This window comes from Falco biarmicus, chromosome 6 (assembly GCF_023638135.1).
Source record: "Falco biarmicus isolate bFalBia1 chromosome 6, bFalBia1.pri, whole genome shotgun sequence".
In the NCBI taxonomy this organism is placed as follows: Eukaryota; Metazoa; Chordata; class Aves; order Falconiformes; family Falconidae; genus Falco; species Falco biarmicus.
Window position 1 is genome coordinate 87,334,952 of NC_079293.1, and position 143,177 is coordinate 87,478,128.

Sequence of the window (143,177 nt, forward strand, 5' to 3'; positions counted from 1 at the left end):
AAGGTCCCCAGTCATTCAATAACTTCTAATGTAATAATCCATGGGGATGGGGGAAACAGCACTATATTGCATATTACAGGATGGGCAAGGAAGCCTTGTATGTCCATCAATACCCTGCGGAGAAGCACCACTAAGAGATACGAGGAAGCACTCAAAGCAGACGTTGGCACAGCTCAGCCTGGCAGGGTTCATTGCTCTGATTTTGTGCCACTTCCTACTCTGTTCAAGTAGCAGTCTTTGAGCTGCATTCCCGTGAGGCACAGCTATGACAAAAAAGAACAAGTGGCTAAGGGAATCAGAGAGCACTTGTTATTCCCCAGGTCCAGGGTACACACCCCGTCTGAACCCAAATTCAACACCAGGATAAAGTGTGGACATAGAGCAGTCTCCTTGCCCTGACTGCTGCATCCTGTTTTCCCACGTAAATGAAGTCCAGATGTAAACCAAGGGACCTACTATATTCTTTTAAGGAATTCCACCTGGGTAGAACACAGTGTTTAACCTGTATCACACCACAGCCAGGCTAGCCTCTTAGCAATTGTCACCCATCTTTTTTCTAATCAAAATACAAAAATCTAGACATTAAGCACGTTACCATCACAGCCTTCTTACCTGCTCTGCCACTACTGATTCTCTTGAAGAGCAGACTATGAAAAGGATAACTTTCTACTGGGAGAAGAGGCACAGATCCTCCCTGGTTAGCGCACACTACTGGCTTTCACTTCTCTGGCTCCAAACAAAACACGTATCTAAACTGTGTTTTCTTAGCAATCCACTTTCTGACAAGTACTTCATGAAGCTACACTTGACTGTGAAAAATCAAGAAACTGGAATCTTAAAATCCGAAGTGATTATTTCTTCAGACGGCATCATTTTTAAATTGTTCTCCCTACAAGAAGGAAGTGTTTGCTCTGTCAAGACAGTGTAAGGTAGCCCAGAAAAACTCATGGATTTCACTGTCACTGTTCCTGTTTGCTTGTTCTAAAGACTGTATTAATTTTCTTTTTATTTTTCAGATTCTTAATTTCTGCATACTACAAATCTTGATGTAAGCTAATAATTTGTGTGGATAAACAATGCAATCGCTTAAATAGCCACCTAGTTTTCTCTTTTACAGTACATCTGGTACAACAACCAGTTCTTACTTTCTGGAGAGAAAGATGAGAAGAACTCACATACTCCTATGTATATTCACACACAGAAGCACATGCAAAGAAGTGTTTTAATGTGTTGAACATAACCCCAATTTTAAAGATTATTTTACAAATAAAAAGGGCCAAAACACAAGTTAACCACAAGTTCAAGTGCCAAATCCAGGAAATCTTTCTCCTTTATGTACTCATCACAAGTGCCATGCTAGAATTTTCCATTCCACAAGATTCAAGCTTGGTTTACCCCACATTTTATTTGATACTGGAGAACTTAAATTGAGGAGAAAAAAAGGTAGAATCAATTTCAGTCCATCTACTTCTATACTTTCTGGGCTTTTATTAAAAAGTCATAGAAATAAAAGATTAAGTGAAGTAATGGTCCTTAGGATGCTGTGAAAAAGTAGGCTGGTTCTATCAGCTCATTTATGAGTTACCTGCTGCATAGCCCCTTTGATGCAAAAATCCTGGAGGAGGACAAGGCTTTAGTGCAATCTGCATCGGGTAACCCAAATCAGTGTTTTAAACTGCTGCAAAAACACAAGAACATTTATCTTCAATTCTGTTTCATTCATGGACTACAAATTTTCAAGCAAAGCTTTATTTAAAATGAGCAGGTACAAATTATTAGTCATTACAGTCAAGAATAAATGCCCAGCTCTGGTAAGATTTCTCCTCTGTATTTTCATGATTATTTCAATTCCCACAGCTCCAGTAAAAGCAAACTAACTGCTGAGGATTCAGGGATTTGAAGCAATTTTCTTCCAGCTCACAGCTGCTTCACAGAAATCACTACCATGTGAATACTAAAAACAGTAAAACTTTTACTTTTGTTGTCAGTAGTATACCACAATGAACAATGGAACTTACAGAGACTAATTTCCTGTACATCTCCTATGGATTCTATGGTGTTTTAATATTATGGTTCAACTCATTTTGTAGCCCCTCTTGTCATTACGGACACTAATTTCATCCATTGTACTCTGTCCAGATATGTAATCTCATAAAACGCAAAGCAACTCAGCATGGGACCTCAGTCTCGATTTTCACGGAAAATATGTAACATTGGAGGTGGAGACGTGCAGAGAAGGAAGAAAAGCAGGACAAACATGCCTAGCACAAGCTTCAGTTTCTTAAGAAACCAGACTAGAATTGCCAGAGGAAAAAAAGCAGCAATGAAAATTACTCCAGGCAATCACTAGATGGTGCTACTAAGGGCAAATAGGCACCATGAAGGAGCTTTAAAAACCCAGGAGCCATCTGTAAGGTGTAAGCCTCTTGCAAAAGACTCCCCATCCCATTTGTAACTCCGCAGGCCACTTCTCCTCACATGCAAACACGCTACAATCTTGCAGAACCTAGTGCAAGTACTTATATGCAAAAGCGACTCCCCTTTGCTATTGATGAGTCTCTTTGAATTCAAAGCTGAAACTTCTCCTGAGGAGCAGCTGCCACGGAGCGCTCTGGGGTGCAGGAGCAAGTCAGAGGCAGACAGAGGTCTGGGGCACACACGGTGCTGAACCTCCTTGACAGGCCACGGCTGCCCACAGCCCTCACCACCCTGCCTTGAGCCTTCGTTGTGTGCAGCCTCAGGAGAAGTTTCTGCTTTCCCACAAGTTCAGGAGCTTGCGTTTCTTGACATGCACGATCTTATGGACTACTCACCCAAACTACAACACCTTCACAGTTCTTATAAATAAGGATTCTTCCTTAATAGAGCAACTATTCCCCACTTCAGAGATAACTCCACACTGGACCAAAATATGCAGGTATTCTGTAAATTTCTGAAGACAGAACTAAATCTCACTTCAGCACTAGATACTACAAAGAACATGCCAAACCACAAGCTTCTGTAATCAAATTTATGTCCATGTTGCTGTGTGCCAGAAGCTAGAACCGAGCTAGCTCTGAACAAGATAATAATCTAGCATTTTGCCAGTTAACAGGATTCTAAACCCAGTCTCAACACAGCATTTTTCTGCAGTGGGCCAGTGCACACTCTGCTGTCTCAGTCCTCTACCTGGCAATGAATCTGAGTTGGCAAATTTAAATCTCCACTGTAATGTTAAACGATCTGTCTCTCCCCACCCCCTCCAAAGTGCTTCATTCTCAGGGGAGTAACATTAGCATTTATGGAAGTAAATGCCTCAGGGTTTTGCTAATGTGCTAATGAGCTAAAGCCTTCCACCTTCAGATCACAAGCATGAATCCTATTCAGCTCAAAGGTAAAAACACCGTTTCTAGCAGAAATTCGATATCAGCATGAGTTCTAGTTCCAGCTCCTCCCTCACAAATTCATCTTTATGCTTTCTGTGCAGTTGTATTTTCCAAGTTAGACAAGGCTTTGAGCTCAGCAGAGCCTTCTGCCAAGGACCAACTGCAGCAAGATCCAAAGTCATTTTGATACAGATCTTCAGGACATACAGAACAGATTATCACCACTAGAAGGGGGGGGGGGGGAGGGGGAGAGAGAATTTAAAAAAAATATATATGTAATGTAAATTCTATGAACTGGAATTCAAAGAAGTGCCCAAAATACTGAGTTGTTTTCCTGGAAAACTACAGAAAGCAGTATTTGTATAAATACCAGCTGCTTTAGACCCCTTTAACACTAAAGATTCCGCTGTGGCCACACTATGTTATTTAAACTATGCAATTTTGCTTACACACAGCAAACAGCTACAATCAATATATTTTTAGAAAGATGTCATATAAAATCTGAAGAACCTGCTTTGGGAAAAAATAAACAGAAAAAAAAAGTTTTGAATTCTAGCATCTGCAAATCCTCCTACAGGGCTTGTGCCCCTTTATCCTGCTGATTCACAATCACAGTATTACGCTCCATCGCTGCTCCTAGCCACTGCAGAGGTTCTTCTCTTCCGCAGGAGGGAGCGTTTCTCTTGCAGAGAGGACTGAATCTCTTTCGCAGGTCTCATTTTGGAAACGTGTAGGAGCTCTAAACGGTTCTGGAGTGCCCCACGCCTGACAGCTTCCACACAGCATTAGGAAAGAGGATTCAGAAAATGAAGAAGAAAAAAAGAAAAAACTAGAAAATGAAATCAAGCATTTATAAGCAAAACCATTCTTGGACCTGGTGTTACCAGCATGCTATTACTCCTTCCCATCAACCCCTAATGCAATTATTTATATAGCAGAAAAACCTGAGAATATCAAGTTCAACACCATTTATGTCCAGACATATCTGACATACATAAACTTCACTCATGTGACTGAAGGTATCAGCTATCCAGACAATACCAGAAGAGGAACAATAAATCACAGTAATTCAAAGAACATAACATTCTGAGAAGAAATCTGGCCTAACAGCTGAAAGAAATAACTGAATACAAATTTGAAAATATATTTTAGAGGACACAAATCAGCCCTCTCTCTGGACAACCATTTATTAGTCCAGCAAGTGACAGTCAGCTTTTACTAGGGTTAACTTGGGTGGCTGCTTTTTCCAGAAAAACAGCTCACTTCCATCATTCCAGTTCTGTGCCACACTTGATCTGCAGCTCTGAGCTGCAATTTCTACCAAGGTAGCACTGTGCTATCATCATGTTTCACAGCTGCTACTTCCACTACTGTTTCCTTAGCAAAAAAAAAAATCACAAAATGCAGAGGTGACAAGCCACGTGGGAGTGATGCTTAACCTGTGCTGTTCTCACCATCTAATAGCTGGGGGATTTCATATTCCCTGCTGTCTAAGTTCTAGTCCAATGGGTATCTCCCCCTCCTGATGTGTATAGCTAATTGCCATCGTCAACAGTGGGAATAACATGTGCCCACAAAGGGGACAATGAGCCCTTGAGGCCTGTTGTAGCAGTAATTTCAAAGTATCAGGGTAAACATATTTTGCATGTGATAGGTAATAAGCCTGGGCACCAGTTTCTGTGTTTAAGAACACATTATAGGTTTGTACACTCAGAGCACTAGGGATACCCTACTCACCTAGTTTCCAGCTTTGTGCAAGTTTCAAGAAACGGTTCTGCCATGAATAACTAACTGCTATATATACAGATTTATACACACAAATTAATTACAGATCAAAGGTCTGTGGAGCGAAACAGGGTAGAAAGGATTAGGCAAAATACATCTGCTCCAAAGGTCTTACAATCTTGATTTATGACTAGCCACACAAAAAATAGCTGCTCAGAAGTCTTTCCTCCTATTAAAGTCATAACAAAAAAACACTACAAGTCTTCCCTGTCCTCAATACTTGCTATTACTTCAAAGCCAACTATGGTATAAGCATGCAGGCTGTGTTTTGGCTTACACATAATCAACTCTACAAAGATAGATTCATCTGCCTGCCATGGTCAGCTAAACAGAAGGCTGAATGTTAAGTCAAAAAAGCCAGTTCTAGAGTGATTAACATAGTGGTGTTCAATTTTCTCCAATCAAAGCCCTATCTAACATTCCAGGGGAAAACAAATACATCCAAACAATCTGCAGACCACATCAGATCACACTCTATACTCAGGGTAATTTTTCAGAAGAAAACTCTCCCTGTTCACAGGTAATAAAGCCTGCCAAATTATCATGCTATATGGTACTAAGTGAATTACCAAAAAAACATTAATAATGAGACAAAACAGGCCAGACAGCATAGCTTGAGAAAAGACTGCAAGTCCCAGTACAAGCAAAGGCAACCAGAGAGTCTTGTTTGTATAACACTTAACAAGTCCCAGAGGGAAAAGGGACAGCTGTGTAAAGCTGCCTTGGTTGTCCCCTTTTTTTTTTCTTCATCATAATTACATCTGTTGCTGATGTTTTATAAAATGAAATATCCAGAGAGTCTCCTGAAAGTTCAGTGTGAACGCTGATATAACTTGAACACAGAAAACAGAGGAAAAAAGCATCCTCAGTGATCCATTTTAGAAGTTAGCCAAGATCATCTTGGAAGGTTAAATCTCCTTAGATCAAGTAAGTTACTTGTTACTGAGGAACACTGCATTTTCAGCACTCACTTTACTTATTTTGAGTACAAGGACTTAAAGTGAACTTGACCTCAAGTTTCCCAGTAGGACTTGGAGCTTACAAAGACAGTATGTCAATATTTACACTCATTCCATGACTCCTGTCTAATTCTTTAAGTCGATTTTTTTTACTTTTTTTTTTTTCCCCTACATTTGCAAGGGAAGTATGGACTTTTTAAAGATCCTGAAAAGAATCACTCTCTTACAATTTGAAACTGCAACTAGAAACACAAAACACCAGAGCAGATTTTACTCTAAGATAAAAAAGCAAAGGACAGAGTACAAGGTGGGTAACTAGAATTCAAGTCTGGGAAATAATAATTACTTGGTTTCACTCCAGTTCCCATAATCAGTCTTAGAAACTGATCCAGAATGTTTTAACCAAAGCTAGATACCTGGATATATAGCCTGAATTTCAGAATTGCTAAGCATCTATCTGCTTTACTTGACTTGAAAGAAAAAGGGACATGAGAAGCTGTAAGAATCAGAAAATTCTCAGGCAATTCTGAAAAGGGAATAACTGGCCCTTCTTATTTAAAGTGTTTCTTAATATTAAAGATCCTTCAAAAATTACTTTTCAAATAAAGTTTAGAAAAACACATGCCATGCAGCTAAAACCTTATCAAAACCTTTTAATTTTCAAGCATTTTTAGCAGAAATGCAATCTTTACAAACAAAAAGTTAACTGGAAGTTTGGGATGCTTAATTTTTTTGATCTAGTAGCTGAAAATTTTGTAACAGGAAATTTTCTACAAAAACCTGTTTTGGTCTAAAGAGCTCCATAAGTAGCATGCTGTAACTACAATTGTATACAACTAATATTACAGACTACTTACCTCTGTGTCATGCCTGTAAAATAACTATGGCTCATAGATACAAGACTAACAGTCACCAAGGGTGATGTTTTTTCCCCTTTTAAGTATTGCTTTCTAACAAGATGAAGGGTTAAAATAATCATTTGGCTTTCTAAGGTTCTCTTGGCCTCAATCCTTTCTCTTATTCCAAATTAGCAAAAATAAATGGTAGGGTATGATCCTTACTAAGCTACATATCTACTTAACCCTGAACATTAATGAGTACCAGGTCTTTTATCCCAATATGGTTCCTTTTTGTGCTACCCTTGCATAGGAGGCATACCACAATTTTAACTAAAGGGAATGTGACTGGAGAGTCCAACTGCAGTCTCCAGAGGGCATGATTTAACTCCTGCCTGGCAAAGCAAGCTCAAGCAGCAAGCGCAGAAAACCAGAACAGTTATCGGGACTTTTCTGCTTCAATTAGATTGCTATTTGAGTGTGAAATGAACTTGGGCAACTACAGTGCCTCCAGCTTAGAAGCAAAGTCAATACATTGATTTGGAAGCTCACTTTTATGGAACATGAAACACTCACATGATGCCTCGACATCCTTACAGCATATATGAAGCTTTACAGAACTGCTTGAATCCTTTTAAAAGTTTTACAGCCCAGAAGGGCTTTATTTAAGGTACCTGACCTGCCTGGTAAAACTGCGTTTACAACATTCTATGTGACGCGCTGCCATTTCTGAGTAATTTGCACCTGTAAAATATCAATGGACACAGAAGCGTTCTTACTTTGCATCCTTTGAATACAACAATTAAGTAAGAGCAGGAGCCCGCAAAATGCCTGCATTGAAGTAGAAGTGTAACTAACTAAAAATTAAAACTCTCCACAAAAATACTTGATATTTAAGAAAAAAATATACAGAAAGCATATGGGCATCTTCACTGAGGTTTGAAACATATTGATCATATTGAAGCAGAGGAACCAAAACTGATCCCCTTTTGGTAATTCAGTTCCTCCTTGATACATGAGAGCGTACTGGGTTTAGAGTGGCAAGGTGTTGGTAGTGGGGGGAGCTACAGAGGTAGCTGCTAGAAGCTTCCCCCCTGTCCAACAGAGCCAGTGCCAGACAGCTCCAAGACAGACCCACTGATGGCCAAGGCCAAGGCAATCAGTGATGGTGGTAGCACCTCCGGGATAACAAATATTTAAGAAGCGAGGTGGGGGGTGGGGAAACCAGTGCAACAGCAACTACAGCTGGAGAGAGGGGTGGGAACATGTGAGAGCAGCAGCCCTGCAGCCCCCAGGTCAGGGCAGACGGAGGCAGGAGCTGCTCCAGGTGCCGGAGCAGAGGTTCCCCTGCAGCCCGTGGTGAGGACCATGGTGAGGCAGGCTGTGCCGCCAGCCGGGGGGGGGGGGGGGGGGGGGGGTGCGTGGTGGAGCAGATCCCCACCCCCAGCCTGGGGGGGGGGGGGGGGGGTGCGTGGTGGAGCAGATCCCCACCCCCAGCCTGGGGAGGGACCCCACACTGAAGCAGTGGGATGGCCAAAGGAGACATGACCCCATGGGAAGCCCGTGCTGCAGCAGGCTCCTGGCAGGACCTGTGGAGAGAGGAGCCCATGTTGGAGCAGGTTTGCTGGCAGGACTCGTGACCCCGTGAGGGACCCACGCTGGAGCAGTCTGCTCCTGAGGGAGGAACCCACGCTGGAGCAGCGCATGAAGAACTGCAGCCCGTGGGAATGGCTCGTGCTGGAGAAGTTCGTGGTGTCTCTCTTGTGGGAGGGACCACAAGCTGGAGCATGGGAAGAGTGTGAAGGATCCTCCTGCTGAGGAGGAAGGAGCAGCATAAACCGTGCATGATGAACTGACTGCAACCCCCATTCCGTGTCCCCCTGCACCACGCAGGGGGAGGAGGTAGAGAAAATCCAGAGTGAAGCTGAGCCCAGAAAGGAAGGTGGGGGTAAAAGGCAGGTGTTTTAAGATTTGGGGTTTATTACCCTACTCTGATTTAATTGGTAATAAATTAAATTAACTTTTCCCCAAGTCAAGTCTGGTTTTGGCCATGACAGTAATCGCCGAGTGATCTCTGCCTGTCCTTATCTCGACCCACAAGCCTTTCATTAATTTTCTCTCCCCTGTCCAGCAGTGGAGGAGGAGTGATAGAGCAGCTTTGACGGACATCTGGCATCCAGCCAGGGTCAACCCACCACAATGAGTACTGCAAATTTTCCAAATTGTTTTTAATCATGTCTATAATGGGAAACAATACTAAAACAAAAATAGATCACCAAAGTAGTTGACAGTAGAAAAAAGGGCTGAGTCCAGACAAAAGGTTTTAGACTCCATCAGGTTCACTGGGATTTGAGAGTACGCAAGCCATGCTGAGTCAGGCCGTAACTCTACTGTATCTCCAATTCTAACACTGTTCCATGAACTTCTGCACCTGTATTTGCAACACACCAGAAAGCTAGCACAATCATCCCCCCAAAGAACAGCTGCCTCAACTTTTCAGTAACTGAAAAGTGGGGAAATAATCGGTCCATAGCACCAGAAATAAAGAAGTTTTGTTTCCCATGCACTAATATTCTATATTTGTTTGTCTGGTCTTTAAAAAGTTGAGACCTCAGTTGAAGCTTTTTATATAAGCGAGATAATAAGGAGTTGGGCCTCAGTGGATTTTTGGTATTTAACAAATATTAGGTTTATACATTTTCTCTCCTATAAGGATAATTAAAAAAAAAAAAAGTATATTTCTCCTCTGCTCTATGGCCTGTTTTCACACAGAGAACTTAGTATTTTGGAGAATTTTGCTTGTCAAATGCAGCTGGATCATCACTGCATACACCTTGTTCCTTAAAGCAAGCTATAAAAGGCTTTGCAAAGTGTCAGTGGGAGCAATACTTCTTCCCTTGGCGATGGGTTTTGGTTTTTTAGGTTTTTGTTTTGTTTTTTCTAAGCTCAAATAGTTACTGGCATTCACACCATTAAAGATGCAGCTATCAACAAGATTTTAAACCAAAAAGGGGTGTGTGGGTGTGGATGTCTAATCCAGAACACTTACAGCCATGATGTACGCTCCACTGCAGCTCACTGCTAGCATACCTTAGCCCTCATCTGGGAGGACCACATTTAGCCTTTGTATCCATTCCCTGGAAGAGTAACAGGAACTCAAATGTTCCAACAGCATTCTTTTCATCAGCAGTGCCAGAAAGTCAATGTGCACAGTTCTTTTAGGAGGCTACCAGATCACTCAATCTGGCTAATAGATGAAAACCTTGCACGGTACTAACACCACATATGGAGAGCTGCAGACTCCAGTTTTCTTACATCTATGTTCTTTTTTAAACAGTACTCAGAACACGCACAAAATGTTTTTATTAGAGCTGCAGTCAAGGACACATCAGCTATAATGAAACAGTAAAATTTAACTGCTGCCAACAACATTCTGCTTTGCTCTACAGTCAGTCTGAGCTCCTGCCCAACATCCACTTGCTATCAGGCTCCCACAGAGTGACACGAAGCTGCTTCTTCAAGAGTCCTAAAGTTTATTTTGCTTTTACTGCAACTCTTCACTATGCAGTTACGCAGTAGTAAACATGACCTTAACATCAAGTGGAAGTTTGGCAACAGCTTGATTGCAAATGTAATCTACAACAGCCACAGAAGTTAACCAAGCCAAAAGCAGATACAGCTCTTAAAACCTCAGACTATAAATGGCTATACAAAATCACATTTCACACTGCAGTTTGCTAGCGTGATTAACTGTAATTTGCGTTACACCTGCAAATCATTTATCTTTTTGCAAATGCTGCAGAAGTAACGTAGATGCCTCAGTACCTGATTGCCTTCAAATCAGGTAACAGTACAGGAAGAGGAATAATTCAGTGGTACCAGCTGAAATATGCATCATTAAACAAATGTGCAGGTCTCCATAGGATCAGGACCTTGGATTGTGAAGTGATGATCTAAAGTGCACTGGAAAATAGAATGGCACCATAATTTTAAAGACTCAAAATGAAGGCCTGGTTAATGTAGCAGATAAAAAGTAAAAGGTTTCATCTGTTTTTAGGATAAATGTTTTAAAAGTTGAGTCCGTAAAGATTTATAGTTATAAAACACATCCTATTGCAATGTTTTATAAGACAGCCAGAAAAGAAATATATGTCAGATTTATTTACAAATAGGCTACAGAAATAGCAAGCTACTACCCTTGCTGCTGTTAAAAAGAAAGCTGAAGTAAAAAGAGGAGGCTTCTCTGAAAGTAATTGTCTAGGTACAGACAAAAAGAAGATAAAACTGAAAATAAAGAGATGCAATATGCTGATTGTAACAGAACTGAAGTGAACATTCTGATTAAATACTATGGCCACTTTTCAGACGTCAGCATATGAGAAGAGACATCAGTTTTCTCTCCATTTAGCATTTTCCTTTCTCAGAACAGCACTTTGGTATAGGCAGTAGGTATACTTGGCTCCGGAATATACTGCTGAACTCACAAAGCTACTTCAAGTTTAATACGGGTTAGATCATTTCCTCACTTGACCTGGTTTAATTTCCAACCCAATACCTGTTTTCCAACGATTTCAGCTACGGCATTGTCAGGCCCTAAACAAGCAGCTTTGTGAACAGCTTAATTGGTAGCTGTTTCTCCCCACACTTATCACAGTCATACATTCCTGACTCTTCCCAGTGCCTCAATAGTGCTCATGCAGTCACGTGGTCAGCCAGATCGGAAGGTCAATTTGGTGTACACTAATTTGGGGGAAGGTTATTTTTCAGTCACACTAGCTCCCTGTTTCCACCACACTTGCAGCCACAGAATACAAACGGTGGCACAAGGAAGAGGTGAAGAAGGTATAGCAGGGACTGGCTGTGCCTCAACCAAAAACGAAACCGTGCTTTCATACGGGAGCTCAGGCCTTGGCTCACTACAGTGTTTGCAACCCTGCTGAAAGCAGCACACTGACTTGAGACCTCAGTTACTATGGTGATGAGCATTGAATAAATGTTTATATATCATTAGATAAATCCTCCCTTCAAGAAAGCAGTAGTCCTTCTTACATGCAGCTACTAATTTTTTTAAATAAACAGATTTTTAAAAAGTATTAACATTTTAAAGCTTAACGATTGCTACTATTCAAGTTAATGGCAATTTAAACCTATGGCAAGAATTTTAAAAAGCACATGAAAAACTAGTCAATGAGAATCCCATTTCTTCCGAAGTCTAAACTACTAAACTCCCTAGAGATTAAGTTAATGCTTGTTTTTATACATTTTAGGTTTTTGCTTAAGAAAAACAGGAATCATTAATAAAACTACCTTATTTTTTATTATTGTTTAAGCTTATGAAATACTTACTCAATAAAAAATGAATGTATGAGTCCTTTTCTTCTATGCAATCACTTAACTAAATCACTTTTATTTGTAAAATACAAGCAGTATTTCCTAACTCTAAGCTTACTGTAAAAGGAGTAAGCCGATATAAACAAGCTAATTTAGTTGAAATGCTTAGTTCATAAACTCATGAGTAGCTTACTTCCTTTTACAAAAGATTATGAATCAGTAATTACAGTAGAACCATCTGCCACAAAGATTAATATTCTGCTCAGGGTTTTGAGGAACCCTTTGCCACAGCATTTATGTATAACTTAAGACTTTTTATTATTATTAAGAAAATCCAGTCCTAACACGTGATCACTAGTCATATTACGTAGCATCTAAAATTGCTTTAAATTTAAGGAATACTAAACTCAGATTAGACAAGATGATTTCCTAGAATCAATGAGTATAAAAACTAATGACAAAACTTAACCAAATGCTGAATTCCTACTTGAAGAAAAACAAATTGGCAAAATGCAGCAGAAACGTTGCCAGCTGATGAGCTGCCTCATTCTTCCCACTACGATGCCATCTGTTGCCAGCTCTTCCCTGTCCACATGCACTACGCTCCCAGCCTGACCCAGTTCCAGCCCTGATCTCAATTCTGATAGCAAAGTCCTGCTTTACCCACCTTACGGGTGTCAGAAACTTGACAGCAGGCAAGTAAAGATATTTCTACTCCCAGCCATTTATTACAAGCTCTTTTCTTTCACTGAAATTTTTCTCCCTTCTCCCCAGCCTGCCAACTACATGTGTATTTGCTCCCCAGGTCAATTGTCAGAGTAATTAATTTTAGAAAAAACTTCAACCACATAAAGTGTTAAGCTAAGAGGGATAGCATTTTAACTGAGTTAGGAAGCAACCACATGCAGGCTCATGCAAGTAGATCATATGTGGGAAACTTCCAGTAAGAAGGGCAAAACCAACACTGTATACTCTTCCTACAGCACAGCAGGAGCATATGTATGCACCTGGCACCTACCCACACACTACAACCTACTGAGAATAGTGAGATCTTAACCCTAAAAAAATCATTGACTAAATATAGTTATCCTTTACATTGAGGCTGTAAATTCCTCCAAGGCAAACACTTGCTGTGCAAGAGATTAGTAGGAAGATGTACATTTCATCGTGAAGGAGAGTGTAATTTTGACTTGCTCCAAGAACAGGCCAAACCCTTCCTCCAGTTTGCACGCAAATTTATTACTGAAAACAACGCAGGTATTTGAGGGAAGAAACTCAGCTTAGAATCTGAATATCTCCTCAGGGACCATCCAAATCAAAAACAGATCTTCACAAACACCAAGGTTTCCAGCTTTACCACCTTCTATCAAAGGATTTTTAAGTCACAAACATTTACATATTTACAGAAGTGATCTTTGTTTCAATTGAGTATTTAGCTCTAGCTGCAGCCAGCAACATGTTATAGCAAAAGACAATAACTAGATAATTAGGTCAAACTGAATCTCTTTTTATCCTTAAAACCCATTCACAAAACATTCATTTACAGTTACCAGATAATCCATAGCATGGAAGCAGACATCCCCAAACACTGACACTAGAGCTATCAGTTGTGCTGAGAGCCAGGTCAATTACTTATTGTTACAGCTAAGACATCTTGAAGTGGATTTTCTTATTTAATACCTTTAACATTTTAAACTCGTTTCAAACTTTAATGGCACACAGTCTTAAGAGATCCTGTTTTCATTTAAAGATGAAAGAGTAAAGAGTTTAGGTGAGTATCTTTACTTAAAAAACTGGATTCACCACAAATTTAGATTGTAGCACTGAAACAATGAAAATATGCAGCTTTTAAAGATTTTTCTCCCTTTTAATACCCAAAATTGTATTAGTGAGCTATTCTGTTTCTCTTTTATATGGATTTTTGCAGCTAATAAAAAACCCTCACCTAACACTTTGAAACTTTTATAAGGCAAAAAGACTCCTTTAATATTTTTTTCTCATTTTTGGTCTACAAAAAAGTATATAGGTTGGATGTGTCAAGCAAAGTTGGATTTACCATATTTGAATATCATGTACTTTTTTGTAAGTAATTATGGATTATACCACGCAAATATCAATGCACATATAAATATACCACACATTTGTGTAAGAATTTCTGAATCTTCCACCTAACCATGCTATGGCCTTTCAAAAAGGACATTTCAGAACGGGCCTTAAATTTTACACGCCCACCTGAGATACCTAGTGCGTATGGTCACACAGCAAATGAATGACAAATTTGGTGGTAAAAAAATCCTCTAAACTCAGTGGTGTGAGCAATATATTAGTGGAGGTGTTCCCAAAGTGATACCCAGGAAAGCATGTACGCTAGAAAATTTGTCTTAGACTTTAGAGTTAACACTAACCCACCTCATGGATGTTAAAGTGACTGATTTGTTAATAGCTGTAGCAAAGAATCACTGTGGTCCTGATCAAGGTTTGGCATCCCTAACTCTACAGTAAACTTACTACTTAAGTGCTTAGTAATCCCATAAACCAGAACAGAAATAACAGGGTGTAAGCTAAACATTATGCAGATAAGAATGTCTGGACCTGTTCTGTGGCCTTCATCACCACAACAGCCAGCCAGGAGCACACTACTACACATTAGGAGACATTGGCCAAGGTGTGGCTCCTGAACAGGACCACACACCGCATGGAGACATTAAGGATGCCAAAGAGCCTATATGCTAGCATTACCGGAGTGGCAAGAGGGGCTGCTCACAGCAACAGCCTTCCGTTGGTCTGCTCAGTGATTCAGCATGCTTCCAGCTGAATCTCATAGCTCAGCAAAACCAGACAGTCACTGGGAAACTATTTTCATCTCTTAACTGGAAGTTATCTGCAGATTAGCCCCAACCCAAACTCTCTCAAAATATAATTATCCCAAAATCGTTATGAGATACACAGGAGAAGACTCAAAGCTGGCTTCTCATGAATGGAGATCTCAAGCAAACACTTAAAGTGGCGGCTATCATGCCAAGAACAGAGTATTTTAAGCTTTCATTACGTTCTATAGCATACATCTATGGATGAACGCAGCCAGAACGAACACCCACATATTCAAAAGAAGATAAATGCACATGTTCACTAACAAATTAACCATTTGAGCAGTAAAACGTGCACTGAATGTTACTACAGTAACAATAAGCTGAAGGACATCACTGGGGAGGTGAGTTCTTCCTTAACGATTATACAAACCAGGTACCTAATTGAACACTGTTCAATAAAGCTCTTAATTCTTAGTACTTAATTAAACAAGCTATATTCCCAAACCTGGAATTACCGTGCTGCAAGTTCTTTTTTTCTTTTCTTTTTTTTTTTATTCTTATATACATTTCACTCCACATTAACAGGAATTAGATGATGGCATAGCCCCTGGTTAAATTGTATTTTAGTTTGGTTAAAGAACTCCTAAGAATTTAGTGCTTGGTAGAGTACCATGGGATAAAGCCCTGAAGAGAAGAGGAGCCCAAGATGGCTGGTTAATATTCAAGAATCTCCTCCAAGCTCAGGAGCAATGCACCCCAACAAAGACAAAGTCAGGCAAAAAATCCAGGAGGCCCCCCGGATGAACAAGGAGCTCCTGGACAAATTTGAACACAATAAGGAAGCCTACAAAGGGTGGAAACAAGGACAGGTAGGCTGGGAGGAATACAGAGAAATTGTCTGAGCAGCCAGGGATCAGGTTAGGAAACCTAAAACCCTGACAGAATTCTGGCCAGAGATGTCAAGGGCAACAAGAAAATCTTCTATACGTACACTGGTGATAAAAGGAAGACTAGGAAAAATATGGGCTTTCTCTGGAAGGAAACGGGAGACCTGGTTACCTGGGAACTGGAGAATGCTGAAGTACTCAACAATTTTTTTGCCTCAGACTTCACTAGCAAGTGCTCCAGCCACACAGCTCAGGCCACAAAAGGCAAAGGCAGGGACTGGGAAAATGACGAACCAGTCACTGTAGGAGATCAGGTTTGAGACCATCTAAGGAATCTGAAGGATCACAACTCCATGGGACCTGATGAGATGCATCTGCAGGTCCTGAGGGAACTGGTAGATGAAGTGGCTAAGCCACTATCCATCATATTTGAGAAGTCATGGCAGTCTGGTGAAGTTCCCACCAACTGGAAAAGGGGTAAGATGGAAAAAAGGAAGACCTGGGTAACTGCAGGCCACACAGTCTCAGCTCTATGTCCGTCAAGATCATGGAGTAGATCCTCCTGGAAACTACGCTAAGGCACATGGAAAATAGGAGGTGATTGGTGAAGCCAACATGGCTTCACTGAAGGCAAATCGCACCTGACAAATCTGGTGGCCTTCTATGACAGGGTAACAGCATTGCTGCATCAGGGAAGAGCAGCTGACATCATCGACCTAAACTTGTGCAAAGCATTTGACACTGTCCCACATGACAATGACATCCTTGTCTCTAAACTGGATGTAGATTTGGTGGATGGACCTTTCAGTGGATAAGGAATTGGCTGGATGGTTGCACTCAAAGACTTGCAGTCAAAGGCTTGATATCCAAGTGGTGACCAGTGACAAGTAGTGCTCCTCAGGGGTCAGTACTGGATTGAGCGCACCCTCAGCAAGTTTGCCACCACCACCAAGCTCTGTGGTGTGGTTGACAGACTAAAGCGAAGGGATGCCACCCAGAGGGACCTGGACAGGCTTGAGAAGTGGGCCCATGCAAACTTCATGAAGTTCAACAAAGCCAAGTGCAAGGTCCTGCACGTGGCTTGGGGCAGCTCCAAGCACAAATACAGGCTGGGTGGAGAATGGATTGAGAGTAGCCCTGAGGAGAAGGACTTGGCAGGATGTGTGCACTGTGTTGGCAGATGAGAAGTTCAACATGAGCCAGCAATATGTGCTTACAGCCCAGAAAGCCAACCACATCCTGGGCTGCTTCAAAAGAATGTAGCCAGCAGGTTGAAGGAGGGTGATTCTGCCCCTCTACTCCACTCTCATGAGACCCCACCTGCAGTGCTGTGTTCAGCTCTGGGGCCCCCAGACTTTTTCCAAGGGCAGGTAGTGATAGGACAAGGGGCAGTGGCTTTAAATTGAAAGAGGACACATTTAGAGTATATATAAACAAGAAATTCTTCACTATGAGGGTGGTGAGGCACTGGCACAGGCTGCCCAGAGCAGCTGTGGATGCCCCATCCCTGCAAGTGTTTAAGGCCAGGTTGGATCGGGCTTGGAGCAACCTGGTCTAGCGGTAGGTGTCCCTGCCCACAGCAGGGAGGTTAGAACTAGATGATCTTTAAGGTCTCTTCCACCCCAAACTATTCTATGATATGATTCTATGCTTTATCCACAGACCCCAAGTGCTTTAGAAGATTCCAGCTCTAATTGCTTCAGTGATGGATGTTTTTTTTTTTTTTCTTAGTACCACAAGCTTTAATGGCTTTAGACATTCTCAGCTCTTTTTTAGCACCTTCAGAAGCCCTCATCAGGTAGCACCATTTCCTCTTTAAAAAGTCCATCTGCAGGGTCACTCAGACTTTGCAGGAACTGGGAGGCTCTGAAAGCAATACAGCTCTCAGATCAGGAGAATTTTTTTTGTTTTGTTTTATTTTTAAAACATTACTTACTCCACACAACTATTTCAAAGGCTTTGACCTCCCAAGGCTTGCAACAAGCAGTTTTCAGCTATATCCAAGCTGAAATGTTCTGAGTGTTGACAACCAGGTTATGCTGAAAATTATTTCCCTGGAGAATTCATCTAAAATATGCTCTATTTATTGCACTCAGAACAGCAGTGCTTAAAAAAACCTAACAGCCCACACAAGAAGAGCTGCAGGTTGTTCAACGTGAAAGGTAGATCTGCATTTATGTGTCTGAGGAAAAAAAGGAAGCCTCCACACACACTGGACAAATTCTCTGACTGTACCAGATGTGGGTACATCTGGCATGCTGTCAAGACTGTCCTGGTCAACAGAGGGAGAAAGGGGTTCACTCCCAAGAGGATTACATACATGCTTCTTCTCCATAAGAGCAGTCCTCCTCTCTCCCCTGACCCTAGGCTAAATCCAGTAGTAACTGCTGCTGTATTTGATCAGCAGAAGACTGACTGGCATAATTAGTCCCTTTCATCCCAGGGTACGATTACAGGATGCAGGCACAGGGAGTGAAAGCTTTCAGTTGCTTGCTACTGAGGTCTTGCTCAAAGTATTGCTAGAGCTGAAGAGCTCATATCCAGCAGGGCAAGACAGCATCAATTCCCCGTATTTATCCTTTGCTACGTATGCCAAAATCAGTAAGTAGCATGCTGCCTCACCATGCCACGAGGGGCGTTTCTCAGAATGGTTTCGATCTGCAAGGGGGCCACAATATAAACATTTCCCAGACACGTCCTACACTTTTAGCTCTGCTGGCTAGCAACAGGAAGGTAGCAAAATACTCCTGTGAGTAGAAGTCAGCCAGAAGACTGCAAATTACGTTGACCAAAGAGCCACCACAGCGTTGTTTATTCTAGTCCAAAACTGGCACGAGCTGTAACAGGACAAAGGCACTGACTGCAACTACACTAAGGTTTCTCAGAATGGCAGCACTGCCTCATCCACAGGTCCAGCAGAACTGTATACATCTCAGTAAACCTTTGTCCAATTTCCAATCCATGCAGTTATAGCATTAGTCGGAGGCAACATGCTTATTACAACACTAAACAAGCTTCCATACTTTTTTTTAATACTAAGATTTACACGCATTACAGAGCTCTCACAGCATTGCGAAGTACTCTTGCGTACTTCGCCTACCTGTGCATTAACTCTCCATTGCAGTTTTACCAGCTATCCCTATGTCTATAGAAAGGGCCATGTGACAACTCCAGCTGAATGGGAGGAGATATAAAGTTGAAGTTCTTTACACACAGATATGATTTTTTTCAGCACAAATAGTCTCATAAGTATTACCCTGATAACGAATAATTTGTACTATTCTTTTTTGTGTGATACTGTCCTCTTAAATCTCCATTTGTTTTTTTATGCATAAACATATGCACCCATGTCACAAAATGTTCTGTTGAGCTCCCCACCAGCTGAAAAGCATTAGAACTAGTACTACTCTTATTCTTCCTGCCACAGACAAGGCTTAGAGGAGCAGGTCTTTTGAAACTAGACTCTACATTGAGGAGTGCCTGGAGTATGTCTTGTTGTATGATATGTGGTGCTTAAACTAGGGACAGCACATCTGAGGAGATTATCATCCAGTGGTAAAATTGTTTGGGCTGTAGGAAAATTCCAGTGGTGGCACTTCATAGTACAAAATTCAAAGCTGTTTTCAGTGTGCAAAGCAGGCTGCAAAATAAAATGCACAATTTCCGGGGAAAACTAGTACTGTATGACTAGCTCACCCGAAGTGTCATGGTATTTACTTAGGAACTTCACTTTCATTATGCATACCTTTGGTCTGCAGGGAAAGAGAAGTAGCGGGGGAAGTCTGATATGATAATATGAGCAAATGCCTTTATTCTGACTTTTGAAATCTCCTCTGGAAACTCTGCATGTCCTTCTGGAAAAGGAAAATCTCTGTTTTTTCCTTATGGAGAATTTCTTGTGGGAAGTTCAGTGACAGGATGATTGATGAGAAGCTAATGCTAAATCCACTAAAGTTATAAATCCATTCCACACCAGGAAGTAAATGGTACTTTGTCAAATAGGTATGAAGCAGAAACATCATGATTTACAGCATATCACAGTAACAAGTTGCACCTCGTCCCTGGCAAGTGCCCCTTTTAATTAGGCACTCTTTTGCAACCTGAAGGCCCAAAGATTTAAGTCACACAAAATCTTCAGATTACAACTTGGCTGGACTGGTTGTTAATCAGTGTTAATTCCTGTAAGGGATTCTTTAACCTCTGTGCAAAGCAAGAGCTCCCAGCAGCTGTATTGACTCTGCACAAAAAAACAGTTGCAGTCTTTCAACTGTTGTTTCTCTAAGGAAGAGGAGGGTGCCAGGAAGCTACATCTTTTATGATTCCTTAGGTGACCATACTATGCTAAAAGTGCAAAGTGTAAGCATTCAGCAGCAGTATCTATCCCTTCTGGCATCGAGGGGAAAGGATAAAACCTAGGATGTCCAAACACTTTGGATTCAGGACTTGAACCTGCTTTATGGGAACAAAAAACAGAATCCCCATCCAGCAGCGCGAGAGTAATTTCACTCTTCTACTGAAAGCAACAAAGCAGGACTGAAACTTCACCCACCACCAAAGAGCTAAGGCAATTTTCTAGTCCTGTGCTGCAGATCCAGAATATTTAAAGTCTACCACGGTATGAAAAAAACAGTATTCAACAGTGATCCAAACACTGGCAGACAGGCACAGGTGACAGACTAGGTGCTTTGCACTTCAAGGAAACAGCATCACCAAAACCAGTTTCACCATGTCTAAAGTAGTAAAAACCTGTTATATACACACAGGTTGTATTCTGTGTTAGCATCAAATTAGTTCCTTGGCAATTCTTAGATGCACTTCTGAATTCCTGTGGCAAAAAAAAAAAAAAAAAAAAAAAAATCACATCCTGTGGCAAACAGACCTAGTTGACATACGGGGTTACACTCTGTCCTGTGTCTCAAACTGAAACTACAAACCACATTGTCCTCAATATACACTCTGTTAAAGGCAAAATTCACACAGCCATGGGTATCACTAGGCTTATTTCAATCACAACTCAGAGTTGGGCCACCACCTCAGTGACTGGCAAAGAACAAAGGGATACAGCACAGCTTATATACACTTATCAAATCATTAGCCAACGTCTGAAGTTTTTAGAAGTTTCCTTTGGTCTTGTCAGTTCTGCAAATCCATCACCTGACCCTGTCCCAGTTGATTTATCTATTTGGTTCCAGTCTCTGCCTCAGTTCCAAAGTCCTCCTCGGATCACGATCTTCTTTCTGCCTGCTTTAACTCACACAATCCTTCAAGCACACCTAGTTTTTGAACAAGCAATTCCTACTTACATATACTAATTTTTTAAAAAACACCTGTGTTTCTGAAAGCACCCGTGTATACAAATTGATCATCTATTTTTTCTCTATTCTCCCACTGATTAACTTGGCTGAGTTTTAAATCAGCCTTGGATTAGGGCCATACAAGTGACAAGGCCTGGTTCTGCCACTTAGCAGCTTCAGCACTTTACATTTCTTCATTCAAAATACATTTTCTTTAACACACTCCTAAGAAAGTCTCTGCATGGAACAGAGGCACACAGTGGAGAATCACACACGCATGGTGCTTACCTCAGTCTGGTCTCATCTCCTCAGCTGAGGGGGCCTTGAACATTTACATGAATACATCTGATCATGCTGCATCATGTTTTCCTTGACAGCTCTAACAAGCTGCTTAATTTTTCACACAGATGACTGCACTGTAAATGAAAACAGATTACATGAGTACTGAAAGCACAGCAATCAAAGCTATGGAAAAATGCACAGCTAAGATGGATGCAATTTACCATATCACACCACAGACAGCATTTGTTAATGCAATTCTTTTTCTCTTACATGAAAACAAAAAGGGTTAACAGACACAAAAATTGATGCTACATTCATTAAATTCCCTGCAACGGATATTGATACATTAAAAGGTACTCCACATGACAACAACATCTATTTTTATTAGTTTTGAGTCAGGTTACTTACTGGTTTTCAAAATTTGTCCCCAGCTCAAACTGTTAGGGGATCAACAATCAAGCAATTCTCATTTTCTCTCTACCACAAGAAAAAAAAAAAAAAGAACTAGAACTTCTGGCATTGTTTCAGTTCAGACTCCACTGTTTCACTATTAAATTATAGGTCTAGTTTGCTACCTCAGTCATCATCTTCAGAATTTATACTGGCCCAAACCTGAACCTGTCAGCCAACATGTGACCAGTAATAAAACAGGTACCAACTTAAAATAATTCAAGTAATTGTTTCCACAAGATTGAAGTTACATACATTAATAGCTCATTAATATCTTGTGCAGGCCAATCTCTACTGCCTACTCAGTTACTGCAGGAAGATAAGAACTTCACAAGTCAGACTGCCACATGTGTATCTCTAGCAGAGTTAAACAAAAGCAGCAAGCCGTTAAAACAGTGGTAGGCAAGCACACCAGTGGAAGAAAAAAAACCATAAATCACTGTATTTCTGCTTGCAGCACTTACCTCAGTTGTTACAAGGTCTCTGAGCAGTCAGCCCACAGCTCTTAAAGGTTCCCCAGAACAAAAGTCTTCAGGAAAAAATGGCCAATTATACCAAGCGTAGCTACAGCTGGATGCCATCAAGAAATCTTATCAGCTGCTAGGCAAATAAGATCACTACATGAAATTATTATGCAAACAGCACAGTCTCAAGAAAAATGTAACCTTTTAGTCTCAATCTTTCTTGCAAATTGTTTCCATATATTTGTTCTGTAGGGAGCTATCTGATATCTTCTGCCATTATAGGCACAGTGTCAAAGATATCAAATGCATTTTTATCCCCAGTTTATCCTAGCCAGAACTGGCAGTAAGGTTAGGAAATCAGAAGACCACTCTTTATAACCCAGTTAAAAAAAAAAACCCACCAAGTTTCATGCAGTGATTTTCAGTCTCTAGCTTCAAGTCTCTGGGGGCTGTTAATTACCACCAAGAGCTGAAAAGGGTACCCGAAACAATAATCCTGCTATCAGGACTTTTAATTCACGCCACCTTGGGCAGCAAGATCCACAGATCAGAAGTATTTACAACCACTGTCTCAGTAAAAGCACATGTGCTAGAGACAATCATACTTCTGCACATGCTCTAGCAATTTAAAATCCAATATCCTGCAGTGATGCAAAATGAACCAACGGTTAACCCAAAACTACCCTATTAACCTACAGCTTCACAAGGCTTCTGTGACCCACAGCTTTCTTCTGGTCTTAAGGAGAGCCGTATTCTTTGTTTTCTAGGTAAAGTGAAAAGCCTTCTCCTGTGTCCCTACCCTCTCATTTGACCAGTTCTTTCAGCTGTGCCTTACTGGATCTGAAAAGCATCATCTCCCTCTCCTCCCAAATCCTGGCAATTTATACATACTCTCACAAATATGCAAGAAAATAAGGGCAGATTCCCTTTGATTTCTTTCAACTGAAACGACAGATGTAGGTGTAAAGGAGATATAATGAGGCACGCTTTATCTTTCCAACCATTTGTCAGTTCTACTCAGTATTGTATCTTCAGATTTGCTTATTATCCTACCTGTTATTACAAATGAAATGAGAGTAATCAATATGGTGCATCGCTTTTACAGACATTAGAGTTCAAGACCTGCACTAACAGGGCAATTCACAGATGCTGAGAAAGGACAGTTTTAATTTCTATCTAAAAAGGCTTCCTCTTGTGCTGATAAAATACTGCTTCTCCCACCCACTATAGATGAAAGCACTTTCCCTCAAAGCCAAAGACGGTGGTTTTCCTTTTCTCCTTCTAGAGCATCAAAGAAGTGAAAGAATTTACTTATTTTTATAACATACTACTGGAGCCCATGAGAATATGCACATGCTTAAAAATCATGTATTCTGAAGCTTTACTGCACTGTCCCAAGAGCCTACCTGCTTTGCTAGGAAAAGCTGCTTACAGTCTGTAAAGGGTCAGGGCAGAAGATTATTTAATTAGGTGGCAGCCCTCACCTTGGGTTAACAGAGGGGGGGAATGCTTCATTCAAATTGCATCCAGTTATGTTTCTGAGTAAGGGATGTTTATATGGAGACCAGCGCAAGGCAAGTCAAAGGAAGATATGCTTGGGGGATCAAAGAGACGTGCTATATTATAAAAAACTCAAAACTTGAAGACAGATAAGGCATCACAAATAGCAGTTTAAAAGAAGCGTGCTATCAAAAGAACTGCAGCTGTAGTCCAGACACGTAAGCAGAAACACAAAAACTGTTTTCCAGGCATTAGGTCAAGCACTATGTAAGCCAAGTCATTACTGTTAATAACACTGAAGAACCGAAACAGGTACAGTTTACATACCTGTTTATTTAGCTGTAGCTAAACAGGCTTACAATTACATGAAGATACATATTTATCCTAGTTTGAATGGCTGCAATTATGTTGCAGATGAGCTTTACTAAAAACCAGAAACTGACAAAATACAGACTTGTCTGAAGCTTACTCTAAAAAAAAAAAAAAGAAAATTGAAATACCGGTATTTGCAAAAAGACTAGTCAGAAATATAGATAATATAATGCAAAGTGTTAAATGCAAGTCATGTTTTTATATAGACTCTTATCTATACATTAACACATGCCATCTTGCGTTTTTAACTTTTAGAAGTCAGAAAAGAAAAGCAACTTCAACACATATGCACAACAGAAAAAGAAATTAACAATGAATTAGCTCATCTTTGTACTGCATCTAGAGGTTCAAAACTACTAGCAATGACATAACTGCATTACAAGGTAAGAATTATATTTTCTAAGTTCTTGGCTGTCTCTACTTGGAACTTAAAAAGGTAACAATTAAGGTATTGTATTCCTCATTCCTGCTTATTTCAGTCCATTAACATTATGCAATAGAAATTCTAGCCATATTCAACTTCATTTAGTTGATTTTACTCCAGAATTGCATCTGCTAGATAAGGCTGCAGTGAGAGAGATGTAAGCAGCAAAACTGTTTTACATCAAAACTTTTTTTTTTTTTTGAGATCTTAAGTTATTATAATTTCATTTTTTGGCTAGAGTCCAGTTAGTTTTAATACAAGTTTTAAGTGAAATCTAGGAATGTTTTATTCCCACACATCCTAGCAACTAGATTCCGCAACCCCCACCCACCCCCCACCCCCACCCCAAAAAAAAGAAGAGTTGTCCTAGCCACACGTGTCTGTTAATAACAAAAGCCAGGAGATTCCTTCCTTAGATCAGACTATTTTACAGTTTATAATCTCTCACTGAGGCCAGGCAGAGGATCTTACCAACAAGGCCTTTTTTGCTGATTTGCTATTAACTCAAAGCTTACGGTTATGCATTAGTGGTTGGTTTGTTTTCTTCTGTTGAAAATTACCTTTTATTCATAACCATTTAGTTTCACTCATCACCATGTTCTTTTTACTTATTTTTCCCAGATTTTTCTGTGCAATGTCCCTAATCCACTCTTACTTCCTCCTGGCCAGCCTCACCCCGTTCTGCAGATGTGAAGGCATGCTGAATATCAGTTTCCAAACTGAACCTGCATCAGTCATTAACAGTTTCTAAGATCTGCACATTTATAGCCATGCTTGGCTTCTATCTTTCAGATCAAAACTTCTAATCTGTTCTTGATCTTCACAGTCTCCCTTTATTTATCTAGGTTCCTGAGCAGGCTTCCCACGGAGTATAAGAGATTCCCCATTCCTCTTAGCATTTGCACATTAGCATTTGATTTCAAGATCCCAGGTTTCTCCAGGAATTCTTAAGGTAATTTTTGCTAGCCTTAGACCAGCTCAGACTCCCACAAACAAGCCAACAGTGACAAGGCAGTTCCTTTTACAGAAGCTGAAGAGAGAAGAAATTACCATTTTAGACTGGAAAGTTCATGCTCGGCTATGGTCCTAAAAAATTAACCTGGTTTTAAAGCAATAATCCAGCCTTCCCTTCCCCCACAAATGAGGTTGCCATTCACCTTGAACTTGGCAGGACTGATTTGCATTTCCCTGGCAAAGTTTCTAGCTATTGTGAGCCAGATAGCAAATGCCTGAAAAACAACATCAACATCAACTGAATCTTCTCTTTGGCAGTATTAACACAACAGTATTTTATATGTAATTATTATTTTCACATCACCACTTCATTTGTCAAGTGTTATGCGCTGTGTCATGGTGCTCCAAAATAAACACATTCAGCAGATCGAGCACAGAGAGAAGGGCAAAAACAGCAAAGGGAATGTGAAATCAACCCATCATTACTCACTATCTTTCTTTACCCTTCACAGAGATTTTCAAAGGTGTCATCTGGCCTACTTAAAACTTTACAATACAGAGATCACTCCCTGAGGGTCATCCTTCCTTATGCAAGCAGTTGCATTGCCCTAAATCTTGCTTCAAAGGGCTTACTAAGACCGAATCTTTCATCTTTGTTTGCATTCAACTGTTTCAGTCATTTTATTTTGTAAACTATCCAGGATACCAAGCACACAAACATACATGTAAATGCATTTAAAGAATAATCTAATTACAGCACAATTCCTTTCCTTTTGTGTAATTAGCACTACTGAAACACAATACCCTAAAATCTGTTAGGTGCTGGAGCACCTTCCAGCCTGGATGGCCTCTTGAGCTGTAAGGTTAAAAACCCCTGAGGGAAGTAACAACTAGAACATCAGGAAAGCAAGCACCACTCCCACCTATGCTGAGGTTTCTCCCTGTCTGCATTTTTTTTATTTTTTTATTTTTTTTAGCAAAAATAACCTGTGGAAGAAAGCTAGAGCAGCAAAGACTCCAGCAACACGGCTGATGAAGTAGTTGAGAGAGGCCAACCTAAGCAGAGGGCACGTGGGAGAACCAGGGCAACCAGCTGCTTGCTCTAATAGCTCCTGAACACCTGAGGGAACCTTTCCCTAGGAGGAGACCTGAGGAAGCTAGCACAGGCCTATCTTGCGGCAACAGATAACACTCAACGCCTTACAGAGGGGACGTCCTAGCAGCAGAGCCAAGACCCCACAACTCTGCCTTCACAAAGGCTTCTCCCCCACCCCGTACCCTTGGGGAACCCCGCAGAGCAATCGAAACCGCCCCCACATCTCCTCTGGCCGCCATTTTGTCCTGCCCGCCTCTGCCTTCCCTCCCCCGCCTCGCTGCCTGACGTCACGGCCGCGCCCCGCCCCCGGCGAGGGCGGTGCTCGGCGCGGCGGGTGCCCGGATGTGGGAGGCCCCGCCCCCGCTGCTGAGCGTTAGTGCCGCTCGCGCCCCCTCCCTCGTTCCCTGCGCGGCGTTGCGGGTCAGCGCGAGCCACTGCCGCAGTGAGGGGAGCCGGCGCCGGCGGCAGCGGTGGGCCCGGGGCACGGCGGCGGCGACGACGCCGAACGGGCACAGCGAGGCCGGGCTTCGGTGGATTGAACTGCGGGGGAGACGCCTGAACGCCCACCCGCCGCCATGGTGAGGACCCTCCTTCGCTTCCTCTCCCCGCGGAGCCCCCCGCTCCCGCCCCGTCGGAATATTCCAGACCGGGCCAAGCCGCGGGGGTGGGGGGCGAGGCAACGGCCCCGCGGCCCGGACCGGCGGCCGCCCCGCCTCGCTGCCGCTGCCCTGCCTCTGACCCGTCTCCTCCGCCTCCCGCCCCTCACCGTCCACGTCCTCCCGTGGGCGAGCGCCTCGCTGGGCTCCCCCCCGCCCCCCCCTCCCCGGGCCACCGCGCTGGCCACCCCGCCTCTCCCCGGGGGCCGGCACGGCCCCCCGCTTCCCCTCCGCCGCCCACGGCCGCCGCCTCGGCCCCCCGCGCCCCGCTGCCTCCCCGCCTCCGCCCCCCGCCCCGGCAGCGCTTCGCGGGCCCGGCCTCCCCCCCCCCCCCCCCGCCGCATAGCTCTCAGGCCCCCCCTCCCCTCACCCCCGCCCCCGGCGCGCCCCCTTTCCCCAGGCCGGGGGTTCGCGCTCCCCGGCCTGCGCTTCGGCTGCTCCCCGGCGGCGCCCTGAGCGAGCCCGGCGTTGTGGTAGCGGTGTCTTGCGAGGGTTGTTCTGCCCTCTCGGGGGGGTGCCCCCTCCCCCCCGCGCCCGCCGTGCGGCGGCGTTTTGCTGTTCATGTGCAGACCGGAAAGCTATAATGCACGTAGCCCATGGCAGGGAGAGGGGGCACATAATGCATACGTTAACGGGGCCGGGTTCGGAGAGCTGACGCCTCAAATGGGATGGGGATGTGGGCTTTGAGGCTGCGGGGAGAAGGTAGGGCCGTATGGGCAGGTGTGTGCGTTTGGGTTGCTTTGCTTTTTAAATCATGATGGTTTAAATTTCCCTTCTACTGCCGTAAAATTCACCCGGAGATACAGTATGGAGTCCTGTAGTATTTTACGTCGACACTAGGGGTGTCTCCTGCTTTTCACCGCTGCCAAGAAATCAACGCCCTTTTTTAATAAACATTTATTTTAGCCTAAATTATCCAGTACCCTGGCTGCAGGAAGACTGGCAATATTTTGGTTTTACAGCGGAGAAATACAAGTGGTTTGAACTTTTTCGTTCTTAAACCTTTAAAAACAAGGCCAGCTGTTTATCACATTTCATGTCAGACCTCACAGGGCCTGGGAGCCAAAAATGGGTTTCCTTTTGTTTTTAAGCAGGGAATTGCAGTCGTTCTTCTGAAAAATAAAGTTATAGCAGAAACCAATGCGCCGTGCTCCTACTGTCTTAGTTGTGTATGCTTTAATGTCTTGTTAAATGTGCATTTGGAGAAATACTTTGAAATGTCTACAGGTTTTGGTTTCAGCTGGGGACTAAACCAGCGTGTTTACTGAATGCCTTCATGCAGGCTTGGAGTATGTTAAGACTGAGAAAAGAAGGCTTGTATTTTGAGAACAAGATATTAATGAAGTGGAGACTTTGAAAAAAGTTATGATTAAAAATTACACCGTGGTTGCGATACCGCTAATTGCTGTCAATATATAGATGAACAGTGATCGCCTTCCATATGACAGTTGTGCTCATGCTGCCATTAGGTGGTGGTTCTGTGAAAGTTTTGTTCTCAAAGGCTTGCCTGACAAGATGTGCTAACATGCATGAAAGGAAAGAAAATGTTGTTTAACCATGATGTCCGTGTGTGTTAGTGTCTTGTAATGAACTTTCATGTATGATTAACTTCAGTTACTTTTTCTTGATTCTGCTGTAACTAAAATGGTCCTAGCATATTTTGATGGTATAATCATGACTGATTTTGTGTATGATCAGTTGCAATGTGTAAATGCAGATGCTAGGAAAAAGTTATGCTGGATGTTATGTCTGCCAGTAAAGGTGTTTGTTTGCTCGTGTAAGCAGTAACAACACCAGGAGAGTTGTCACCCTAGCTGTATCAGTACACTGATTCTGATAACACCTGATCTTAGATGCCTTGTAGTCTGAAAACCAAGCTAAAACTAAACAGCTGGTAAACATTAAAAAACAAAACCCCAAACATTTCATTTCAGTTAATTTAGTTATTTTTACTGTCATTACCTTGTGGATTTTTCACTGAAGGAGTTGACTTTTAATGAAAGAGTAGACCTTGTTTCAACCTTTACTTTATTAAATAGAGCAATTCTCTTTCACAGTTTGGTGTAACATTTTTTCTGTGTTCTTACAGGGCCAGGGAGATGACAGTTACAGTGAAGAGAGATGAACGTATTGTTGTGTTCCTAGTAGGTAGCTTAAGATAACACATAAACGTCTAACGAGTCAAAGAATGTAGTTCTGGATGCTTTGGTATTAGCGAGTTCTAAAATAATCGATCAGGCAGAGCATAAGATGAGTCCATTACATAATGCTAGAAGTAATGTTGATAGGCTACTTCCGTCAGAGTTGACGTAGCAAGTTTTTCCTATGAGTAGTAATTTCTAGGAAAAGGTAAATAGCACAGATAGATGCTATTCAACAAGTTTTGGGTTAGGGTAGATAAATCTGTTTTCTTGGTATGGTCTGTATTCTGGTTTATATCCAGCTCTTGAGATTTATAGTTGTAGGACAGAAGACAGAATTCCACAGGAGTCACCCAAACAGTGTTATGTAGTGCACCTATCTTCTTAGACTATTCAGATACTTTAACTTGTTTTACTTGAGTGGTGGTGCTTCTGGTGCATTTCTTCCAGCTGAAGCTGATCTAACAGTGTTTCTAAATCACTGAAGCAAAGAACTACCAAAATATTTTTTGCAATAAAACCCTCAGAAGACCATTTTTAAGCATTGCTTACTATTTAGCAGGGAGGAGGGTATTAAATAAGTTGGTTTTAGCTGAAGATGACCCTAGTTTTACCATTAACAAATAATAATCTCACCGCTATCATTACAGATATCTGAATAGTCTATTCAGTGTTGTAACAGGTGGCAGGAACTGAGAGGCACTCACATGGTCCATCTTACAGCTTACTGATGGTCTTCTGCTGCAGGTGGAATGACTTGATTGAGGATTCAAACTGTGAAGCTCATGTGTTGGTCTTAAGTATTTGGTAGGCTTATTTAAGCCAGTTTGTTTAATAAAAGTTTTTATTTTGGAAGTAATTTTCAGAGGAGTAGTTCAGAGGCCAGTTTGAATATGGAAGTTTATTTAACTCTGTGATCTACAGAGGAAGAATCTTCCTGTTGGTGAAGAGAGAAGAGACTTTAAAAAGTAATCCTGTGTCACTGTGTGGTAGAAGTAGAATTCTGTATTTTTGTGGTTAAACTATTAACAATAGGGAGGATTGGAAGTTGGGTACTTCAAGAGAAAGCGGTTTGTGATGGGCATGCCTCGGGAGCTTCAGAACCACCCCTCTTCTAAGGCATGTGGCTTAACACGAAAGGGGAAGCATTAAGGGATTGAGTTAATAACATCTAAATTGAGAGTTTATTCATATTTTAAGAGATGGGAATATCTTCTGTTGATCAGTGCTAGAAAAGGAGCCTTCAGTAATTCTGGTATTTCTGGGGGGACAAATGAGGCAGAAATGCACATTTTAGTGACGGTTTCTCAATCTGCTTCTGCCTCCTTGTTTCCCTTCTTTTTGTATGTCAGAAAGACATACAAACTGATGTTGAGTTGTAGACCAGGCTGCTATGAGAAAATTATTTATCAGTTTTGATTGACATAATACATACTTTGAAGAAGAATCTAGCAACGAAGCTCTTAACAGCTTTCTCGTAGCTGGATGTTGAATCAGTGCTTGCCTGACAGTGTTGCAGAAAGAGTAGCTTTTTTAAATTGTAGGTGTACTTAAATATCGTATTCTCCTACTGTAGTTCATAAATTACACTTGCATAAGATTTTCAGCATTGCTTTGATTTCCCTGCTAAAAAAAGAATTTTTGCTTTCCCTCCCCTTTTTTAACAAAACACAGCTAAACACAGGCAGTAAAGACAAATCCTTATGGTAGTGGAGCATGAAAGTGTTAAGACTTTTTTGGTTTAGTTTCATGGAGTGGTGACCAAAAATTGTGTTCATAGGACAAACTTTTTGTAATTTGAGCTAATATATAACTTGAAAGCAATTTGCTCTTGTTTTCCTTGCCCCTCCTCTTTCCTCCTGAGCCTGTTCTCCCAGCTTCGGGTAGTATCATTTGTGAACTTCTGACAGGAGAAAAATTTCACTGCACTGTTCTTTGTTGATTAGCAGCCAATTCATTTAGTGACACATTTCCCTGTTTTCTGTCCTTTCCTTCTTCTGGCCTGTAGGTTTTTATCTTTTCCTAAGCTTGTTTATTCCTGTGTGTTTCCTATAGAAGGACCACAGGGGTGAAGCGGGCTGGCTGTTCCCACGCTTCCTACGTGCTAGTTCTTTGCCAGAATCATCATCAGAAATAGGCAAGGTGCTACTGTGTGATGTCCTTGTCACGATAAAACTCCTCTGCTTCGGGGAGAGCAAGCATGGGAGGGATGGGGGAGTAAAGATTGAAGTGATGGGGAAGGAATGATGGGAGGAATGGGTCTACGTCAAAAGAGAGGAGTGAAAAGTGCTTATGCTTAAAGGTTACACAGCTGGAACCTTCTGAGCAGGGTATTGTAAGAAAATTAGTATTTTGTTTTACTTGCATGCCTCTGTTAATTAAAACAGAAAAAAGTTAGGACTCCTGGAAGCTGTAAGAATTTTATTGGCTGACTTTATTATATAAATTACTTAAACATGTTTTTTCTTTTCCAAAGACCATAAGAGCTTGTCTTGCTGTGCTCTCGTGAAGCTGGTAAATATTGGCCTTGTTCTACAAATGAAAAAGTTTGAGGTCGTGGTGGGATAATAACTTATCCGAGGTCCTTTTTATTGTTTAGAAGTTAATGTTAGTATGTGATGTAGGAAATGGATAATGTGTTTGTAGCTCTGAAAATAAGTAAGTCTAAATCTAACTGCTATAAATTTTGAGAATTTGGGGCTGATAAATTGTTTGAGTTGGTGCAGCCACTAGAAAACGCGTTGCGTGTGTCCGTTTGGCTTAAGGCATGTGATGGTGTGCAGCGGTTGAAAGCTTGGTCATACACTGCCTTTCAACATCGTTGTAGCGTTGTGTTAGCCACTTAAAGTGACTTATTTTAGAGATTAGACCTGGAAATGGGCCTTTTATATCTCATAAAAGCGATTCAGTTTCTTAGATGTCATGGCTTAAACTAATCTTGACACCAGCACTTTGAGAAAGATCTGCTGCAAAGATTGCCTTCATGTGCTGAATGAAGTGGGACAGACTTGAATATGGACCAACATCTTTTAATCTGGAATGGATAAATCTTTCGGTGTACCAACTCAAGTATTTTGGGAATGTTTTCACTGCAGTTTCCCTGGATCAATGATCTTAAAAGACTTGAAATTCGTGATTTCTTAGTGATTTAAGTACGGAACTAGAAGCAATATATTCTGCTTGACGTATGATGTAGCTAGATTATTTTGGTCACTATGTGAAATACTATATTTCCTTAGTAATATTGAATATTGAGATGAGTTTAACCCAGGTTAAACTATGGCTTGTCTTCCTATACAGGTCTGTTCTACAGAATTGGAATGGCAAGTCTGTGGAGAGGTTTGTGTTTGGTGGTTTTTTTAAACTTGCAAGTGTTTCTAAGAATAAACCCCACATTTTTCAAGTGAAGTGATTTTTGGAGTGATAGTTCTTTTAAATAGGAAAATTTAATCTTGACATTTTATGTAACTTTCTGAATGTGTATCTTGAAAATTTTAATTTAGTAACTATTGTATTAGGCCTTTTCCACAAACAGAAAGACCATTAAAATGTTTTATATATCGCTTTTAGATTATACCTAGCACAGTCACTAGGACATTGTTACTTTAACTGCTTGGGAAAATTAGGTAGTTGGTGCAAAATGGGCTGGAGATGATAGCTGACTTGCTTGTAACTTGGCAGTCAGTTGGCCCTGCTATTGATACTCCATTCCACAATTAAGGAAGAATCCCTAGTGATATAAATAATCCTTAACTGCATTAAAGAAGTCTCAGAAACCCTTGAAATGCTTTGGATTGAAGGATGGCATTCCTCATGAACTGCCAATAAAAATCTTGGCATCCAAGCTGTGAACAGGTTGTGCCAGTTAATACACTCAGGTGAATATTTGTGAAGTTGCTGTTGATGGACACTTTTTAACAAACTTAAGGCAAAAAACCGGAACTCCCCCAGTAAGCTGATACCATGCCTATTTTAAAAAGCTTATGCAGTCAGATTGAAGTTCACAAACACTTTAAATCATTGTCTAAGGTGAAGTAGGAATTAAAAAAAAGTACCAAGACATTTGTTAGTTGAAGAACTTCAGTCAGCATTCAGGAGGGGCAGAGAGGAAGGGGTAGGGTCACAGATAGGAAGCCCGGGAAGGAGGGCCAGGGTTAATATGTTTCTGGGAAGAAACTCAGCTACTGGGAAAGTGGATTCAGCTGTGATTCTTACAAGAATATAATCTTCAGATCATCTTTAAATGCCGTGGAAATACTTGTCTTCCTCCAGTATATTTGTGACAAATGTGGAGGCTTTTTGCCCTTTATTTTAAGCAGCTGGAAACTTGGGAAGGAAGACCTCTACTGCTTCTCTGTTATCCTGTGAATAGCTCCTCTATGTATGTTTACCAGGTGTTTTGGGTTTTTTGTAATGGGTAGTAAAAGATAAAAAACAACTGTTGTTCCATTGCTGAACATGTAAGTTCTGAATAGCATCACTGAAGCTGAAAGAAGTCACTTGGAATTCCCTCTGCTCAATGATACTATGGCTAGCAGAGGGGACTGTTTTTTGAAATAGACTCCATGAATATGGCTTTAGGCCTGAGCTTATGAGGGAGAACATAACTATGTACTTTGCTAGCTTGATGACTGAACAGCTTTTTCAGTGTTGTATCTGTAAGGATGTTCCCTTGGGCAAGTCTAATTTAGTATTGAGCTGCTGCTTAACAGGCTTAGCACCTCGGTATCTGAGCAGTTGTGGGTCCATTTTGTTGGTAACACCAAAGGAACACTTCAGATGTCCCAAATAAGTTTGATTGCATGTAGAGCTGCTAACAAGTCTAGAAAAAAGTCATGATAATCATGACAAATAGGAAAATGTTTAAATGACAGTAACAAAAAGTGCAGTATAAATAGAGACTTGATTTTTATATTTGACTTTAAGTAGGCTATCTTAGCACTCTAACCACTGTTCTTCATGGGGCATCTAGTGAAATATCTATACCTTGCTTAAACTTTTTCAGTGATTCTTAAAAAAAATGGTACTTTCCTGAAATATTTTATTGGTTTGGTTATTCTAATAATAAGATTAAAGCATTTGCATTGGGTGCCGCTGCTGTTAGCTTTTTATTTCAGATAGTGCATTGAAAAGTCAGATTAGTGATAAGTGCAATTTACAAAATATGGAAGGTTAGCGAGTTTGAACTCATGTAGTTTTGAATGTTAGAGTGCAACTCTGGTGTTGGTGCAGCTGAGTTTGCCCGAGTTCGATCCGAAAAATTCTCTTTTGAGAGGCCTTGAAAAAACGAGCTAGAAGGCGGCCAGATTCCCTTCCTTGGTGAGACACCAAAAAGTTACATAAGTGAAAGACTAAAATTGAGGGGAAATAGAAGATGGTGATTTAAGATTAAGGCATTGTATGTAATGCTGTAGTAGTACTGTAATGCTCTGTAGTAGGGGACAGAGCAGCTGAAGATCCTGGAAGAACTGGTAAGAGTTGGTTTGAGTGGGAGTCAGTGGTTTTTAGCGATGGTTTTATCTTGGCTACTTTCTCAGAGGTGGTGTTTAGCCTATGTGTAGGGTCATAAATGTTTTGTGTAGTCAATTCATGTTACCTAGCATCTCACAAAGAATAGTTAAAACACTTTGCAAATCAAAGAACATTTTTAATTTTAGTTCATACTACAGACTGGTGTACGAACGTATGCATGTATGTTGCCTTTAAGGTTTCCAAGCAGTAAATGTAGCCTCTGAAGAGAGAAGATGGGAAGTAGCAGAAAGATGGTAGCCTGTGGTTCTGTGGTCAAATTGTGTGTACGTGCACAGTTGTCTCAGTCCTTGGGGGATGAATGCAGTTACTTGTGCTGAGTCTTGGACTAGAATCACTAGATTGACTGTGAGGCTCCAGAGTGACTGGTAATTATTACTGGAAGTCACCAAGGCTCTGCAGGGGTGCATCCACTTGACTTATTTTTGGGACCTGTGGACCCTATAAATAGCAGTAATTTTTCTAATGCTGCTTTGTGTGTACTTTTATGCTTGCTTTTATGTACGTTTACAACTCTGGAAAACTTACAGCTCTTCAGGACAGCTGGTTTTAATTTTACAGCGATTAATAAGCTTTGATTTCTGACAGGATGAAGGAATATTTTTTTTTTAGCAAGTGCTATTAGTCTTTACCAAATACAATGCTAACATCTATAAGTAAATGAGATGTAAAATGTTTGAAGAGTTATCCAAAATATGATTCTTTATAAGCTACTGAGACTGAGTTGGAATTCTAATTACTTTGAGTACCCTTTTATTAGCTTGTAGCAAAAGTGCTAGGTGTCTCTATGATACTCAATGTTAAATATTTGCATTCCTTTACATAAATACAAGAACCAAGTCAGTTCCTGCCCTAAAGAACTTAACATAAAATATTCTATCTTTTTAATTGCATTTGAATATTACTTCATATAAGCAACTCCCGAATGAAAATCACCTCAGCATTATGATTAAAAGAGTCAGTATTTTCTCCATGACACAGGTTGCGTAAAGAAAACAGTTTCAAGATTTTGGAATATTCCATAGCAGTGAAAATCTTAATTGAATGCAGTGTGGTAGTTTTCTGTCTTCTACTATGTTTCATTTTGCTTTCCTTTGATGGGAAGTCTGTGATAAAGATACTCAGAAGACTTTGGAAATTTGCACTGCATCCTTTTCAGAAAAAAAAATTCCTAATTTGCTGTAAATTAAGTATTCACTTAGAATGGAAGCTGGTAATGCCCAGAAGACCTGTTTAATGTTTTGTAAAATTCTTGATATTTTAATTACAATGCTTTTCATAGCTCTGTATTGGATCACAGTGCTGGTAGAGCCTGTTTTCAAACCTTATGACTCATCTTTATTCTTTGCTGAATTCTTCATGAGTCCTTGAGTGGCATAAAGTTATCTCAATTTAATAGCTGTAAGTTCTGATGAAGTTTTTTTCTTTTGAAATAATAATAAAAAAGGCACTAAGTATTAAGATTAGCATTAACTATTAGAGATGGTTAACAATACTGGAATACAGTCTCTATTTTGCAGATTCTCTGTCTATGCAACAATTCCCCTTCTGTATGGTCTGCTTCTCGCTTCGATTTGCACATCTTGCCTAGTTCTGTCTGCATCTTTGCCTCCTTGGTTATCCTCTGTTCTGACTTTGTGAAATCAAATCCCATTTTTGAACTGTCTTCTCTTTTCAGATGTGTCCTTGACACAGTTATTTGCAGTGTTCTTCAGTCTCTTTTGTGACAGACCCTGAATGACATTTTAGTAATTGTCTGCTTTCATTTATGATTTTTTTTTTGTACTGTACTGTTTCCATCTTCTCTCTTCTTGTTCGGCAGCCATAAGATGCTTATCTGCTTTGTTTCAAACTCGGCTTTCCCTTTTTCCTGCTAAGTGGCATTGAACTGTTTGTAAGTTTCTTAAATGGGAAGAAGGGTTGGTGATAACATCTATTTATGCAACCTGTTTCTGTGCTCTTAGACCCTTTGATCAAGTAATGTATACTGACTGACCTGTGTGACTTCCTTAAATCTGTTTTAAGTCCTTGTGTTATAGCCCATGTGAATTGGCAGTATTTGCTGAATTGGCACTTAAACTTCCCTGCTCAAGGGTGTTTGAGTCTTTCAAACTGTTGGTAGACTTGTATGCCATAGAGCTGCATCAGCTTTCTTTTTCCTCTAGGCCTTCTCGGATCCATTAAAAAATATCTGTATAACTGTTCCCAAAGCCTTAACCTTTGCATTAACTCGTTACTGAATACACTGTTAAAATCTAAAAACTTGAGATAATCAGTTGGTAGAGAAATATGAACTGGTCACATTGTTATTGGATATTTCCAACCTATTTCTGTGAACAGGGAATTATATTCAACTGTAGTATATAGCCTTGTGTACTTTATATGATGCAGTATAATGTATTTTCTTAATTTCTAGAATGTATCTCTACTGTTTGCTTCCCCTCTTCAAATACCACTTGCAGCAGTACAGTGCATCTGTTATGTTGAACCCCCCTGAAAAAATGAAACCTTCTAAATTACTTCCTAACTGATACTGATCTCCCATTCTTTGCTTGCACAAGTTGGCGAGCAGTTTGTGGCAAGGAAACTTTACCAGATACGTTGGAAACAAATAACATCAATTTGTACATTTGTCGGTTGCTGTCAGAGGATAACATGCTCCATTTCACTTCCAGCTAGGTTCTCACCTTTCATATTTGCCTCAGCCTGATAGATATGTGAGATATATCTGATCAGGCACAAGCAGGCCTGTAGCCATGTCTTAAAGAAGTTAGGGAGTAGGTTTGTTTTCTCTACTGAGGGTTCTGTGGCTACGGTAGGTCGTCTTCTGCTTTTGAAAAACCCTCTGCAAAGAGAAGTATTATTACTCCTTTCTAAGGCTCGCAGCGTTGCTGAAGAGTAGTAGTATGAAACCTATCTAATGATTATCGGTTTTCTTCCTGCCTGTGGAGTCAGGGCGTTCAGTGTTATTTCTGATAATCTTGGTACAAGCAAAATAAGGAAGTTCAGAAACTTCGGAAGAGTGGGCTACTCTTCGTTTTACTTGCTTTTTGTATTTGGAGTGTTACAAATTATTTTTAAGTGGTACAGTTTTTGGTTCCACAGATGTTGGCAACACTTGCCCTTAGCTCTTTGAAAATTATTCCAAAAATAAGTTTAAATTTGCAAGCATGGTAACAAATACTATACCTTCAAGTGACAGTAACTTCCACAACATACTGAAGCATGTTTTTTAAACAATGCAGAGAAAAGAAAGCCTACCTTTCACATCCCTCATCAATCTAGTGGCAAGAGTGCTTGATGGGAAGTATTACAGAGAATATAATTAACTTCTTGACTGTTGCTGTTAATTTTGGAGGGAGGTATTGAACTACCAATTAATTTGGCAGAGTTTTTTAATGGGATTGTTCTAGAGGACTGTTTGCTCAAGCTTCCCAGTTCTTTTTTGTTTCATTGTATCTGGAAGTGCTGAGAATTAAATTGGCATAATTGAAAGCAGCCTCATGAGAGTATATATATAGAAAATTGTATTTCAATATGGCTTTAGGTCAAGTTAATGTATTCTTGTAAAGTAACTGTTCTGTCCCTCTTTCTATGTAGGTCAGCCAGTGGTTAATTCTCAGTTTTGCTGGATAACTTTTATTGTTTTGTGTTGAAGTTTTGAATGTTGTCTGTTTTCTGGGAAGGTGCTTTGGACAAAACCTGTTTCATCTCCAAGTTATTGCAGAGAAAGAAGAAACTGAAGGAGGCTTAATTGCCTAGTGAATCTTTTACCTGTAAAATGGGTGTTTGGACTCTTTTGGGGTAGTTTTGTCTTCATTTGACAGACTATAGGATGCTAAATGATAGTTTATGTATAATATCTTTTAATTACTGGCAAACACTCTGATTTTGTTCATAGTCCCTCCAGGTTCTCAGTGATGCTTGCATAATTTGGCTTAATATTTTGAGTGAAGTTTTGTTTCTTTTGTTCTGTTATTTACTTTTCTAAATTTGAAGTTGTTACTCCACACAAGCATGACACGATTTACTGTTTGTTCTTGTTTGGATTTTCCATGTTAACATTTGCCAATGAAGGGAAAAAAAATCCTTATTAATGAAGTGAATAAATGAAAAAGATAAGTGGACGATATCCGATGTGTATCCATCAGTCTCCTGAAGAACAAGATCAGTACGCTTTGGGTTTAGTTTCCTTTTAGGTATCCCATTAAGTGTAAGTTGGTGTCATTTCTTTGTTATTAAGATGTTGACCCTTAACTGATACTTCCATGATGCTTTTAGTCATTGTCAGTCATGTTTTATGCTTCCTCCCATAAAGCTTTTGCACTATACTTACTTAAATTGTCCTCTTTGAAATGCTCTGTAAAACTCTTCGGCTCCTTTTTTGTTATGCATAAAGATCTATATTTTGTTCTGTTTAAAATTTGTCATTAATGATTCTGTTGCCTTGCAGTCTCCTCTTTACCTTGTTTTGTGCTTGGATTACAAATTTTCTGCTTGGATAGCGTAGTCTTGTTTTCATTTTCCCTAGTGTGGTCTCTCTGTGTAACAGCGGAGTCACAAGGTGAACCTTTATTGCAGTTACCTTTAAAGTTGAGAAAGGCGGCTGCTGTGGTCTCTTCGCTTAAGTTTATTCAATTCCCTTAGCTAAAGAGGAGGCTTATGTAGTAAACCTAGAAAGAGGTTTTGTAGGTGAAACAGTATGTTAACATAAGTGAGTATCCTGCAGATTTTTTTGACTCTTCCAGAAGCCATGGAGGACCAACCTGTCCTACCCCAAAGACTTCCTAATGTGAATTGTTAATTGCATCAGAACGTACTTTGATTTAGTGGTGGCAGAACTTTATTGTTCACCTACTGAAGGCTGAGTTGCTTTAGAATCTTTCTGGGAAACTACTTTCCTTGGCCTTTGGAGAATTAGTTACTCCTTTTATGCTTTTAAAATTACAGGGTTCTGAGAATTTTCAAGAGTGATGCAAGCTTTAGAAATGCCAGCTCTGTAGTGATTACATAAGTAAACTGGGTCGTTGCTTCTAACAAGGAGTAGCTGGGAACTGCCAAAAGTGAAATTATCTAATATCACGCAGGGAATTGTACCTTAGCTCATAAAGTTAACACTTCTGTTCCTATGAATGGTTTTCTCTCAAGTTTTATTTACAGATTGCAGTGATGCAAGTTTTTTCCAGTGAGAGCTCTTATTTTGTATGAGAGGTTATGGTTTCTCATACATACGAGGTTTTGTTTTTTTCAAATAACAAGATTTGTTAGTTTTTTAAATGTGGCACAGTCTTTTCACTGCCTCACCTTGTTTTTAAAACACTGCACTGTTTCTCTAGCACTGTTAATTATCTTATCTACCTGACATACTGCAAATTCCACCAGGGAGATAGTAAAATAGAATAGAGAACTTTTAATATTCACATATATTACAGGTGCAACAACTGAGATAAGTGTAAAGCAATCCAGTTATCCTTTTGTTTTTATTCTGTCTACATCAAACTTGTGTAAGGTGATTTGTGGGGATAGACAGGGATCTAGTGAATGGTACAATCAATGTATGCTCTGACTTGGTGGCTCCTTTTCTCCTTCCAAATTCAGGAAGAGGACTGCAGTAAAATCATGTTCCACTCTGATCGTGCTTTCTTCTGAAGCAGCTTTGCAAATTTTTCTTCGGTGTTTCTACTGGGTCCTTATGTCTCACTCTGACAATTTTTTTTCTTGAAGACAACTTTAATTTATCTGCAGCTGAGTAGACAGTGTTGTGTGTCTGTATATATAGGTGCAGGATTAAACCAAGTACTTCACCGTACCATCAAGGTTATGCTCATTTAGACTTCCTGAAAGCTCTGTAATTGCAACTGGGTTCAGATAGGAAAAGCTATAGCATTTATGTATATGAATATAAATTGTAGAATCCCTACTATAATTGGACAGACTTTGCAGGTTGCTTTTCAGTCCTGAACACTTAGAATAAACCCATGCATTTTAAATTTTAATGTTTTGAATTTCATTTGAACATATATACTTTTTATTCCAATGTGTTCTGTAAGATTAATAAAGGTAAGGGGTGTTTTAAGAGGATTTGGCCTTTATCGTTATAATTACACTCTTTGATTCCTTTAGTTTTCCTGTCTGGTGGAGGCTTTGGCAACAGTAGCTGTCTCTAATTTCAGGTTCGCTTCTTGCTTCAGTGGTTTAGGGCTTCCCTGTGATATCCTAGAATAGCTACTTGACTGTGAGATGGCCTTAAGCCATTAATATCTCATATTGGAGGAGACCCGTGGACAGTGGAGGATTTAAATAAAGCATAGCAGAAGTGACTGGCCAACTGCCAGCCAGAGGCCAAGTGGCTTCCCTGAAAATGACTGACGGAGCTTGAGCAGAGCCATGACTGGATTAGGTGGTGACTAAGGAGTAAACTGCAGGCTTTTCCGAAGACTTGTGCAGTCTTTCTTGCATCCTGAGGGGCGAGGTGGTAGAACCTGATGTACGTATGAAGGAAGGAATCTTCTGAAGAATCATCCCTTCTCTTGTTATCGACAAACTGAATAAATGCATCCAAAATAAGGTTTTTGTAGTAAGACTTGTTCTTTCTTAAACGTGGTAGGGGGAATTACAACACTTACTCTGTGTACTTGCAAAGAACAACAGTGCCAGAATGCTGTAACGGCTTTAACCTGACTTGATCTCTACTGTAATCCCAAATCCAGCAATCCCCTTTGCCTTGGTTCATTATCTCTGATGTCTGCAATTTAAATGCCATGTTGAAGAATTAGGTATTAATCTTTTTTTTGAGTTCCTCCAGCACTGAAGGTCACAGTGTTTTCTTTAGAGGCAGGATTAACAAATTTAGGCTGCTTTGGGGATAACACATTTAAAACTTGAAATGTTCTGCTTCCAAAGGTAAGTTAAAACAAGCTGTAGTTTGTTTGTTTGTTTTTCTGGCAGTGCCCTTTTTTGTCTACAAAATGCTTGTAGCCTTCCTTGATGATTGTGTTCAGGTGAGATACTGAGCTAGGATATTAACATCAGCTGTAAGACCTCTCTCTTCTACCTTTGTAGTTTCACCTTTGAGTTAAGATCATATATAAAAACTGAGAACTGATACGAGTTCAGTGGTTTATCAGAATTCTAGGAAAGCTTCCAAGAAGTGTAACTGAAAGTATTGGGCAAAAAGTTACTATAGCTTCAAGGGACAACGATTACACTCATCGGCAGGCATAGGGGAGAGCACAGTTCATGCTGTAGTTCCAGGATGGAGACTAACTGAAGATGGTGGAATGAAAGGCTGTCGGCAGCCTTATGTAGTTGGCCTTTAACAGCTAGGAATTGTAACAGGGATGCTGAGGAGCTGTGGGTGTATCATGTCTAGATAGTTGTATCCTCTTGAAAATCGTGGCTGCCAGAAAATGGGAAATGCCGCCACCTCCTCAAAGGAAACCATAAATTGACTGGACAAGTGTGTTAACTAAATATAACTAAGGGGTTTTTTTAATCCCAAATGAAATTTGTCTGCTTTCTCTAGCTTTTTTTTTTAAAGATAAACCATTAGACTTTATAAAGCATTTGACACTTCAGTTACTACATTATCTGGGCTATCAAAAACATGCCTCAGTTTTTTCAATTCTTGTAGATAATATTTGTTTATATGACTAAAAAGTAGAGGAGAGCAAGTTAGCAGTCCCTTGGCAAATTCAGAGTTGAAAAATGTGTATGTGTTTGCATTAAGGTGCAAGAATTAGACGATAGCAGTTCGCAGTTTCTCTCTGTTTATTGGATAAGTTTGGTTTAGTGTCCTCAACGCTAGAAGCTTCGAGCGTGGAGTTGTAGCTGAGTCAAGGAAGTTAAAAATCATTAGACAAATTCCTAAATGAAGGAAACTCTTGTGCTAGAATAAATAGCTTCTTTTTTTTTTTTTCTTCGTGGGTTTTCCCAATGATTAACAGTCATAGTTGGGAAAGCAAATGTGTCCCAGAAAGGCATGGAATAACTTAAAAGGAAGTTCAAAGTGGAGTTCTTTTTTAATATTTGGGGTACTTTCTGAAACTTGGTGGATGTTTGATCCATTTGTTATCTCTGTGTGCCTAGGGAACTCTTAACAGCTTGTAGGAAGTACTAACTAAATACCAAGATTTAAGGTCAATACATATATTTTGTAGTCTGCTTCTATAGATGTATCTTGTGTTCAGAGGTCCAGAAGAAAATAACTGTGATCTATTGCTATGATATGCACTCTCTTTTGGGCTAACTAAAGAAAACAAATGGTGGATACTTTTCCATAGAAATGCTGTTTATTCTTTTGCTAACATACCATTGGAATATTTCTTTGGTAAAGACTATGTCTGTGTTTCTTTCATGACCCATGCCATTCTGTGAAATATACAATGGCAATTCTAGCCGTTGGGATTTTGTTAAAAATTACTGGGTTTAGTGGGAATTTTTACTCAGAAGAGCAGGAGGTCGCAACTCTTCAACTACCAAGTGAATGACAGTAGTTTACTGTCCCATTTGTGATCTGTGCTACTTACCTGGTACAATTACTGCTGCTTCTATGTTTTTCCCTTGCCTTTTCTTTTCTTCCCCCCCCCCTCCAGTAATCCCTTGCTTTTCTGGATAACCTGTAAAAATGTATTGCTTACTTGTAACCTGTTTAATTCATTCTGTTGCATGGCACCCAGATTTGAAGTGAAATGAGATGGTTTCCAACTTTTGAGTACTACATTGGGTTTATGGTCCGACAAGGTGATGGCTATAAAATGTGTGGCGGGAGTTTTTCACAGCTTTGGATACAAAAAATGAATGGGGCATAAGCAGAACTCAGATTGTGAACATTGTGTAATTGTGAAGGTTCAATAAATTGTTGACTTGGTTGGGTTCAGCTTGGAAGTCTTGCAGCTTAAACTGCTGTCATACTGTCTTAGGTTTGGGGTTAGAAAGGCAAGGACTAAGGCTGCCCCTCAGAAGAGTGAATGGATTTGTTGGTGGCCTGGAAAAATAATGTGAGATTGGGAAGTGTAGTACAGATGCTTCTAGAAGAAGAAACTTAATTTTGGAACTTACTGAATGTGAGGTGGGTGTCAGGCATTTGTATGTAAGTATTTAAATTCTGTGGGAATCCTAGAAACTAGGTTGAGAATTTGGGGTCGGCAGTGAAACTGTCACTGCCCTTAAGTTGCTCGAACTTCTACATGCCTTCTAATTTAATGCCCTCTAATTTCTTCGCTTTGCTTAACCTTAGAGGTAGATGTATTTTCTTAGTATTTCAGTAGAAGTCTTGTGCTAGACTGCTGCTTATTCTGAGGAGCTAGTATTTAGGGGAGTTGCACTCTGTGCCTGGAATACTTTTGCAAAGCAAGTACTTAGTAGTTGCTTTGCATAAAACAATGTAAAAGCCACCAAGTTGTTTTAAAAGTTAATTCTAAATTTTGGCAGTTAGTCAGCACTATTGCTGGCTTCTAAATTAATTATAGTCCTGTTTTCCTGTAACTGTTGTGATATCCCAATTTTAAGTAGACTTTTAGTGGCTGCAATGAAAAGCCTAAAGGTGACTTAATTACTCCAGAGTCAAACACACATGCTAGATTCCCTAGTGACCTTATCTGTGACATCTCTACAAGTTTCCTTTAGATAGTGTACGAATTAGGTATTCCTGTTAAATATACTGGAAGATAACCAGTAACATGTTTTTCTTGATTCACAGGCTAAGACACAACTTCTCTGTATTGAGTAGTTTGAGGGTGTTTTGTCTTTTTTTTTTCTAATCAGACTTAACCAAAAAAGGTGAAGTATATTCATGCTGTTGCCAAATGGGGTATATGAAGGTGTTTTTCTTGCTGCTCTTTTCCACTGAAACCGTATTCCTGTTTGTCTTGTCTTAAACCACATTTCTTGTACTGTCTACAGAAATTTTGGGCATGTCTTTCATCTGTGCTCTAAACTCCTTTTAGGCTTTAATTGCTCTGGTAATTCACATATGAAATGTACAAATTACAGTAGGTGACATCTTGTGTATTTTTGTGACTGTCATTTAATTCAGAAATTCAAACATTAAAGTGGCTTAAAGCCTCCTGACCTTTGTCTGAAATTCATTTTAAGAAATTTAAACCACTGTGGATGTGTCTGGCATGTTCAATTGATGCAAAAGTTTTTTAGAGCCTTGATAACAAATGCCATCCTTTTTAGTTTGCCAACTTGCGTAGTGTTTGTTGATGAAGGGTACAGTGCCAACCTATGACAGCCAAAGCTCTAGTAACTTATTAAACAAGGGTCATTAAAAAAAAGGGGAAAAAAAAAGAAAAAACAAACAAAAATCCAACCCCCGAAGTTCTCTTCAGCAAACTGGCAGTTCTTCATCATTAAAGCTTTGTGAAAATGGCAGTATATGGAAAATGAGCTTGAAGGAAATGAGGAGAAAGAAGAATTCTCTGCAGCAGGTAATTTTCATTAACTGTTAATTTTGGTGATATGGAGGAGAATGAGAAAAGATAAAGAAGCATTTTGTTTGTGGAAGAGGAAGAAGGGTCTTTTGAGCAGGTGCTTTTTAAATGATCGCTTGCCAGCTTCCACCATCTTTCTTAACACTCCTATTCTTTTCTAGTTGTAGTAGTGGGTGATGGAAAATTAGCTTTTTGTGTAACTTGAGAATTGAAATTTATTATCTTAATAATCCCCGGTTCTGACCCCCAACTGTTTCACCTGCCCACTCTAGTTTCTTTCTTGTGGTAACAAAGATAATTAGTAATGTAGAAGGTGCAGGAGCAAATGCAGGAAGCACAGCATATGGTGTGTTGACAATACCTCATGAGGTGCCTACATGTCAAAAACACAAATGCAGATACACTAATAATGTTCTGTTTCTGCGGAAAGCTTTGGTGCCTAGGTGTAAGCCAACTGGAGTGGCAAGGTGGTTTGTGTGTTTAAGGCCATTTACAACAAGGAGGAGCTTATTATGCTGCTTTCTATGTTGCTGCAAGAATTGTAGTAAATCTCAGACAGCTACTGCTTGGACATGTACTAAACAGATCTTAAGAGACCGCTCTTGCCACTTGTTAAATTAATCCGTTGTCTGGCTAGGGAAACAAATCAAACGCTTTGAAACAATCTAACTTTTCAACTCTTCCAGGAGTTCATTTGTATTTGTAGGCCCTTACAACACTGCCTTCTGAGGACTGAATTGGAACCAAGTCCTAAGCTGACACTGTGGCTTGCTGGCATTTAAACACATTTTCTGCTTTCTATAAAAGCAGAAAACTAATTGAAGACTGATACTGTAATTTAAGTCTCTGAACTATCTACAAAAAATGTTCCTTATGCAGCAAAGTAACATACAGTCAAACAGATCTAGAAAGTATCTGCTGATGTGTGCTGAAGGACTGCTCTGCAGTCTGATGTCTTAATGTGTACAAGCTGTTCTGTATGAACAACTTCAGCTAAAAATTTAGATTCTGTTGCTAGTTTTGCTAATTGCAAATTTCATTTTTATTTTCTATCCGCAGCTCTTCATGTCTTTTGCTGAGGAAACTTGTCAAGATAATTGCCTTTAACTGTTCTGTCTTGGAGGAGCATGTACAAAACTGATCTTAAGAAGAGAGAGCGATTAGTGTTTGAAGTAACTGCCAAAGAAAGAGAAATAAAGAAACATGTTTTTATGGATAATCTACAGAAGAAATAAAGACTAAAGTCCATTAATAGGTTATCCTTAATCAGTAAAGGCATGGCTGCTGGAAGGAGAAAAGGAGAATAATTACTAGAGAATGAAGTTGCAAGGAACATTTTTATTCTTAAAGAAACAAACTACATGTCATATAACTTCAGAAATACTTTACTGAAGTGGTTTAATTTCTCTAGTAAACTGATATTTCTGCAGTATTCAGTCTGTTAGTAGACTCAGCTGTTCCTTGATCCATAAGTATTTCTAAGTCATGGTTTTGCTGCTGTTTAACCAGGAATTAACTTGCAGGGATCTAACAGCATTTGAGAAAACTTCCAAGATTTTTCCAAAAGGATAAGGCTATTCAAAATAGCCGTAGTATGCCAGCCACTTGTTCTAATTGTATAACTTGAGAGAAAAGAGTTGGAACTCGAGCAGAATGGTACTAATACCCAGATGCAGCTGAGGAAAGCATGTTTTATACTAGGCGTAGGTGCCAAGTAAATCTGTTGTGGAGTGTTGATGCTGTACAAGCTGCATTTCTTCAACCAAGCATGTGTCACTTGTTTCTAAATGTGCTAATATGGTGTATATGAGAGGATACTCTCACTTCATGTGAGGTATGCTAAATATATATCTGGCAGGAAATACTAATATTATAATGAGGTTTTTAAGTTGGCAGTCTTAAGAGTGGTATTGGAACCTTACTTTACACATTTGTTTGTATAAATCAACTTTTCTGCATCAGAGATGAAATAACATGCTGTTCAGAGATTTTACAGTAATCTATGTCTTCATAAATGAGTATAATCTTAAAATCATAAAAAAGTCAATGCTGTGTTATTTTACTGAATAAGGTTTATAATTATGATGATATCTTGCAGTAACTGTCAAATTTTCTTTTAGTGCATCTAGTCTTGAAGTAGTATTTTCCAGCATTCTTTTGAATGCTACCTGGTCCCAATGTTAAGCTTTGGTAGTTCTCTGCATTAAAACTGCACAGATGAAAATATGTACCTGGTTTTCTTCCCTTTTCTTAAAGGGCTTATTTGACACTTTGAAGTCTCATAGCTGGGCTTCCCTCCCTGCTTTTTTTCATAATACATTAATGTGAGTATAGCTCTAGACCTTCCATCTTACTGTGTGCTCGTTCTTACAGAGCAAGAAAATGCACAATCTATTTAGCACTTGTGTTTCAAGGCTTATATTGCACCTTATAGCATGTGCACACATACTGATTGTATTTGGGGACAAAGAAGTGACGTTTTCATATTGCTGTTCAGAATAGGATGAAAAGTGCCTGCCCCCAAGACCAAACCATTAATCATCATCTCTGAGGTTCAAGTCTCTGGTATAGAGGAGCACCTTTGTATTTGTCCAGGTCACAGCTGTGCAAACTGGAATCTTGGCGTGAGTAGCGTGAACATTTATTTGTACAAAAAAAAGAGAAAGATTAAGTCTTTGTAAAACTCACTTTTGGATTCTTCTGTGAAGATGAACACTCAGCACATCCATAGCAGGTAACTACTTCTTAAAATACCTTAATTAAATACCGTGTTGCAAATATTGAGCAGTCATGTAATTTGTACATTTTCACTTAATATTTTTTTCTGATTTTTTTGTAGATACCCAAGTTCCAGTCCTGGATAGGTAAGTATTCTTAACACTTCTTTTTAGCAGTAACAAAGTTTCACAGTAAAATTAAGCTGAAATGTATTCACTTTTGTCCTCTGTTCTCCAAATATTTTTTATAGGCTACTTCATTTAGATAACTTGATTATGGTTTAGCACGTGCATCTAAATGCATAGTAAGACTCCTTATAAACATTACACTTACTCAGTTCGTGAACTGAAAAAAGTTATTCTTGTTTTTGTAATTCTTCCTGCTCAGTTTTCAGAAGCCTTTAATGCAGCTTTAGGGAGATTGATTTTGGTACCCTGTGCTAGAAATGAACTTTCTCCCAACACCTGAACAGGGATATAATTGCCCAGAACAGTCTTCTAATGTAGTTATGATTGTATATTTGTGTGTGCATGTGCATAAGTGCACTGGTTTTAATTCGACTTTCTCCTTTAATTTGCAGCCTTCCAGTCTGGTGTTTTTCTTGCCTCTTCATGACCTCGTGTCTTGAGCAGCCTAGCTGGATCCCCTGGTTCCTGTTTCTTCTTGTTTCAAAATTCTGCTTTCCCCCATTTTAAAACCCCTACCCTTTTATATTCATTTATGTACACTAGGCTTTTACTACCTGTTTTGATCTTCACTGTTTTTTCTAAGACTGGGTTCCATCCAAGATTTTCATGTGGCACTGTTCTCCTGGATTCCCTGCCACAGTGGGATAAGTTTCTCTTGTAGAGTGTCTCAGTCATGCTTTTGAGGTTTTAGGGACCTGATAGTCCTCATCCGTGTTTGTCTGCTACTTTGTCTTGCTATGAGTAGGCATTGGGGAAGAGTTAAGGCTGTATCTTTTGCTGCTCTACTTCTAAAGCAAATGTATTAACCTTTTCTAAAGAAGCAAGAAACCTTGTGGATTGGGGGGATGAGCAAAGTGAATGTCTTCTGGAGGTGGGAAAAAAAAGGCAACCCCCTGCCCTGAACAACACATCTCAGACATGTTTAGATTCATGAAATGTTTGTTCTGCCCCTTTCTGTTCTTATTAGGAAATGCAGTTGCATGCTTCCAGGCTAAATGTAGTTCTTCCTTATTTTTTCCCCCCCTTCTGTCAAGTAATCTCTGTATTTCTGCTCAATTTTATGTAATTTTTTGAGGAGTCTTTCTGTGCAAGTGCTCAGCTATGGAATCCCTTATGCTCCACACAGTAAGAGAATCACTGCTGAATAGTGTGTGTCTTAGACTCATCTTAAATGTGTTTTGTTTTCTTGTTTAAAACACTCCCTAAAAAAATAATTCTCGGTTATGAATCGCTTCAGTTACCTGGTCACTCTTTTGCTGACTGATTCAGAAGAGGCATTAAGCCAGTGTGTGTTGTGATCTTCTCTGGCTCAAAGCGAGGCATTTGGAGAAAAAATACTAACTTCTAATACTATTGTCTTTTGGCGTTCGTGTTGCAGTAGTTGCAGATTTCAATATGTGCAAATTCAAAGTGACTGTACCCTCAAGGTTTTAATTTTTCTTGCTCTGACTGTTATAGTGCAGCAAGGATTTAAAATCTTGGTATCTTAGTTCAACTTTCCACTCAACATGTTCCTGTTTTGTAGCTACCATAGTATGTTACAAAAGTATTTAATTGTAAAGCTGTTAACATCTGAATTTTTGGTCATGTAAACCACTTTCTTGCATCATTCTTCCTGTGTGAATCCTTTTTTGGGGAGTGGGCATGGTGGCTTGGGAGAAAATAATGCTGATTTTCCTATGCAAAGTGAGTAATATTTGGCATGGTAATTCATAAGGACGTGCTTGTTTCTGTGTATAAAATAAAATGGTAAAGCATATTATGTGAAGTTTTGAAATTAAATACTATTTTTAACTTGAAAAGTAGCATTTGCACAATATATAAGTAGTGATTTTTTTTTTTGAGTTTAGAATATGGAATTGAAGTTCTTGTCATCGTGTGGACTGCTGATAAGTTCATGGGAATTCTCATCAGAGGAGACTCAATGGTTTTATATTTCTTTGTATGTTTTGGTAACATAGACCTATCCAAATAAAACATTGTCCCTGGTTGTTGGGTTTAAAATATGTGGTGGTTGTTTTTTTTTTTTAAAAAAAACATATAACTGGTATTGCCTGAGATGTTTACAGTGTTGAAACTTAAGATAGTTCCCCTGAGCTAATTTGGGAATAATTGCAACTTTGTTCTTTTTTTGTCTTTCAGGGAAATGAGGCAAGCTACCCTTTGGAAATGTGCTCGCACTGTAAGTTAACTGCTGCATTATATTGTTAGATTAATCTTATTTGGAGAAATTTCATGTATGAATTTACTGCATGAAGTTACGCAGTTTAGATACTAACCAAAAGAGTAAAACTAAAAGGTGAAAGATTACCTTTGGAAATAACGTAGCTTTTGCTGTTGGATTATAAAATCAAAAATCAGTCAGTCTTTGGGGGAGGGACTTGCTTAAAGATACTTTTTTTTTTTTTCCTCCCCATTAGAGCACAAACCAAACTTATGGTGGTTTTGCTGTCTAACTGGTAGTTCACTGATGGGGCTTTGCTGTCGGTCGCAGTGCCATTTCCTCAGAGCCGTGGAGCAGCTCATGGTGCAGCGTGTCCTGTGTTAGGAGCGAAGCGTATATTGCCTAAGCTGCCTTTGTGCCCTCAGAGGAAAGAGAGGTTGAGGCTAAAAAAGCGTTTTTTTTCCTGTGTATGCTTGCAGCCAGGCATTTAGGTGAGAAGCCACTTGGTGTTACTTGCTTTTGGCTGCGTGCGCATAAAATACGCTGCTCAGTCTCGTGGGGTTAGTCTGCCCTGTAAAAATAACAAAAGTATTTCTTGCCGAAAGCTAACCAAAGAAAGGGTTGTCTTGTGAAATGGCCCCATGGTGGTATGCTAAGCGTACTTATTTTTAATTGCTCTTTTCCTTGAATGTTTTTCTCCAGCACAGTTTGTGTGTAGACCTGTGTGTGTGTGTATGGACTGATGGATAAAAGTCCTCCTCTTCGGTGAATCAGATCTTGTTTTTAAATAGGGTAAATAAATTCTTCAAGATAGGGACTGTCTTCTAGATTGCTTTCACAATGCTAGTCATAACTGAACTCCAGCTCTAAGTCAAATAGTAATATAAATTACATGGAGGAATCTTTCTAAATATGTTTTTCAGAGAAATGAGACTTTATCTAGTAACTTGCAAGACCTCTATGCCTCATACACATGACCACATGAATTATAATTTGAGTCATCAGTCTGTAAATACTTGAGAATTTTACCCACAGCACTGCATTGCTGTCTTACGCTCGCTGTGTGTATTTTATTAAACATGGATGCGTGGGCAGAAGTTTCATATTTGATGAAGACTAAGTCTTTTTCTGAATCATGTATGTCTGTCGTAGGTTACTGTTCCATTGGTCAGTTTTTCCTTAGGCACAAACATGCTTCTGGAGGTTTTAGTTGTTTTATAGCTAGGTATGTCTCTGCCAGTGTTGTAAGCGGTGTGTTGCCATCCTTAACTTCTGATTCTAGGACAAGTTATGTTTATTGGTAGCAACTGTCATCCTGAAGGTTTACTACTGGGCTTGTTTTCCCCCTTTTATTGTAGAGAAAGAGAAGATTTCCACATTCGATTCTGTGTTTAAACTGTATGTGGAGGATGTCGGTTGTGTAAATCTGAGGTTTCCCAGATTTTCCCAGAAAAATGAAGCTTTTTCTGCTTTGATGGCCCTTCTTGAAGTGTGAGCTGCTTCTCTGGGCAACATAACTATGGGAAGACGTTAATTACCACAGATACTCCTTTGCTTGATTGTGCCTAATCACCACAATGATTGTGCTGTGCTTAAAGAACTTGCATGCCTGAATATCCTGAAGGAGCAGAGTTTTTTGGAGACCTGTGCAGTAGCATGCCTGTGAATGAGTCCTCTGAGTAGGTGTTCACCTTTTTCTTCCAGTGTTAAATGTTCACGCTGCTTCTGGGTAGTGGTCAGGAACAGGACAAAAGCCTTTCAGAGAAAGATGAGGCAAGGTTTTTGAAGATCATTTGATCAGCTTTTGGAATGGATAGATTTTTGGGAGGCTGTCAGTTGGCAATAATGTATTTATGCTGTCTGCACAATGGCATTGGGTCATAACTTCTGCCTGGTGCTGCAGTTGCTACTTCGGTGTTTTATAAGAATAATTTTGTTTTAATCTTGGCAGTTACAGAAAGCAAATTTCTGTGCCTAATTAAATAGTCAAGAATATTCTTTTTACCCTTCATTTTAGAACATCAGTTCTTTTCAGTGGGTCAATTAGTGTTGTTGGATTCCTTAAAGCAGTATGGTTTTGTTTCTCAGCTATGCTGTGTCTGAGAAATTACTGAAATCTAGTGCTTTTTTTACATGGTGAAGGTTTTGTCAGCCAAGCTGTGTCAAATTATTCATAAGAAAACTTCATAGCAAAAAGCTGTGAAGAAAACTATTTTATAGATTAGTAAACAATGTTTTATAGTGTAGTATTTTATAGTAGAGAGAAGTTCTTGGTATAGGATTTTGTAGTATAAACAATATTGTATAGTATATTTTGTTTTTAGGATGAGGAGGCCAGTATCTGTTTTCTAACTTAGGAAATTGTAATTGATGCATCTGAAGTCATGAAAAGGATTAGGCCAGCTGTGTGTAAGCATATACAAGACAAGTGGTTGAATGTGTTCTCAAGGGCGTCATCTTTTTGAAATCGGATCTCCAAGACTGAAATGGCTGTCTTGGTTGCTACTCTGAAACACTATATTCGTGAATCAGACAAGACTGTAGATAGAGGTGAGAGCGTTTGCTGAAGGTCTGTTTTATTTTGAGATCTCTGCAATCCATTCTTATGGGGGGAGGGAAATAACATTTTTTTTTTAAACCTGAAAACACTTAAAATTTTCACAACACGTTTTATTTACAAAACTTTTTTTCCAGTGCCTTAGCAATGTTCTTGTTTATAATGATCTCATATTTGAAAAATATGTGGAAACTGGACGCTCTGACCACACTGTGGTCTGGTTTTTGCTAGTTGTAACTTTGAGCAAGTATCTGAAATGCCAACGTTGTAAACAGAGGTTTAAACACTTAGGTAAACGCTTACTTTGCAGAAGTGCTCAGCATCTCTTTGCTGAGAGATACACAGCTTTTCTAAGGCTTGTATGCTTTGCAGATGCATACAAGGGTACTCTGCAGCAATGGATGTATGGTGCTTCTGAATACATAAGTAATTACCCTGTTAAAATACCACTGAATGTAGTGGATTTCAAGTATAGTCTTTTTATGGTGTTCATTACTTTTGACTATCATGTTAATAGGAAGCTAGCCTGTGTACCTTTATGTTGACTAGAAAAAAAAAAATAGTTAAATGTTTTCTGAAATTACTTTTCAACATAGAGCATACTAGACTCCAGAAACTTGGATTTTAATGTAAGGTTTTTGGGTTGCCATTTAAATAAGTTTTATGATGCCATCTGAGCACCAGTTATGTGAATAATAGCTTGAAACAAACAATTGTTTTAAAACGTAATGGATAATCCTCTGCTGTTGTGTTGGGGGAGAGGAGTGGGTTATTCAGCATAGGTAGCAACGTATCTCCCAGTTGGATGCTCGCTAAAAAACCTCCTGTACTAAAACATTACACAAAGCATTTACGTGTAGTTTCTTGGAAATATGGAGTCCTTGCATTTTAACCCGATTCATCACATTTTTAGAGATGTGCACATGAATTTAAGATACGAAGCAGATATTGCTGGCTCTAGAGTTTTGATGCTTGGATGGAAGAGGAATCTTTTGAAAATAATGATAATTCTTTAACAATAAATCCTTAATACTGGAATGGCTTTAAACCACCTTGATGTGTTAGTTACAAGGTGAATGAAATTCAGAATGGATTATGAAATAAACATATATTACTCTGTGTGCTTTCAAACAGTGAGTAAATTGATGTTTCTACAGGGCTACCAACAAAAGCCTTTTAAAGAAAAAACATGTAGCAGGTGGTATTTCCAGCCAGGTAGTAAGTTTGTAGGCACAGGCATCTGTGCTAGGCTGATGGGATACTTTCAGATTCTGCTGAAAAGTGTAGGGAGCATAGAGCCTCGTGTTGGCTGGTGAGCAAAGCACAAAAAAGGCTAACTGGAGTTTGAGGTTGGAGGAATGCTCACTGTGACCAGAGCTCGAGGAAGCTCACACTGCTGGGATGAGTCACAGGCAAAGTCTGCCTCAAATGATGTAAACAAAGCTTGCTTCTCCTTATTTTGCTCAGTGATGTTACCACCCTTTTTACGCTGTTGTGGACTTGGACCTCCTTGGATTTCCTGGTGTTTTCATGTCTCTCCTGGTCTCCTGAGCTTGTCTTGGAAAACTTTTGTCTGCTACTGCCACCATCAGTCCTTCCAGCTTAAAGAAAGCTTCACTGTATCTGAACTGTCTTGTGCCTTACATTTCCAGTATAGCTTCGGGACGTTCATGTGGGCACTGGGATGGCTGTAAGGAGCATTAAGAGAAGAGGGAACACAGTAGTTTATCCAGGCTTTGAAAATTTAATTCAGTACTCTGTTCTTCAGTGAGATCTATGTGAAATTTTAAGCAAGTCAGTCTGTTGCTGAGTCCTGAGGAAAAAGCAGCCTTGTAAAAAGGGGGCACATCCATCATAGATGAGGACTGCTATATATGCACATTCAGGGAGGAAATCTGAACAAAAAATGAGCAGGTTGTTATTGAAATGTGCTGTTACATATAAATGTGTGCTGTTTTCATTTAAAAAATCAAAATCAAACCAACCCCAGAAAACCTATGTGGTTTTTAGGTAAGTTCAGCCCAGGCAGAGTTAGCAGAAATGGTGACTGAACAACTGAAGGAAGAAGGAAGAGACAAAGACTATGCAGATTTAAGGCTTATACTGTAATTGTTCCTTCCTTACTTTATACCCTTATTTTATTTATAAAGCTATTTTATGAAGACAAAGGTATTACTGAAATAGGAATTTTTAAGTGTCTATGCTTTTTAAATTTTGGCTTGTGGAAAGGATTTTAAAGGTAAGTGAGGTGCTCGCAATATATTTAAGGAAAAAATAGTTAAATTGTTCTGATATGAAGTTCTCATACACGCAGTTATAAAACACTGATCTGCAGATGTTAGTTTTGTTTATATATGTTCATTATGAACAGAAGTTTTCATGCTCATGAGCTATTAAAGGAAGTTTTCCTATTCCTGTAATTACTTTGATTTTTCATTATTTCCTCCTCCAGTACTCTCATCCACAGCGTGCCCACTGCCAGAAACAAAACGTTGGACGAGATTGACACTTGGTCAGGTTTTGGCAGAGATGTAATTTCTTTGGTACTGGCCTTTGACTTGCTTTTTTGTCCCCTGAGAGTAGAACCTTTCTCGGATCTCTAGTGCAGACACCTTCCTTGAATGTCTCAAGGGTTGGAATGAGGGATTTGTCATCCCATTTCTAGTAGAAACTGCTGCTGAAGGTCTGTACCTGGACTGCTTATTGCAGCTGAACTGGAATTGACTGTATGAGCTATGAAACTGGATGTGTGTTCATGTGGAGAAAAGTTAATTAACATTTTCTAAGTGTGAAGACTCTGATTTCATAATTTAGACAGCGGTTGCTTTGCTACAATTCAGCAGAATACAAAAAACATTCTTGAGAAATGTTCTTTCATGCCTTTCCAACATCTTCCCCTTCCCGTCATCTGATTGTCTCTATCATCCATAGTCTTGACCTCCTTGACTACAATCCTTAAAAGAAAAAAAATAATTTCATGCTTTCATCTTCTCTTCAGCATCGCTGGTTTGTACATTTAATTATCTGGCTGATTGTAAATGCAAGGCTGGGTAAGTGAACCGTGGTTCTGGGGCCCAGCAGATGACGGCAGAGCATGCAGTTTGTGTGGCATTGCTTGTTAACATTGCGTGCGGTGGGTCAGTTTCTGAATGTCCCAATAAAACGTTCTTTTTCAATTCATGTTGGTAGGTCCTGCTAGAGACAGATTAGCTCTAGATAGAATACCTCTCTGGCAAAAGATTTTCTTAGCACACCTTGCGTAGAAGATCTTACCTCTCCACTTCAGGCTGGTGTGGTGGCAGGGTTGCTCTTGCCTGACTTCTGTGCAAGCTGTAATCATTGAAAGCTGTCGCAGTGTTTGACTGACATACATGGTAACGAGCCCCACTTCATAGCAGAACATTCACGGAACTCTGGGTCTCGCTTTCAGTCTTTGCTTATATATTTGTGAGGAAAAACTACAAAGTTTGGCTCCCAAGACAGGAAATGAGCTGGAGTCATGAAATAAGACTTTTGCATAATGATACTTCTGGGTTCTGAGAAAATGATGCTCCTCGTGCCTGCGGGTCTCAGGCCTGGCTCAGGTATCTGTTTGATTACATTCTGATTTGTAAAAATGTCATTGCTCTGTTCTGATGCTTAGAGTTGTCTGAAGTAAGCTAGAAATGTTTCAAAGCTTGCAGTCTGTTACCTCATTGGTTTGTGTGGCAAGGGAGAGGAGAGTCAGCCTCTTTCATTTTCATCTTTATTAATGCTTCTGTCATTCTTCTCCATTGTGTTTTTTGTGAAATTGCAGAACTATGAAGTATTTCGGATTGCTTAGGAGGCTTTAATCTTTCCATCTTAGTCAGTGCTAGTCTTAATATTGGAAGTGAGATTTCACTGATCTGGTAAGAGGATAACAGTGCATTATATACACTATAGGTTAATATTCAACTTCCTGTTTAGTTGTTTTAAAGTGAAGTTTTTTGGTGTTTTTACAAAGTAATTCATGTACCTTTTATTGCTCTTGTTTTTTTCAGTAGGAAATAGTTCTAATAGTAACCCTCACAGAACTTGTTTCAAGGTTCCCCACCGTGAGTTCTAGATGCAGCCGCAAACTCCTGGTTGCAAGAATAGATCATCTGTGCAGGACTTGTCTTAACAAAATAATGGCCAGTTACTTGAAAGACATTGTGATTTCTGAGTCCAGGTAAGGAAGCAGGAGAGTTGTGGTTGGACCAGGACATAATTTTCAACGTGACTAATAAAAGTAGACAGAGACGGATGTAATGGCCAGACAAGTCCTTATGTTATTGTAATATAGGTATAAATTTTATCTATTCATACATTTGTTTTACATGGGAAAAGGTATTCATGTATGTAGTGTGACAAGCCATGCTTAATGTTTTGGGGTTTTTTCAAATGCTTTTGCTGTAAGGATTTTTTTTTAGGATATTAACACTTCCTATGCAAGTTGCAAGTCTGGAGTAGAGCTTGTAGTAAAAATGAGGTTTGCGTGTTAACAGCTCACCAAGGTGCTGGCTTTGCATTAAGCTGTAGTGGGTCCAATAACTGGCGGCAGGGCAGGGAGTGAGGGTGGATAGTGCCAACCATTTCAAAAACTGACTCCATTTGCAGTGGCAAGGTTTTGAGGAAAACGGGGACCAAGGAGTTTCTGTGGACAGAGGTGAGAGTTGATAAATGCCTTCAGTGTTTTGGTGAGAAGCAGCGTTTTGTGCTGGTGGAACTCCTAAGCAGCTATAGGGGCAACTGCCGGTGGAACTCTGCTTTGCCGTTTTCTTTTAATACTGTTTTTTAGTCTCATGATTATGTACCACGTGGTGAGATGGCTCCTTTTGTGAGATCCACAGGGGTTTCTGTGAGCTACGCCAACAGTAATGTGCTCCTGACGCTGTGGTGCAGTGCTGTGCCGTTAACAGTACATCCTCATCGTGTTCTGGGCTTCCACGCAAACGGGTGGAAAAAGGAATGTGGCTTAATTAATAAGGCTCTCGTTTGCAATAGAAATAGCAAATTGCGTACTGGGAACTGAGGAGAAACTACTTTAAGCCTCTACCAACGCTGTTTAGCCTTATTTTTGTAGCCTTAGGGGCAGAATCAGATCTGTAAGTCGCTGGCACGGCAAAAGGAAGATCATCCTTTTTTGCCCTCTGCCTTTGCAGTTGCAAGCAGTCACCAAGACTGACAAACTGCGGAATGTCAGAACTTACTGTTCGGTAAAATAAGTCTTGACAGAAAATAATCTGGGCTTCTGGCATGCTCTCTCCCTTTCTTTTTGCAATAGCATGGTTTATATGTATGTGTGTTTGGATTTGGGGCTTTTTAGACAAGGATATCAAGAAACTGAGCTGAGAGTTTGTTGCTGCTTTGGTGGAGAATCAGGTCTCTGAATCGGCCACCGTTTCCGAACAATGCCCTGCACGTTGGCTGACCTTGTGTATTGGGAAGGCTCAGTGCTGGTCGTTTTTAGTGCTGCACTTCTACAAAAGCCTAAGAAGGTATTAGTGTGATGTAAAGTGGACCAGATGGTATGTGCCTTATAGAAAATAAGATACAATTTTTTTTTTTTACTGTTGGAGCAGACGCTCTAAATGGAGCTAAGAAACGTTGAGGAGACTGCGTTAGGAAGGAAATCGGTATGGGGAGTTCGAAAGCTTCAGGTTCTGTCAGGTGTTGGTGGTTTGCTGCATGCTGGCTGCTTCGAGGACTTCCAAAGAACCCCGCTTCCCCTTCTGTGCCCAGACGTGGCGAGCGATGTGTGAACTAACTTTGGGCTTGTAAATCAAGCTGCTGACAGGGAATTTTCAGGTTGTTGTGGGGAAAATTTTTCAAGCTTTTCAGCAGCAAACAGTACAAGACTTCTTTTAGTCATTTTTATGGCTTTACAGATTTAGTCCATTCCTGGCAAAATTAAGGTGTAAAGTAGGGTACTAAGTACATGTGTCATTTGAGATGCTCTATAAATTTGAAGAGGATAGGTGAAGCGGTACAGCTGCAGAACCTGAATCTGCTTTAATTTCTGGGACAAAAATAAATAAAAGTTTGTAGGTCATGGCTACATGTCTGTTTGAGGTGGAGGAAAAAAATTTAAGTCTGTTCAGGTCAGGGGTCCTCAAACTACGGCCCGCGGGCTGGATACAGCCCCCCAGGGTCCTCAATCCCTCCCCTGGTATTTACAGACCCACCCCCCGTCGGGGGTGGGGGGGGGGATCCAAGCAGCCACAGATGACCGCCTGCCACTGCATCTGCGCTGGCCCCCTGGTTAAAAAGTTTGAGGACCCCTGTTTTGGGTGATGTTTTGAGTAGCTGCATGATAGCTGGTCAGCAGTGGGACTGTGTTAACCTGCTTAACCTGGCATGTATCCCAGGAGACCGCAGGTTTGGTGTGCTGAAGAAGCGCTAGTTCTGCTAATGTGTTTACTAATACAATCGTCTTTCTCACTTATTACATTGGTCTAGTGTAAATGTGTAATGCTAGCTCCTTTGAACAAAACTTGGGGCTCTTATAACTTTTTTCATACTTGGCATTTGTAAGAGCTGTCTGACTAAGAACTAGCTAAGCATCCTCAATCCTTAAAAATGTTGTGTCAGCATGTGGTATTCAGTGAGACACAAGACAAACTGTGTTATGGCTGGTGCAGGGAAGAAAAAAGGTAAGGCTTGTTTAAAATAAAATGTATTAGTTTTCAGAATTTGTTGTTACCTTTATAATCTTCCATGAGAGCATTTAATAGCTGTAATAAATCAGGAGGATGTTTTGGTAGGAAAGCAATGAAATATGCATTGTGCTGAACTGGCGAAGGGTTTACTGAAGCCTTTCCGAGAATAGATGTCGTTTTTTTCTTTTCCTTTCAGTTGATGCTGATGAGATAAAACGACTAGGAAAGAGATTTAAGAAGCTTGATTTGGACAACTCTGGTTCTTTGAGTGTGGAAGAGTTCATGTCTTTACCTGAATTGCAACAGAATCCGTTAGTACAGCGAGTAATAGATATTTTTGACACAGATGGAAATGGAGAAGTGGACTTCAAAGGTAAGACGTGGTGCTTTGTGACAGGTTGGTGGCATTTTATCAGAATTCCTGCAGCTTGGAATTCAAATTTAGCTTCAGCTGAGCAAGGAGGGGTGAAGAAGACTAGTTAATCAAAATAAGGTGCTAATTCCTAATGAAACTGAATACCAGTAAAACTAGTTTCTCTGGCACATTAGGGCACTCCTGAATGAAATGCTTAAAAGGGCAGATTGTTTAGTAATAGCTTTCCAGGTCATACTGATTTGGGGCTACTCACTGAGTCTGTCGTAAGAGCCTGAATTAGTGTACTTTAATTGTGGTGCTGTCTGAAGTATATTCTTAGGCTGAAGAGACTGAAAAAAGTGGGATGGACTGCGTAAGTGGTGTCTGTGCGTAAGCTGTATTTATGCAAACTCTATGGGATCTGCCTTTTGTTGGAGGATTCTGAAAATAGTTTTCTGAATTGTGCAAGTGGTGCAATTTTCTGTTGATGCTTCCTTTACAGGATTCTTTTGGTAGTTCTTAGGTGGGCGCTTGAAGTAAAAAACTAAAGTTCTGATTTAGTACATTCCTCTAAAATGTTAGACTTCCTTTGAATATTGATGATTAAAAGGGCCAGCAGGTGAAAAAAAACTTCATTACTAGTTGATGTTAAAACAGTCTCTGACCCTTAGAAGTGATGTCTCGTAGTACTTAGAATTTCTTGTTGCTCCATGACTAGAAAAGGTTAAGCAGTTTTTCTTGGAGTTTTATTTAATTGGAGAAAGTTCTTAAACCTCACTTTTATTGACAGGCTGACATTTTAAATAAAATATTAACACACAAAAGCTGCTAACCTAAAAAAAAAAAAAAGCACCTTAAATTTCTATAGGGAGAACTACAGTGTAACTGGAATGTTGCATTTTTGAGACTTTTTCTAGGTATCGGCAGTAATAGTTGTATGTAATTGCTTAAAATCCCCTTGTGAAAAAATACTGATGAAAGATGACGGTATAGTGTGTATGACATTGAGCTGTTTAATGTAATTAACAAGAGCTGTTCCTCTTGGGTGGGAAGAGGAAGTTGTCAGAATCAGTTTTCCATGGTAAAGTGATGCTGTCGCAGTAAGCGGCAATGAATTCTGTTGTTGTCTGGCCGCGTTTGGTTTTGATTCAGTTACTTTCTTTATATCTGTCTCGGAGGGAAGCTCAAAGGAAAGATCTGTAACCTGAAAGAGGGTAGATCAGTGCAAGAGATCTTTAACGATGGGGGTGGCGACATGCTGGAGGAGGCTGCCCACAGCACTTGTGGTACCCCTGCCCCCCCCCCCCCCCCCCCCCCCCCCCCCCCCCCGGCAGCACCCAGGGCCAGGCTGGATGGGGCTGGCAGCAGGTGTCCCTCCAGGGCAGGGGGTGGACTTGTAGGATCTTTAAGGTCCTTTCCAGCCCAAACTGTTCCGTGAGCCCATTGAAAAGGAAAAATACTGGTCTGAGGAAAATGGCATTCTTGTGTTGAAAGACCTAGATGGTTTTTTAGATAGATCTTTAAGCATAATGTGGTGGGTTGTTTTGTTTTTTTCAAGTTAATAGTCAAGCAATTTATTGATAAATCATATAGGAATTGTTGACTTAATTTTACAAAACATACTGACACTGTAGTAGGCCTTGCAGCCTAATGCTATATTTCCATACCTCTGTGTTATTTCTATACTGCAGTTTAGTTCGTGGTTTTGCACTATTGTTGTTTTTACCACCCAGAACTCTTAAGAAATCTAGTTACAGGATCTCATCCAGACACATCGCATCCCAGGGTTTTAGTGTTTTGACAATGCAGGACTTTGCTCCTGGGATAATGACTTCATTGTTAACGGTGTAAACATATATATATATTTTTTTTTACCCTATTTCTTACAGGAAAATATTTTTTTAGGTATTTATTGTAGAGCAGTTTTCAGTTTAAATGTAACTTTGCTTTGAGAAATGCATCTCCAGGAGCTGTACAATTAAAATCCCCACTGGCGCAGCTTTAGTAGATTAGTATCAGAAGCTTGTGGAAGTCTAGCAACAAAATTACCTAAATACTGGTGTGAACAGGTCTGTTAGGGGAGTGCAGTATTGGGTTTGGAGTACTTTCTGCTAACGAACATTAAAGTATCAAAGTGTGTGGACACTTAAGTGTCTCAAGGCAGGCAAGATTTCAAAGTTTTTAGGGTAATTTAAAAAAAAAAATTCTAAAAATTTTTTAATGTTGATTTCCTTGGTTTCTTAAAATATAAGCTTTTTTGTAAATGTTTTTCTTACTTTCTTCAGAATTCATAGAAGGAGTTTCCCAGTTCAGTGTCAAAGGCGATAAGGAACAGAAGTTGAGGTGTAAGTATTTTGATTTTCCTTAACAAAGATTTTTTTGATCCTCAAAAATACACTTTTGTTAGTTAACGTTGAGAAATCAACAGAAGTGGGAAATCACGAGGGGAGATTGTAAGCATTTTGCACGTGTTGTCATTTGTGTGAAGAATTTGCCACTGCTTTTCTCTGCCAGGAAAGTTTGAAGAGGTTGCCTTCTAAATATCTCCAGTTGCTTCCAATTTAAATTTAAAAAAATAATAAAATTAAGAATAGTTAATTCACAGAACAGTGTAGCAATGTGCTTTGCTTTATAGGAGCATAAGAATAATACAGAAGTTTTTGCTACTACAGCAGAACAGCACTAAATTCTTGTTTGAGGCCTGCATCTCAGGAACACAACGTGACCTAAGCTTCTTGAGTGGGGAAGGGATCCGGTTTAGTCATGGATGTGTAGCTTTTGATAACTAAGGCTAAAATGTTTCAAAATAAATGGCAGGTTGTTTGTGGCAAAGTAACCAGGTGGGATTTTATTCATCTGTTCCCTGGAAGGCTGTAATTTTTTCTGCTTGCAGATGAGCTGCTGCCTGGGTGCTTTACTTGTGGTAGTGATTTTCCAGTTCATTGTTTATAGAATTCATTTACTGTTGGTGCTAAAACAATTTCAATTGAGATTATTCAAGAATTTTTTTCTTTAAAAATCGATAGAAACATTAGAAACAATACAATGAATGGTGCCGTGTGTTTTTCAGAATGAAACTGCGAGGCTGTTTGAAATCTCACTTAAAATACAGTGTTTTTCTCAGTTGTGTAGGATTCTGTCACCAGTTACTGTTAATGCAACACACGTGAATGTATCTTGCTCTTTTCCGACCATAGTCGTTACGGAAGGCTTTAAGAAATATATATTTAATATATATTTATTTTAATGTTATTAGATGTAATATAATGATATGTAATAATATAATAATATATTATTTAATTTATATATTAATATATATTTTTAATATTTTTTACTTTTGCAGTTGCTTTTCGCATTTATGATATGGACAAAGATGGTTACATCTCAAATGGAGAGCTCTTCCAGGTGCTGAAGATGATGGTTGGGAACAATCTCAAAGACACTCAGTTACAGCAAATTGTAGATAAAACCATAATTAACGCAGATAAGGATGGTGATGGAAGAATATCCTTTGAAGAATTCTGTGCTGTAAGTAACCTCTAAAGACAACTTTGATAATTCGGAATTAAAAAAAAAAAAGGAGGAAAAATGGTGAACAGTATAAAGGATAAGATTATAGAAGCAGACTTGTTTCTTGGTCTGACAGCTTTATTACAGAGGGTGGTTTTGTTGTACGGCTTCCAGTAGAGGGCTGTGTCTGATGGTGTATGAGCACGTCATGGGTCAGTTCCATCAGGGTGCAGACTTTCCTCCTGGATCTAGTGTGCCTGAGGAAGATTGCTTTGTTCAGAGCACAGTGACTTTTACAAAGTACTTTGTGTCATTTTATGACACACTAAACGCAAGACCATTCCCAGTTACTTTTGCGTGTAGACAAAAATGCTGTCCTGACACATGGACGTATTTTGGATTCCACCCTCTGTGCCAGTAGAAAAGGGCAGCTCTGAAGATGAGTTGCAAGTGACTGGCTTGTCATAGGAGGCCGGTTTTCCTCATTTTCAACAGTTATGTTTGATTAAAAAAGAAACAGCACTTCCAGTTGTTTTAAATGTCTCTAGCTGCTTAACAGAATACACTGAGTGAAAAAAAAAAACCAAACACCAAACCACAAAAGCATGGTGGGCAGGCAGGTACAGTCTGCCAAGGCGGGTGAAAAAACCCCAGTGTATGTTGTAGCAGCTCTTTCCAAAAGTGTCACTGTTGGGGTGGTGGGTGGAAGGTGTGTCCTGCAGAGGTTAACGTTGGGTTAATCCCCTGTCTCTAAACTAGGTGTCTGGCCTGCCCCAGATCACCCTTTAGAAAGGTTTATCTTTGCAGAGTGTGGAGATTATCCCCATCTGCAGAACGTGGGGATTTTACGAGGCCGGGGTAGCGGGATTTGTGTCAGTTACCAGGCGAGTAACCCCTCGAGTGCTGCCCTTGAAAAAAGGACAAATGGGCACATTGTAAAAACTTCTGGGTTGAGTGTTTAGTGCTTGAGACTTGAAATGGTTGATTTTCATCTAGTTGACAGAGTTTTCAATTCCTACTGTCTTAAAAAAAAGTAAATGACACATTGAAATGCCAACATTTGGAAATGCAATGATGAGTATTTACACGTGAATTGTAAATGCTGTATTAATGAGCATACAGCTGGCTAGCAGAGTTTGAGTTGACAGGCAGTCAAGCATTGTTGTTTCCTACTCTTTGAATTTACAACTTCAAATGTGATGTGTTCATGATCAATGTGAGTTCTAAAAAAACCAAAACACCCAACAAACAAACAAAAAAAAACCAAAAGGGAGGGAGGGAAGTAATCTGCCCTCCCCCAAACTATTAAAGCAAAAAGGTTCTATTGGCTGCGTATGTTTTGGTAGAGTTTAGTTATTTTCATGGCATCATGTGACACAGTGTGGTCATCTGCACAGAATTACCTCGATTGGCGAGATACCTGTTCCTTTCTCGGATGGCAGGAAGGCAACAGGCCCAGTACATCACATACAGTGTTGCCATTTCTTTTGTCCTTGGGCTTCTGCCCAGGGTTCCTGTCTTGTACTATGTTGGTTTTCCTCTTCCTTTCTCTTAGTTTCTTCAATTTTTGTTGACTCTGACAAGACACCTTTCATTCCTGCAGTCTCTTATCCTCTTGTTCTTGTGTTTCACCTTTGAATTTTGTGCCATCCATCTACACAAACACTTTTTAGTCTGTGGCATTCGGCTATACCTTTTGGCCTTTGAATATTATTTCTGCATTACAAAAAGTGCCTCTGACATCGCACCTTCCCTTTTTGCTGTGCATGAATTGCTCGCCATTGAACACTGGTAATTCTTTTTTTTTTTGAGTGTGTGCGGTTTTGTGAGAAATCCTGCCGCCTTTCCTGAGGCCCTTTGCATCTCAAAGGCACACAGTTTTACTGGGTGTTTTAGAAGTCAAGTCAGCACTTCACGTAATGTGCAGGAACGTAGTACAAGGCCCGAATGTGAGGGGGGGGGAGGAAAGCCAAAATGGTGTCATTTGTACTGTTTTTCAGACCCTTGAGTGTGTAAATTGTACTAACGTAATTATTTTGGTTTGTGTGCATTCATTGGTGTATATATCACAGTAGTTGTGAAATGTAAATGAGTTTGGAGGGGCCAGGGAAGCGTGGCAGTTACAGTGGACCTGAATGTGCGTTCAGAATACAGTGTGTTCTGTGCATCTCGCTAACTGGCAACTCTCTCGTTGTTTGAACGCTTGTTTTTCTCCCAGGTCGTAGGAGGCCTAGATATCCACAAAAAGATGGTCGTAGACGTGTGACTCTGTAGGGCACCACCCAACACTTTTGCTTTCTTCTCCATCTCTGAAGATCTGCTCAAGACGTCCAGCAATGCTCTCTGTGTATTTCAATGGAAGTATTTTTCTCTGTGAAGCCACATTTTCCAACATGAGCCTCATGAAGCCAACTAAGTGTTATTGAACTTTTATTCTCTCAATAACTCAGTGTAGCACTTTAAAGTCTGAAGGACAGCAAAGATGGAAAGAGCATATCAGTGTGGTGGAGAAAGGGAAGGGGTTGGCTTTTTAATTTATTTTTCTTCATCTTTTATAACAAGGAAATATCTATCTATATATATGTGTGTGTGTATTTATATATAGATATATATGTAGCTTTCTATATGTAGTAGCTAGGTGGGCTTTAATTTAATATACTTGATTCAGAAACAAATCTAGAGTACAAAGTGCCAAGCAGAATATTAACAGTTCAATATATGGATATACATCCTTACTTTTATTTCACACAGTTTTATATATATAGTAGAAGAATGTAAAATTTTAACTGGGTGTTAGGTCAGCTCTTCCTTTTCCTGTGACTGTTGAGATGTTTCTATATATTGACTGGCTGACAAAGCATTGCTTCTTATTAATTCACCTTAATTACATTTTTTTTTTGTAACACAGGAGACTAAGTTTATTTATACCTGTTAATATATTACCAGGGACTGTGTCTCTTTGCTAAATAACTTAGGACAATTCTACGTAATATGATAATATAGTTTAATGCTACTGCCAAGAACGAGCCCTCGTGCGCATATAGCAACTGCAGAACGCTTTGGCCGCTAGATTTTGTCACCTAGGAACAGGGAGCAGTGACAGCTGTCCCGAAATTAAGGCAAATCTGCTGTTCCGGATTCGGTTTAGATACAGCTGCTCAAGGTGTTAGATGCATTCGTCATTTCCTCTTGTGCTTAGCTTAATGAAATTAGGATCGACATAACTGTGCAGGAATTCCCATCTACTTATTTTATACAGTACTTAATTATAAAACGTTCTTGCCATTTAAATTCTGTTGTTTCAACCATGATGGTTTCCCCTCTGCATTTAAAGAATACTACAGGTAGCATAAATAACTGGTAATATTTTATATATATATATGTATATAGGATTCATATGGGGGAAAATCTTGTTAACCTATGCCATAGAGGAGGAAAACTTCACACTATCTAAATTTATACCTCTTGGGGTTCTCCAGTCCTTTGCCTGGAGAATTTTTTTCTTTTCTAGATTTGTCCATATCATAATTTGTAATGGATGGTAACTTGATATATTTGTGTGATATAAAAGTAGCGAGCCATGTTTTACAACTTTATATCATCCCTTCCCTTTTCTGCAGTGGTACTATTGGCTGGAAGAAAAACATTTGCTAGATTTTTTTAGGACAGTACATCTTTCCTGTATAGTGGTTTTTCTATTAAAAAAAAATTGTTTTATAATCAGCAGTGGGAAGTGCAGGTTGTCTGAACCTACTTCAGTCGAGCACCTGTCTGCCATAGCTGTTCCTTCAACTGAGTGCTGCACATCATGGGCTCTGTCTGTGAGAGAGAAATCCAGGTGCTTGGTGTCCTTGCATGACATGGAGTTTTGCATGTAGATCAATTTGAAATGTTCCTCTTGTTTACATAATTTGCATAATTTAAAAGATAATGTTGCCAAACTTTGGTAAATGTTAATGTTCAAAACAAAAATCTCCACTACATGTAACTTTTCTTCCTCTGGATCAGTACGTGGCTTATAATCCCAGCCAGTGGTTGTATCTGTTCCAGTGTCAACTGCCATGTGCTCTGCTTCAAGGGGGAACTAGTCTTTTGTGAATTTTTTTGTACATAAGTATTTGTTACAAACATTTTAGCGAACGCTTTCGATTTCTCTTACTTGCTTGTGCATATCTTGGCTGGCATTATAGAAATTAGTGCTAATGTTATTTCCTTAGGGGGACTGGAAGGGGAGGGATGAGGTGTTTTGGTTTTTTTTTTTTTTTTAGTTTGTGTGGGGAAAAATGATTTGTTGAATGTTTAGTTTTTCCTCTGCATGCTACATCATATGTTGTGGGAACTATACGAACCTTCATACTATATGAATACAAAATAAAATATTCGAACCTTGGCCGGGGTGCTTCAGTACTTGCCTAGACCCTTCCTGTGTTCAACTTAGAGCAGCTTTGCGCCCTGCTCTGAAGAAAAGATGACTTGCTGCTCAGTCTTTTGTCCCTTCTTTGAATATGAAGATTTACTGAAAAACTGTAGAGGGTGCAGACAATCCAGAACACTTCCAAGTTTTGTTTCAATGTTTTGAGACCACTTTGGTGTGTGGTTCTGTTAAAGGCACATCTGGATCTCCTTGCTAAACATCCCCAATTGGATAAAATACCTTGTTTTAAATCCTACATTCAGGATGATGGCCAAAGTGGCAGGCAGTTAAACACCCACCCCCACCCCCACCCCGCTAACATTAGTGCAGGTAGAGAATGACAGGCAGCTGCTTTCTTGGGGAAGGGTCTGAGACCTGCTGGGGCAAGCGGCCCTCCCTGCGGCAGGTGCGGCCTTTGCAGGAGCCCTTTGCTGTTGCTCCTTGTGGTGTGGTTGTTCGGCCCTTCTGTGTGCTGCCCTCTCTGCTGCTCGTGGCTGGTGTCGCCTGCCTTGGGATAGAGATCGGGTCACCCTTGTGTGTCCTCGCCTCGCTCTCCCCTGTTACATTTCACACTAATTGAGGTAAGTGACACAAGCAGCCAGCAAACAGAAAAGATGCCAGCCAGGTAGGTGCGCCTTCACCTTGAGCCACTTCGAATGGACGTGCTCTTCCCCACTGTAGCTCAGACTGCCAAGAGCTGTATGTTGGGGTCACTCAGCCAGTCTTAAATTTTGGTGATTGAAGCCTTGAATTTATTTGGCTATAATAATAATGCCATACTATAGAGTGCTGCGCTGGAATTGCAGACGGCGAGCAAAAACCGCAAGTTTGCTAGTGGTTTTGATAATCTCATTTCAGTTTTTGTTTTCCTTCACAAACCAAATTATTTTGTGACTCGGCACTGGGTTTGGCTGGCAGGGTCAGGAGGAAAGGGCCCACATTTATGTCGGAGGGAGACTGTGACTGGTGTCACACATGTAGCATTTGAAGCAGACACAACACTCTACCGCTGTGCTCTGGTACTCTGGCAAGTTCTTAACCTGGTGCCTCTTAGCTCCATGAGGCTGCCCTGAGAGATAACTTTTGATAATAAAATGAAAAAAAAAAAACCCATTCATATGCTATTTACTTCTGTTGTTTTACCGTTTTCATGTGATATGCTGTTCCATCAGCAGCAGAGACCAGCTGGGCAGCCTGCTGCTGAACATCAGAAGATCCCTGATGAAGCACACTTTTGAGGTTAAGTTTAAGTCAAATGAGGTGCCTGTACTTCTGAGAGAGACACAACAGATTTAAAATAACATTTAATGACTACACAGGAACATGAAGTGTGTTCCAATCAGACAGCACTTCTGAAGAGAGTCAGACTGCAGGAGTAGTCGTGGTTTTCTTCTGGGCATCCAAATCAAAGAGAAGACAGTGCTGCTGGCGCTTGGGCCTGGAGCACACAGGAAGCACCGCCAGCCCCAGCCCTCAGTGGTGCTCAGAACCTTTCTGCTGCTCTGCTGGCCACTGCCCTGATATTGCCATAAACTTTTGATGGAGGGCTTCCTGCAGAAGAAAGCACAAATGCAGTCAGCAAACAAGGTAACGTGTGTCAAACAGGTGTTCTGCACTTGTGTCTGTGTTAAAGTGGAGAAATAAGCCCAGGGGTGAGAAGGATGGCCAAGATCAGCCACCTTCTCTGTTACTGCAAGTGCAGAGCTGAACTGCAGTGGATGGGGGTTGCCTCCTTCAGCTTTCTAGACAGTGCATTCACAACAGCCTCTTGGGGAATGCTGCAGCTAAATCAAAAGGCAGAAAGTGCTTTCTGCACCACAGAGAGGCGTTTGGAGCCAGAAACCAAGCTCTGGGCTCCCTGCTGCTTCTTCCCCAAACCCTTCTCTTTATATGTATATATAAATAATATATATGGGCAATGAAGCCAACTCCCAGAAAGCTTCCTGCTCCAAAAGCAGGTGTGGACGCACCAGGGGAGAAGGTAAGACCCACAGAAAGCAATCTCAAACTGCCAAGATCTGTTTCTATGTAATAGAGAAGATAACAGGACTTACCTAAAATTAGATTGCAAATTGCTGTTCGAGCCATTCTGATGTTCTGAAAAGATCCCAAAATATGAATTTTCCTGTAAAAAGCAAAGTAGCATCAGTTAGGCTTTTCCCCACTATCTGATTGATGAGTTGGATGTTGAGAGGAATGTGGAATTTCAGACCAGTGTACTAGTTCCTTTTCTGTACTTGTAAATAAATCCCCCCACACCTCAAAACAAGAAAACTTACAACATAAAATCTGTGCTCTCCTACATCCTTTTTAAAATAGATGTTAACTTTTTGTGAATTTAAGAATGCAGCAGCTTTATGGAGGAAAACATTGCAGGGCTGGTGGGTTCAACACCGATTATTGCTAAGGAATTCTTCGCTGTGGGGAATTACTCAGTTCTAGGTGGGCTGGTGACATTGGCAGCATTCTCATAACAAAGGGTCAAATAAGTACTCAAATAGCAGTCATTAAAAACACCACTTCAATTTGTTTTACTGCTGCTCTCCAACGGTTTTGAAAAACCCTCAAGTTGTCTTTCTTCCTGGAAGAGGATACGGATCAGTTATGGGATGGTGCTCTGCCTGGAAGAAAGTCAGTACTTACGCGTCAGCAAGAACAATTCGTGTCCTGGTTACGTTTTCTATCGTGAACTTTGTTTTTCCGCCTTTTCCTGCTATTCTCCCTATTGCTCTTGACAGATGATCTCCCTTCAAGGGTTTGACTAAAATGAGAAAAATGCTCAGTGTAACAACATGGAGTGTATTTTTGTAATGCTCCCCTTGTTCAAGTTACCAGACACAACCCATTTGAAGTAATACAAAAGCAACTTTCCAATGGTGAATACAGAAGTGAAAACAGCATCCAGTGCTGCCAGCCGTGAGGTCTTTAGTATCAGAGAGCAATTCTCATACAGGGCTCCCCTTCGTTACTGAGCAGTTAAGACTGAGGAAAGAAACAGAGCCCAAGTACACGCAACACCAGTAGAAATGAAATAGAGCAGATTTAGGTGCTGCTCTGAGGGGTGCCAGTGATACATGAAAAATCACTTTGAGTGACGTAATTTTAAGGATGAGGGTTGGGGGCGGTTTGTTGGGACATGTTAGAAAAATGACCACCCATTCAAGCCACCTCTACCTAGACAGTAATTCTGTGTAACGGCACAAAGGTTTTCCTGATCCCTGAAGGTAAGTGACATGCATAGCAGGGGGGAAACAAGAAAAAAAAACCTGCAGAGGGTATGCACAACTACTTCAATACTGCAGCAGAAACTACTCACCATCTGTAACTTCAAATGATTCTAGAAAAAGATCATCTAATCTGATGAGAGCAAGAGCATCCTGAAATATTAAGAGATTTGTTACTAGCATGAGTGTTACAGTACCACAAGAGTTGAAAGCTCACATTTTATTTATACATGTAAACAGGGGACATGAGTAGTAGTTCACCACTTAACAGATCAAACAGGGCAGGCTAGACTGACTTTTTCAACAGCAACATAAATTTTTATTTCTGTGTAGAGAACCCTACATGTGCTTAGCCACCACCACCTTCACCCACCCCCAGCAGTACCAGTGAAGGCCGTAGGAGACTGCCTGCAGCAGTGCGCAGCCCCTGTAGCACTGCAGAAACAGGGCTGGTTTTCTCAAAGTAAAGCTTTGAGTTTGGGAAAGACTGAAGGGTCACTGGCTGGGCCTAACGCAAAATGAGCGGTCTGCACAGCTGCAGAGCATCTCAGAGCCCTTTACTGCTTCATGCTTGCCTCTCACATACAGTATTTCCTCTGTTTCGTCATTTTAATGACGTGCTGTTTGAAGGTTACTTTTTTTATCCTGCATTAGCCTAAGAAACTAGAATTGCATGCAGTCACAATTTCAAACAAATCTATTTCTAGAAGACCACCGAAACATTTTTATTCCTTTCTTACTGTAATTTCCAGAGAGGCCAAAGATGACATGCAAGTAAATTCAATTTACGTCATGGTCCAGCCACTGGGAGACTTACCTCTACTTGAAACCCAAGTATAAATGCTTTTACAAAATCAGCTGCTTTCGTTAGAGCACTGAGATCCTTTGTCTCTTGGCAAGTCTGCAAGGCAAGAAGTTATATTTGCAAATTAACTCTCTGCAGGCAGGATGAGGACTTGAAAAATCTAAGAGATAACAGTCTAACCATAAAAAAAGCCACATTCAGGTCATGCTCCTACACCGTCTTTTACTGAAAGTCTCAAGTAACACACTTTGTGCCTTTTTATAACATTGAACCTCAAGAACAAGAATGCATCAACTACCACAGCCTGTGCCTGGAGGGGAGGGAAAAAGAGATGCTCCTGAAAAAACCCCACCACTGACTGAGGAGAACCCTTTTTATGGAAAAAACCACCCCCAAACCAACACAAACTAACCTGCAACACAGAACAGCTGGAAAAAGAGAAGGATGATGGCAGGAGGCAGCTTAAGGAGAGAAAGTTAATCTATTGACAATATCCTAAAGGTGTTTTAGCAGGTGAACAGAAGCCTGGACAGGCTTAATAAAACATACGGGATTAGAAAGATTAACAAGGTACTTGGAACCAGGAACAAACTGACCCGACAAAGGAGCAAGTATTGCAGTGTTTAAGTTTTATATATGGTTTTTCCCCACCCTACCAGCAGAGGCCACAGGATTTGCCGTTTGGCACATTTTTTTCAGTTCATGTTCTAAAACCAAGCATTCCTCTGCTACCAGTGGAAAAGCTTGCACACATCTGCATTTACAAAGCCTAACGGGGGCAGCTTGGAAAAGAGCAGTTTTTGAAGCTGTAAGAAAAGAAAAGCAAAGCAGGAAACTCTAATTAAGGAAGATACATTAATGTCTGGAATACATAAAAAGTATTCTGAAATGCCATATATGGCTTCTATGCCACGTCAAAGAAATGACAGAAACTCATTCCAAAGTTTTCAATCATTTTACGTTCATGATAGATACAGACAAAATGAAATCTGCTTGATCAGGAACACAACCACCTCACTTTCCAATCAGACATCATTTTGTATCAAAAAGCGGTGTAAAATCCCAGCTTTTTCACCTGCACAGTTATTCAGTGGAATTGCAAGAGTTCCTGCTCTTCCTCACCTTTTCTTCCAAGTTATTTCTAAAGTGTAAGTAAGGGATAGTTCTGTCACCTTTCCTTTAGTTGCTACCGTTGAACTGGCAGTAAGGTTCAAAGTTAGGACGCAAAATTCCTGTTGGTGTCTATATTTTCACTACTATGTTAGAAGATCTCGTAACGCCAATGTTGCTAACACAGTAAGTTGTATGTCAAAAGCACAGTGTGAGCTTTGGATGTACATTTACAAACAGCTGGGCTCAATATTCCTAAGAAGGAATAAGGCTAAAGAACGAGCACCTACAAGATGTACAATTATGTATCGGTATCTGTACCATAAGCTATTGCAGCGCAATCCATTGAAGAAAAATCAAAAGCTATTAAATTACAGGCCCTTCTGCCACAAACAAGACATTTTTAGCTTCGGTGGCCCCCTCGAAAGATGCTGTTAATTCAAAACTGTCAGTATTTAGGAGCATACCTAAGTGTTTAGTAGCCTTAAATATCTGGAGAACATTGCATTCCAAAACTCTTAACACGTAGCCTAAGATCCTTAATCCTCGAGTATGTCATTTTCTCCTGAGGAGGCAGGAGTGATGTCCCCCCACCAGCTTGTGCTGGCCCCTCCTGGAAGAGATCAACACTTCTGAGCTTTTCCTGCATCAGCTACTGGCTTCTAAGCCGTAACTGGCAGATTCTGATCCCCAGTGAGGGTTCTCTGGTCAGGTGCAACTACACAGTTCCCATTTTCCGAGGCGTTATCTGGGATTTCCAAGGCTCCTCCAGCACTGAGATCTGTATGAGCCTGGAATTCTGGCCTGCTGTAGATGTTTTTTTGTTAATCATCTCATTTATTTCCTCTAATGTCCCAGAACTAGACCAAGAATAACTCTGAAGCACCCAGGTGAGGGGGGGGCACCCCTCGGGGCCAGCCAGGGGGGGCAGGAGCCGTCCTTACCTTGATTTCAACGTTCCTCGTTTTCAAATTAAACCTGATTTGCAGCTGCAGATGCTCCACGATGGGCGTGAATATCTTCATCCAGTTCTCCTTCAGCGGCGTGTACCTGTTGGCCGGCACGGGCACCTTCCGCAGCTCGCCCTTCCCAACCTGGTGGGGGGAGCGGGCGCTGAAGCGCAGGAAGGGCCAGGAAGGCGCTGGGGGCGCCTCAGCCTCCCCCCTCCCCACGTATCCCCTCAGCCTCCTCCCCCCCCCCCCCCCCGCGTACCCCCTCAGCCTCCCCCACACACGTACCGCCCCAGCCTCCTCCCCCACCACGTTCCCCCTCAGCCTCCCCCCTCCCCCGCGTACCCCCTCAGCCTGCCCCCCGCTCCCCGCGTACCCCCAGCGCCTCGGCGGCCACCGGCGGGAAGGCCGGCCTCTTGCTGGGCCGCGGTTCCGCCGTGTCCATAGCCGTGTCCGCGGCGGCCCCCCCGGCCGCCCGCCGCTTCCGCCGGCCGCGCCTGGACACGACGCTGGTGAAGCCGCCCTCGGCCGGGGCCGCCGCCGCCTCAGCCTCCATGGCGGGCGGCCCGCGCTCCCGCCGCGCCACGCGCCGCCTCAGCGCCCGCCGGAAAGGGCCCGCGCGCCGCCCCGCCCCCGCCGCCCTGCTTCCGCCGGTGCCCGCGGCCCTGCCGGCTGCGCGGGGGGCGGGCGGGGGGTGCCGGCCCGGGGATGGCGGCGGCGGCGGGCCCGGAGCGGCCGCAGGTGGTGGCGCACGTTCAGCAGGCGCTGAGCTACACCCTGTTCGACTGCAAGTGGGTGCCGCGCAGCGCGCGGGTGCTGTGCCTGGGCAGCGCCGCCCGCGGCACCGGGCTGCTGCAGCTGTACGAGCTGCGGGGCGGCCGCCTGGCGCTGCTGCAGGAGGTGAGCGGGGGGTGGGGGGTAGGGACTGTGAGAGGAGTCGGGGGGGGGGGGGGGGGATAGGGACGGCGAGGAGTCGGGGGGGTGAAACGGGTCGGGGTGGGGGCCTGTGGAGTGAGAGGAGTGTGTGGGGTGAGAGGGGCGGTGGGGGGGTAGGGGTGTGAGAGGAGTCGGGGGTGAGGGGGGGGGGGTGTGTGGGGTGAGAGGAGTGGGGGGGTTGAGGAGGGTAGTGGGGGGTGGGGTTGTGAGTGGGGGTGTGTGTGGGGTGGTGGGGTGTATGTCTGTGGGGCGAGACGGGGGGGTGTGTGGGGTGAGAGGGGGCTGCTGGGGTGCGTGGGGTGAGTGGGTGCAGGGCTGCGTGGCCCTGGCGTGGCGGGGTGTGTGTGGCTGTGGGCTGAGACAGGGGGGTGAGTGCGGGTACGTGCAGGCTGACAGGGGGCTGGGGGGGGGGGGAGTGAGTGGGTGCGGGGCTGCGGGGCCCTGGGGTGGTGGGGTGCCTCACCCCCCGTGCCATCCCCTCGGCAGCACGAGGCCCCCAGCCCCACTCGGGACGGGCCCAGGCCCTTGCGCCACGCCGGCTGGCGCTGGGGGCAATGCGCAGCAAGGTGCAGGATTGGGCCTGGCTCCCCTCCTGGCTGGCATCCCCTCTGCCCTATATATGCAAATCAGCAGAGGCAGCAGCCTCTAATGACTATCATTAACAAGCTAAAGTGCAAATATGTATTTTTTTTAAGACCACTGAACTGGAGTCTCTGCTTTTCTCTGAAATAAAGGCAAAGTGTAATTTGCCTGTGATAGCATTTTGATTGTGTTTTATGCCAAAAAACCTATGTACGTATTTCACTGAAACGTGCCACCCACGGACTCTCAAGAACTGCTGCCGCACTGGTGTCGTGTTTTCCCATGTACTGACACAGAATGTATCCTTTTTTAAAAGATCGAAAAGGCTAAACCTCTAAAATGTGGAACTTTTGGTGCTACATCTCTGCAGCAAAGATACTTGGCTACAGGAGATTTTGGTGGAAACCTTAACATATGGTAAGCGCGGATACTCTCAAAGCTTTTTTATTTGATGTTGTCAGAGTCTGTCTGATGTTTCTGTACAATGGCTGCCTTCTGTGTAAGATGCTCCTGGTGCTGCATATGGTTGGGACCTAGTTGTAAGCTTCGCTGGCTACTGTGTTTGGACCATGCCCGTTTTGTAAAAGCAATGTGAATTCTGCACAGTGGTTGAATTCAAAGCTGTTTTCACTTGCATCTTCTGCGTGCAGCTACAAAAACCTGTTAAACCTCTGCGAGGCCCTCTTCTGAAAAAAGGCTTTTGAATGGATGCATGAGTGCAAGTAAGAGTTTGTGTTCAGCCTAATTTTGATGTCTAGATTAAATACATACTTTTAATCTTGAAGTTTCAAATGTTGTTTTCAGGTCCCTGAACGATTTGTATAATTAACTTGTGTAGATAAATTGATTATCAAATAAAGTTACAGGCTGAAAAAGAAGGTGTTCATTATTATTATTCTATTTCCTTTGCCAAGGAACTCTTCGTTCTGTTTTGCTGAAACATGGATTAGTCACTAGTTGAAATCTAAAATAAAATTCTGCAGGATTCTCAAAGGATGAGAACCTGTGGGAAAGAACTGTGAAACTCGTAGCTGGATGCAACTTCCATTTGAAGAGCAGTAGTCAGAGCTGGGTGGGGATCAGTGAATAAGGTTGGTTTATATACTTACTGAAAGTAAAGTTAATTGGAGTATTTTGATCTGTAGTGTGATTAATTTTGAGCCCAACATAAAACCTGTTTGTTAAGGGTTTCTCTGGTGAATCCCACAGCTGCCTTTACAAACAGGGAAGTCCAGAACTGAGCAGAAACTTTTGCACTCGTCTAAAGCAGTAGCCAAAGAAGGAACAAAGACTCATGGTTCTTAATGGTGACATCCATATTTTGTTCCCACTGTTAATCTGAGCTTATATACTTTGTGCTCAAGTTTCCTCTCATTTTTATACAGATCTTGAGTGTCAAGGAAAATGCCATATTGTCTGTTCTTTTTCTTTCTTACCTAGGAATTTAGAAGCTCCTGAAATACCAGTGTATTCTGTGAAAGGTCATAAGGAAATCATAAACAGTATAGATGGTGTAGGTGGCTTAGGAATTGGGGAAGGTGCACCAGAAATTGTGACTGGCAGTCGAGATGGTGAGTTAGTGAACTCTGAAAGTCTTTTCAGTTACGCTGAGAAAGTAGTCTGTGAGCTTTGATGGCCGGGCTCAGTCTGCCATCTGAACTAGTTACAAATCTGTTGCAACTAGTTCTTCATACACTGTCTTTTGAATCTCCCTTGGCACCAATTTTCTCTAATTCTTTTAGAGCTGCAGATAAGCAAAAGATACTGTTGTCACTGAGCATGGGACAGAAGGGATACAAAGCAGAATAAATACAAAATATCAGCTAGAGAACATATATCCTTAACAAATACTTTCGCTTTATTTCTGGTTTGATATTTTTTCCCCCTCCTTTTCCTCCCCCTATCCACTAAATGCAGTCTGGCTTTCTGGAATTGAAAGAGGTGCTCCTGTGTTTTGAATGGTCAGGCTGAAGAGCAGAGGCCTTCCCTGGGAAGATGAGCACAATGTGACAGTGCACCCAGAATCCAAAATCCATTGTGCTTCTTTCACAGGAACTGTGAAGGTATGGGACCCCAGACAGAAGGATACTCCTGTCGCTAATATGGAACCTGTACAGGGAGAGAGCAAAAGAGACTGCTGGACAGTAGCATTTGGTAATTTATCAGATTATAACCGTTCCTCTAATATGACTGTGCTTTGACAATTTACCAGAGTATTTCGGGATGTTATGGAATAGCTTATTTTGTATGGACACATAAGTAACACATTGTGGTTTTCAACGTTGCCAACTGTAGGTGTTTTTAATGTTTTTGTTTGGGTTGGTTTGGTTTTTTTCCCCAAACAAGCCAATTTTGTTATAGCTGGGGTTTGGACTCTTTCTCTTACCACCTTTGGTCATCATCATCCATGATGTTGAAGGTCTTTTCCAACCTAAATGAGTCTGTGGTTCTGTGGTTTCACAGATAAGCTGTGCAAGCTTTATTTGTATGCCTAGGAACATAAAAACAGTATATCCAGCTGCGTTGTCCCAAGGACAGTAAATGTTGCAGTGCTCATGTAACCAATCACTGTTCTGTAGTTCCAACTATCAAGCGTTAAAGCGTTAATTTAAGAAAAGATCCTTGTAGCTGAGAGCTAATTAAAGACAACTGCGATGCTTGATGTGTGCTCTGCATTTTTCTTCTGGAGAGAACAAGCCGCTTGGGTTCTACACAAGCTAGTATTTCTGGATTAGCTCTGGTTTTGCCTCCAGAGTTGGGGACCAAGTTTTACAACTGCTAATAAGCGCACGGATTATAATAGCAAATTTGATAGTAAGGAGATGATATTTCCTGGCAAGAAAGTGCAACTGTAATGCTTGTCGCAATTGATAGCTTTGTTTTCTGCTTTGATGAACAGAGCAAAAAAGCGTCCTTCAATTTTTCTTTTGAGTTACTGAAGCTTGAGCCAAGGCCAGGTTTATCTTGAACTACGTGCTCTGGGCTAACTGATTTCAGACACTGATGTGCTTCCTTGATCCTGTGAGCTGAGGGGTTTTGGAGGTGGTGATGTCTAGTGATGGCCATGGAAACACCTGGGGCCTCCCTGCGGCTGTGTCTGCAGAAAAGCCTTCTTGTCCCACTCACATTTCATGCTTGAGAGGCTGGTTCACGGGCTGCTGAACCACTTTCCGCTCCGGTGCCATGGTCCTGTCTGAGGAGTGTGGTTTATAGCAGATGAAGATTTAAGAGAAGGAATGTATTTGTAGAAGTTTACAAGAACAGTGTGCAGTACTTAGTCTGTGCGGTTTAGGCAGTAGTTGGCAGAGGGGATAAGAATTTTGTTCGTATTTTTAAAAGAAACAGACTTGTCAGTTTTGAAGCTGTATTTTTCTGTACACTTTAGGTTTGAAAACCAGCCGGTTCTTTAAATCTTAATATCCCAATAGTAATATTTCTGTGGCATAAATGTAAGTTGAAATTTCAGGCTTAGGATGTCTGAAATGTACAGATGAGAGAGGGTTTCTCTGTTTTGATTAACTCTTTCTCTGTGCCCAGGCAATGCTTACAATCAAGAGGAACGTGTTGTATGTGCTGGATATGACAATGGGGACATTAAATTGTTTGACTTAAAAACAATGTCACTACGATGGGAGACCAACATTAAGAATGGGGTAAGGAAACCATGAAAGTATTTTTCATTCCAGCTCCTATGCAGGATGGAAAAATTAAAAGGACTGTTCGTCTGAAACTTACTGAGAAGACAGTTCTGCTGAGATTGTACCAAGGAATCTTTTTCTTTAGGTTCAGCAAATTGAACCTCTTAAATTCCTGGTCTGGATAGCATGGGGTGTTCTTCAGTTGATTTATGCTTTCAGATTATTTTTTTATTTCCAAATAGGTGATATCATTGTAAAAATAACCAATGATTAATATATATTTACAAATCACAAAACTCCCTTTTTTTTTCTCTTTAGCAGTTGGCTGAATTTCAAGCCTGAATGTTGTTGTTTGTTTAATATTTCCAGGTTTGCAGTGTGGAGTTTGACAGAAAAGATATAAATATGAACAAGCTAGTGGCCACATCGCTTGAGGGAAAATTTCATGTTTTCGATATGAGAACTCAGCATCCAACCAAAGGTTTTGCTTCTGTTTCAGAGAAGGTATGGGGAAACAGAATTTCTTAATAAGAGACGAACCTTTTGAATATAGGCTGTCAAAGTTCTACTGGTCTAAAGCGCTGTCTTTGATAGGTGATTAGATGCCCAGGGTACTGGGACGCTAACTGGTGTGGCCACAGGTGCACGCAGTGGAAGGGCTCCTGTGCGTCCAGCTGCCAGCGCTCACCCAGGTTTCCTCCCTTTTATAACCTGATATTTGGGCTTCTCCGGCCTTCGGGTTCTGTTGCAGTTGCACCTCTGTGCACTCAGCTGTGCCCCTGGTCTGGGAGTCATGTTATGGAAGGCCATATTAAATTGTGATGAGCATGCAGATTCAAATCTTAAATATATCCCCAAACAAAGTGAGCCCTCTGCAAATGCTTTTCATCCTGCAGTCATCACACCTCTTGAAAAATAGAAATAATTACTCTTCTTCAGAACCAAACTTTTTTGACTGGGATATTAAGAGTGAGTGAAAGGATATATAGGAGAGACTTAGTGGCCTGGAGGCTGTTAAATATAGAGAACTTTTATAACCTTGTTTTCTTCCATCTGTGACCACTGTGTTGGTTAGTTTAAGGTCTTTATAAAACAGTATTTTTTAAATTTTTTGTTTTTAAGTGAACAAAATCTGATGCTAATTAGAGAAAAGTTAACTTTTGTGGTGAAGTTGTCCAGGACTTGCCTAAACTAGAAAAAGCTGAGTATCAACTTAATATCTTTATAAATTAACATGTTCCAGATCACCATTCAAAGCAGATAAGATGTTGGAAGTACTTTGATTAGAGAACGCAAAAAGTATTTACTGAATTATTGTTTGTAATAATCAAAATGTGAAAATGGAATTTCTTACCTTTACTGCGTTTAAGCTTTTCGTTTTGAACATTTACAGACAAAGATGCATTAAGCCAGAGTACCTGTGTTGAGGTTTTTCCCTAAGAGGTTTCTTTTGCTGTCTAGCCTTGCTGTGCTCTGGCTGAGATGTAAATCTGAATTGTAGATTGCTTGTTGTTTTTGCACAGTGTTTGTAATATATTCCCTTCCAGTCATGATTTTGAGAGATGTCAGTGAAGTGAACCCTGTGACCGGGTCATGTGAGAGCCTGGGAATCCCGTAGTTCTTGAGCAGTTCCAAAAGCCATGCTTATGCAGCCGCGAGCAGTTTGCTCGTGTGGCCGGTCCCAAAGAAGCTGAGGTCCTAGCGAGTGGTAGCCTTGGTAGGGCTGCTGCCTTATCCCTCTGGAAGAACGGGGCGGGTTGCAGGCCTGACTTGGCTCCTCCTGTGTGGGAACTGGCTGCTCCTATGCCAGCAGGTTGCAAGGCTGGAGGAAGGAAAGGTACCTCAGAACGAATGTTCCAGTACCCATCATGGGAAGGCCAGGTTCTCTTCTTTTAAGATTCTGCATGCTTTCCTGTAAAGCTCATCCGTAACCGACTTTTATGTAATGCTGATTATTTTATTTTTTTTATTAGGCACAAAAATCTACCATATGGCAGGTTCGACACCTACCACAGAACAGAGATATATTCATGACAAGTGGAGGAGCTGGGAGCCTTCATCTCTGGAAATAGTAAGTGATGGTTCTCCAGCCTGCAACAGGAAGAGTAAGAAAACCATTTAATGTTTTAAGAAAGAATCTTCCTGAAAATGATGAGTGGGGTCCTGCTTCCAGCTTCAGAATATCTAGTTAAAATTACTGCTTACGAATGCAGTAGGAAAGGGTGATTTCAGTGTCAGTACTTGATCTGGAATCTTGAATTAATCACTAAAAGAACATAACAGCAGCACAGGTGAATTTTGCCCTTGTCAGTTTTCTTAACATAACCAAGAGCTAATTTTATCCTTGGTTAACAAGGTGATAAATGGAAGAAAGTGGATTTCTTAAAACTCTCATATAGTAACAGTGATGTCTGAAAAGAGTACTGAAAGCCTGAACTTTTAATGGTTCTAATGTTTACATCTTCTTCTGTTAGATGGCAAAATAATTTAATCATCCTGAACGCAGTGAAGTAGGTGCGTTAATTTTCAATGGGATAGCTGAGATGAAATTTTCTTGCCTGTGGTAAAAGCCAAACAGTTGAAACATGAGGGGCTATAGAAGAGAGGGGTAGGATTCAAAACTTCCTGCCTTGTTTTTTCTTTCATGAAATATTTACTAAGTATACAGTGTGAATATAGCTGGATGCGATCATTCGTTATTTTTAAGACATTTGTTTGCCTTATCTGTAGCACAGAGGAAACCCTTCTTTTGAAAATAAAGAGGATAGTGGTGTGTTTGTATCGGTAAATTCTAAGTGCGTGTTTTTGTGTACTTCTCTTATTGCCAGTGAGTACCCAGCTCAGCGCTCGAAGAAGGATTCTGAAGGAGCCGAGATGGGGGTCGCAGGTTCTGTCAGTCTCCTGCAGAACGTGACTCTGTCAACGCAGCCGATTTCTAGCCTAGACTGGAGCCCTGACAAAAAGGGACTGTGTGTTTGTGGTGCCTTTGACCAAACTGTGAGGGTGCTGATAGTTACGAAGCTTAACAAAGTTTAACAGGAAAACTAGAAATTCTGATGGAGAAAGCAGTATAGTTTGCAGTCTCTAAATATGGGAGGGAGAGCCCTCCTGATTTTAATTTAATTTCTCCCGTTCTAAAACTGGATTAAAGAAATAGAAACCAGATCTGTCTGTTGAAAGTTGAGAGACGTGCAGTTCGAGTTGTTTCAGTGATTGTGCCGCAATGGCTTGAAGTTGCCTGGGCACAGAAGTCTTACCTTCTAGAAATGTGAATTTACATTTAAAATAAAATGTGCCTTTGTGTTAGCACAACCTGTAATTTCAAAAATCACTTTAAATTGTGTTCAGTTTAAACACATTGCAAATCTGTTCACACTTGTTAAATGGCTCGACTTTTTTTATATATAATATTGTCCATATGCATTCATGCAATGGAAGCTACTATATGCTCCCTCACAGAAACCCTGTGTTATTGGATACATTAATTAGAATGTGTGTTAAAGTGACTTAGGATTCTTTAATACATTACAGAAACTATAATGAATGCTGAAATATTCAGATTTAATGAAGTAAGCTTTTTTTAAAAGATCATATTAAAATTAAACTATTGAGAAAAATGCAGTGTTTTATTATTTTAGTTTGGTTTTGTAACAAGTTTTTATGTTCTGGTTTTGTATCTGTCTGCAACTTGGTATTCTACAAATAAAATTGTGTGGAGTGTTGTCTTAATAAGAACAAAACCTCTTATTCAAACATCTGGAGATTTAGAGAAGGAATGTACTTGTGTAAGTTTACAGGAACAGCGTCAGTACTTGGGTAAAACTTCACTAGTTTTGCAGCAAAAGTCACTAAAACTTACCTCCATCCTGAAAAACTTTATAAGGTAGCCAGCTTGCTGTCTCTTTTTAGTGGATTTGGTATTTCTTCAAAACCTGATGTGACAGGGTAGCTTTGTTACTGTAGTTTCACCTGAACTTCTCATTGTAATTCCTTTTATCTCCAGTGTGTTTCTTTTCGGATTTCACCAGCGTGTGCTGCTGGCAGTTCTTTTTAGAAGGCACATCCAGTGACTGTCCCCTATTTATGGATGTGTGGTTGGGGCTTTCATAATTTCAGTAAATGATGATTTTATTTGGCACTTCTTTGCCTGCTGTTGGCTTTCAGCTGACTCGTACGTGTTTATGCAAGTTTCAGTTTTTAACTATTGGTGAAACCAGATTGTCATAGGAAAATGTCGACTTTCTCCAGGTTAACAACGGGAAAGCCCGTGTGTGGCCGTTTTTGCAAAGAAGCTCTGATTTCTCAGACTTCGGGATGAGGAATGGGTAGCTGACAAATTCAGGCGAGTCACCTGTGGCACACCAAGCCTGACCTCCCAGGGACGGCTCCCGAAGGTGGAGGCTGGGCTGCCGGGAGAGACCTGCTGGGGCCTTATGTCTGTCCTGGGCCTGCCACCAGCTGCCATCCGAGCAAGGTGCAGCTGGAAACGGCCACGTACGGAGGGTAAGGCAGGGAAGGTGGCAAATGGGGGAAGCAGCGTGGAAGCCAGAGAGCAGAGGGGGAAACTGGCTTGAAGGGAGAGTTGAGGAGATGTGGTGGAAGGGCAGCACTAGGGCTGGGGTGAGGTATGGCACAGATGCAGACCTGGCACTGTGTGACGTCCTCGGCTCTGCAACCTTCCCCAAAGCTGTCTCTTCAGTTTGCTGGGGCTGCTGAGCGCTCTGCTGCAGCGAGTCACATGCTAGAGGCTGAGGCAGGGCTAAAAGGTCTGAATGTGCTGATGGATCCAAACTGGACCTGGCTATACTGCTGTGCTACTGCTGTGTTACAGTTATTTATAATACAAAAATTACAGCTTCCCAAAATCTAGAAACATTACCCCTCCAAACAGAAAAATGTTACTGGGATAGTGTTAGTAAAATGACACTGGGATAGCAAAATTGCAAACTTAAAAGGGAAATGGGTTGCAAATTTGCCTGTGTATTGTGTATTGTCCAGCAGCTCTGTTCTGGAGAGCACGAGGTGACAAGCTTTAGACTGAGAGACTTTGGACTTTTTCTCTCATCTAAGATTCCAGCTAAATACAATTATTTACATACATAAATACAATAAAAAATGAAATAAAATTGTCCTTACTAACTCCTGGGTTTCTTAATTGATTAAACCAGGTGAGGAAAGAGAGCAGCAGGCACCTGTGGGTAGAAAAGGCTCACAAACTATTAAACCTTAAATACTGCAGAACGGAGAAATCATTAATGCTCGTGTAGTAGAAGAGGGCCAGCAGGAAAATTGCAACAGACCGTAAACCTGATGCACCTGTGGAGGTGTATGCTGTTAGTAGGCTGCTGCTGCTGCTGGGCTCTAGCCTGCCTTCAGACGCAGACTCTTGTGCCTCAGGACTAGCAAGGGCCAGCGGGGATGAAAGCCCATTGATCAGACCGGGAGGTATCTGAAACAGCAACAAAAGCTTAGCTGCCAGGAGAGCAGCCCTGAGGTTTGACCGGCGGGAGCCCACCCCCCTGTGAAGGAGGCATTGTGCTCAGTGGCTTGGTGTGGGGAGGGTGCCCCGGCTGTGGCCAGAACCATGGGGATGCTCTGGTGAGGTAAGTTCCCAGTGCTGTGGGCCAGCACCGAAGCTGCTAAGGCTGACCTCAGAATTTCAAGACCCCTGAGCAAGGGCTAATGAGGTCTGTCCATCTGTCAAAAACGTGCCTCGCTAACCTCTGGTGCAGGTATATGTGCAGGTTTCACTTTGGCTTGGCAAGCAAATGGCAGGTTGTGTAGCACGCTAGATGTACGTAGGTCCGCAAGTGTTCTTTCAAGGGATGTAGGCTAAATATTTGGTGGAAGACCAAGATTTATGAGATCCAGCTGTCTTCCTTATGACTTGATGGTTTGCCTTCAAGTGTAATATTTAGTATATGATTTTTTTTTTTTGACACAAGTAATCCCATCTGTTTGTGTGCATAGTGTAATGCTGAGAGCATATTCTGAAATTATTTTAAATGTTGTCCCTCTTAGGGTGCATCCCAGCAGGAGGGAATAGGGAGAACTACTGCTCTGCAATCTTGGCTGCAGCTTGCTTTGAGAAGCTGGGGGTGTGGGAGTTCAAAGAACCAATTCAAATGCTTTGAGTCTAAAATGCACTGCTCAAAGATGGCCTCCATTAGCTTTGTGCTGTAAATAAAATATACTCTCTGAAAGGCGTGCTAGGCAGCAGAAATTTGTGAAAATACGGTTTCTCTCTTTAATAGTAACTGAGTCAAGCACAGAGAAAGCTCTCAGTATAGGTTCCTGTGAGGGAAAACAAAGAACTCTTGAGTGCAGGCCTGGGCTTTTGGTGATATTTTTATTATGTACTTAGCCTAGAGCAAAAAATGTCCTTTCCTTATACAAACAACTCCAGGGAGCACTCCTAGCGAGCCTACACGATGGTGATACAAATTAGAGCAAGAACTAATAAACAATGCTTCTTAAAGCTCCATGGGCCTCAAAAAGATTGAACGTATGTTGCCTCTGGGTACTTAATTTTGGGATTAGTTTTATTTGTTGATTTGCAAAGGAAGGAATGCATTTCCCTCATGAGTGGCTGGTTTCATGAAAATACGTGATGGCTGGCATGGCAAGAGTTTTCAGAAAGCTGAGAGCTGGAAGGAGGCACAGATGAAGGGTAGTGCCGTCTTTGTTCAGGAAAGGTAGTATCTGTAAGTATCTGTAGTATCTGAAAGTAGCTGTATCTCTGTGCCTGGAAAATGAAAGATGGTTAACTGGCTGGAGAGAAGGGCTGTTGCTAGTGCCTGTACTATGCTGTATCTCCTCAGAGGATTGGGTTTCTGCTTCTCCCAAGCCAAACAAGAAACTTAAGCAGACCAAAAGCTGCTTGTGGCAGCCTAGCCTGCTCTATTTATAGTCCTTCCACCTCTTGCTGAAGACTGGCACCTTGCCTCTGCAGCCTGGAGGCTGAAGAGCTTAAGTGTGTTCTAAATAAAATCATAATGCATCAGAGATTAAATGCACAGGGCCAAATCCTCTCTGGTGCAGCACGGAGGAGCACTCTGGAAAACCCCTGCCTAGCCCAGGGCGAGGGAATGGAATGTACTACCGAGTTGGATGGCTCTGCTGTGAGTGACCACATTTAACAAGTATATCTGCTTGGCAGCTATCGCTTGTTTCCTGTGCAAACTATCCCTGTATGCTCATCGAAGAGAATAATCTGTTTATGGGCATGACTGCAGCCAGAGCATAGGTACGTGTCACACAATTTTGCTGGGGGTTTTTCAGGGTTTTTTGGCAGGTTTTATTTTGTTTTTACCAGGTGCTGCCCAAATCCCTTCACATTAACATAGTTACTTCGGCCTTCACCATTGGTACAGGTCCTCGGAGATTACAGCCTTCCAAGGTTTCTGTGCAGGTAGTCTGTATTTGGCTGACAGTATATAGTTTTCATCACCAAAAAAAAAATAATCATTAAAAAAAATTACAGCTTTGCCATGACTTGGATTGAATTTTAAGCGAAGTAGGGCAAGTTATGGCTGTATGGGAAGCTACAACACAGTGCACTGTCAAGGTGGGTGAAACATCACCTATTGTCTCTGATTTTAGCAAAGTTCAGCTGTGATATAGAAGGTATTCAAAACCAGAATCGGCAACAAAAGAGCCATGACAGAAGAAAGGAATGAGAAGAAAGTTAAGTAGCATGCCAGCATTTGAGAATTTACCCAATCAAGTTAGAAGGGCTCATGTGTGAATGGTATTAGTTTATAATTGCTTATTGCTTGTGCCATCCAAGATAGCAACTGTAACTCTGAAGGGCAGAGTTAAAGCAGGGAATAAATGGCAAACCTGTGCACTGCACAACATACACTAACATCCGGAAGTGCATGTGCCCTTACCTCTTCACAACCACTGATGGTGTTAGGGACATCACGAAACTGGTGCACAGAAGACGGGGAATTGTGTGGAAAAAAGACACCTGTCTTCCGGTAGTAACTTCTGACACAGCAGATAGAGCTTGGCAATACTGTTCAGTTAATCTTCTCTAAATTATTGCCGTCAAATATATTCAATAGCAAATAGGGATTGTTTGGCTAAGCCGACTGATTTATAAGTGAGAAGCTATTAATTTGTGCTCTGCATATTCATCACTGTAATAAACTTGTCTGAAGTTGGTATTGACAAACTGCCAGAAAAGATGTTGATTTACTACTCTTCCCTGCCCGCCCCCCCCCCCCCCCCCATTATTAAGCCTGCATTTTCTTTCTCCTGATGCCGTTACTGCTGTATTTTCAGTAGCACATGCTCTGAACGCAACAACTGCTCACTCCTCAAAGAATGTCTGGATCACAGTCTGTATGTCTACAGCGTATTTAAAGCCTTTGTGCAGGCAAGATATTTTGCAGTAGCAAACACAAGGCCCAGCACTTTGGGCAAGGGGAACGGTTGGGCAGGAGCTGGGTGTGCAGTGTAAAGCATGGCTGTGGGGCTGCCCGGGGCAGGGCAGGTTCAGCCCAGAGGAAAGACCAGGTGGGATTTCTGTGGAACCGGGCAAGAGCTGTTTGGTGACTCGGTGATGTGGCCAGTTCTAGCCTTGGCTGCAAAAGGTTTTCATTCCTTGCTGGCCTTTTTGGGAGGACCTGCTTTTCACCCGCATGGCCTCCCTTGCAGCTGCACAGTGTAGTCCACAGAAGACACTGGAAGGGGGTCCGTGTTGCTTGATGGTTGCAAGAGTATCTAGGGTCTCAAGGGCAGTGAGTAGTTGCCCCATGCTCTGGTCTTCCTCCTCCTCAGCCACCAAAAAGGTAATTGCCACCCTGCAGCAAAGGGGATTGCAGCAGAATATCTCCTCCCATAATACTCTCCAGTGTTACACTTTTAACTAGTTGATCTGGGCCAACTAATAATTGTCCCAGTAATTTGCTGGTGTGATTCAGGACTGTAGTGTGAACAGGAGCTGCTCCTGATAGGCAGCCTGTGTGTGGTGGCCCTGCTTTGGAGACCAGCTCAATTTAACAGTATGGTCACAAACTGTCTCTGAGCCTGAGAACAAGCCTGTCACTGTTTAGCTTAATAGTACAGCCCCAAGCTCTGGGACAGATGTGTCTGCTCCAGTTTTCTCTACTTCCAAGAGATCTCCTTCCCTTCTGCCTGTCCTCCCCTACCTCCACAATGTTAGTAAATCTTTAGTCACCGTCTCTGTGTCTGGGGATGTGCAGAGAGAGCTGAGCTGCAGAACCACATGAAGGCACCTGTAAGTTCCCTTCTCTGTTGAGGCTGGTGGTAAAAACAGCCTGTACGGAATGCACAGATTGGGGTTCCCTTCCCAAACCAGTAGCTGCTTGTTCTCCTGTCAGTGTGCAAGAAGCCACCCAAGGTTGCCAGCTTCTCAGGGTATTGCCCGATCAGAATGTTACACCTGACCTTAAGCATGGCAGTGAAGCTGAATATTTTTCATCACTGTAAAAAGCCCATCAGCAACATAAATAAAACAAGCACAGGCAAGCTCTCCTAGGTTGCTTGGGATTTGAAGGTTATGAAACATTTAAGACATTCTCTGAAGCCAGAGGACACATCGGTTGCAGAACGGCAGTAAGGCCCACAGACCTGCAGAGCAGTCGAGATGCGATGGGACCTTTTTGTGTGGCGGTCATTCAGAAATAGCAGCTCAGCCTGTTTACCAGCTTGCATTGTATCAACTGCCCAGTGTTCGACTGACTGTTACGGTCTTGCAGTTGAAACTACTCTTTCTTTCAAGTAAATTACTGTTAAAGTCTCCAAGTCCCAACTGCTTCCAGTTCCTTCTCTTACAGGCTGCTTACATTAAAACCCATCGCTGGCAGTATTTGTGTTTTATAAAATATTGAGGACCTGATTTTTTGTGTGAACATTTCCACCAGCACAGAAATGCTACTTACCCTCACTTTGCACAGACATGAATGGCTACATGTGGTGCAAAGCTGTAAGTTGTTCTTATTCATGGATTTGATGGGAGGGCTAACAGAGCTGCACCCTTCCCTGTGTCACAGAGCACAATGGAACCGTGCACCCCTTCTATTGCAGTTGTAGCCATTTCTGGCTCTGATGATGTGGGGATGTTGCTCCAGCCCATCCTGCATTCGCCCACCAGAAATAATCCGACAGTAGTGGTGTCCTCTGTATACTAAAGGCTTTTTCCTCCTGCTCTCTTCATCTTTTGTCTTTTGCTTGTTGCTTAAGATTTTTGAGAGTGAGAATCTTCTCATGAGTATTTCCAGCTTGGAAGCACCATGAGGCTCAGGTTTCTAGGTAGCACAGCAGCAACAACGAAAAATAACAAAAAAAGGTATGTGCAGCTAATGAAATCTGTTAAGTTCAGTTGCATGCCATGCTAAACCTTTCATTTTCTGAGTCATCAATCTTCCTGCAGAGATGACAGAATCTCTCCTTTGTGTTTCTTTCTGGCATAGCTCAACCAGGCAGGACTTTACGGCCTGTTCAGCAGATGTGGGGGACAGACCCTTCCTGCTGCCTTGCAGAAGTGCACAGTGGCACGGGCCTATGGCATCTTCATATCCGGCAGTGTTTTCCCTTCCTGACATTCACATTCCCTTCCTCCCACATCCTGCTGTGGTGGAGTGTATGAGAAACATAACAGCAGCCACACTGGGTGAGACCAAAGACCCTTCCAGTCCCATATCCTGCCTCTTCAGGGGCCACGTGCAGATAAATTAATATAAAAAACCCCTTTAAAATGACAACTGCAATTTGGGTCCTAAGTTTAATTTACTCCTAAAGTTGTCCTAGGCTTCCTGCTAAAATGAAGTTGGAGTATGAAATATATTGTTCTACTGAATTTAGGCACAGAAGCTAACCACTGAGAATGGTGGAATGCTAATGCATTTAGAAATAAACCTCAATTTCTAAGACAATTTACTTCCACAGTCTTAGTGAGAGAGACAGATATAAAAAATTACAGCTTTACATACTAATTGTAAGAAATACAATCTTACAACAGTATCAGAACAAATACTCTACACATAGTAGATTGCTTTCAATTTATTTCTACAGTTTCCATATATAAACATATATAACTTAATAGATACATCTACATTCAGCGAATAAAGCTTCGTATGTAAAGTAACCAGATATGGTACCCAGCACTTCACCACATCCTGTCATTTAATCTAGTTGGCATGAACACAAGTGCTTTTGATCTGTACTATCTTTATCTCAGTGTAGATCTCATCCCCCCTATCTGTTATGTTAAAAAAGCTTTAATCAGAGCGTTTAAGCTAGTTTTATTAAATTATATTATTTTTCCTCCTCAAAACAAAGGTACATCAAGCTCATTTCCTTCTTTCCATGTACTTTTACATCTGTGTTTTGATTAGAAATGTTGTTTTCAAAAGGGAAAAGAGTCTGCATTTAGTAGGTTTAAAGCCATTCTAATTTAATTTGAGCTTAGAAAAAAAGGTATTTCCAGAGCATTTTAACTGAAAGGTGAGTCTAAGTTCACCTGGGCTTAGGCTGCCACATACACTGTCCCCAAGCCCAGCAGACTGTACTGCAACATGGGAAACTTTGGAGCTTACACTCCTTTCCCACTGTCCTAAGTGTCGCTCTAGAGTTTTTTTAGTTCCTGAAGAAGTGAGGCAGCCCTGTGGGTTACCCTCAGGACTCTGTTCCCCTTCTTACCCTATCTAGTGGCTGGGCACAAACCTGGCAGCTAGATATCTTGCACTCTTTTTCTGGACTCACCATCTGCCTTGTAATAAACCACTGCAAGATCTCTCATTCCTGCCCTGCCTCCATGCTCTCTGCATATATCTGGCCTCTGTAGAATGCAGGCAGAGACTGAAGTTACTATAAACATGCCATTGAGCCAGGCAGCTGCCTGTAACTGTCCTTTTATGAGTGTTTGCCTTCTGATTTACCAGAGGAAACATCAGGTACTCACCCCTCTTCTATGGAGTTGCAAGCGCACGTAGGCAGGCAGGTACTGGCAAGCAGATGGGTGTTCATGCTTCAGTTTACTCCTGCTACACCCTCTTCTGGTAATTTGCTGGTGTGCCTACACATCAGATTGCAAATTCATTAGATTACACTGCAGAGAAACAGGCCTCGCAATCACAAAATGCCTACCCTAGCAACGCCCAGTGTGGCTGAGGCCCTTCAGACACAAGTGTACTAAACACACTAACATCTCCCAGACTGGTCTGCTCACTCTGACCTGGGATTTTGAAAGGTACCATCTCATCCTCTGCTTTTTAATAACTCTGGCCATAACTTGACTTTAAACATGCTAGGCCAGGAACTGTCATGAAATGGTCTGCAGCTCAGGGAATGCAGGTGCAGACTAACTCACTCTTGAAATGGTTTAAAATGTGATGTCGCACAAGTTTAGACAAACGCATCTTAAATGCAAGCTACAGACTGACTAGAGGTAACACAAAAATTCTCAGTTAATTTCAACACACAGCTTAGCTGTACTCTCACTGACTTAATCTCGTTTAAGTCTGTGTCAGTTTAGCATTTTCAGCGTGGTTGCTGAATCTCTAGAGGTTAAGACAGAGACCGACAGAATAAAAGGCATTCTCTCTGTGTTTGGATGTACTGGCTTTCCAGTAATTGCTAGAAAGGGCTTATGGTGGACACCTGATAAAAGTGTCTACTTATAAAGGTTGAATTATTTAATGAAGTAACTCTCCTGCTCTATTAAGACTCACATTAAAAGGCCAAAAAGAGCAATTAGTGTCAGCAGCAGCTGGATTTGCAGACAAAGCGATTCTATTGCTTTATTTTCTCCCTTAGGATGACTATAGATGCCTATTACAACCACCTTTTGCTTTTGGTCTGATTTTAGTGTCTGCATTTCTATCCTGCTGATGATTTGTTAACCCTTTTGCTACAAGTAGCTTCTAGCATCCTTCTTTGTATTCATACCAGATTCACAGCAGAAGAATATAGGCTATTTTTTTATTATTTATCTTGTCTTCTATATGAGCATCTCCAAAGGCTTTTTCAGTGGCATTGCTTCTGGGAGTTGGAGTTGCCACAGTTGGTCTGTACATCAGACTGTGATGCTTTGCATGACCCAGGCTGTAAACATAATGTTTCCAGTGACGTCAAGACTACAGGATTTGGCCTCCACATCTGCTCAACAAAGAACATTGTGACTCTGCAGGAGGCAATATATAGTATATACAATGAATAAGATACATCATAATAAAGGAGTAATTATGTTAAAGATGCCTGTCACTGACTGCTTTGGAGAAAATATTCAAGATTGTTTTCTGTTGTTTTGGGAATGATGGAGAAAAATCAATAATCATTCACAGGCCTCTCAAATGAAATGGCTTCCATTAAGTACTGGATGGCAGTATAGCTTTTTGTGGATAGATTTTTGTATAGATATCCATATATATAAAAAAATAATATATTTTCAGAGTGGCATCAGCATAAAACAATTGAATTATATGAGCTGTATCTCAACCAGATTTTGGCTAGAATAAATGTAAATCCTTAACTCCTCACTCTCTGCTCTTGAAAACCAACCAACAGCACAGCCATTTTAAGCAGAAAATGAATGCTAATATACCTAGTAATCCTCTGAGTGAACTGCCTCAAGAAATTCCAAGACTTATGGCGCCTAATATGGGAACTCCAGTTAACTGAACAAAAGTATTAAATCTGTAGTAGTTTGGAGCCAGTAGCAAATCTCTTAACAAACATAAACCACTAGAAGGAGACAGAGAGCCACACTGTATGATCATGAAATACTCTGAGTACAACCTGTACTGCATTAATGCTATACATGGTTACAATCTTCTACAAACAGAGTTGGCTGAATCTGAACACTGATCAGCATGCGTTGCATTTTCCTTTGATTTTGTAATTGAAACAAATTACTTGGTTTAGGAAGTAAGACTCTGGCAGAAATGTCTACCTAACTTTTGGTAAATCAATTAGTCCATCAGGTGACTTCTCTCTCTGCATTTCCCAACCTATGATGTGAATACTGAGGTACGGATGAACTAAACATACGTCAACTGTTCTAAGGTCCTTATAGACATTTGGCGCACTGGAAGCGCAAAGTATTATTTCATTTAGGAGTGCAAGTCTTGCTATTTCTCTGCTACCCTTCAGAGTGTTATATTTCTGATTTTTTTGGGGGGAAAAACCAAAACCAAAACTCTTCTAAATTCCTTTTTACCTACTGTGCATAATTCTGGAGTTGTACTAGTAAAAATGAACAAGATAAAATAATTAAGACCATGCTTTTTGAAAATAAGAAAAGGTCATGAAAATTTAGTGAAATGTTATATTATTACACTAAAATATTATGAGACAGTAAGGATACCATGCCCTACTTCAGTGGTTCTACTATGCATATTTTCACCCCACATACAGCTGAAAGGCTCTTAAAGAATCCCTGTGTTTGCTGGTTTCATAAATACTGGTTTTTTAAAAAAATATTTGTATTGCTTTTGCAGCCATTTTTGGTTGAAACTGAAAACCTAAACCTCTAAGTCTCCTGGAGGAAAAGAAGATGACAAGATGTGAACAAGTAACTGTTCCATCTGAAGATCTTTAGATATGCTTTCAACTGGGAGTAGGGAAAAAGACTCTCATTTGCAGTTCATACCGATTTAATTAGAACACAGTATAGCACTTAGATGTAAACCAACCTATTAAAAGGAAGCTCACTTTTGCAGTATTTTAAACTACATTGAAAGCACAGAGAAGTGCACTGAAGCTAGGTCAGACCCCAGACTTCCAGTCTTGTTCCCCCTACAAGTACACTCTTCCACTTTCCCCAGTCTCTACCTCATCCTTCATCAGACTGGACCTGTTTCTCTCTTCCTCTAGAAACACTGATGCTGAGAAAGCCAGCTCAGTACACTTCGTTCAGGCAACCAGCCATGACTTAATCAGCCACATATACTCCTGCATAACCTACAGTTGAGAACAGGCCCCCTTCAACCACCCTGAAGGATTCCAGTGATCCTATCTTAACCTGCCTTGGAGGGGACAGGCTGCAGATTTTAGTTACAATAAGCTTCAGATGAGGTTGTGAACAGAAAGGAGGCGAAAAAGGTTGTTGGCTAGGAATGCAGTACTTTTGATGCAGATGCCGACTTCTGTTTTACTGTTTATCAGAATGTAAATTGGTGAAACGTGGATCTTCTCTTTGGGAGCCACAGATGTGTTTGTGCAATATTCCAGTCAGCAAGCTCTCATGGTGGAGAAACACGCTGCATTTTGAACCCAGGAACCCAGATTTATTTGTTGAAATCGTGAGGAGAAACACAGCGGAAATTACAACCAATAATGATGTCAGAAACCACCCCTCACTCGGGGATGAGGTGAAGCAGTGCAGCCTCAGTCAGAACTGACACCACCCTGCTGGGCTGCCCCCGTGCAAACACCGCATCTCCGGCATTAAGGAACCACATCCAACACCAGTTTGTGCCTCTCTTTTTCCACGAAAAAACTGAAGTCTCTGGGAACAGCAGGAGATTTTATCAGCTGTTTACCTCCTCCACCTAAGCGGCCTGGCTGCCGAAAAACATGTTTTCTGCCCTAAGAAGAGCGGGCCCGGTTAATTTTTGTTACGGCCGGATCCCTGTCATCCGCGCACCCGGCACGTCAGCTGCGGGGAGGGGGTCTGTGGCCGCTCCCCAGGCTGCCATCCCCGCCGGGCCGCCACCCCCCACGGCGCAGACCTGCGCAGCGACGGCCGCGCTCCCGCCCGACGGCCCTGCCGCTGACGTCACTGCTGCGCGCCGGGGGAAGCCCCGCCCCCTCGCCGCTCGCCCGCGCGCGGGGCCGGGCCGCCTGCCACCCTGAGGTAAGAGCGGCTCCGGGCTCCTCGCCCCGCGGCGGGCCTGCCTGCTTCTCTCCCTTCCCCGCCGCCACGGCTCGGCCTTCGGGGCGGCGGCGGGCCCGGGCGGGGAGAGGCAGGTCTGCCCGTGGGGTGGGAGTCGTTACCCGGGCCGGCAGAGCGCTTCGTGTGGCGTGAGGCGTTTTCCTGAGGCGTTTGAAAGGAGCGAAGTGCGTGGTCGGGGATCAGGGGCCTCGATGGCCGTTCGCGGGTGGGGGTGGCTCGGCCCTGGGGGTTTTCGGTCCGCGGAGGTGAGGTCGGCGAAGAAGGGTCAGGCTTTTTGAAGAAGGAAGTGTCCGAGCTGAGCTATAAGCAGCGGTCCTGTGCGGGTCTTCGGGGGGTGCATCCACATCCACCCCCCGCAGGAGACGCTGTGCCCGAATGCGTGTGGGGAGTCGGGTCAGTGCCCCAGTCCCGTTATACCGTGGCTCTAAGGGATCCGTAATGCCTTTCGTCTTTCACAAAGTGGTGTTAGGACAGGAGATATTGGTTATAAACGATTGGGAAAGCCTTGCTCTGCATGAATCCTTACTTCACCTGGTACACGTGTGATCCAGGAGCCTGTGTGTGGCCTAAGAGCTAAACTAGGCTTCCAGGGGAGCTGTAAGTCGGCGCTAAACAGTGTAAATTGTTTTGTTGTCACCGTCCCAAATGTGTGGACAGCCCTACATAACCTCCCAGAACTGGGGGTCAAGTTGTGTGCGGTACTGAGTTTGTTACTGAGCGTAAACATGGTTTAAAGTATGACTTGTTTAGTTACCTATGAAAAAGAGAATATGCACTATAGGCTTTTTAGCTGGAGTCATGCCTGGAGGATGGTTGTACCTAGCAAAGCTGTGCTGTAGGCAGTAAATGGTTATGTTCCTATTAAAAGTCAGTTAGAGTTGCAACTCAGGGAGCCTTGAGGACTTGGTAACTGTTGTAAGAAGAGTGTGTTTTTTTCAAAGAGAAGATACGTATAGTTTGCATGTACAGGCTATGGTTAAAATAGTTCAGCAGCACTCTCTTCCCATAACGGAAAGTGACGTGATACTTCAATTTACAAAGCTCAAGTACTTTGTAATAAAGCGTATCACATTGCGGTTTTCTCATGTTGCTGCTAAAGTGAAGATGTCCCCTTCCTTACACTTTGTTACAGCTTTCTGACTGCAAGCTTAAACTGCTAGCGACTTAGAAGGGACTTTGGCTTGCAAATTAAACTTTAGATTATGCTAATTAGAAGGCCTCATTTTTGAGACAAAGAAGAAAGGAAAGACTTGATCCAGAGGGACCTTGAAGGTTTGAGTGGTGGGTCAGTGTGACTGTCATGAAGTTCAACAAGGCCAAGTGCAAGGTCCTGCACATGGGTCAGGGCAGTCCCAAGCACAAATACAGGCTGGGTGGAGAATGGATTGAGAGCAGCCCTGAGGAGAAGGACTTGAGGTGTTGGTTGATCAGAAGCTCAACATGAGTCAGCAATGTGCACCTGCAGCCCAGACAACCACATCCTGGGCAGCATCACCAGCAGCGTGGCAAGGGAGGTGATCGTGCCCCTCTGCTCCGCTCAGGTGGGACCCCACCTGCAGTACTGCATTCAGCTCTGGGGCCCCCAAATGAAGAAGGACACAGACCTGTTGGAGCGAGTCCAGAGGAGGCCACAAAGGTGGTCCGAGGGCTGGAGCACCTCTCCTGTGAAGACAGGCTGGGAGAGCTGGGGGTGTTCAGCCAAAAGAAGAAAAGGCTCTAGAGAGACCTTATAGCAGCCTCCCAGTACCTAAAGGGGGCTTATAGGAAAGTTGGAGAGGGACTTTTTCCAAGTGCAGTGATAGGACAAGGGGCAATGGCTTTAAATTGAAAGAGGATACATTTAGACTATATATAAACTATATATAAGGAAGAAATTCTTCACTGTGAGGATGGTGAGGCGCTGGCACAGGCTGCCCAGAGCAGCTGTGGATGCCCCATCCCTGGCAGTGTCCAAGGCCAGGCTGGACGGGGCTGGGAGCAACCTGGGCTGGTGGCAGGTGTCCCTGCCCATGGCGGGGGGTTGGAGCTAGATGGTCTTTAAGGTCCCTTCCAACCCAAAATTCTATGGTTCTGTGTAAAATAAATAAAAATTGAAAGGTGTCTGACACATTTCTTGTTTTAAAAAATATAGAACATTACTTCCAATCTAAAATACTTGGATATTGCTGATCCTGTGGTTTATCCTGTGGTAGCAAGTATGACCCTTGCTAAAGAAATCAGAAAGCACTGAACACAAGGCTATACCCCACAATGTGAGAAACTTGAAAGTGATTGTTAGAATTCTTAAGCTTCCCATCAGAAATATGGTGCAGAATCTATGCAGACCTTTCTGATAAGCACATTTCTCTTTGAAGTGGCTTAAGATTTTTATAATAAATTCTTCATCTGTACGCAGTTGGTCTGCTTTTCATATGAAGTGCCTGCATTTAGTAAAGATTGTTTGTTTTTAATGGCAGCAGTAGAAAACTGTAGAGTGTATATGGAATGGTGAACTGTGAAAAACATAAATTTCTTTAAATAAATAAACAGTGCACTGAAATGGTGTTGGTCACCACAGCTCCAGATGGGTGTTGCAGAATCAGAGCTGGAAGAGGCAGCACAGAAAGAATAATCAAATGTGACTGACTGAGGGATAACAACGAGAATGAAGCTTGACATTGTTAACTTTAGAGATGATGCCAAGGGGATGTGATAACAGACTATGAAAGCTTTGAGGTTGTGGACTTTATTACCTTTGTCTGAGCTCTCTGTTCACTATAACTATTTGCTTTTCTCCATTCTTCCTGCGAGCTTGCTATGAGGCATTCTGCTGGGCCTCGGGATACACACCACATTTAGTTACCTCTTCATGCAGGCAGTGTTCCCTATGCATGATGCTCTGGGTTCCCTTTTCCTGGCTTCCTCTATGCTGGTTCTTTTTTCTCCCTTCCTTGTCAGGCTGTGGTTATTGCCATGCCCTCTCTTCCTGTGCCAGGCTAGAGTATGTCTCTGTTCTCCATCCTACAATGTTTTATTTCATCAATTTCAATCCCTGTGAAAACTCCATGTCCCCAAATGAGATTTCCCTATTACTCCCTCACTTCTGTGATTTCACACATCCCTTTTCTTTGCTGATAGTAGTTGGTCTTCTTTTTGTCAAGTTATCAGCCCTTAAATTCTATTTAGGGGATGGGTAGAAAAGATTGATGCAGGAAAAAAACAGGGAAAATAAGATTGATGCTTAGAACATAATGCTCAGAACACAACAGCCCACAGTTACTGCATTATGTTCAATCAAAAATGGCTAAATATGCTTCTAACAGTTGAACAGAGTCTTGTTAGCACAGTTAAATAATGAACTGCCAAAAAGAGATTTGGGTCACTATTCTAAACAGTAGAGAAAGGTACTGCATGAAGTACAAATACAGGAAATTGAATTCTGATGAAAGCAAGTACTTTTTCATGCCTTGTGGAACTAGTGGCTAAAGGAAAGAAAGGAGGTCAGCAGTTCAAAAGGATTTTTAAGCTCCTTGGCTTTAATTCTGGATGTTCATGCTCCTGATACCAGTGGAGTGTGGCAGCAAATTTTAGAAGATGTAGTAAACTCCATGGTTTAGAGTATACAGCAACTATCGACTGGAGACAGGTTATTTCCTGTTAGCTGCAAATTTGGTAGAAGTATTCAGGACTGATTGGTTTCACAAACAAAAGCCCTCTGTGTGTAAAATGTTTTGTACAAGGAGACAGTATTTTGCTGTATGAGAAGTTCTTGCTAGGTTCAGTGTAACCAAAAGTGTATGTTTTAAAGACCAGTTTAGATGTATAAATTTAACATCACTTTAAAGCCCCAGTCATGAACTGAGCTGTGGTAGCATAGTCTGAGTGTGAGAGCTTTTATGAAAACCTCTCACTGAGAAGTCTTCTGGACATACCTAAAGAAGGCTGGTTTCATTGTTGTATTTACTGATGGGTGTACTGATGGGTTGGAGCGGAATGAGAGCCTGGGTATATTTGATTTGTTCAGAAGAGGAAACAACTGTGTCATCAAAATGTGGAATTTAGGACAGCTGATTACAGAGAGTAAAAATGTTTTATGAATCATGCAGATCAAGCTGAAGGTTTACATCAAAGTTGGTGTGGATATAGATGGGGCCGTAGTGAATATGGGTTGTTTAATCCAAGTTGAGATACCTGTTTTCTCTTGTGATACCTACCATGGGCTGAAGTGTAAGTGAGCCTTAGAAGTATTATTCCCTCCCTTTAAATTTGAATATTTTTTAAAGACAGATAAGAATAAACTTTGCAAATCCTTTGAGGCTCGAGAGACTTTATCTCAGTGGCATCAGCAAGAGCCTGATGGCTGTGAGCTGTTCTGTAGGGTTCTTCTGTGCATACTGGAATGCTGACTCGAGCCCAGCTTTGAAGGCAGGGTTAAAAATGATTGCTCGGCTGTTGCCCGTTTGTAATATAGTACAAATTGTGCATTGGGTAACTACTGTGGGTTGAGTTGGGATATTTTTAGGGGATCAAGATAAGCCTGTTGATGCGTACTTCATATTTCATGGTAGGCTTAATTACTTCTGCAATGGAAATCTTTCTGGCGAACAAGATTGCGAGTTGGCATTGCAAGAGTGCTCTGACTAATTGTACTTGGATCTGCTCTCCAGCTGCCCCATGCTGGCTTGAAAGGCGGTAGTAGCAAAACAGATCTGTGAACACAGTGACGACTAGCAGGCAACTAATTATTTATTATGCAGCAATAATGCTGAGCAGTGTCTGTCACAGCTTAGAGCCTGTCGTACTTAAGAGCTTTGCAGACATTGAAATAAAGTGGATTTCTGTGCCCAAAAGAGGTTTGTGATCAAAGAACTTAGTTGTGATCACTTGTAGCTTTAAACTTAAGATGCTTGTTGCTCCGTTCTCCTACAGCCACAGCAGTGAACTACAGCGTTTGAGCAGAAGGGACATCACTGCTGCACTTGTGCATCAGCCACATCCACTGCAGGTTTGTGAGTCAGAACTCAATGAGAGAGAGGACAGTGTCAGTTTTTAGGAGTGACAGAGATGGTTTGTGATACTGATGCTGCTAATGCATTTGTTTTGAATTGGAGAGCTTTTTTATATGCCCTGACCAAAAGGTGTTGGGTTTGTTTTGGGTTTCTCCATATAATATGTAAATATCCATGAAAAGAAGGAAAGTCTGAACTGACTTTTGTTAGGTGAATAATCTGAAAAACTGAAAGATCTGAGCTTAGTATGAAGACAAGGTCTTCTAGTGTTTTAAGAAATAGGTAAGAATTAAAATGAAGTGTGAAGTGAGTTGCAATATTAAGCAGAATGGTTGCTAAATTGCTTTTGTCTTCTCTGTGCATGTTACAGAATATTACAAATACACCATGTTTATGCTGAACTTGCAGATATAATTCCAGTTGAAAACCATGTGCATGATGCTAACACGGAGCATTTTTTAATTCTGTCTTTTGGGGTTTTTCCAATTGCCATGTTGATATATGCATGTAGCTCCTGTTACTTTCACCATGCATCTTCAGCAAAATCTCTTGTAGAGGTACCCAGGGCCTAATTAGAGTTTGTATCTGTCAGTATGACAAATTCAGTTTTGCTGTGGAGGTGGGCAGGAAGGGAGGTGTGGTTTTGCTTTTTAAGCCAGCTGGCAATTACTTTCTAAGGCTTGTGTTAAAGCACCAGATATATTCAAAGATTATTCATAAAAGCCACCAGCAAATTGTCTGCAGTTTCCCTTTTTCATTTTCTCACCTTTCTATGCCAGTCATGGGTGTGCTTTTCTTGAAAGGAGTCTGCAGAGCTCTTCTTGTCATTCTCCTGGAAGATAAATGGGAAGATAGACGATTTTGCTAGTTGTATTGTGCACAATCATCTGTATTTTGTTTTTATTTAAACTTCCTTAATACTGCATTTAACTCAGTCTGATCTTAGATCAATAGCCACATTAGCACTACAGTAAACTGCTTCTGTTTGTCACCCATTTAGTCTTTATACCATCTGCAGAAGATCATGTATTTTCTCTTGCTTTCTCCTTTTCATATTTGTGTCTTTTCTGTGGCTCATCATCTCTGATATTTTCTTCCCTTCCCTTTTTGCAGGTTGAGTGTATTACTTGCTGTGGTTTATACTGTGTTGTCTAAGTAGAAGTTTACACGAATGTAGTCATGTTATGTAGATGAGAATTTATTCAGAAATTTTTAGAATATTCAGAAATTTTTCACCTGTGAAAGCTCGTAAGACAATTTTTGATTGGACTTAAATGCAGCGAGTAAGTTTTCTCATGAAAATGGTTTACTTATTTAAAGTTCTTTTCTTCCTCAAATATATTTCTTTTTTATGCTGTTTTCTCAGAAACTACATGGCAGTTTTTGATGTTCAAGGTTAAAAGGGAAAGTTGTTTCTAGTAGATTGATGTTGTGAAGTCATACCACATTTTTCATTGCTATTTATTTGCTTTGTGTCCTTAATCAAAGTAGGCCTTTTCTCTCCTATTTTATGTTTATGGGTTGTGAACTTTCCTGTGCATTCTCAGAATTAAAGCTCTTACGAAGTATTATCATCATGCACACAACCACAGATTATGTGTTCTCAGTTACAGGTGTTATTACTTAATAATGAAAATGCTGCCTTATCCTTATTTCCCTTAGAGTTCCCCATTATTCACATACTTACTTAGCAAATATTTTCATCATCATTTCTCTTATCTGAATATTTTTACTGTCCTTAATTTTTTTAAGCAGGATCTCTGTGCCAGATAAAATTTCACTGAAAATCAGCAAATTCAACAAGAGAAGACCTGTGCAGTAAGCATTGACTCCAGGAACTGAGTTAAATTTCTGTATGTTCAAAATATATAGAGAGGAACACTTGTAAAACTTTGAGGAAAATTTTCTTTGTGGTTTAATAACTGAAACATAACTATTGAGGGCAGTATAGCCTTTAGGTATGTTTAGAGAATCACTGATGTGGTCTTAGTTCCATCCTTGGCTTTGTCATTCTGCAGGTGCAACTGTGCAGTCTTTGTGTTGATTTTGGCAGAAAAAATTTTGCAGTGTTTCCAGCGTATGCTTTTTGTAATGTAGTGTAAGTTTTCTCTTGTTGATTTAATATTAGCAAAACTATTTTAGGCTGTTGACTGCTGCCTTATTATTGGCATGCGCCAACACTGTAACATATCCTGCTTAGAGATTAGTAATGCTGAAACAACAGCCTGATGAAAAGAGAGAGGTCCCTACTCAGCAGGAGTAGGAACTTACTAGTTCCTGTTGAAATGAAAAGAAAACACAAGTTCAACAGATTCTTCCCTCTCCCTGGGCGGAAGGAGCGGACTTATCAACGAAGGGTGATGTACACAGGCTGATGTACAGCCTTGTTTAACTGAGGGCTGATGTATTTCTGTCCCCCTCCCCCGGCTTTCCTTGCTAATTGATAGTGTCAAAATTCTCTTTCATGAGACAGCAATCATAGAAAAAATATCTTTTGGACTGTATCTCTTATCTTTCCTTCTATCTTCGTATTCTTTCTCTGTTTCATTCTTTAAGTCTAGCTTGGAATATTGGAAAGAATATCATATATGCTCTAGTGACTGTTTATCCTTGCAACTGCTGTAAAGTAGCTTAAATTAGTTTTAATTGATAACACATTACTGCAACTGGTTTTTGTTGCTGGTTTTTTATTCCTGCAGTTGCTGCTGCTGCTGGATGCCCTGATAAAGGGAGAGAGAAGAGTTGGAATTTATCACTATGTTCATATCTGTCTATCAAATTAAGACCATAGTAGATAACGTATTGTAGTGATGGTAAGCTCTGTAGAAGATTGTTGGACTGGATTACACCTCTCTTCCTGTATGTGTAGTAAATGTGTATTGACAGACACCTTCTAACCAAGCTTAACTGTATTAACAGCTGGGAAAATCTAGTTTCTTCTGTAGCTTTGAGTATTTTTTTATGCTGTATTATATGACTAAAAGTGAACAGCGAACATGGTTTCTGGATTCTTTTGATCAGCCTGAGAAGGGAGTAGGGAGGGGACCTTCAACATGTCATGGTTAGGATTGTGATTCTGTACCCAGTCTGAAAAGCAGCTCTGTCCGGGATGAAAAGTCATGCAGCTGAGTAGGATTATAATTCTTAACTATGCAAACAACAGCAGTGAAACTGGACTTGTTAACTGGCCAATCATATTTCTGGAATCACACTGGTGCGGTTAAAACTGGAGTTGCAGACAAGCTTGAGTAGCTCCACACTGTTTTTCCTCCCAATCCTCCTTCTGTTTGACCTCCAGGAGACAATATAAATAAAAAGAAACGTCTCTCACATGTACCATGCTCTTGCCAGGAAAAGGGAAAGATCAAATCGTTACCTAAAACAAATGCCAGTGATGTGACAGCTGGTTGCTGTTTCCTTGCTGTTTGCAGTGACTGTGTGGCTTGGTGTTTATGGAGAAACTGCGCTTTATCTAATTTATGTTCCCACTCTCTGTACTCAGTGGCTGGGTAGTGGGATTATTACACTGATCCTAAGTAGGAAGGACTGCAGTGATCCAGGTGGCCCCACTGTTCATGATGCAGCTCATCAAATGGGCAGGAAAATTATATATTTCTTTTCTTCTTTCCTTATAACATTCCAAAACTTGTTGCTCAATCAGTAGAAGTTGTAGAAAATAACGTAGCTTTAAGTAGCATTAACTCCCCAAGATAATATGTGATTTTTTATTTGAGAAGAATTAAAGGTATTGATTGTAAGCCAGCAGCCAGGTGGCTCAGCAGTAGCCATGCCATGTAACCATGAATGCTGGGATCAAAAAAGGAGTGCTTTGGGATTTTTCACATAGAATTGTAAAATCTTAAATCGTTTAGGCTGGAAGAGACTTTAAAGATCGAGTCCAGCTGTTAACCTGGTGCTGCCACGTCCGCTGCTAAACCATGTCCCTAAGTGTCACATCTACACTGTCTTTTAAATACCTCCAGGTATCAACTGCTTCCCCAGGCAGCCTGTTCCAATGCCTGACAACCCTTTTGGTGAATAAAATTTTCCTCTTTGCTTATCTCACAGTTGCTGTACATAGCCGTGTCTGCAAGATTTCCAGAGTATTTTGCAATGGCCAAATCAGCTCTGCTTTGTTACTGGTAGAGTTGTATCACAGATTAGAATACCCCATAGAGAATTCAGAAAACTGGATACAGCGTTCACAAGAAGAATTTCTTGGACCAACTCCTAAATTTAGCATTGGAAGATGTAACTGACCCTGACATAACTGGTGCTGCATAACCGCTTTAAAACTGAAGTAATGCCTGTTCCTATGACAGGCTGAAGCCATATTCCTGTTTGGTTTGGTTTTTTTTTTTGTTTGGATTTTTTTTAGTGTCCTCCCTGTTGCTTGGTGTAGCTCTTTATATACAGTGATTTATGGAGCAGTTCTTTTAAACAAGCAAATAATTTCTTTCTATCACAGACTGTAAAAGCTAAATACTGTTTTGGGACTCTTACAAGAATAGGTACTACAGTCGTGTCATTTGTAATGCTCCTTCATGCCATTTTGCACAGCAGTTACGAGATACCCCTGAAATTATACGACCTTTAACTATGTCACTATTGACATTACCTGCTAGAACTCTTCAGAAGTAGGCATTTCTTATAATGTTTAATGAATTAATGCTAATGCTTTGTATTGTAAAATACAGTCTTTTGACTCCATAGAGACTTAATGAAAAGGATTATGAGGTTGTTTCCTCTTTCCAGATGGAAATGTCAGAAGATGATACTAATACGGAAGACTACCCCACTGAAATTCATGATTATCTTGCAGCATTTGAAAAATCTCTTGGTTCTGTAGATGAGATGCTGAAGACAATGATGTCAGTTTCCAGGAGTGAGCTTCTCCAAAAGGTAAATAATTTTCCCTTTGACAACCTTTTTGTTATTAATACAAGAACACTTGGGAACCCAAACTGAAATAAAAGGGTCTGTTAGGCTAGCAGCCACACAGAAATAAAAAATATGACGCTTCCTACCCTTGATACCTAATATTTGAAATTCTTACGTTTCTAAGATATCCAGATGGTCTTACAAAGGAAACAAAGCAATATATGCTGCTCCAAGCTGAAAAGTGATGATCTTACCAATGAGTCATTAGGTGGAGGACATTCTGGCTTATTCCTGGCCTTCCTTAAAATGCACACTGAATGCCTTTCATAACAGAGAGGTCATTCATGTTTTTTTTCCTTTTCACAACAAACTTAACGGAACATGGTATACCCAGAAGGATGTAGAGGTGGATTGACAACAGTGAGAATTGATCTGATTCTAGAAGTCTGGACTTGCAGAACCTGATGTTTGAAAAACTGAGCTGTCTCCTCTAGCTATGTTATAAGTGCAAGTCTGTACAACGTGGTTTTTTTTCGGGACATAAAGACAGAGCAAGGTACTGCCCAAAGACTTCATACAAGCCTCTCTATCTTTTAACATTTAAAGCCTAACATGTAATTTCTTTCTGTAGGGCAAGAAAAAGCTAGCACATGGGGGAACTTCTTTATCCTCTGAGGATTTCTAACACAAATAAATTATGAAGAAAACAGCCTTGACAACACTGATCTTTTGACAGTATCCATGTTAGAACTAGTGAGCTGTACAATGGTGTTATCAGAGTTTCTGGAAATCCTATAGAACTAAAATAATAAATTGACTCTGACAGTCAAGGAAAAAAAACCCCTCATTACCTTTATTCTTCCTTTGCTTTACAGCCCTAAGTATTCCAGCATGCGTTGAACACAGTCTACCATGTGTACTGTTATGTTAATGTTCATTGATTCTCTATAGCATAATATATTCACATATGGGCTTCAGCAACCTTAAGACTTTATTTATTTATTTTTATTCCATTGATAGCAACAACTATTTTGAATTACGTTTCTGTGGAAAAGCAGGGATTTAGTTCTGACTATGGCAACTGTAGTCAAAGAGCTATGTACCAAGAGATTTTTGTGTTTTCAGCCATATGGGACTGGCATTTAACATCAGACTGGGAAAACGACATGAATACTTGCAGAGGAAAGAACGGTTCTGTGATGGCATGGAAATAGGCATAGATATGGTCTCGGTGAACTGGTGGTACAGAAATGTGCTCATTTAGTGTGGGTTTGTTATGAATGCATTCACAATTATAAAATGTGCATATTACTAAAATTGTGCATATCTTGTTAAAAATGTGCAAAAGTGTGTGGTTTTTTTTCATTCTAGTTAGAGCCTCTTGAGCAAGCAAAGCTGGATTTGGTTTCGGTGTACACATTAAATTCAATGTTCTGGGGTAAGTATGTGGTAGGAGGAAAAAGTAGTGTTTATGATTGCCATTTGAACACCTTCTAGACAGCTGCAAACATTAAATAATCATATTTCATAGCAAATAATCAGAAACTTGTAATTACTGTGAGGACCCAAATCATTGCCATCTGTAGGGTAAATGATGTCCAAACTCCAAATCAAAAATAGGTATTTACAAAAGCTGACTTTGGACATGCATTAGGATGTTTCTTTCTGGGCTTTTTGTGGCAACCTTTCCTGCCCTTTTAAGGACAGCAGGTTTAACCATGTTAGATTTTATTATTTTTTTTTAGCTGCAATACTTGATGATAATAGTTCGTCAGATACTTAACAACACAGTTAACTTCAGTTCTTATTAATGGTTTTATGTGGAAAGTACAGTTTTCCTGTGTGACTGATTGATTGGGTCTGTAGTTATGACAGCCTTCAGTTTCAAAAAAACATGTATTTTTCTTGTAGTATACTTGGCTACTCAGGGAATCAATCCAAAGGAACATCCCGTGAAACAAGAACTGGTAAGATTCTAAGATTCTTACACTTCACGCAGCGCAGTATCTTACTTGCCCAGGACAGTTAACTCATTTAGAAATAAAATAATGTTTCTGTCTACATTTAAAATTGGTATGTTGCCATAATAATATGGATATGGTACATGGTGTTGTGTAATGTTCATATGCCCTGCTGGGCTCCCTAAATTAAAAAAGTTGTATTTGTAGTTCCAAACAGTACTGTTTAAAGCAAAGAAAATTGTAGAGCCTGCTGAAATTAGAAAAGAACAAGAAGATGAATGATGTCATCTTACCTTTTCTTTTCTCCACCTTTGTTTGAGAATTGGATTCTGAACAGAGCAGCTTTTCACTTGTATCTGTTAAATGGAAAGATGTTACATATCTGATAATAATTTATAACTTCCACTATGGCATTTTTTTCTTATAAATACTTGGAATCATGTTAATCTCTGAGGCTGCCTTTTCTTACTTTTGTATGACTCTAAAAGTATAGTGTGGTTGATTTACTAGTGAAGACGGGAAAGAGCCCCCCTCCCCTTTCCAAGTCCTCCATTAATTCATTTTCTCAGCAGTAAAGAATCCAGTTCAGCAACAAAGCTAAAAGCTTTTTTGGCACCAGTTGTATGTGTATTGTCCAGTAATTCTGCATTAGTGACATATTTACAACCTATAATAAATCTTCTAGGTTTGTCTTTATATTCCATTTAGATGCACGACTACAGTATAGAAGGCTGGCTATCTTGAAAATTCTGCTGACTTAAAAAATCAAATAATTTAGCCTAAAGAAAAAATACCAATCAAAACTTATAGCTATCCACTTTAATTCCTATATAAATGAAAATATTAAGTCTGGGCAATCATAAAATACTTAGCTTATAATGTAATACTTACATAACCAGTAGAACGGAAGATAGGACTGAAAAATGTGGAAAGCTAGCCTGAATAACAAGAATACTTCTATTTTTAATTTTGTGAGCTTTTCAGTAGTCTAGACTGTATCTTATTAAAAATGAATCAGTTAATATTTCATGAGCTTTCAGTCAGTTTCTTGTTCCTCCTACATTATATAGTGTCTGAATATTGTGTTAATTTAGCAATGCTAAATAATAAATTTTATCTCTTCTGCTGTGGATATTTTTTGCTGGTATTTTACTTCACAATTGCCAGTCATTTAAACTCTGAAGAATGAGGGAATCATCATAGTCTGGGTTCTTATCCAGTTCTCTTTTCCTTTTACAAGTATCGAGGTGAATGAATGCACATTCCTTCCTTCCAAGAGCACTGTGATACTCTTATTCATGTTGAAAGGGAATAAAAAAAAGACTTATATCACAATTGTTTTGTTTTTAGAATTGCTCTTCTTGTGTACATACAGGGAATACACAGGGCTTCAACCTGTATTAAAACTCACATTCAAGTGATCAGAGTTCATTTCTTTTGTCACGTTGACATTTGTCAGCTCCTTTTTCCCATGCTGATATACGTAGGTTTGCCATCTGTTCTCATTAGCCATCTCAGGCACCAAAGAAATATTACAGTCTATCATGTTTTCAGACCCTGTAAAGCTCTCCTCATTAAAGCTATGTTTTTGAACAGCAAGAGCATCCAACTTTTTGTCAAATCAGTTGCTTATAATGGTCACTGAAGAACTGAAAATAAGTCCCATAGTGTAGGTCTTGTAACTTTTGTTCCAGATTCAAAGAGCTGTCAATGGCTGTGTGATAAATTGTGGGTTACATAACATCAACATTTATTTAGTTAGCAGTATCCAGAAATGTTCTGTTAATCCACATTTATAATTCAGCTATTGAGTAGAATGCTATATATATGTGTGCGCATATATATATATATATATGTTACTGGTTTTTGTATTACAGTAACACCTAAAGGCCCTAGAGTTGAAGGCCATATTAGGCTAAATATGTAGACATGAAATCTATCAACCAAACTTCTGTGTATGTTACATCAATCCAAGCCATGCTTTGTTCAAAAAGAACCTTAGATACCAAATGACTATGGTAGGCTAAGATGGCAAGAAAGTATCTCCTTGCTTTGTGGAATGGCAGTGGAAACAGAGTTTGTTATTTATGGTCATAAAGGAACTTACGGTACAGCTGGAAATTCATCAGGCTGCCTTAAATTGATAGGCTCCCTTGACCATTTCAGGATCTTAACCATAAGACTTCTGTGTAGTTGCATGTGTAATGCTTGGTTTTGTGTAAGATGCTTTTTGGTTTTACTTGGATGTGCTGAAGGTTTTTTTGATTTGTTTGGTTGTGGGTTTTGTTGTAGACAGTAGTCAGGCAGTATAATTCATCTATAAATATGTCAAATATTTAAATATTATTTTGCCCTCTTTATGTAGGCCAAACTCTAAATTGAGTTCAGTATTTTGTTTTCTGACTTTGCTTGCAAGAACAATTCTCAGCTCACTGTAAATTAGATGCAAAGTCTTCATCTCTGTAGAACTTCATGTTCCTATGACAGTGGATGTCACACAGATATTAGTATGGTAGGTGCCTGTGATGGAAAACTTGCTAAAGGGGAAAACTCAAGTTTGCAAAGAGCCTGGTATATATATTCAAATGATGCTGGTTTTCTAGGTATTATAGTTATAGAAATGTACAGTGTGGAGAGCTTCTACTTACTGTTATTTTAGCAGCAATCTTGGGAGAATGGTGTGAAATATACTACTTATTTTTTCTCCCCACCCCCACCCCCCCTTCTTCCTAGGAGAGAATAAGAACATACATGAACAAGGTCAAAGAAATAGCAGACAAGAAAAAGGCTTCCAAACTTGATAAAGGCGCTGCTTCTAGATTTGTAAGAAACGCACTCTGGGAACCAAATGCTGAAGATGAACATACCTCCAAAACTCCTGCTAAAGGAAAAAAGAGAAAGATGGACTAACTTTTTGTTTCCCCTTATATAAATCAGAGACTCCTAGAACTTACTTCAAAATGTGTTTTGCATACTGCATGCACCTTGCAGAGGTGCTTAATCTTGATTAAGTTATACTTAAGAATTTTATAGGATTGTATTTTGTCCAGAACACTTGTCACTGAGGTGATTGAATTGTATGTGTATCTAGAAGTCCCATTTGGTGCGAGAAGTAACATTTCAGTATTCAAATGATAATGACCTGACACACTCTTGCTGGTAACAGACACTAGTGATGTTTTGCTCATAATGCCTAAGAATTCCTTCTTTTTTTTACTGCTGAATGATTCTTTTTTATACGTCCTTAATCTTCTGAATATTAAAAAGTCTCAAAGAATGCTATCCAGGCTGTGGTGTTTATGAAAGAGCCATGTTTACTTTCTCATTACATCATTGTGTGAAGTGCTGTATTTGTAGTTAAGGTTTATTCATTGTGTTAAACTGTTTCCTTTCCAGCTTCTGAACTTGAACATATGCCACATCCCCCTCTGTTGCCTCTGAGAAAATCAAGCTTCAAGGGCCACAAGCAAACAGCCTGAATTCCACTCTAAGCTACCGTGTCTAGTCAATGGAAAAACTAGGTAACCCCAAAGGGAAATTTGTAGGGTCCAAAAAAAGGAGCAGGCTAGGGACAGTTATTAGGAAACAGCACGTGCAGGAACTTGATTGGAATTTTGGCTGCAGTGCTTATCCCTTACTGCTGACACTGTGAGAGAAAGAATGTGCTCTGAGGTGGTAGGAGTGTGGTCATCCATTGCTATTTCTCAGATCTTCATCGGGAAGAGTATTCTCTGGTGCAATAAAAGCTGTTGTTCTGTCTTGCAACCATTCTATTTGTTTTCAACACGTGAAGCTTAGTCATTTAGGAGAAGAGGTGTGTTACTTTCTTCTGAAGAACCTCACTAGTTCATTTTTCAATATGCTACAAAGCAAAACACAATTATCTGCCCAAAAGCTATTTAACAATTAGCAGTAACCTAACTACTTATGAAGGAAAAATAAACAATTAAGTTCACCAAAATGCAGTTTGGGTAGCAGTCTACAAAACTGGTTGGGAAATATTGTTAATATGAAAGACTAAATGATAAGAATGAGTGAATCCAGTATCCCTGTAGTACTGCAAGCTGAATGATGTGTAGTGGATGGTTACTGTCCTTCCAGAGTTGTACTGTTATCATGCCATGCAAAATATGGACTAAATTGAATTACATGCTAAAATGAAGGTTCTCTTGTCATTGACAATCTAAAAATATATATTTAAAAGTAAAAGTTCAATACATTGACAAGCATGCAGCTTTTTGCTGGGGTAGAGTTAATTTTCTTCATGGCAGCTGGTATGGGGCTGTGTCTGGGATTTGTGCTGGAAACAGCGTTGATGACACAGGGATGTTTTCATTACTGCTGAGCTGGGCTTACACAGAGCCAAGGCCTTTGCTGCTTCTCACCCCACCCCACCAGCCAGTGGGCTGGGGGGGCACAAGGAGCTGGGAGGGGACAGAGCTGGGACCGATGACCCCAACTGACCAAAGGGATATTCCATGCCGTATAACATCATGCTCAGCATATAAAGCTGGGGGAAGAAGAAGGAAGCAGGGGACATTCTGAGTTACAGCATTCGTTTTCCCATGCCACCATTCCATGGGATGGAGCCTTGCTTTCCTAGAGATGGCTGAACACCTGCCTGGTGATGGGAGGTAGTGTGTTAATTCCTTTTTTTGCTTTGCTTGCACGTATGGCTTTTGCTTTACCTATTAAACCGCCTTTATCTCAACCCATGAGTTTTCTCACTTTTACCCTCCCAATTTTCTCCCTATCCCACTGGGGGTGGGAGGAGTGAGCAAGCAGCTGTGTGGTGCTTAGTTACCAAGACACAAGTTTATTAAACTGAAACAATTGTTGCATATCTCTAGAAACTTCTTCAGTGGCTGGTATGAATTTACACATTTTTGTTTATGATAAACTGAATCAATAGTAGTTCCTTCAATCTAACAAGAGAATTTGCTTGTATATATATTCATGTAGGTGCCTAACTTTGCTGCCTCAAATCTGCAGAACTGCTTGTGCAGTCAGAAGCCCTCAAACATTTGCCAGCTGAAAACTAGAATGAGAATGCTTTATTTCTACAGGTTAATGTCATGGTTATACCAAACAAAAGAGCTGTTGGACTTGGGAGTCTTTTGTGTGTGTGTGTGTGTGTGCAATTAAAGTTACAAATGCAAAGGACCCAGAGTGTGTTCTTGGCCAAAGACAGCAATACTTGTGTAAAGCGGTTCTTCCCTTGGTGTACTCTGTAGATCTGGAGAGTTTGGAAGTATGTGTGTCCTGTCTTGTACCTCTTTCAACCTGATAGTGCAGGTGACAGCTGTAGACTGTTATAAACAGACTTCGGGACTTTGTGTGGATGTAGAGGTCTGCAAGTGCAAAGCGTGAATTTTAAAACGTTAATCTCAAAACCATCAGTTTAAAAAAAGAGAAAAGGCCAGGTGTCCTATGATCTACTTGGGAAGACAATGTGATAGAAGCGATCTGAAGTGGCACAAGCCAGAGCGCTTTATTCTATACTTTGAGAGGCATTGTCTTGAGGAAATTAGTAGCTCAGCTTTTATTTACACACAGTGCTGTTAATTAAAAGGGGACCGAAGGACATTTCCATTACATGATTTTCCTCTTAAGCTTCAATTACAGTTTTTGTTTTAAATGGATCATTTCTGAAAAGGATCATAAGTCATGTCCAGTAAAGTACACAAGTTTCATTGGTAAATGTTTAAACAAGAATAATGCAAGGCTATTAGTGAAGACTTACTGAGGTACAAGTCCATTTGGTATAATTAATTATATACAGGTCTTTGGCATTTGCAATAGGGCAGTTTAAATAGCTGTAACAAATGCAACTTCATAAACTTTTTTTTTTTTTAAGGCTTGTATCATTCAGTATGGCTGTTCACAGCCTGGATCTGTGGCTTTTCTACACAAAAGAAAACAACTGAACAAATACCCCAATACCCCACAAGCTAAATAGTATCACCATGTGTTTATTCACTAACAGCCCTATTAGAAAGAGGCTTGAAATACAAGATCATGAACGCTAAGTGTTCTTTATATCACTGAAGTGTTTGTGGAACATCTAGACTTGAGGACAGGTATAACTTTACTGAGGCCTCAAATGTGAAATGACTTGACTGAACATTGTTCATGAAAGTTCCTCCCTGGAAAAGCTATGGCTATTGGAATAAAAAATAACTTTCCTGTCTTAAAATAGGAGGCTGGCAAGAAGAACATTTATTGCAGTGGTTGTGTACATATATCTGTATCAGCCATAGTTCATACAATGGTTCTACAGGGCCTGAATAGGAAGAAAACATCTGGGAGACTTCTAGTCCCATTGCTGTATGTGCTGAATCTGGTGCAGAAATACCAATTCTGCATTAGTTAATGCCAATGTAATGCAAAGAGTTGCTATTATAATGGTAAGTTATAGTGAATTAAAGTATTAATGAACTTAAGATATTTAAAGAGAACATTAAGGGGTGGTGTGTGACATCTCCCTGCTTTGTCTTGATTTTGCTGTAAATGTATTATGGGTTATTAATATGTTAGCCATACCAGCTAAGAGAAGCACTGGCAAAATTGCTGTTTCTGAGAATGCTTTTAACTATGAGAAATGAGAAAATTACATAAAACTCTAAGTTAACGGTAGAAATATACATGTAGTTGGACTAACTAGAGCTAATGGATGATGTCAAAATTAGGGTTTATGTTAATAGTGAAAATAGTCTTTATTTTATTAAAGACTGTGCTTTGATACATGTATTTAATGTGTTACCTGTTCTTGGAACTTTTCTTCCTTTCTAGTCTTTGCACCAAGAAAGTGATGAGGCTGGCAAGAGCTTGTGAAGTTAGCAGCTCTGACTAGAATTTGATACGAGTTTGCATGGGGACTTTTCCAAGCTTACAAACAAAATACTTCAGAAGAGAAATGAAAACGCAAGTCAAGATCTTAAGCCCCACTATTGTTAGTGTTCAATAACTACGTTACAATAGCAAACAGCACTTGGGAGCATCCATGAAGCTCTGCTTGGCAAAAATTGGAGGTCATTGGGTAGTTGGGACTTGACCCATTGACTTTAAATTTAATGGGAGACTTTCTAATTGGTCCTTACAGACTTTGGTCCTTGAATTAGCATGGCTTCATTGAACTGCTACAGTGGGACAGGAAAAGTAAAATATTTGGTTATCAAATCGATGTCTCAGGGCTTTGTAGTAGATGTCTGGCCACTACTCTGCGTTTTTTTCAGTTGGTGAAATATCTTTTTCGTAGATGCATCTTTAAATGTCTAGTGAAAGAGTTGCTCCCCACACCTCCCACCTATGCTTCTCAAAAAAAAAAATAAAATATTGCAGGGAGAAAACTCCATGTCATTAACTGTCCCAGCCATGCACAAAGATTTTTAGAATAACAAAATGGGCATCTTTGACTTGAGAAACTAGGTCTTCTCTCAGATGTCTAAAGTCTCTGCAGATGTAGATGCCCTCTCTCTCTGACAGAGTTTACTGACTGCAAACACAGGAATCTTACTAGAACTTAAATTCCCACCCTTATAAATGCTAGCCATGATTTGGGAAGTCAACCCATCACTGGTGCTCATGTCTACTCTGACAGTATTTTTATTGTTTGAGAACTGCATCCTCAAGAGTGAATGTTTTATTAAGTTATCCTATTTTTTCCTGGCCCTGAAAATCAATACTAGCATGAAGCTTTGTCAAAGAGTATTAATGTTGCGGTGTCATTGGAAGTCTCAAAACACAGTTATATATAAACAAAGTTATCTGGAATGGTAAACGTCAAACAAACTTAAGTCTCTTGCAATTAAGAAATTTCTTGGGTTTAAGAGGGTAGACGAATTCACTGGGGCTGGGACCATTACAAATGTAAAGGGAAATCCTGGTTTCCATAGTAAATGACATACTTCATGCAGGGATTGATGAAGACCTCGTTCTGCAGACCCAGAAGGATGAGACCTTGGTTACCTGGATTAAGGCTTCTATCTGCTGTTGGCTACAGGAAGGCTTTCAGGAATTGTGAACAGCAAACTCCAGTCTGTAACTGGAAACACAGGTGGAAGTACATTGGTGTAAGTGGCACAGGGTTCCGTCTGGCAAGATGTCACTGAACTTTTGACTCAATTCATGCAGATTCTCCTCTACTGCAAGCAACTCCAAATCTCCCTTACACAAGAAAAAAACACTTTTCTCTGTTGAACATTGCTACAAGTTGGGATATGTGCCAAGTTATGCATAAAAAAACATATGAAACAACTTGATTGGAATGTCAGTTCTTTCTTCCATCAGACATGGCTGGCTAGTAATGTATAGCTGCTTTAGAGAGTTGGAGTGTAAGGAAACAATAGCAAACTATTTATTTTTGATGTAAATCAGAAGCTGAAAAAAATTTTAGCTAAACAGTGACATGCAAATCAGAATATAATTGGAGAAATGATCATAAGGCTTTGTGGACATGTTCTGCTTCTGCAAGAGTAAGTCTGACAAGCATAAAGCCAAAGAAACTTTCCAGCTTAGAGGGCCAAAATAATTGAAACACGTTGCATCCCAAATGTGGGCAGGTTATTCCTTTGTCATAAACTCAAATTTAAAGATGCCAAAACAGGGCATTAGTTAAAAAGACTATATATGTTTCTCAAAAGTTTACTTGCCAGTGATTAAAAGAAGTGTTAGGCTACAGCAGTTTAGGGGAAGTAATATAGAAAGTAAATAATGCAATTTGTCATTTTAGAATCACAGGTGACACATATTAGGAAAAAATGCATTAAAGTTCTGCACTGTGACAGTGTAATTTTTATTTTTGCTAATTTGCTTTCAGTGATGCTCCTTGCAGAGAGTTCCAGAAAGTCCACATGAGCCACATGAGTGCTTTCGTTTTGTAGATGACTCTTAGCACCCTTAGCATTAGTGGTATTTAGGGTTTTTTTCTTCGATTTCTGCGTTCCAGTATGATGCACTTGTAATATTTTACTGATAGAACAACAGTTTGCCTTTTTGCTGACTTTTAGCCTTCCCTGAAGGAGAAGATTACACATCTATGGAATACTTAGTGCCGGTGATCTAAGAAGCAGACCTTGACCTGCTCAGTTTTCACCGGCTGCACCAAAGGGAAAAGAGCAAAAGCTTGTTTTTACTACTAAGCTGAGTGAATATGGTGTGGAAATCTTGTAATGGCAAGGTATCAATTTTGTAAAGTGATATATTTCAGAGGGGATACTAAATCTGACTCTGAATAAAAAGCTTTATAAATGGAACATTTAAGAGGCTATCTTTTACTTTTCAGTGTAGGGTTGCCGTGACATGCATCATTTCAATTTGGCAGCCCCAGCAAATGGATGGAAGCAATTCAGTATGATAATTCAGTATTGCCAAGAGGCTTCTTCTCGGTCTAGTGTGGACACATTCCATGGATGAATTTAAAGCCTATATTAAGTGAAAGGAAATGGGTCCAATTCAGCACTGTTGTTCCAGCTTTACATCAAGACAATCTTGATATCAAAGGTATTTACAGGGTATATCCAAAGAGTACATGAACAACAAAATAGGCAGAAAAGAAACAAAACTCAGCTGTGCTTGCAAATACACTCTTCTAAAAGTAGTAATTCTAGGGGCATGTTCTTAGCTGCTGTTTACTAGCAGAGTCTGTTAAAGTAAGTGAGCAGCTGCTGAGTTAAGTGGAAAAGTTGTCTGAAAAAGCAGTAGTTTCTGATACTCTCACATTTGATATGAATGATATGAATTCATTTTCATGAATATGTTATAGTCTTTGTTTCCTAGAATGTTTATTTTTTCTTGGTCCTCTCTTGAGTGTTTTTTGGCCTCACAGGAACAAATTAGTAATTGTTTAAAGCCACAAAGTTACTGTCCCTGTTATTAAAAGGTGAGAAGGAGAAATGCCAAGTAACAAACACTGTCAAGTTGATAGCATAAACAATCTTTTTAATTTGTTGCCCTGGGCTGACAAATCTACTCCCTAACTCACACACAAGACAAAACATGTTTTCTCCTATGAAGTTTCCATGGAGAAAGAGTTTCCTCAAGGCAGTTAATCTCATGAGGTGCTGTCTGTGAACGTTCACATCACCCATCCACCTGTATGGTATATTTCTCCTGACTGGCAGTGAGTTCTTCTCTTGGTGTGTAATAGAATACAAAGCGCCTATTAGTGAAATGCTATTGTTGGAGACTGTGTATAACATCACAAGCTTAATTCTGCATTGCTTTAAGTCAGTTTAACTTCTGATTTTGTTAGGGCCACAGCTGCAAAAATCCAGCACAAAAGAACAAAGAATTTGTCTTTATGTAGGTATGAATGTCTCTATGTAACAAAACCAGCACTAAAAATCTAGCTGATTCTAAGTCACTGACTTCCAGTGAAATTTACTTGTCTGTTAAAGCCCACTTCCTTGATGCTTTGACAGTATTTCTTAAGCTTTGTTTACCTTTTATTATATACTGGGCTTGCCACTGATACTTCCACACCAGCCTCAGCTTCTTACGGTAACGTTATGTACCCAGATGTTTATAATTTCGCCAGCTTTTAACTACATGTATTGGACTTCTGAACGCTTGGTTGCTGCCATGGATGAATTCCCTGTCCCCTTCACTACCCCCTCTGCCCCAGAAATGGTGAGCAGTTATTCTTAGAGTTAAGAACATGGTTTGTAAAGTATAGGCCACATTGGCAATGTTAGCTAATGTTAAACATTCTGACCATGTTTTTCTAAAGGTTGTAACTCCCCTTCATTGAGGTACAAGTTTGAAATGCACTGTCAGGAGATTAAAAAGAAAAATTACCCCAGTGAAAATCTATCCAGATTAAGGCTCTAGAGAAACCTCAGAGAACTGCAGGGTAGATATTGACTCTTAATTTGCTTGTATTCCAGTTTTCCCATGCATGGTCATCAGCATTACTGAGCTCCCAGCACAGTTTTGAAGCCACAAATAGCTTAAGGAGGAATATGGGCTCTGCAATTAAAGTCCAATTTATCTCATATAATGGCAGGGCTCTGTAACATACTGTATTTGCAGAATGGCAGATCTAGTACAACTTTGCAACTTTTAATAGCATTGTTTTAATGTGGCTTTATATGGATTCCAGATTTTTAAAAAGTTAATTCTTAGAAAAGGATGCTCTTGTATCTGATTAATTTACATTATGATCTCACTGGAATTTAACATCATACCAGTTGAACTAAAATGGAATTAATTCACGTCACCTTCCTAAGAGGTAACTCCAGTGTGAGTGTACTTCTTTTCACTGTTTAAGTATGCTGAATGTATTAGAAATCTGAAACTTAAATTTTTGTCTCCACTCAAACCATAATGAAACGAAAGGTTGCACTTGTCATACTGGGTTTTTTTGGTTGATTTTTTTTTTTTTTTTTGCGGGGTATATGTTTTTAAGCTGTGGAGCTGCTCCAAATCTGAGCTGATAAAATGTCCATTTAATGTATTCTTTTTAGTAGGTGTTCTTGGGATACGTAGAAAGAAGTATCCTATTTTCTGGAAGACACTCAGATCATTAAACACTAAGAATGTGACTTCATCCCTTATATACAGAATTACACAGAAGAATTTTGGTAGATAAATTGAGTCATATTTGGGCATAGGTTAACATTCCAAGATGTACCTGTACCTTGTAGTGACCTTTTTTCCCCTCCTTCCTGAAACCAGGAAAAACTGACCAGATGGAGTCTTGGCCCACTTAAAAAGTTTAGCAAGAACAAAATAAGGTTGTAAAACATTTTTTTTTTTTGTCTTCTGCCACCTAGGTAAGGTTGTATGAGAAAAATTAAGGGCCAGATTTTGCCTTTGGATTTGTTTGCTTAGGTTTTCAGAAGGCGAGGCCAGATTCTGACGTTAACTACTTTAGCTTCTGACTTGAGAGAGTTTCCTGATGCCATGGCACTTCCATTCCCATAGCAAAAAGCCAAGATACGTAATTGAACCAAGCCTTCAGTTAATGTATAGTTGGAAAGCTCATCTGTGTCCCGAAAGAATCTGAGGTTTTAAGTCATTTAAGACAAAGCCTGTATTGGGGTAGCCTGCTGGCCTCAGGAACCTCAGTGGCCATTACCTCAGCTGGCAAAGATTAGTAATGATTTACTCTATTTAAGCATTTGAGCCAAGGTCCCACCAACAGCAGGGAATAAAAAAACCCTATGCAAAACCCAAAAGCTGATTGTCAGCTGGTGTTAACTAGAGTGACTTTGCTGGCAGTGTCTGTATTAACATATATGTGGCCCCCCATGTTTTTAAGATGACTGAATATTTCTTGGACATAACTGAAGAACACATCTTAAAGCTTAGGTTCTGAAAAGCATCTGGAAAATGAAACAGCCAACGACAAGCTTAGAAATTTGCCATTTTTCCCTGCTCAGTGCATCTGATACTTCCTTATTTCAGTAAGTTAGTTTACTTGTATAAGTTTGAGAGGCAAGCATTTTTCAGTTTGATTACACAACACAGAAGGTGTGCAAATAATCATGTTTAATTATCTTTGTACTTAAAGGCCATTTAATCTCTTTTTCAGTCTTTCAGCTGCTTTTCCTATGTCTGCCTTCAACATAATTCAATTGGGTGGCTCGCCTTCTGCCTCTGAAATTAGACCAAATGAAAGAAATACTACCAGAAATTCTTCAGGGCTTCTCACAAGTTTGTGCTCCTTGGGCACATCTGTGCGATATTACCTAAATGACAGTAATTGTAACAAAACCAAGATCTATTAAAACACAGAGAACATCTTATAGTAGTTTAAATTAGTTCAAATTAAAGGGGAAGGTGAACAGCATATATATCCCTTGAAACCAACACGCACCGTTTGGTTCTTTTGCAGCATCTGGACAGAAGTCTCTCCCTCAGAACTCTCCTCAGAGTCCTCCACACCCCTCCAGAGTGGGCAGCACTCCTGCCTCCAAAATATCCATAACACAATAAAGCAGATGCTTGTTCCTTAAACCACTGGATTCATCTCAGCAAGAAGCGCTCGACTTATCCAAGTAGGCATACTGTATCTTGATTTTATCCTTCACAGAATATAACCACTGATGGTATCTGCCCTGGCATGGGTTACCTTGTTTAAATACACAGGTGCATCATGCATTGTTTAAGCAAACACAGCAGCCACACTTAATGGTTCACCAAAAGACTTATTTTCCTCACCCCTGCCCTTTCCTCTCTTTGAATGTCACAAACCTCATTCTGCAATGGGACTGTTGCTTCAATTACCAATGCACTTCCAGGCCCAGGAGCTCAAAGGAGGCCATTTTCCTGTACCTCACAAAAATCCCCTCAGAGGCTACAGCCATCACCTAACCTCTGCTCCTTCCTCCTCAGCAAAGCCCTTCAGAGAGAAACGCCAACATCCCTTGCACATTCTGAAGGCAAACATGGCTCATCCTGAACTTGGTAGGTTTCATGTGTGGCCTTCCCCTCGCTCTCTGCACTCACCCAGAGAGCAAAAGCCGCAGCTCACCCTACTGCCCTGCCCAAGGTAGCTGCAGGCTCTGTGCGCCATTTTGTGGTCAGTCACTGCCCAGCCCCAGGGCTAAAATGGCGACGCCGCCTGGAATGACACACTGCCCTGAGCAGGGCTGTGAGGTGCCGTGTTTGCTTCCCAGCGTGTTTTGACCTGTTCTTCGGTCCCTCTACAGGAAGAAGTTAGAATTTACTCTTCCTTGTACATCTTGCACCTATCGAGTGCACCTGTGGCACTTAATGGAGGAGCTGCAGCTCTCTAAGGAGGCAAAGTGGGGCTGTGTTACTGAGAAAATTAATTTAATGCTTGAGGAGCTCCTTCCTTTCAACGTTTGTTAGAGATGCTGTGTGGTGACACTGTGTATTTGTTATTTCTTTACAGCTTTTTAAATTTTCCTCAGTGTATGCCATGGATGGGAGTGCTGTCGCAGGCTGCTCAGGGTGGCTTTGCTGGGGACGACCCTGTGGTTAACATGGCGGTAGCTGCCATCTCCTTCTCCCTGCAGCAGCCCCGGAGGAGGCAGAGGCTGAGGCTGAGGGAAAAGCTGGCAGAGAAAAGCGGGAAAGCAAAATTTAAACGAGGCCTTTGACACATGGCGTCAGCCAAGGGCTTTTCCGGCAAATTTTAGCCTTACTCTTTCTTTTCCACTTGGTGGCAGCAAAGGAGCATCAAACAGGCGGGAGGCAGCGGCGAGAGGTGTTTTTTTTTAGAAGCCTTAGCAATCTGCTCCTGAGGTTCAGGGACAAAAAAAACCCACCAAAAAACAACCAACCCAACCCAACCAAACCAAACCAAACAAAAAACCAGAAAAAGAACCCAAGCTTTCATTATCTTTAAAAATACAGAAATGCTGCATTTCTAAGACAAGTTAAACTTCTGTGCCACCCATCAGGTAGTCATAGTTTAAAATGTTTTTCTTCTTCCCTTGCTTTTTAACAAGCCTGTGTAGTAGACTGCACTGTGTCTGTGGCAGATTTTAGCAGCTTTTTATGAGCAATCAGTTACATTTCCATACCTCTGCTTTAGTTTCTATCTGATTTCTTGGAGAGGTTTTAAAAATGGTGTGTGAATATGCGTGTGTATGTGTACACGTAATATAATCTCTGCACGATTCGAAAGTAATAGGTTGACTTCTAAATTCAGATGAGTTTATAGACCTGTTTCTACTCTCACACCTGTTATAAAACATGTGTTATACTCATGGAAGGCTGCTAATGCTGATGGGTTTGTTTCTAATTTACAATGGTGTAAGTAAGAAGCAGATCAGGTCCTTTATACTTCCTCTCAGGATCCTGATAGATTGCAAATATTGAGTAGGAAAGGGCAGCCTTTCTCAACTGCAGACTGGAGGACAGGACCCCAGCTGGTGCAACGTGCAATGCGCGTGGACTCTAAAGGCTTTGCCTTTCTTTGGGAATGAAGTGATGCAGATTTGCCAGGATGGCTAAGCAGGTGTTGACTTGTCTTACCTGCTAACTGCCTATCAGACCTAGCTGGCATGATGTGTCATGCTAGGTGTGTTGTTTGAAGTTAGCACATCTGTGCAGTACCCCATTCAAATTGGAGTTGCGTCCTTCCCAGTGGGAGGGAAAAGATGGTCAAGGGCTGCAGCCCTAGCCAGCAAAAGTGGATGTTCTTCTACTAATGGAATGATGCTGGTTTTCCTCAGCAAAGGATGGTAGCCTCAAATACCTACTTTTAAAAAATAACTTTATCCAGGATTTTTTTTTGAGGTAAGGTCTAATTTTCACAGTGTTTATTCTCAGCTTAGCATCTGGTCACCAATGACTTTCATGCCTGTGCTTAAACCAGCAAATGAGCACATCACATGTCCAAGAAACTTCTATATTAAGTTTTGAATTTTGCTTTCACTCATACCTCTAAATCTTGGATAGCATGACTGATTCCTGTGGATTTACACCAATAAAATAATAAGAAATTAGTAAAGACTTATTTTAAGGGCTTCCTTAGACCTCAAGTTTGATTCTGGTTTTTAATAAATCAGGGCTGGCTCTAATGAAATCACCAGTATTATATAGTTGTGAAATCCCAAGGGTGGCAATAGACCTTGTGTTCCGGTTTGAATTCTTTGAGCAAAACTTCTGGTGATTCACCCCTCCTGCCCCAGTTTCCCCACTGAATTTAGGAGGAATGCAAAGTCAGGTCTTTTAGCTTCAGTCACAGCCCATTGACACGTGCAGTTACTTGCATACTGGTCATTCCTTTTTTTCTCTCCAGAATTTCATCAGTATGAGTCTCTTTGAAGATTTTGCTCCTGAATCAACCCATTGGTATAACATTACACTGGCTGAGTCCCAAGATGAATTCCCTGTTCGTATCTCGCAGTGTGAATGCAAAATACTCGGCTCCCAGAAGAAACCCAGTAGAGAATGAATACTAGCTGCCAAAACCTTTAGCTCTTTAATTATTTTTTTTTAAGAGGTAAACCAGATTGTGTGTATTTCTTGAGAGAAAGGTATTTTTACTCTTTCTCCCCTTAGCTTTTCTTCATAAACAATGTGTCTGTACCTGTGCTGCCTTCTGTAATGCTCTGCATTAAGACAAGAGAGGGCATTAGTCTAACAATTAAGATGGATTCTAGTACAGGGATATCAAGTCCTCCACTAGACACTGGTGTTTTCTAGTCCTCTTAAAAAATCCTGTAAATATCCTTAACTAGTTATGTTTGTTGGCCCTGAGAAAGTTGATCCAAAATTGTATTCCTGTATTTAAGCTGTTGGTTTAATGATACCTTTCTTACTTCGAGTCAAAATGTGCCCATGAGCAACTTAAAAGCCATTTTTTTGTGTGTCGAAGTACTGCTTTAGTTTAAATAGAAAACTCACTTTTGCTCCAACTGAAGTGAATTTTCTCTGGTTTTGATTGATTGCAATCTCTGTTAATCTTGGATTTGTTTTGTGATGGAAGAACTAGGACTAAAACTAGTAGAAACTGGTCTGTAGGTGCTGCAAATGCCATGCTAACACTCCTTTGATCTCAAGAACCAACCAAAACTCCCAGTGACTTTGGCTTAGGTTTTGCCGTTGTAAATTTCAATTATCACTCTAGCTTCTCAATCTGGAGGTGCGTCTCTGCCTGGAATGCAGAACTGAACTTACCTTTCTACTTTGTAGTGGGTGCTGTTCTCATCTAGTGGAAAAAGTCATTGGACTTTTTGAGCTCAGCAGAAAGGCCCAAAACTTCAGTAAACACTGGATTGGGCCCATCATTGTGAGTGATTGGAAGAAAGGGGCAATTAAAAAGCAACACTTTTGAATGAGGCAAATAGCTGAAGGGAAATAGCAGTTTACCATCTCACGAATGTTACAAAGTGAGACTGCAATGTTATCTACAGGTGCAGAGACCTAACCCTCCTAAAACCTCCAAAGTCTCCTGAAATGACAGCAAACAACCCTTCTGGGCTTGGATTCCAGCCAGTGGCAGATAAAATAGAATCGGGAAAGAAAAGTTTAACTCTTTTCACTCCATTTCCCTGAAAGGGTAGTTAAACTCAATTCTGCCCTGCGAGGTGAAGTCCCTTCAGCCCTGCGGTGTCCCAGTAACATCCGGCAGGCAGAGCACTTTGTCACTGTGGAATAGGCTGGAGTTTTTTCCACAGTCCCTATGAGGCCATTGTTACTGGTTTTGTATACTGTAGGCATATATGGAAAATTTTTTAAAAATGTTATTAAATTAAATTCGTTAAGGAAATATTGGCAGCAGAGTTGAAGTGATATAATTTTGATTATAAGTTTATTATGCCTTGATGATGGATGAGTCAAGGAAACAGACATTTTCATGACAGCACCAGGTTAACTTGCTGGTTGTAGCTAAATATAATTTTCCAGCTGTCTTCAGTGTTTATGGTGGTAAGGCCTTTTAAGTTCTGCTTATATCACTGCCAGCTGAAGGAGCATTATATTGAATTATGCCAGTTGGAGATGTGGACGTTCATGTGTGCGGTCATGTTGCAGATGGAACAATCTTGAATAGCACAGTTTTGTTTTTCAGCAGCATTTTAGCCAAGTTTTAGCTAAAAAAGTTACTTTCAACTTTAAAATAGTGCCTTAAGAAGCCTGAACCTTCTGGCTTAGAGGACAAGACATCTCCCTACATTTATCTGTCCTATATACATAGTGAGACCCACATAGTTATCTGAGGGGAGGATGAGAGGGAATGGGTTTAGATGATCCCCCATGTGAGGGGAGGGGAAAGGATGGCTCATGTCAGAGGTGTTTCTGCTGTGGCGGCCTAACTGATGCTGTGATTTTAGGGGAACCCTTTTATACTTCTCTTTTGGTGATGGCTGACAAAGCAAGGCAATGCAGGCTTTAGCATTGTCCTTCTTAATGTAGCCATGGCAAGGCTTTTACTTGTGATATGTGTCATTCATGTTGCATTTCTTAGTGTCTATGTACTCAGTGTATGTTACAGGCTCCTCCCATTCCCTATGTACTACTTTGAAGCACTTTCTTTTTGAGGGGATAAGAGCTGTTTGGCCTTGCTTCAGCTTTGCTCAAGGACTAGCGAAACATCTGTCAGAAAAGGTGAGAGAAGATAATGCTTACATGGTGCTAGACCACCTAGAGTTGTGTTCTAGGTGCTGTAGCTTCTCGTTGTGCTGCACTGCATGCCTAACCAGGCCTCTTGTACTGCCTGTGGATATTGTTTCATTGTCTGACTATATATTGTCTTACCAGCAGTCACCAGACCATCAGAGTGCTTCTTGGTAAAACTGAAAGCTTTAAAGAAGTCCTTTGTGGCCTTCTTGCCTCAGACATTTTGTTTCCATGGTTCAGTTGCATCTTACTGTGTTTGGCTCATGGTTGTGATTTAAAAAAAATACAATAAGCTGTTTCCTTTTCTCTTGACTTTGGTTGGTGTAAGTGTGAGCATGGAAAACATTTTGCTCCCGTGAGTGTCATTTTAAGGGTCCTGAGGGTTTTTTCTATGCATTTTGGAGTATGAAATGTTGTACCCCACTTATGAATAACTGATCATCTGAACAGCTGCGCCTGCATTTACTTTGAGGTGGTTTGCTTTCTGCAGTGATGCAGGTGGGGATAGATGGTCACTAGGGCAGTGTTTTGAAACAGCATATTGTGTTGCTCTAGATCTGAAGGATGGTAAGACTTATTTTTTATGCAAATAACAGAATAGCTATCTTAAGTTTTAATTTTATTGGCTACCAAAAGTGAGCCACACACTTTCTTACTGTCATTCACAGAAGGGATAGAACTGCTGGGTCAAGTTGTTCCAATTCATATGTCATTTTGTGTATATGTCATAAGAGAAAATTCTACACTTGTGGTTAGACTGGAAGATTTATTTTTATATATTTTTATATATATATATGTATATGTATAGATATATATATTTCCCTCTTTTTCCTTTTGTTTCCCATTGTTCTTATTAACAAAAACAAATGTACGATCCTGACAAGAAAACCTAAATCTGGTTGAAGTTCTCTGGGGATGAGGATGAAGGGCAACAACGCTGTTCTTAACTAGTCACTAGGTGAAGAGATTTATTCAGAGCTTCTCAATGAATCCCTGTAAAGGTGGGACCCTACTACAGAGCAAGTAGTCACGGTTTCACCAGGACTATATTTCAGACAAGGAGTCAGTGGGCTTCTCCAGATTCAGCCAGTTGCTCCTTTTCTGTAAAGACTGACCCTATTATATGGGCTCCCTTTCAGAGATTATTGCATAAAGATCACAAAAAATGTTGTAATACTAGTAAGAACATTAAAAATAAAAAAGTAAAGAATTAGGCAAGACGTACAAAGGAATGGAATGCATAACTGCACCTTTTCCTCAGTATTTACCCTGGAGCGTTCCCCTTGGAGATCATCCTATAATGTCAGCTTTGTTTACTCCTTGAGTAAATGTCTGGTGTCACTTTAATAAATCAGATGAACTCTGCCCAGAGAGATACGAAGGCTGTCATTTGATCATTAACATTATTTACTATAGGGTATGTAGCTGAAATACAGTAGTAATACAGACACATACAAACTTAAACTCCTAAACAGGAAAAATTAATGGATGAAGCTGGCCATAGTATGTTTTAAGGTAAAAGGATGCTGCCGTAAATCAATCAATACCTAGTTTAGATCATTGTGGGGGTGTTGATTCAGAACCTTCTGAATCCATCCAAAATAGTATAGCGTGTTCCAAGTAGATCAACACAATAGATAGGGCTAATTATTATGGGCCATCTGTACGTGACAGGCTTCTTTCAGATACTTTTTGCTGTACTGAACACTATGAGATGTAACTTCCAGCTCACGGAGCAGCGTAGGCAGTATAAGCCTTGAGTGTAGGCTCGTTTACAATAGCAAAGCTGTGCTTTTACCCATGGAGTTTGCTTTCCTTAGGGAATAGCAACATGATGTTGCCACATTATCACCTGAACTTCTTAATTTCTCTTCATGGGTGCTTTACATTTTGCTGAGTTCATTTGCATCTTCACAATTAAAGCGCTTCTCATAGAGATTATGTCCCCAGTTGGCTCCAGAGGTTGTAGTTGGGGAATATTAAAAATTTGTTTGTGTACTTCTTGCTTTCAAGCTGCACATAGTTTTTCAATACACTTATAAATGTTGCCGGCATGATTTCTTGAGAAGCCAACAAAAACCAACAGAGACCTGGCAGCTTTAGGGCTTTGCAGTTCATGCAGTTTAATCCTGATTGAATTCCTCTGTAGCTGGGCAAGGCTCAGAGCAAGAGGAAGGCTCTGGTATCTGAATGTGTAATGAGATGGCATAGAGGGCCAGCCCTCCTTCTGAGGGGGGATCTGCAGGTGTTTTTTGATAGTGATCTGTGTAAGCTGTGATTTGGTGTGCACCCCAGTATTGTTCAGAGGAGGCAGTTTAACTGTAAAGGATCATGATGTTCCTGATAAGCTTATCCTGAAGAAGTTGAGTGGAGACTGACAGACTAGCGTGTGTACATTAAGAGCCACACTTTGGGCTCTTCCTCTAGGCAGGCTCTGCCTCTGGCCAGATAGAAGGGGGACCTGCCTGTTTATTACAAGTGTTTCTCTCCCCGCACCAAGAATGCCATAACACTTTCACCTTGTGATCCTCAGGTCCTCTGAAACAGCCTGGAGAAGTAACCATAGAGCTGGGGTGAATGCTGTCTTGCTCCCTAGATTTTTGTGAGGCCACTGTGGTGTAGTTAATGCCATCAGGAGCTTAATTCTGCCATAGATCTGTTGCCTGCAGAACCCTGCACACTTGTGGGATCCAATTGCAGGCCTGAGTCTAAGCTGTATTAAGTTTCACAAGGAAGCCTTGTTGTTTAAAGTCTTGAGCTGTGGTGTAGCAAAGCTGTTAAAAATGTGCTTAGCTTTATACATGTGAGTAATCCCCACTTCTCCTTCCATGAGAGCAGGGGAGTGCTATTACTCAGGGCAACAGAAGTCAAGTGAGCAAACACTGACATGTGTTGTACAGAGCTGTTTTGTAAGCCCTTCTCTATCAGTAGCAGAGGCTAGTGTCCTAATACATCTGTAATATGTACGATTTAAATGGTTTCGTTGTTGTAACTAAGCTAAGGCAGACTGGGGAGTAAAGAATCCTATTAGAAAGAAGGCAGTTGAGGTGTTACATCCTATGTTCTTCTGTTGACATTTTCATGTTTGTAAAACCTCACAGTTTGATTTGTTGATCCCATGAAATCATCAAGGGAGTGAAATAAAATACCTGGAAAGACTGTCTGACATGAAGGCAGATTGTGTGAAATGTACTGGACCACTCTGTTAGTCACTTGAAACAGTAAAAAATTAAATAAAGAGAGAGAAAGGGTGGTGGGGAAGTGACACAACGAGCAATGGGAAATACCATTCTAAATTTCTGTGGCCTAGGATCTCTAATGATAGGCTTTTATCCCATTACATCTAATTGACATAGAACTTTATCATTAACAAATTGAGAAGTATTTACTCCCTGAAATATTTGGGACATTATAGTGACTTTCTTTTCATGATAGGCTGTTGAAAGGACTATTATGGCCTGGCTCACATGTAACCTGGGAAAATGATCCAACAGTCTTCAAAGTTAATGAAATGTCATTTGTCATAGGCTTTGCAGGTGTGACTCTGTTTCTACATTATAATACATGATGGAAGTAAGTGGCTGGATTGCAGGCCTGTTGCCAAGCGTAATGCACATTCTGTGAGTGTCACTGGTGCAGCATTGCATAAATCTTAATAATAGCGAGAAGTCTTGAAATGCATGATCTTTCTCTTCTAAGGTCAAGCAAGACTACTCCACAACTTAATTTTAGCCTTGCTATCTCTGCAGTCAGAATGGTAACATTCAACATTTGCTTTTCAGCGTCCTCTTTTGAAGGGTTAATTTTGAAGGGCTTAATTATTTTTTTTTCTGGTTCCCCACACCTTTCCAAGAATGGAGTGAACTGGCTCTGGAAAAGGGTTTCTTGAGTAAGAAATGTTTTGGTTTGCTTCCAGGCAGAGCACCATGTCAGAGCAGAAGAGGTGGCATTTATTCTAGCTGCATGACTGGGGAAGGGAAAAATTTCCAGATGGCCAGCGGTAGCTGTACCAGGACTTCTGCTGGGATGTTGCAAAGGTTGAGATACGAAAGCTGCTGAAGTAAATTGAATACAGTAATATGCTGTTTGCCAGAGCTCCAATTACAACAAATAGTGATATGTTTGTTTTAGGGGCCAGGTATTTAGTTGGTGTAAATAACTGACCATAAATATCAGATGTATGCAAAAGGGGAAAATATAAAATGCAATCCCCTTCAGTTTGTCTGTGTTGTGAAAGGTCTAGTCTGTTATTTCCTGAAAATGATGTTTTCACATGGTTACTGTGTGCATTTATTATCTGGACTTGGTCTCTCTGACGGAGCAAGAAAGCAAAACAATGGAGGAGAGCAGGCCTGATTCTTTGCTGTTGCTGATATGCAGGGGTGACACCCCTGCGTGCCATTTTCTGAATTGTTTAGTCAATAGTACCCAAGACATAAAATCTCCCAAGCTTGAAGTGCTTAACATACTTGTTTAAACATCCAGTCGGAGGTACCTGGCACAAGCCAGTTCATAGCGAGACCCGGAAATGCTCCTTATTCTTTTTCTTGTTTCTGCTGCTGCATGTTTATGTCCCTCTCTTTATGATGTTGACTCTCACAGATATGACAGGAATAGTTCACCATCTTGCTTTAATAACCCTTTTTTTGAAGAAACAAGCTAAGTACAGATCTTCCCCCTCCCCTTATTTTTTATTAAATTATTTATTACAGTATTACACAGCAGGTGAAGCTAGTCCATACTATAGGCTCTCATATGACTGCAAATGTATGGAACTTTAATTTTGCTGATGGCCTAAGCTCTAAGCTTTCCCCCAGTGGGAGTACACCAGTGCCCTATTGCACACACTTTACCTTCTAAGTAACCTTTCTAAGACAAAACTACTTCCATAGCACCCTTGGTGCTAAGTGCTGAAGGGCAAGGATGGATTTTTGGAGGTATGCTTAGCAGGATCAGGACTTGTGTTGAAGTCTAGTTCTTAAAATCTGTTATCGTTTTGGTCACATTAAAAAGCATAATTTTTTTGGTTGTATTTCTTTGTATATGTTCACTAATAAATATACCTCTTGAAGATTCTTTTCTAGTTCATGAAGACAATGGATTCTGTTGTCCTGAATTTTATTTTCCTTTAGAGGGTCTGAAAGGATTTTCTATGGCTATGTGGATACCTTGCTTTAAGAGTCATGGAGATACACCTTGCTATGTAGCCTTGTTCTAGCTTGTGTACTCCATAAGCCTAATTCATATTTTTTAAAAGTTTAATGTTACGGTCAGATCTTAAGTGCTATGGTGTATACCTTACTGGGAGACAAGTGAACAAAAATACACTTTTTTGCTTTCCAGTCCTATTTGCCTCATCTTTAAGAATCTTAGGCTGGCAAGAAAATTAAAAAGTTACAAAATATGTCCCCTTTGGCCCCTCACCTTCCTCCCTCATTGGTGCTGAGATCAAATTTCAAAAGAATTCTAGAAGGATATTGAATTTCAGGTTTTGTTTTCCCATAGCAGTGATTCTGGCCAAAAAGCTTTTTAATCAAAAGGACCAACTGTAACCTTGTTAATAACTAAGAAAACAATGGCCAAAGGGAAAAGACCTGCCAAAAGCTACAAGTCATTTCTGTTGGCAGAATAATTGGTAGATCGTTATTTTGGTTGAAAACAATGTGATTTGTATTTCTAATTTTGTAAAATTACTTAATTAATAACACATGGTCAGCAATGTTGATTGCAGAGTGGCTCTTGACAGAGGACACTTTTAAAGCAATGTTACAGGGGCAAAGGTAGGATTATGCAATAGTTCAGCAAATAACGCTATGACTGCTGCTCAACAGATGATTCTGCTTGTCTTGGAAAGACATAAATCATTATGGTATCCTTGACACCGAAAAACAAGTCATTGTTAAGAAGACAGTGGGATATATCCACGACCATGGTATCGTCAGTGGATGTAAACTGGGTTAATTCTTCTTGTGATGACAAGTAGATTGTCGGAGGAGAGTGTTACTACATGATTGTGCATGGGGACTTCTGGGTATTGAGAAAGTACTTGGAGGGGAACTGTATACCAAAAGCAAAGAAGTCTAGGGAGTGATGCTGGTTCTGCACTAGCTGTGTTGTCGTTCATGTTGTGTAAATATTTAGGCTGGCTTAGGCTTTAGTATTTGTGTATCTGCATGTTTGTGGACAGGGAATGTGGGAGCACTGGTGGAGAAGGAAAGTGTGGAGTTACAGGACTTGCCTATAAGGAGCACATGGTTCACAGGACAAAAGATCCAGATCCTTTGTTACAGTCCAAATGTGGGAGTCCTTAAAACTCTCCTTCTTGCTTCTCAGTGGATTTCTTTCTTGCATTGGTTACTGGCTGCCACAGAAGTGAACTCACAGCACAGCTTTCCTCTGGCTTGTTGTTTCTTCTGTGCAACTGCCTCCATTCCTTCCTCTGAGGAAACCAGCTGACAGTGAGTGTGTGTGTGTGGGAAGGGGTGGGAGAGACGCAAGCAGGATACTGCAGTTTAACTTCTGCTGAAACCATACAACCACCAAGAAACTTGCTGCCATTATCCAGAACATTGTGGCTCTTGGGGTGCCTGTCAGTGCTTGTCTGCTCTGTTATATACAGTACTTGATTAACTATTGTTTCACACTGATGAAGGAGGTTGTTCTTTCCGTGATTCAGATCCTCTTCACAACCCCTTTTCTGTAAACCTCTTCTTTTTTCATTATACGATCATAATTACTCCTTTTTGTAGAGTGCGTAGCCTAACACCTATGCACATTGACTGCCAAGGCTTGAAACCATAATAAGTCGAATGCTCACCTTAGAAGCCATTATTGCAGTCATTACAACACAGTTTATTTCTCTAGAGGACATTAACATTTGAAAATGTGTCAACTAGAGTATGAAATTTATCATGATCATGAACCACCTGCCAACTAATTAGAATACAACATTCTGATTTCCTGTACTCCAGTATTAATCTAATACTTTACAACCATTTATATTTTAGAGTTGTTTTGGTTTCTAGCAAACTTCTTTTGAAGGCCAAAGCAGTATGTTCTGATGTAGGAGAGAGCAGGTGAAGAATAAAGACCCAAATGTGGTCAAATTGCTGCTTAGAAAGGCTCAATCAGCAATGCAAATGATGGTAAAACTACTAGGACTGGGGCAAAAAGGAGAGGAAGAGATCCTAAAAAGTTCTTTATATACTTTATATATATATATATATATATATAAAAGTTCTTTATAAAGTAGTTTTAAAGTGTTCTCTCTCTTAAATACATCATGTAAATACTGATGTAAAAATACATCAGAAGATTAACTGTTCTGCAAGGATGGAAGTGGGTTAAACCTAGAAAGAATTTCAGAGTATCACCTTGCTAAAAGTCTGAAAATTCATGATAACTTTTCCCATTAAGTGAGGGCTAACACCTCGAGCTGAAGTGTAATATAGCAGGTTTTGGTTCTGTCTGTTTTTTCAGGGAAAACATTTCTTGTAATATTAGTAACTCTGGTATTGGAGCAAAAAGCTTTTCAGGATTTGAATAAATGCCGTATGTGAAAATGACTAAAGCATGCAATGAAGTTTACTGGCAAAGTCAGACTCCCTGAGGATACCTTACTATGTTTTTGTTAGCACCTGAAGATCCACTCAACAGATGACGTTGCAAATTTATGTCTTTTAGGGTGTTTCAGTTGATTAAAAAAGTGCTATGCAATGTTACAAGACTGAGAGAAAGTGTTCCTTAGTTTGAAGTTGGAATTTAGAGCTCAACTGAATTCTTTCCCCCACCTTGCAATGACCAAGCTCATCTTGCTGTATTATTTACCACACTTCTCAATTTGGCATAGGCCTTAATATGAGAGAAACATTTGCAGAGAGGTATATTAATTCCTGAATGGTTAATTATTTGCTGTAATGGATTTTAGCTGTGTGCTTTGGTTTTTTTATCACAGTAATTTCTAGTAAAATATAACTAATAAATATGCCCAGCACTGGGATGAAAATTAATGTTTGGGCTTGCCATCAGCAGGTCTGCTGTAAGGAGTTAAAATAAGTCTTAGGCAAACAACTTCAAACTGGTGCTTAAGGAGCTGAATGATCCCAGACTTTTCTGTTGACTTCTGCTCAAACCCATGGTTTTCTCCAAAACGCTTTTTTAATTCTTCAGGAAGAGAGAGAGAGATAGATATTGAGGGAATAATTAATGCAAACAGACAAGAGCTGTGCAGAAGAGTTAATGGAAAGGCAGTGGCAGGAAGAAGAGGGAGAGGGAAAATAATTCCTTTCTTCACTGTGTGAAAAGGCAAGACTTTAAAACATCTTCCTAGAGAAAAGGATCGTGCTTCAGAATGAAGCTTTATAAACAGGACTTTGTAATATAAGCTTAATTTATAAAGGATGACTAGATGTTTTATGTGTGTTACAGATGTGAGTACATTGTTAAGGCCCCCAGTCAAATGGTTGCCCTGGTGCCATTGGAGATGCTAGCAGCCTGCCGCAACTGCTGGCAGCGTTACGTGTGGTCCAACTGGTGGCCTGCAGGCCAGCTCCAGGCTTCTGCACTGATCCATCCGGCCCACCGGCTTCTTCCCTGGAGGAGATGGGGAACAGCTGTTTTGAGCTGTGACTGCACTCTCCAGCAGCTGAGCTTGTCCTCCAACACAAAGCCAAAATGCTGCTGTTGTTGACAGGAGTTATGTGTGTTTTAGGGGGAGATGGAGTCAGTTGCTACTGAGGGGTGAATGTCCAGGGTTTTTTACCCCACATTGCAGGCTCCATCAGGTTGCAGTCTGTGGCACTGCCTTGTTGCTGGTGTTGTGTGGATGGTCTCCAGGCTGTGCTTGGCAGTCACTGGTGTGGTGGGGGAGGAGAGGGCTGGCCACTGCTGGGGAGGGAGAGGCAGGATGCAACCTATGGTGAGGAAGGGGGAATTGTAAACCCAAATCCGTCCCCCACAGCTGTTGAGGTTAGACCACCCTGCACTATCTACAATAGCAGGATTTGGTCAGGAGTATGTGTGTGCCTAGCAGGCATCCACTGGAGATGCTGTGGTGTTGCATTCTCTGAAAAAGAAATCAAGTCTGGCTGAGAGGAGCATGATATTGTCCTTGTCCTCAGAAGAACTGTCCTGGCTGCCTCTTACAAGAGAGTGGGACATGTGCTACCCCCACTGGTTCAGCAGCCCTGGGCCCTCCCTTTGGAGAGCATTGAATTCCAGCAAAAAGGCATTTGGAGAGTCTCAGGTGGGAAACCTGAAGATGTGGGTGGGCCCAGCAGGGAGATGAGACAAGGAGAGGAAATTCCTGCCCAGCCTTTCTTCCAAATCAGCTGTAGACCGGCCCTGTGAAGGATGTATGAGGAAGGGCAATGATAATAGAGATCTGTTGCCATGAGGGTAAACAACACCCAGAACTCGCAACAGATTTTGGAGAAAAAGATCGAAGGTGTAATTTTTTTCTACCTTGCTTTGTATGTCCATATCTGCACATACAAAGAACAGAACAGAAAATCTTTTTTCCCTGAGCTCCACTCAGGAATATGCATCAATCAGAATTTATGCTTTGTCCAGGGATGTTACTGGCTGTCCATTTCTTCCACCCCCGGGGATGTCACAAGGCCTGTGGGGTGATGAAGCCATGGGTATAAACAAAATATGACTCATATGACTGCTTCAGGATATGTTTATGTTATTACCAATTGATTTTTTGTTAATTATAGCTCATTCTCTGCTCATCACCAAAGCTATCAAATTTTGCACTGTGCCATCTATCAGTTCTGTCGCAGATAAGACAACTTCTGGAGCCAACCTCTTCACAAGAACACTGAGGGCTCTATCTACCCCAGCAGTGGGGAAGGGAAGAGATCCTACTCTCAGCTGTCCTGCTGTAAACTAGAGCTAATCCCTTGGTGAAGCTACACTTGCAGTATAAGCTGTGCATGGGCTATGAGGATCGGATCTCCTGTGTCCTATAGGGAGACAGTTTGTGAAGGGGTTTCTGGTTTCCCTGCTTTGGAAGGGAAGAAGGAATCCTGCTGTTAACGACTGCTGTCTGAGCCCTACTAAATTAGAGCTACTTATCTAAGTACAGTGGGAAGGCTTCGTTCTTGGCTGGTGCAATAACTGGAAATGAATGATCTAAGTTGCATACGCTTATTTGTGGGATTGCTTACCTTCATACAAAAAGCCTTCTGCTGGATCCAAAACTTTTCCTTTTCCCAATGTTGCTGTAGAACAGAGGTTCTGATGTTCTCCTTGCCCAGTGCCATATGCAAGGGGGAGTGAAGCACAATGCTAGGTGTACTTCTCACAAGTGGCCAACAATGCAGTGGTGGGGCTGAAGTCGTGGAGAAAATAGCTTGCTCTATTCTTGAGGCATTTTTTTCCATGACTTGCCCAGTTCTGTGAAAGCTTGGGGTTTGTAATCATAGCAGGTGATGCCTGAAGGTCACAGCATGTCAGGTAATAGCAGTGCTGTTATTTCTTGTCTGCATTTATGCAGAGTACATTGGTCTGTAGCTACCAGATCCTATTCTCAGGAGCTAATGTAAGGCACTTCATGTACCCCATAAAACCCCTATAAACAGGTTTACAAACAAGCCCTGTAAACAAGGAGTTGGCAGAGGTCTGTGTTGATATCACTCACCACTCTGCAGCTCCATCCCAGTTGAATGAACTCAGTCAAACAGAAGAATCTCACCAAAATATCTGCAAGGGACTTCTGACATTATTCTTTCACTGCTGCTAAGTCTATTTGGGGTGTGTGGAAAATTTCTTCGGCTCAGAAGAATGGTGTAGTGTAATGCGATAACAAGCCCTGTGAAGGTTATCAGCAATATAATCAAATCTATCTGTGGGACAAAGAACCTCACTGTACAGCTAATTAAAACTTGTTTCTTCTCTGCCTTTTCCTGTTTGGTAGCCATTATTTAGAACTGAGCTGCAAGGCACTGGAGCGGAAAGTTAGCTCTCAATATTTTAAGACTACCTCTGTTCAAAACCTTGTATTGAAGAAACTGCATTTTTTTTTTCTTGCAGGCTACATGAATGGCAGAACATGCAGCCATTTGCAGGTAATTTCTCTCTGCCCATAAGGTCAGTAATAAGACAAACATTAAAAAAACCCTAAACAAACCAAATCAACTACACACACAAGAAACCCCAATCTAACCCCAAACCAACCAACCAACCAAAAAAAAAAAAAATCCCAACCAAAACCCCAGACCTGACCTTTTTAACTTTCTTCGAGCTGGCTGCATTATTGCAATGCAAGTATTTAACCTTTGTCTTGTCCCATAATAGAATGTGCAGCTGGATCTCAAATCAATCTCCAGCATTGTTTTCTTGCTTATTACAGTAATTATTTTTTTCCCCCTCCTCCCCTTACTGTCCATATAGCTATTTCAGAAAAGGACCATATGTAGGATGGGAAACTGATCAGTTTTGAGGCCAAACTCTGTGAATGCAATGCCTGTGATTTTGGTGCCATTATGGAACAGCATATGGGGTGTAATGTTGTTCCATGTTTGCTACAAAGAAGAGATAACACCTGTCACCAGCATGTGAGCAATCCTTCCTGGTACTGCAGTGCTGTGACTTTGTTCCCAAAAGCAGGACTCATATAGCTTAGTGAGGTGACAGCCAGCCACACGGTGATTGCTGGAGTAGGATTGGTCTGTGAATGGTATTAGTAATAGCACTTGTACTGTGGAAATGCCAAGGACCTCTCGCCCCGCTATGCTAGGCACTGCACGTATGTAGAGCAAGAGTCACACAATGTTCCCCAAGGCGTGCAGAGACTGACAGAATCCTGGGGAAGTGAAGGGCTCTTCAAGGTCATACAGCAGGTTAGTGGTTCAGCTGGGAGTAGAATTTGGAGGGCAAACTGTGTTGCTAAGGCAGATCCCCTGCTGCATTTCTTGAAGCTGGGATTTTTCCTCTAGACCTAGAGATGGTTTTGTTTATTAAACTGCCTGAGCAAGACAGCTTTGTTTGGGTTCCTGCTGAGCGCTTTCCCATTCCCCTGTATAGGGCAGGTGTAAATCATTCTCCGTGTGTGTGGATTGCACGTGCTAATTCCTGGTTTGTACCTCAGTAATGAATTCCCAAGACCCATGCTGAGCTGCTTCTCAAAGGTGATGGTACTGTTGACCCTCTCCACGGTGTAAATTCAGGGAATTCTTCCCTTCCCCACTGATAGGAAGGGAATGTGGGGGTACATGTGTTTTCTTTTGTCAGCTGCTGTCAGTATTAGAAACATCAGTTTCTATTGGCATGATATTTTTGACAGATAGATCTCTGCATTCTTTGCCACTCCATGCTTCCTCTTCCCACTGTACAGTTTCACATCAGCAGCTGTTAACTGCACCTTTCTGTTGTCTAGTTCCTGGTGTGTTTTCAGTGACTAAGTGATCTCCAAGAGGAAGTAGCTGAGATAAGATATTGGAATTTGAGACCTTGCTCTTGACTCAGTTAAAGCCAGAATGGTTTGACATTGAAAATGACCACAGACTGTGCAACAGGAGTAGTGATTCTCGCGTGAGGCCTGTGACTTCTGGGATACAGCATCTCTGCCTTTTTAGGCAGACATTCAGCTCTGTTTCAGTGCCTCCAGGAGTTGGAGAAGTCACTGCGTCCCTATGTACCAGTGTCGCAACTCTAATGGCCTACTTTCCCTTTTTAGAAATGGTCACCCTTCATGTCTCTGAATTTGCCTGGCTTTGGCTCCTGGCCATTAGATCTTGTCATGCCTTTTCCACTAGATTAATGAGACCTTTAGTACCAGAAATACTCCCTTTGTAAGCAATGATCATATCTTATGATACATTTAATAGAATCCGGTTCCATTTTCTTGCTGTAGTTCAGGCCCCTTGACTCATTGTGACTTCCAGCAGTCTGCATCTCCATCCCTATTTTTCAAGGTGGGAATAATGAGAATCCGAGTGTTGCCTCCCCTTTTTCCGTCATGTGTTTATTCTGCAAGCTGTTTTATGCCAGGGACATTTCCCTTCCAATGGCTTTGCAGAGTTCCTGGCCCATGAGATCTTGACCTGGGCTGGGACTTTAATGTGGTTACTGGGATACAAATAACAAAATCAAAATAAATACATTCTAACTTAGAGCTTGCTATGTTCCCCTCAAGTTTTTACTCTCATTCAGTTAAGAAAATAGCACATTCCCACAGTGCTGCTCAACTCAAATTAGAAAATCATAATGTAAATCATATTTGTATGAATAATTTAATTTCTAGGAAATGCATTAGGGAAACCCTTTCAGATAAAGTTCCAAATTTGCAATAGTAATGATCTGATAGGAAGAGATTGTTTGCCATGATGTAAATTATGCATTAGAGGAGCCTTTTAATATTCTTATTTAAACACCTAATATTGATATATTCATTGATCTACAGAAGCTGCAGTACTGTAATATGTAAATCAATTAGCTATAATTAAAATGAATATTGTGTACAAGCCCTAGGATATGTGACAGTATGTGTGTGTATGTATGGGGGTTTTTTTATATCTATCTATCTATCTCCTTCAGTTTCCTTGTGTCTCCACTCTGCAGTGACTAATGCTATTTTAAGAACAAAAGAAACTTTTCTGGGCATAGAGGTTTCAGTAGACAGGAGTCATTTGACTGTTAGACTGTGTGAGCTGTGATTGAGGCATAGCTTCCATTAGCTTTTATTAAATAAGTCTGCTTTTGGTTCGGCCAAGCATATACATGGAAGGGCCTGGGAGGAAGGGCATCCTTCAGACCTTTCACATTCTCTGGCTAAATGAAGACTGTTTGGTCAGGATTGAAAAAGGAGCTGGTGGTGTCATATGGGGTACAGGCAGCTGGATTTTCATCAGTGTTCAACAGGCAGCAATTCCAATGGAACTGTTGGTTCTATACATTTGCTGTGTGTCATTTGCAGGAGTATTTTTTCAAGCAGGCAAAGGCCAAGGACTTTCTTGCTCAAAAAGCCATTATCAGCTAGAATAGTTGGGTGCTGAATTTTGTGGAGGTTTTGCACTTTTCCTGAGGTACCTAAACAGGAGCCATTCTCCAGATAATACTGTCCTGCTTCTTTTTCTGTTGAAGATGTACAGGTGGCAGGTCAAAAACAGTAAAATCCTTCCCAAGGGTTTGAAACAATTGCAAAGGGACTCTCACTTTTTCAGCTTCCTCAGAATCCAGTAGTAATGTCTAATGCAGAGACACAGCATGATGCTGGGCTGTCGTCCTGGAAACACCCAGAAGGAAAAGCAGGACACCCTGCAGCATGTGCTGCAGGCCCTTGCATGAAGAGTCCTGGTACACCCCCATTCTCTGTGGGTCTGGCAGTGAGGGAGCAGGGCCCGTGACTTTCCACAGAGTGTTATATGCCAGTGAATTTAGTAAATCCATGCAGGGCACAGTTGCTGATTTTGCTTGGCATTTCCTAGAGTACAAGGAAGCCCTAGTGAATGTTCCCCTCTCATGGGGAGTGTCAGTGCATTAAGAGTTGTTTTGTACTTCCAGAGGAAGGTGAGGTTTTTGTTCCTTTGAATCTTGGCCCTTATTAATTTACAGACTGGAGTGTGATATTCCTGCCCTTCTGGAATAGCACTGTACGATGAGAAAATATATGAGAACCAATACCTTGCTTTCTTGCAGCCCACACAGTGTATCAGAGAGGGTTTCCAGAAGCACGCTCTTCCTTGACAACACAGGTGCTTTTCCTTCTTTGTTACTGTAATGATGCACTGACAGCAGCACTGGTGTTAACTTGTGTAGCAATTTTCTGTTCTTCATTGTCTCTGTAGACCTGGAGTGTTTGTAGGTAATTTTCCACTTACAGACATCTGTATTTGAGGTTCTTCAGCATATAGAATCCTTTCCAGGTGTGTCATTGGACTATGGTAAGTATTCTGAAATGTGGCAAAATGATCGTGACAAGGATCTGCCACTTTTGTCTTTTGCTTGGTTTGTATCAGAAACACCCAGAATGCTTGTGAAACTGCTTCCTCACCAGTTCCTGTCTAGCAGAAAGCTTCCCCCCACCCCGATCACTGTTCAGCTAAAGCAATAGATAGGTCTGGTCATAATTCTACTTCAATATCTATATGCTGTATATACATGTGTCTCTACAGAGAGATAACACTTCATAAAAACTTCTGTATAAACATCCATTCAAAAAGAAAACTTTCCAGTAAAATGTCAGTTAGACCAGATAAAGTTTCTTTTAAAGCAGGATTTTGTGTTTGACCCATTTGTGGGTAGGAAATACGAAAACCTGTAGATTTTCTGGAGATGTTTTCAGCTAAACAAAGTTTAAATGGTTTGAGGTCATTAAAGCAGTTTAAGTAATTGAGTCCCAGATCCACAGGAGAAGTAAGCAATGTGCAGCTCAGTGGCTGGTGGATGAATGTATGCTGATCAGTGCTTGTGTCTGTCCCACTGGTTGGGTTGTGTTCTAGGGAGCTATGCGTGTGTGCATACAGTAAATGCGTTCCAGGTTGCCCAGATCTCTTGAGCAGTCTTGGTATCACTGTAGCAATGGGGCCACCCTGGGTGGCTTCATGCCATTTTGATGTTTGTTGTCAAAACTATATGCAGCATTCTTTGCCCACCCCAGCATTTAGCAGAACTGTAGTCCATCCCCAGCATCACATAACTCTTGATAAACCCTCAACTATGTTGCCTGCCACTTCAGATTTTTTCTCTTTTCCATTGGCCTGTTGCAGATGGCGGAAAATCAGACAAGGTGCAGACAATTTCAAGTTTGTGGGCAGGAGTGATTTGCTGTGGGTGAAATTGGTTTTAATGCTGTGAGGATGAGAGTATAAGAAGGAAAGATTTTGCTGGCTTCTTGTGTTTTGAACTGGAAAATCAGAGCATTAATTGTAGGACTCTCTGAACATTGTTCCTCTCACAGCTCCTGCAGCACATCCCAGGGTTGTGTGGCAGACTGTGGCCTGCGTTCTGCTCTATAATGACTCATGGCAAAGGTTCAATCTTTGCTTTTGGTTCTTGGTTCAAGTATAGTATTTATGGCTGAGTTTGCTTGTAAAAAGAGCTATGCCTTTAAAGGTTGTTTTGGGGACTTTTATTTTTAAAGTGGAGATAATACAAGAGTATTTTGGAGAGTTTCAGAGTGCTCTTTGAAACTGGGTTGATTGTAAAGCAAACAATACATGAGTTTGGATCCAAGTGATACTTTCCAGTTTCTATCTGAATTTAGACCAATGAGCTACCTCAGTGAAATTAAATACAGAACTCCTTCTTGACCCAACTTCTGTTATAAAGGAATCTGATTAAAAACAAGGAAAGCAAAATCAGAAAGAAAAGGAGGTCTTTGTCACAGCATTTGTCCAGAGCTCAGGTCCACTTGGGATATTACTTAACCTCTAAGCTGGAATATTTGGTCACAAGTAGAGAGTTTAGGTGGAATTTCCTTTCATTTGTCATTTTGTGTTAGTCATTCACGCTGTTTAGAGGTTGCACAGAGTATTGTATTATCCCTAGGGTCCTGTTTTGTGAGTTCACTAAAATTAAACTTGGGGAGTTTTCCGGCCAAGAACTAGAGCTGAAAGCCAGGGTCCCTTGAAGGAACATGATAACAAATAGGGAAGGATAATCTTTCATCTGCAGCTTACATTTCTAGTCCATGTGATTTTTTAATTTTTATTATATTTCTTTCTTCTAACTTTCCTTCTTCTTCCCCCTCATAACACTCTCATGAGCCCTGGTTTGAAGTCATCCATATGAACTGCAGATCACAGTTGCCCTTTCAGATGCACCATGTCTGTGGTTCAGAATTTGGGGTGGGAGGGAGGTGGGGGAAGATAGAGGAAAACAAAACAAAAATCAGCAGTGTTGGAAAGCAGTTTTCTGGCTTAGTTCCTTTGCGATTGCCTAATATGCCTTCAATAAACAAGGCAAGTGAAGGTTGTTGTTTGTGTCCAAGGCTTGTTGGGAGCTCCATGCTATACCTGCTGAGGGTGAACAGTGAAATAACAAGTGATCTTGGAGATAGAAATTAATTCAGCTTAACTTATTTAGCTAGCTGCTCTGTGCAGGGAAGAGAGAATGTGGAAGTTGCACTTTTAGCAAGGTGACCCACAGACCTATTTCTGGCAGAAGGATTTAAGCCAGAGACGCCTAGAGCTGAGAGCAAGAAGAGCAGCTGTTCAAGATAAATGGTTGTCAGTTGGAGTAGCAACTACTCTCATCTCTAGTTTTGAACTCCTTACCTAGTGGATAGATGCTGAGAAGCAGAGTAGGTGACCATCGCAAGAATGGGATTAATAACTAGTCCTTCTAACTGCTTGCTTTTTTAAATCAGTTAGGGAATCGGTGAAAGATGGTGGATGTAGTGACTGAGATGTGAAGGACGAGAAGTGGTTGAGTTCATTAGACTTGTTGGGGAAAGGCAACTAGGTCGCTAGGTGGGTTGGCTATATGAGGCATAAAGGGAAATTTATAGATGTAAGAACATCTTTCAAGTCTTTAGCAACGACTGATCTGGGAAGTTTCAGTTTTCAGACATATTTTGAAGGTCACTTGTAGACTATCTTGGAGGATCAGGGCTGAGAGGTCAATAGTGGAGTGGCTACAGGATGTAAAGCCAATGTTACTGTTAGCTACTTGGTTTTTGTTTTCTGATTCCCTGGGATTTTGTCCTGGTGGGTTGTGCTTGTTTGCTTATGCCTGCATGCTTGCCTTTTTCAACAAGAATGAAAACCCTTTTGTGCAGAGAATATTATTACAAAAAGACTTTTATGGGAAGCTTTCTTCTAGCTTTTTGTAGGAGGATTGATTAATAAATGTTAAAATGAAGATGGAGTTTTGTATAGGTGGTGAGATGAATCATTGTATGGGAGAGAGATTAAAAAGCACCAAGGGATTTTGGAGCACAATTTCCAATGAAAGTTGCTGTACTTCTTTCTTCTTATGAGAATTTCTAACTTGTAATTTGACTCTTCTGGCCCCAGAGGACTCCAGGCTGTGGAGAGAGCTTTTTCCAGAAGCAGAAGATAGTGGTAGAAGAGATGCGTGCTTTCACCAGTCTGAGTGATTTGTGTGAGCTT

The 143,177-nt window shown here is 40.8% G+C and overlaps 4 protein-coding genes and 1 long non-coding RNA gene across 11 annotated transcripts; 3 read left to right on the top strand and 2 right to left on the bottom strand.

Moving 5' to 3' along the window:
• Positions 1-19,674: 19,674 nt before the first annotated feature.
• LOC130151098 (uncharacterized) lies at positions 19,675-27,002 on the bottom strand. Its single transcript, XR_008822503.1, has 5 exons — positions 25,810-27,002; positions 24,291-24,433; positions 22,464-22,599; positions 21,556-21,683; positions 19,675-20,798 (listed from the first exon to the last, which is right to left on the bottom strand). It is a non-coding gene; the product is annotated as an uncharacterized LOC130151098 (long non-coding RNA).
• A 174-nt stretch (positions 27,003-27,176) lies between these two features.
• PPP3R1 (protein phosphatase 3 regulatory subunit B, alpha) lies at positions 27,177-68,115 on the top strand. 4 transcript variants are annotated; one of them, XM_056342817.1, is made up of 8 exons: positions 27,186-27,387; positions 48,069-48,305; positions 48,411-48,435; positions 50,620-50,659; positions 60,057-60,233; positions 62,501-62,560; positions 63,559-63,743; positions 65,944-68,115. In XM_056342817.1, exons 4-8 carry the CDS (start codon positions 50,647-50,649, stop codon positions 65,989-65,991), a joined length of 483 nt encoding a protein of 160 aa, XP_056198792.1. In that variant the 5' UTR covers positions 27,186-27,387; positions 48,069-48,305; positions 48,411-48,435; positions 50,620-50,646; the 3' UTR covers positions 65,992-68,115. The 4 variants fall into 4 exon arrangements, with proteins under 4 accessions (XP_056198791.1, XP_056198792.1, XP_056198793.1 ...); XM_056342818.1 differs by lacking the exon at positions 48,069-48,305; XM_056342816.1 differs by lacking the exons at positions 48,069-48,305; positions 48,411-48,435 and having other exon boundaries at positions 27,177-27,387.
• A 1,310-nt stretch (positions 68,116-69,425) lies between these two features.
• Positions 69,426-74,851, bottom strand: PNO1 (partner of NOB1 homolog). Its single transcript, XM_056342814.1, has 7 exons — positions 74,605-74,851; positions 74,223-74,372; positions 72,181-72,264; positions 71,456-71,516; positions 70,783-70,900; positions 70,194-70,264; positions 69,426-69,690 (listed from the first exon to the last, which is right to left on the bottom strand). The coding sequence occupies exons 1-7, from the start codon at positions 74,782-74,784 to the stop codon at positions 69,623-69,625; spliced, it is 732 nt and encodes a 243-aa protein (XP_056198789.1). The 5' UTR covers positions 74,785-74,851; the 3' UTR covers positions 69,426-69,622.
• DNAAF10 (dynein axonemal assembly factor 10) lies at positions 74,813-83,466 on the top strand. Its single transcript, XM_056342811.1, has 8 exons — positions 74,813-75,128; positions 76,063-76,163; positions 77,187-77,317; positions 77,799-77,900; positions 79,284-79,399; positions 79,754-79,888; positions 81,358-81,455; positions 82,213-83,466. Exons 1-8 carry the CDS (start codon positions 74,937-74,939, stop codon positions 82,418-82,420), a joined length of 1,083 nt encoding a protein of 360 aa, XP_056198786.1. The 5' UTR covers positions 74,813-74,936; the 3' UTR covers positions 82,421-83,466.
• An 11,611-nt stretch (positions 83,467-95,077) lies between these two features.
• On the top strand, positions 95,078-110,361 carry C1D (C1D nuclear receptor corepressor). Of its 4 annotated transcripts, none has more exons than XM_056343810.1 (5): positions 95,078-95,210; positions 104,993-105,139; positions 106,490-106,556; positions 107,030-107,085; positions 109,813-110,361. In XM_056343810.1, exons 2-5 carry the CDS (start codon positions 104,993-104,995, stop codon positions 109,987-109,989), a joined length of 447 nt encoding a protein of 148 aa, XP_056199785.1. In that variant the 5' UTR covers positions 95,078-95,210; the 3' UTR covers positions 109,990-110,361. The 4 variants fall into 4 exon arrangements, with proteins under 4 accessions (XP_056199785.1, XP_056199787.1, XP_056199786.1 ...); XM_056343812.1 differs by lacking the exon at positions 95,078-95,210 and adding an exon at positions 95,217-95,454; XM_056343811.1 differs by lacking the exon at positions 95,078-95,210 and adding an exon at positions 95,217-95,413.
• Positions 110,362-143,177: the final 32,816 nt, after the last annotated feature.

Coding starts and splice junctions, on each gene's coding strand:
- PPP3R1 (XM_056342815.1), top strand. CDS start 59,794: ATGTGGTATTCAGTGAGACACAAGACAAACTGTGTTATGGCTGGTGCA. Junction 59,855..60,056: donor TGGTGCAGGGAAGAAAAAAG/GTAAGGCTTGTT, acceptor TTTTCCTTTCAG/TTGATGCTGATGAGATAAAA. Junction 60,234..62,500: donor TGGAGAAGTGGACTTCAAAG/GTAAGACGTGGT, acceptor TACTTTCTTCAG/AATTCATAGAAGGAGTTTCC.
- PNO1 (XM_056342814.1), bottom strand. CDS start 74,784: ATGGAGGCTGAGGCGGCGGCGGCCCCGGCCGAGGGCGGCTTCACCAGC. Junction 74,373..74,604: donor TGGCCGCCGAGGCGCTGGGG/GTACGCGGGGAG, acceptor TCCCCCCACCAG/GTTGGGAAGGGCGAGCTGCG. Junction 69,691..70,193: donor AATTTGCAATCTAATTTTAG/GTAAGTCCTGTT, acceptor TTTCTTCTGCAG/GAAGCCCTCCATCAAAAGTT.
- DNAAF10 (XM_056342811.1), top strand. CDS start 74,937: ATGGCGGCGGCGGCGGGCCCGGAGCGGCCGCAGGTGGTGGCGCACGTT. Junction 77,318..77,798: donor TGTGACTGGCAGTCGAGATG/GTGAGTTAGTGA, acceptor CTTCTTTCACAG/GAACTGTGAAGGTATGGGAC. Junction 81,456..82,212: donor AGCCTTCATCTCTGGAAATA/GTAAGTGATGGT, acceptor TCTTATTGCCAG/TGAGTACCCAGCTCAGCGCT.
- C1D (XM_056343810.1), top strand. CDS start 104,993: ATGGAAATGTCAGAAGATGATACTAATACGGAAGACTACCCCACTGAA. Junction 106,557..107,029: donor ATTAAATTCAATGTTCTGGG/GTAAGTATGTGG, acceptor TTTTTCTTGTAG/TATACTTGGCTACTCAGGGA. Junction 107,086..109,812: donor ATCCCGTGAAACAAGAACTG/GTAAGATTCTAA, acceptor CCTTCTTCCTAG/GAGAGAATAAGAACATACAT.